Genomic DNA, 144,179 nt, shown 5'->3' with positions numbered 1-144,179 from the left:
TCCGGGGATATAAAAGTTATGTGCGCTGCTGAAAACGGCTGGTAGCTGCAGCCACTTTGACCTCTCCATTGAATCCCTCTCATCCGTTCATTGGTCGAGAGTTACCACTTGGGCAGAGACCTGTTTTCTTTCTCTTGCTTCGCAGACTTCCGGAGCAGAGTACAGAATCTGCTCTAGGCTCTAATATTGTACTTGCACTTTTTATATTTATCGTCGCTTTTCTGCCATGTTTCGTTAATCGCGACGAAATTGATGAGCGATATTTAGACGTAATTGGTGAAGGGACACTCGCAAAGAATATCCATGTCCAGGCCGAGACTCGAAATAGGAAGATTTGGTAGCAAGATAGAAATTGACCACTTAACGCGTTCGGTCATTTAAGTTGACCACTTAAGTCATGTCGGCCACCAAGATTAATATTGAAAGTTGCATACTACTCTTCGGTGTACAGTGGTGGAAAAAAGTTCTTCCCCATAAGACTTTAATGGCAGTAAATAATGCCGGAAGAGTAGGCAACACACATTGCACCATTAGGTGATCGGGTGATTCTGTCTGTCTCAAGAGCAACTAGTCTTTCATGCAAAAGCCAACAGACACAGCAAATGTAGGAAAGTCACGTGACTTGTCAAGTGGAATGTTGTTCATCAGAAAATCGCCTTTTCTCAAGCCAAGTCGCAGAACCGACAAGAGCTACACGTTACATGTCCGAAAATGATTTGTCTAAAAGCGATGAACGAAACGCTAAAATAATTATTGCCTTAATTACAAAGGCTACTGTAGTATATGTGCCGCGGTAGCTCGGTCGTTAGGGCGTTTGATTACCATGCAAGAGATCTGAGTTCGATCCCCGACTGGGGAGAATTGGCATATTGTTCACCTGTTCAAGTGGCTCCAGCGCCCACCTAGCGTCGTACAAAGTGGGTACCTGTAGGAAACTCAGGGGGGTTAAAGGCGGCCAGAAGCGTGGTGTTGATCACATTATCCCCACCTTCGGCAGTAACAAGAAAGTGTGGGGCCCTATCTCCACACCCCCTACATGTCTTAATGACTTGGTGCAAAGCACACGGTAGCCCTTTGCTTTTTCATTTACTATACGTCAGATTTTGTCGGAACAGAACTTCCCAATCTCTACGTGAACTTTCTTCCAAGTTTCGTAGGGTGGCCTCCCCGATGGCGCAGTGGTAGTGTTGTCGCCTCGTAAACAAGAGATCCCGGGTTCAATACCCGGTGGAGGCACATAGTGGTTCTGATCCCATTTTAAACTGTAGGTCCAGTCCCAATTAACCTTAATGTGCATAAAGTGGACTTAAAACAACAATTCAATCAATCAATCAATCAAGTTCCGTAGGGATCTAAGTAGACTCCAATTTTTCTTGACACAATTCATCCATGTTATATTTCGTTATAAAAACCACGGCCGATATGCTGTGTGTGTGTGTGTGTGTGTGTGAAGGGAGGGTATAATTCAAACATGTGAGGTGGTCCTTTTCCCACTACTCCATTGTCCGATTCTTCGTATTAAAAATAACTCTTAATTCCACACACTGAAAATGTAGCACTTCCTACATCTTAGCATGCAAATATCTAGTAGCAAAGTAATGTGTAGGCACATTGTGGTTCGATTAGTCTTACTGTGCATAAAGTGGACTTAATACACCAAATCAACCAACCAACACAATCCCGTTATTGTCCAGATTATCGAATCCAGAACCTTCGTCGCGAATAACATAAGCAGGAAGACAATGAGAAATTACCGAACAGAAACAGAACCTAAAACCTACAACGGATAGATTGGATTAAGTCGACGATTCAGCACGCGTTCTGAAATGAAGAAGAATACGAAAGTTGAAGGACCTCGATACACACACACACTTTCCCTCCCCTTCTTGAAGAGAAGCCTTTACGTAGGCCTTCAAGGCCACGACGAGAAAGTGTTCTACATGCAATGACGGGACCATAACATACGTCTAGTTTGATATGAAAGCTGTGTTCCTCCTTATTTCCTACCTCATTGATAACAGGAAGACGGGATTCGTCTGCTAACCCTAGTTTCGTAGAGCAGACGCATATTTGCCACCGTTTGATTCAGTGACCTTCGCTCGTATTTAGCAAGAGTGAATGACTCGCCAGTTACCTGTTGCCTGTGAACTTCTAGTACAAGAATAGATATTTCGTTAGCGTCCGTAAGTTATATCAGTTAACGTTCGAATAGTTTCCTAATGGTTACGTTATTTATAAATTAGTTCTCGAGAGTGAGCTTTCTATCTATCTGGACAGGGGAGGGGGGTTATACAGCCTCTGGTATTATTTTATTTCCTGAAACAAGAAAAAAATCGAAGACGCACAAAGAGTCTTATAAGAGCAGTTAACAAAAAGAAAGAAGAAATAAATTATTGTATAGATCGAGTGAATAACATTCTGTCACGGGGTCTTCTCGATGGCGTAATGATAACGTCGTCACCTTGTAATCAAGAGATCCCGGGTTCGATACACGGTGGAGGCACGTAGTGGTTCGTATCCCATTTTAAACTGAAGGTCCAGTCCCATTAGCTTATCTGTGCATAAAACAAAAACTAAAATAAATTGTCACAGTGTAAGAAAATTTCATGTTCAACCACATACGAAACAAAAAATAATAAGTTATTCCATGTTGGAGTTCACGTCTGTAGCATCTAACCAACACAATAATGGATCGCAACATATTTTCTCAGATCCATTTTAATTATACGTGTATGATAAAATAACAGAAGTAGAGGAAAGAGAAAGCCAAGCGAAACACGGATGCCTTCTCCAGAATTTCAAATTTCGTTCCGTAAGGTTCTGGGTTGAAGTCCCGGGCAGGCATGACTCTCTTGTTCTTGCCCTTTTTATCTGCTCTATTTCATCATAAATCGTCGTAATGGTTTACCTACAGGGGAAGAATAATGACAATAATTGCCAATACAAAGCTAATAACAAACAGAACAACTCAATTAGGGAGATGTCAAGAAAGAAACAAGACTTGACAGTGTCTTCGTCTCTCGGTTTCTCGAATTGAAAATTGCTCTTCCCTTCTCGGTTTCGACTAGTTAAATATTGAAATCGAAAACGTATCTGAAGATACATATATTTCATATATACATCCCGATTTTGTAGGAGATTTCGTGAGAGATGAAATAAGTACTCTTCGATCATGTTTATTTTTATTATTTTTGTTACGTAACATCACTTTTCTTCCCAGCCGTGGACGACTGACCATTCCATGAAATTAATGAGGAAATACTAAAACTCCAGTGACAAGGACGGTACTCAAACCCGGGAACTTTGGTGACGAGATCAAATGTCGACCACTTAATGAGCTTGCCCACCGAGTCTGCTTATTGCTTGTGTCAGGTAATTCGTAATAACTGTCAATATCCCACATTCATTATCATTTGTTTCATAATTTATCTTATTGATGTGATTAACCTGTAGTCGAAGAATTAGTTGAAAGGCAAAAATGCTTCATTTCTTCATTTTACAGCATCTCAATTGTTTTCCGGTTCAAAAACAATTGGAATGTTGTTTTGTGCAGTTGATTGTGCATTGTTTCGTTGTTTGGATTGTTTAATTAACGTCACATTAATTAGTTTTAGACCAATCGTGACAGAGGGAATCGAGAACCCAAAGGAAGGGGAAAAGACAAGTTAAAGACCACGGCTCTCTTTAAAGGTAACATTCCTTGAATACGACTGAAGTGACTGCAGAATATTATGGATAAAATTTGTTTATCTATTTCCTTTTATTTCTGTTTGTTATTTTACTTCGCTTTTCTTCTCCCACTGGCGTTAATCGTGTCGGTGAGGAAGAATTATAAACTCGTGAAATGGATGATGGGACAAAAAAAATCTATGCCTCTCCCACGGTGCGAAACAGTGACACAAAATATTGTCTTATTTTTAAAATGTACGCCAAATATGGATTCACTCGTCTCTCTCTCAAGGCGTTTCATTGCCTCCCCGATGGCGTAGTGATGACGTCTTCGACATGTAATCAAAGGCTTCCGAATTCAATACCAGATAGAGGAACATTTGGTTCTGATCCCACTTTAATCTGTAGGTCCAGTGCATAAACTAGACTTAAACAATTAACGTGTGGCATGTGGCCTGTGATGAGAACCATCATTTCAGTGAACCTTCTTGACAATGAGTAGTATCACTCGAAAAATATTTTCTTACGAGTAGATCTTGTTAAGAAACCAGTTGCTAAAATGTTCTTCTTGAGGCCACGTAGCACCCAGCTGTTGTTTGTTGTTGCTGGGACATGAGTCACGTGACTCATGCTATCAATGCTCAATCCTTCCCGAGAACTCAGATCCACCAGACAAACTTAAGCGAATATCTTGTTATTTGGGTTGCATAAACAACAGGGTTTAAGACGTTACGAAATTCTAGGTCCCATGGCCCAAGTAATTCTTTCTCTGACCGTACTTGTTAACTCGTTGCGTGGTCGAAGGGCGAGTGCGATTACAAGCTGCCGTACGTAACCCGCTGGGACATCGTCCATCAGGTGACGATGTTACGTCATCCATGCGCTAACTAGTTCAACGAACTACATGGTCCATATGCACAAACATGGGAGCAATCAAGCGACAAGCGCCTGCGGCAAACTTGTAAAGAAATTTACGTAATAATAAATGCGGAAATACGTTACATAGAATTGGGTTGTATTTGAAGATCGATTCAGCTGGTTGCAAGCATGAGTCCAGTTTAACCTAATGTAAGCAACGATATAATTGTGCACAGTGCGCTGTAATTGACGATGATGTCGCAGGGAATCAAGGTTACCGGTTCGAATATACAGGGTGGCTAAATAAGTCACTTAACACCCCCAGTACAAGGCCACTGCAGCGCGCAACATGGAAATGGTGATGACCAATCGTTATCAGGCCAAGGGGGAACCACATTGACGCCACCCACACGGTCGGCGGCCATCTTGATGTCCGCCATCTTGAATTCAACTTCAGAATTTTAAATGGGAAGGGGGTCGTGCGACATATCAAAATGGGCCAGAATTTCACGAGAAATGCAATGGTGAAGGTTTTTTCGACGTATCTTTAACCAGTAAAAAGTTATGACTGAATTCTTGTACCAATTTGCTCCTTTTCGAGGTGTTAGAAAAATGCCTTAAAATTTGTTTAGCGCTTCGGTAATGCATCGAGATCAAAGTGACGTCTAGGGAGAGACGTTCGCATGCCATTGCACATTATTTTAATCGGATACATCCATGAAGAGCTCCGCATTATGAATGGTTGTCGCGATCAATTTACAGTGTGACGCTTCCATTGAATTAAAAGTCCTTCACAGTGACAAGGCTAATGTTTATGTTCATAAGGAAGTTCATAAACATAATATTCGATGATTTTTATCTGATAACCCATTTTCGACAGATCAAAGCTGAATGGTTAGTGTTGGTAAGTTAATGGTGTGGCGTGCTGTGTGGAACACGATTGGTTAGTCAATTTTCCATCAACGGAACCTTAAATGCTTAGGGCTACTTGGATTTGTTAAATAAACAGTTTTTTTCATCCTTGCTTATGGAAGAAGGTACTTTTTACAGAGTTTTTTCAATAGGGAAGAACACCAGAACACTTATGGGAACGTTATGAACCAGTTTTTGTCCAAAGTTAGTTATCAGATGACAAGGGTCACATATTCTGTTTATAAACTTCCTTATGAACATAAACATTAGCCTTGTCACTGTGAAGGACTTTTAATTCAATGGAAGCGTCACACTGTAAATTGATCGCGACAACCATTCATAATGCGGAGCTCTTCATGGATGTATCCGATTAAAATAATGTGCAATGGCATGCGAACGTCTCTCCCTAGACGTCACTTTGATCTCGATGCATTACCGAAGCGCTAAACAAATTTTAAGGCATTTTTCTAACACCTCGAAAAGGAGCAAATTGGTACAAGAATTCAGTCATAACTTTTTACTGGTTAAAGATACGTCGAAAAAACCTTCACCATTGCATTTCTCGTGAAATTCTGGCCCATTTTGATATGTCGCACGACCCCCTTCCCATTTAAAATTCTGAAGTTGAATTCAAGATGGCGGACATCAAGATGGCCGCCGACCGTGTGGGTGGTGTCAATGTGGTTCCCCCTTGGCCAGATAACGATTGGTCATCGCCAATTTCAAATTCCATGCCGCAGTGGCCTTGTACTGAGGGTGTTAAGTGACTTATTGAGCCACCCTGTAGTCCCTGTGCAGCTGACGGGAACGAGTTATCATGGTTACATATCGAGGAGGAAGATTTGGTTTGTTGGGAAGAACTTTAGTTCGTGGCACATGCAGAGAAGTTGCGGTTTGAATTTCTTGAGTAATCCGATCGACCACATTGGTAAGTAAGGTCTTCTTCTGTGGTAGGAATTATTAAATCCGATGTCGCTTCTTGGATATGATCTCTGTAGGCTGGCCAATTCGCTTTATCGTAATGGAGAAGATATCGAGAGCGTGATGGACCAGTGGTTACTTTGTTTCTGCAGCGAAGTGTAAGTTTTATTGGCAGGTGGTCACTCCCTTGTGTACCAAGAACTTTAATAGTGCATTTCTGTGCGAGATTTGCAGAAGTGATAACAATATCTGGAGTTGACTGAGAGATGGGTCTTGTATGTTCTGGAATATGATGTTTTATTTCAGTGGTTTGAGTGGTAATGAACTGAGAGAATTGCGTACGTTCTAGGATAGGTCGATTATGTATATTGATGTCGGCCATTATGATATAATTCCGAAATATAAGTGATACATGCTGCATAAAGTCGTAAGGAATTGGATGTTTTGGTCGCACGTAAATTGCGACCAAGGTAATACTCATACTTTTTAGATACAATGTAGTTACATTATGTTCTGGTATATTCATACGAGGAATTTGGTGATGTCGAAAGGGGATTTTTGGGGAGAAACCTATTGCAGTACCTCCACTTGCCCTCAGTCCTGGTTGTGGATTATCACATCGATGTAGCGTATAATATGGTATACGACAGTGTGTCCATGGTGTGAGGAAGGTTTCATTCAAAAGAAACGCTGTTATCCCTTCCTCTACTAATAGTTGTTCAAATAGAATTTTATGGAATGGAAGTGAACGGATATTCAAAAATAAAACCTTCAAATCCATTATCAATGTATTATAAACAGCTTCAAACTGTAGTTTCATGTTGGTTCGAGTAAAAGTGTACATACGGACCAGAATAGGTAGCATGAAATTGAACATTAAATATGCTCTTAGCGGCATAGGTGATTTGTTGTCATATATGGGGTCTTATAAATGGGTGGATATTTTGAAGAGTCACCGTCACAAAGTTGAGCATTTTGCCTAGTGTAACTGGTGTGTTGAGAAGGTCTTCCGTGTTTAATTCTGGAATTCGAATTGGAACCGTCAGCTCTGGGTGGTCTTCTTCAGGTTTCGGCCTGGATTTGCAGAGGTAGCTGTACGTTGGGTGCTGGTCGTTACACGTAGCGCATTTTGGTGGTTGTTGCAAGTTTCTACATTCTTTGGTGCTATGGTCATCTGCACAGTAGTCGCACTTGGGTTTTTTGTGACATTGGTTGGTGTGGTAAGTATTATATTCTTGACAATTTTCGCAGCGGATTGGAAGTGGTGCTTGTGATTTGGATGGTTCCACTCGATATTTTCCTTTATATATACACATAAGCTCCACTTTGAAGAAGATTATCTATGGTGTGTTGATCCGGTGTTAAAACCCGGATCATATATGTAGGACCGTGGTTACTGTGGATTCGCAGGCAGCGAGCTATGGTGTGTCCTTCAAGTTTTAGTTCTTCAGTTACTTCTTCATCGGTAAGGGATGGATCGACTCCTCGAATGACTACACACATTGGTGTCCGTTTTGGTGGGGGAGCTTGTTTTTGAGTAGCCTGCTTGAGTTGAGAAAAGGTGGCCTTAGAGCCGAATATTTCGTAACTGACGTTCTTCCTTATGGTGGTCATGAGGGTTGCATCAGGGGATTTTATGATAATCCCGTTCCTGCTGAACACTATCTGTTCAATCATGGCTCGTGGCAGATACTTTTAAGAGCTGGTTTAGGACTTGTTTTGGATTGGAAAATTTAGGATCGTAATTGGTGAGTAAAAAGTTGTGAATGGGATTGACTTGGTTTTCATGGTATTGAGTGGAAGTCTTCTGATGGCTGGGTTGTTTGGTTTCTGTTGCCACTATCTTAGTTGGGGACCTGGATCGAGATGTATCTGTCACAAGTGATCGTTGAGAGTCTCTTCTCCTACGTTCTTTTTCATGGGAACGCTTCTCTTGGGCGCCACTTCCAGAAGGTGGTCGGGGAGGTGGTTCTGGCATGATGGCAGGTACCTTTATGGTACCCGTAAGGTTCCATGTATGTTGAGCCGTCGGGCTCAAAGCGGAATTATTAACAACTAGATCCCAGGAATCTTTGAATTTCTTCTAAACAAGACAGAATTCACACAAGTGCTGCAAACGGAAATTGCGTGCACAGTTTGCTCCAGATATAAGTGGGTTGCAAGCACAGGTTGCTCCTGTACAAGCACGTGTTGCAAGCGTGGGTTACAAAACACGGTTTGTTTCAAAATAAGCAGTATTTATACCTCTAAGTACTGTGCCCTGGAGGATTATTTACTCTTGACCAGATCTCCACCGGTGAAAGTTTGGGGCTACAACCTAGTTGTTGCCACCTGAAAAGTGTCGTTCGAGCCAGATATCCCTTCGCAGCAAGGCGTTCAATAAAGTACCTCGGAAACACGAAACCACTGTGTAGACTGCAATTACCTCCAGTCGTCCGTTCCAAACGTACTGAAATTACAGTCACAGCGAATGTTCCGAGGGGGTTTTCTCTCGACGCACTGACGAGTTCTTGCAGGTTGTTTTTTTTATTATTTTGTTTCTTTCCCCTCGTTTTCCATTTAGAAGGGTACACCTTCTCTTTGGTAAGTGAATTGTTTTCATAAATGTTTTCCCTTGCAAGGTGATGGTCTAAGTGGTTTCAGTATTGGAGTGGTACATATTTACTTATTCTGAGGTTAGTTCATTCGGATCTTATTTATGCAGTGCCGGTAGTGGGAAATTTACTTCAGTTAGGAAAGTAATAATTTGCTATAGTGTGGCATGTGCTGGATATATCACGTGCCGTAGTTCCGAAGGATGCTGAATATTATATAGCTGATAGTCTGGATGCTGTGGATCTATCAGGAAGGTATACATGATTAAGAGATGCTGTAATGGTGTTCAGTGGTATGTAGGAAGGCAGTCGTGTACAGCATCTTTGTACATTGTGCTGATAAGTTGTGGATGGTGCGAGTTCATTCGACCAGTTATATATTTGTGACGGACGGCTTCGATGTGAGTTGTGATTTCGGGAAAGGTTATTCGTTCATACAGTAGTCGTATAGGACTTGGTAGTACTACTCTGAAAGCCAAACGAAGAGCTTGTCTTTCCAGAACTTGTAGTTTATGATAAAATGAATCTGGTGCTGATATCCATGCAGTGTGGCCGTAAGTAATTGCTGGTCGAAGGAAAGCCTTGTAGGTATGTAAGATGACCTGGGAGTTTGGCATATCAGCAACGTATAGCATGTAGAGTAGTGGTGATAATGCAGCACCCTGTGGAACGCCAGAGTAAGGGAAAATGGGGTATGACATTGCTCCCTTTACAGTGACATAGGCGATCCTATTTGTTAGGAAGCTGTGGACTCATCTGATATAGCAAAGCGGTAGTTGGAATTTATGGAGCTTGTAGATGAGTCCAGCATGCCATAGTTTGCCAAATGCTTTCTCCAAGTCGAATAGCACTAAACATGATGGTTTGTAAGTGTTGAAATGATTTGGGATGCGAGTCGTAAGTTTTAACAAATTATTTAGGACACTGTGTTGAGGTCTAAAGCCTGCTTGGTGCAACAGAAGTAAATTATGAGCTTGTAAGTGCATGTGTATGCGTCGAACAATGATGCGTTAGAATGTTTTGCTAAAGGTTGATGTGAGATGAATAGGTCTATAGTTTGCGGGATTAGTACTGTCTTTGTTTGGGTTTGGAAACATTAGAACTATATTAGAAACTAAAGAAAAAAGTGGGGGCGTTTAACGGTTCGAATCCGGTCTTACGTTAATTATTAGGCATGGATGTTCAGTTATGTAAATAAAAATAAATGTACCACAATGATTAGAATTAGACACGGTATTATACGTCGTGTCGACGGTCCAAGAGTTCGGCCGATGGAGAATGACGCACAGGTTCCTTATACATCGGTCTTGATTTACGAGTCAAAATGATTACTACAAGAAGGAATCAAAAATCAAAACACTGAACACTGAAACATGTTATGACATAATATTTAATGCACTGCTGTTGACATACTTACAACACCTTGTCGCTCGCGTACACAAGCACCATTATAGACAAAACACTATCGCCGACCCATAAGTCTCTGGGTCGGAACAAGTTAGCAGCGCAGACCGCTGATGGTCGACGTTGCACGTAAACACTTTACTCGGGCACCATTGTCTATCTTTTTAACAGTTAAGGTTGAAATCTCAAAGCTAAGAATCTAGAATTTTCAAGAGAGGAAAAAATAAATTCCTCCCCGACCTACAAAGGTGCTGAAACGAGGGTCTCGATGTGAAAGTCTTAACTGTGAATCTTCCAAACTGCTATGTTTCTAAACTGTGAATGTTCTAAAACTGTGTATGTCGAACTGTGTCTCTAAAGTCCTTACTTCCTCTTTTTTTTCGTTCCCGGAAGAATTGTCCTTTTCTCTATTGGCCGTTGAATTTTTAACTCCTCCCACACGTGGTCATGTCTGTACCGAAGGGTGATAATGCTTACACTGAAGGATGATAATCGCGTAGCACAAAAACACAATAACACCTTGTTTGAGAGCTGATCTCGAGAACGAAAAGTACATCATTTTAATTAATTTTTATTGCTCACAACTCGGACACTTCGTTAAAGTTATGCCTTCTGTGGTTGTCAAAACTTCACTGAGGCGAAGAGATATGAAGAGAATTTTTCGGGCAGGGCTGAAGTTCAAGATTCCGTACTATTTACCCTTGTCTCTTCACTGTCACTGAACCAGACTTGTCGGCGCGATCGTAGAAAATATGTCCATCTCTTCGAGGCTGCTATGTGTGGGACTATTGTTTCCATTCGGAGCCTGGCAGCTGCGAACTCTCTTGAGAACAGAGGTTCCTTGTTTGGAACGAGGGTGAAACTCTTCCTTGGGGGTTTTAAATTTTAAATGCCTGACGTTCCGTGATTAGCTGCATCTCTAGATTTCAGCCATCAGGCTGAGCTTGAATTTATGTTGACGTGAGCCGAATGTGGACTGGGTGGATATGAGAGTTTATTGCAGGACACACTGGCTCCTTTATCTCGAAGTAGGGGCGGTGATATATATGCGGGGCTTCATGGGAAAGAATGCTGGTTGCTTGAGACAGCTGTCTTTTCTCAGAGAGCAGAAAAATGAAATCTTGGGGAGAAATGCGAAGAAAGACCGATGGTAATGGTAATTCATACATCGGTTATATAACTTTCGAAATCTTCCAGTCTGTCGGGTAGTGTCCTGTGCGGAGGATAAAATTGTAGATAATGGCCAGAAATAACAGCAATGCAAGTGGGGCCTGTTTAATCAATACGTATGTAATATTGTCCAAGCCGGGAGCAGTGTTTCTCTTCCTACGCACAGTATTGAGAATATCGTCTGTTGTAATAGGAACAGTTAGAGCATTATTAGGATCAATAGCGTGCGTATTACTGGGTTGCAGTTGCCTGTTATGGGGATTGGTGGCTCTGTCAATTTTGGTCTGGAGGCGGAGATTTGGAGCTAGTTGAGGTGTTGGAGTGAAAGTGTCTTGCAAGACATTTGCGAAGGCATGAGCTTTATCAGTGTCGGTGTTTAGAGCTGCGTCATTAATTGTTATTGGATAAGGGGTAGTACTGGATTGTCCAGTGGGCACCTTGAAACGTTTCCAGTACTTGCTGGGATGGCCTTCATCACTCAATTGGTTGCACGTTTCAATCCATCGACGTTGTTTATAAGCTTTTATATAGTTTTGAACTGTACGCAGCCATTGACGGTGTAAGCTAAGGGATTCAGGATTTCTCGTCTGTAGGTAATCCCTGTATGCTCGTCGTGATGCTGTGATTAAATGAAGATAGCCGTAAGATGTTCCACCGCCGTATCAAGTTCCTCTGAATTGTTTGGTGGTGGAAGTGGGTCAAAAAATGCTTGCTGTAGTTGTGCACTATATGCTTCCCAATTTGCGTTGTTGTAACAACAGATTTCTCGTGGTTGTATTTTACTGCTCATATTGCGGTTACCAAGATTTAGGGTGATTTTTACTGGATCATGATCACTGCCAATGGAATCCAGCACAGATATGTTCAAATAGGCGCTAAGAGATGTTGATGTTATAACGACGTCAGGGGTAGTGTTACTTATGGCACGTGTGGCTCTGGGCAGTAGATGGAATTACGCTGTGGTGTTTTGGTCCAGAAATTGTAAAAAGTTTGTTTTGTCTTGCATGCTGCGACTATGAAAATTGATGTCCGCTGCTATGATATAATGTTATTGAAAAAATGTTCCTGGACCGAATTGAAATGCGTTACAAATAAAAAGGTTATTTACGGTCTAGAACAAATTTAGACTTGCTGATTTTCTCTCCCGGACGGGGATTTTTTTTTTACAATTCCTGGACCTTTGACAACCCCGCCCCCCTCAACCCTGGAATTGTTAAAGATCCAGGAACCCATACATTTTAATGCGTTCTATTGACTTCCGTAACAGGACCGGAACCTTATTTCTCGCCCAATATAAATTCGATCCAAGTTGTGTATTGTTTAATTTCAACATGGAACTTGGACCCCATTCAAACTGATCTGCAAAAAAATGTTGATGGACCGTTTTTAAATTGATCCAAAAAAAAGTTTCCTGGACCGAATTTAGATTCAGCTGGAAGTTCCTGGACCGTTTTTAAATTGATCGGAACAAAAAGTTCCTGGACCGTATTTAAATTGATCCGGAATAAAGATTCCTGGACGGAATTGAAACACTTTGCAGATAAAAGAGGTTCTTTACGGTCTAGAACCCATTTACGCTCGCTGATTTTTTCCCTTGAACCGGAATTGAATTTATTTAAAATTCCTGGACCTTTAAAAACCCTGGTTTAATGACTTATCTGATGCCTTGCAGGAGAAACTATTTCAGGATCTAGGTGTCTCATTTTTATTGCCTGTGACTGTACTTAATAATGCACGCGAGTGACTTTTTGCCAGAGTCCTACTCATAACCAAGTACAAACAATTCCTAACAGTGGGAAGATAAGATAATAGCTAACCTTTACAAGTAGTCCAAGTTGTACCTTTATTTAATGCGTACGTATCAATGAATCGTAGCATGAATCTGCAGTTTTCTTGGAATTTCTTAAACAAGAAACGTGATAAGAGTATAAATGAAAGCAATCACTGTGATGAATCATATCCACGTGAGAGTTATCTAATCACTGTTATTAATCAGATATGGATAACAAAAGGAAGCGTACATAAGCTGACTTGATCAGTGATCAGCCAAGGAGTTCAAGAACGTTTTTCTCCAGAGTGAAATTCACAGGTATGGAACACAATTAGTGTACTATGTTGTAATTTCTTAGTACTTTTGCTGCTACCCTGTATACAAAGCATTACTAGATGTACCTCAAGTGATTGAGTTAATTCAGATATGCAGGGTGTTGTTGTACAGTCAACGGCAAAGATAATAGCAGGCAAATTGTCCATCACTATTATCATTACTCTTTATTCCACACCCTGTGTTGTTTTAAAGAATGAATTTCTGTTGATACAAAGCAGATGTTACTTCAATTCATGATCATCACATTGGGGAAAACGGACTGAATGAAAATGGTGATGGACAATTTGCCTACTATTTCTTTTGCCGTTGGGTGTACAACAGAAACAACTTGTCACAGCGTGCAGGAAATATCAAGCTGAGCAACTGTTCTTGATAACATTTTTCATGTTGAAGCTTATAATATAGGCGCTACGAGCCCTTGATAAAGATTTTTCTTATCTTGTATGTATGCAATCACGCGGTACAGTTTCAGGGTTGCCACTAACATTCGTATTTTTATTGGAAAACGCACTAAGATCGATAGCGCGTTATGCCAAGAGAATCATGCTATATAATATAGCAGAGATGCCAATAGGATGAAGTCAATGGAATTGTCGATTTATATTAATACCTCACATGTACAGTCGTGAAAATAAATACTTCATCCATAAGACTACTGGTATTAAGGCTATATGGGGGGGGAGTATTTTTTCCATGACTGTACGTACACTCTGTACCGGCAATCCGTGGAGCAGACGCCATCATGCTACGAATGTAATTTTAACTTTGTTCGATTTCGATTTTCTTACGTTAACACATGCTGCGGAGTTTTAGCGATTACTTAAGATTTTGTTCAATATATGCTTGACTAGTTATGTTACGCAGGCCAGGTTTGGTTCTCTTAGCATTGAAATATAAAGTCCCTAAATGCATTCTACTAAGGTTCTGATTTACTTCTACATTAATTCCCACTAGTCTACTGTACTTACAGTCGCTTGTCAACGGAAAACACATTGTCCATGGGAAGCGCGCATGATTGCGAAAGGTAATTTCCAATTATTTTTTAACTATTTTACTATTCATCGGACAAATTTCTTCATTTTTACACAAGAAACTACTTACGGTAATAACTTCCTGTAGCATTGTCTAACATCTGGAAGGTGTTTTGTGTGATGTGGGAATGTTTCATAGCGGAAATGCATGTTCTTTGTTGAAAATTAATTCTCCGACGGACAATAGCCTTTGGCGCGTACACCTTCGTACATCATCACGCGTCGTGATTGTGTTTTGTTCATGTTCATTGGGTATCCAGTGTTTCGAACTGTCTGTGTTTGCAACGAAAGTTAGAAACATGACGTGTCGTGGATGCGTGGTGAAATTCGTACCGGGTGTGGAAGATCCAGTGGATTTTTAATTTAATAGAACACGGGATCGTAAAGAAAGGAAAGGAATGTCGAAAATGTGGCAGTGAATGTAAGCTACTCGTTAGAAGGAATGGGCTGTGGGTATATGCCTAATATGATGTGTCGTGGATGCGTGGTGAAAATTCAGGTAAGTTTTCCGTATCCTGGAAACGGATTTCTTCAAATTTAACATTTTGGGGCTCATTTGGGAGCAGGTGACTCCGGCCAATTTCTAACATGCCTTTAACAGGGACTCTATAGAGAAAGCCGGGTAGCCGGAGCGGAGCGGAGCGGAGGCGGGGCCGCGGTAGCGGTAGGGGGCGGGAAATCGCTGGGAAATTTGGACTCAAAAATTTCAAACGAAAATAATTTTTTACTTTAAATTTACCACCGATTCCGGGACGGATAGCCCCAAAAACCATTCACGGATAGCGCCATGAAACATTACAATTTTCTTCGTAAAACAATACGAAAAAGTTTTAAAAAAAATAATGGATCAGATAAGCTTTGTCCACAGGTATTTCTTGGGTTCCGAAGATTGAAACACTGCATAACGAATGAAAATCGACAAAACACAAGCACGACGCGCGATTATGTAGGAATGTGTACGCGCCATATTGTGTCTCAGGCAAGCGAAAAGACTACGAGAAAGAAGTACTCGTAATGTGAAAAATTGCAATTACTTTGATCAAAAAAACGTCAATACACCTTCAGGAATGTTCCGCGAAGCAGATAGGTAAGTACGAATGTCAAAAATTGACGAAACGAAGAAGTTATAGCTGTCCGATGGATAGTAAATTTTTACTAAAATGAGTTCCAGCGCACGGAAAACACAAATAACGGAGATATTCGATCACAAAGTATAACCAGCGTAAGCAAAAACCTGCCATTTCGGTGTGCTTTCGACGCTCTTTATTATTAAAACCCTTTGTATGCACACTCAAACAGCGAAAGAACACGAGGATAATAACTATTGCTACCAAACCTAACAACCCTAACCTAACTACGTAAAAATTTAGTTGCTGTTGTGGAAAGTCGTCTTGGGTGCTGGATTCACTTGCGTGAAATCTTCAGGCTGTTCTTTACCTCACAATAACACATTTCCGCGAGCTAAAATCAACTGAAAACGTTCATAAACAACAAAATCTTCATATACCATGCAAAGTATTTCACTTTCTCTAGGGGTTAACGGTACCATAACTTTTTTCGAAATCCAAACAGTGTTCATTACTTTAAGGAGGGTTCAAATTTTGTGTGACAATGATTGCCAAAATTCTACGATAATTAGTCCTGCTAGGATAATTTGCAAAAAAAAATAATCCTAAAACAATTGTAACCGCAAAGCAAGTCCTCTGCGCAAGTAGGACTCGAGAGGGCTCAACCAATGAACGCGCGAAAGGGACTGGGATTGCGTGGAGGGGTGAAAGCGACTGCTGTTACCAGACTTGGTCTCACTTTCTCGAGGGGTTACAAAGGGTGAAGGGCACCGATTTCAAGGTCATTTTGCTCTAAATTTATCCTTACACCTCCGATGGATACAACCTCGAACTAAATGTGACTAGGATCATTTCTCTCCCACCCTTTCTTTTCTGGTATCTTTCCTGCCGCTACAAAATAATGTTAATAATGTTTGTAGGTACCCAGAAACACGGGTACTCGAACCAACCACGGTGTTGTAGCTGTTAGCGTACCGGACAGAGAGAAAATAGAATAAGGGGTTTCGATTCGACATGCATGAAACTGTTCTGTCGTTTATTTCAATTAGTTCACTATGGATTAAATATTGTCCAGATTTGTCTAAAAGGTATATTATCGAGAAAAATAACGTAAATTGATATTATCGTGAATTCCCTGCACAGTACTTTCGTGCTGTTGTGCAAGAAAGAGGTCTGGTAACGTCCACGTTATCGTATTCGAATCATTGGGTAAACTTTCCGTATCCGGAAAACACCTGAAACACGCTATTTATGTCACTTTCCATATTTCTACTTACGTATTCTGCATTGAGAAACATTGCTGAAGGTGGCATTTCGCTTTTTTTCACGGAAATAATCTATATTTTCGACGTATGAAGTAAGTTTTGTTAGTTTCTTTTTCCCTTCGGTAACACGCTAAATGGCGGTCACACAGTTTCACTACCGTAGTCGGCATGCAGTGTTTCCACCCCACTCCACCCAAAAATACCTACGTAGCCCCACAAATCATTGACGCATAGCCCCACGAACCATTACCGGTAAGGTTAGGTTAGTTTGGGTCACGTTTAGGTAAGAATAGTTAAAAATTGGTTTAGAAAAAATGCGTAGCCCCACACACCATTCTCGCATAGCTCCACAAACCATTGACACATAGCCCCACGAACCATTGACACATAACACCATAAACAATTTGCGGAAACGTACCATCTTCAGTTACAAAAACATGTGTTTGGAAACACTGACCGGGATTACGTCATCACACACAGGCAACATTCGGCTGGAAGGTAATGGATGCAACAGCTTTCGTGCATCGGTCACATATATCGAAAAATACATGATTTACCAGCAAAATTCAATGAACGATGCTAGAAAACACGTCCCCGAACTTCCACAAGTCTAAAAAAACTGCATTCGGTAAGTAATTTCTCCTGTAAATTTTAAGAAATCCGTTTTACGGATACGGAAAGTTTACCCAAGAAACACTTGACCCATTTCGTCAGGCCCGGTTGACTTGCAAGCTGAGCGGAGAAAAAACACACACGTCTTATCGATAGAAACGCGCTGCAGAAACTGAGCATCGGTAATGAGTGTTGTCAGTACAAACCTCTATGCTGAAGAAGTTACTGCATGTGGCAATAAATGTAGTATAAAGGGTGTCTATAAAGTCACATAACATTTCAATGAACTAATGACAAATCGTTTCTTTTTTTCAAGTGATCTGATAAAATGTAGTCTATAGAAGAGAGAATAGCCGTTGTTTGTGCTCGTCTGACGTATGAACAGGTGCGGACGGACTTCACTCGGAAATTCAGAAAACCAGGCCCCACCAGGCTGGCTATTAAGAACCTGGTCAACAAATTCAAGTGAATAGGTAGTGTTGAGGATGAAGAACGTCCTGGTAGGCCAGCCATAACACCACAAATTGTGGAAAATGTACAGGACGCGATCACACGTAGCCCCACGGCATCGACCACGCGACTCAGTATCCATAATCCCAGCATCTACCAACTGTGGCTCATAGCACGGTGGATTGGGGCACACCAAGCTTCTTACTATGCACCAACAGGATGGGGCACCACCCCATCTTGCCATCATCGTTCGTGATCACCTAAACGAAGTTTTCACCGGTAGATGGATTGGCCGTGTCTCGCAACGGGGAGTTGCCCCCCCCTCGATCTGACCCCATTAGACTTTTCATTTGAGGATTTATCAAGTCTAAGGTGTACGGGGCGAGGATCCACACTATAGCCCAGTTGAAACAACGCATTATGGCCGCACTTGCTGAGATTACACCAGCTATGAGAAGGTGTTTCGGGCTGTGGTGGATTGTTGGCATATGTGCCTAGACTTGAGGGGTGGTCACATTGAGTTATACTGATTTTGTGTCCTACTGTGATATACGTTTCAGTACATATTGTATTTTGTACCATAAATCCTGTTCATGCAGAAATGTTAAGTGACTTTATAGACACCCCGTATTTGTACGCTTAGACGCAGACTGTGTACGGTAGAAATATAGATGCAAGACTACTTTCTATACAAAATGCTTCGTTTCAAACAACGTTAGCTTGTTACAAACTGCAAAGATCAATCTTAAGAGTTGTGGAACTTCCTATATTCGCAGTTATCGTAATAATTATATTTTTGGTTCGTATACGTCGGTTTTCAGCATCTGCGAGTTAATACTGACGATCAGGATGAATTGTGAAACAAATTTAAAGTCCACTTTATGCGCACATACGATAATCGGGTCAGGACCTACAGTTTAAAATGAGAACTCTCTTGAAAATGACTGCAGGGCATTCTAGTACATCCACGGGGGATTTCAATAGTGCCGTTGTCGTCGCAGCAAATCTTACTGGAGATCGTAGTACGTACACTGCTAATGCAAAGTTCCAACAGGCCCGTAGCGAGGGATAGCCTAGGGCGCCAGTCAACGCCCTTTTTAAAAAGAAAAAGGAAAGAGCGTCAGAATAAGCGACAGAGAAATTTACGCTTGGCAGAGGTAAGGGGAGAAGGAAAACATGCACGGTTTTACTCGGCCCTTGTTCCCATTGAAGATCTTCAAGTGATGAAATGACACCTATACTCTGTCCCAGTTTACTGTGGAGCAATGCCGCGCATATCGAAGGAAATCGATTGGCCAGAGCGAAGCAGTACACGCTGCTGGGAAGGCTGGTAACAGCAGTCGCCTTTCCCCCTCCACGCAATCCCATTTCCTCTCACGTGTTCATTGGTGGAGCCGTCTCGCGTCACTACTTGAGCAGAGACTTGTTTTCGTTGGCTTGCTCCACAGTTAGCTGGGACGGATTATAGCTACTTCCTTTTGGAAAAGGCGGGGTGTATCCACTTGAAAATTATGTCACGGTTCAATTCGGCATAATTTTTATTCTTAACCTTCTTCTTTTACTTGTAGGCTTATATTCTGGCAATGCACAGCGGGAATTTTCTGTTTCCCAAAATAGTAGAAATACTAGTACGTTTTTAAATATGTTCTTCAGGCACAAATAACTGAAATATTCTTAAATATACTCACTTTTTAAAATCAAAAATGCAAACTACGAATATATAAATATAACCTATATTATTTTTTTTGCTTTTCCTTTGTTTCCTCAATTTTATAAGTCGGCGGAGTGGTTAGCACATCGCGCTACGACGCCAGGGGTCGCGGGTTCGAATCCCGGCCTGGGCATGGATGTTCGTGAATGTCCATCCATCGATTTCATCATATCATCACTCATCCCCATCTTCGCAAATTAGCCAAAAGTGGCACAAAAAAGCGAATCAAATCAATCAATCCTCATTTGACAATTTGTAGGACGTAAATATCACAAAACCATGATATGAAGAAAATACGCACATAAAATGTTGGTGCTTAATAATACAGAGGGAGCCAAACCACAATTCTGCGTAGGGAACCAAAATCTCTACGGGGCTGATAAGGATGAATGATGATATGATGAGATGGATGAAGAGACAATCACAAGCACATAGGGACGCCAGAGCCTCGATAGTCTGCTAAATGCAGTCCAGGTGTTCTACGTGGCTGACATTATGGAGAGGGTCCCATATATGTGCAGTATTAGGGTACGTCCATACGCAGAGTCGGATTTAAAGAGTTGGCGCCCCTAGGCCGGTGTAAACCTGCCGCCCCTCACAGAATATTCTCTGTGAATGTGTTGTTCATTGCCTAGATGTGAATTACCAAAAGTTTGTTCAGCGGATGATGGTCATTTTATTCTGTAGTTGAACCATAGTCACGGTACTTGGGTAATGAACATTATTGTCCATGAAAATAAAGCCTGTTTTTTCAAAGAAACATGACATCAGACAGAGGCGTCTCCTGAACGCATGCGGTGCGTCAATTGTGGGAAAAAGGACAGCTTGCTCTGCGACGACATTAATGAGCATTTCTACATTCTAATTTCTTCATATAGGAGAAGTATTTATTTTACACGAGAGCGCTCAACTAAGCCTATATTACATTTCTTGTGAAGCAAGAGCAAGCTGTCCTTTTTGCCACAATTGACGCATGCTCAGCATGCACCGCATGCGTTAAGGAGACGCCTCTGACGTCAGAACATCAATCCCCTTCGTGCTTGGGTTATGGAGATGTGCATAATTAGACACAGATAATTTTGGTGCTGAAAAATGACATGTTTGGTGTGAAAAATATCATGAATTTTCGTGCACAATGGTTGTGTGCAGTATCTTTGTAAGGAGTGGGTGGGTTATAATCAGGGAACGGGTTGCCCAAATGAAACTAAGACTTTTGTCGTAGGGTCGTAGCTGAGCTTTGTGTTTGCTCTAGTAGGTGGCGTTGTATGTAAGAAAGCATGCATCGTATGCATACCTGATATGGTCTGACGGCGGAGTGGTTTGTTTACATGTGCAGACGCACGTTCACAACATAGATTCGTCCAAACGGGCCCAGCGAGCAGTTATTCAAATTTTGAATGCAGAAGGTGTTAGTGGAACAGAAATTTTCTTCCACGAGAAGGGCCCATTGCTTTTGGATTGGCAGGACTCAAGTGGAACTGTCAACTCAACCACATACTGCACTACCCTAAACAATCTAAAATCGGCCCTCAAGAGTAAGCAACCTGGCATGTTGTCAAATGGGGTTCTTCTGTTGCACGACAACGCACGCTCTCATGTTGCACAGGTTTGACGTGATCTTCTGCGGAAGTCCATCCTCCCTACAGCCCCGATCTCTCGCCCTGCGACTATCACATCTGAAGGGCAGCTGGTTCGCCAACGATACTGAGGTCTGTGACGCCGTTGAAGATTGATTCCGCAGTCAACCACGGACGTTCTTCGCTCAGGGTATCCATACCCTGGTGACGCGCTGGGACAGTTGCTTGAACAGACAAGGTGGTGAATGTGTAGAGGATATGTCACCCATGGATCACTTCTACTTCCTGTATGCTTGTATTCCAACCAATAAATCATTCCAGAAAGAAAAAAGAAACAAGTCTCACTTTCATTTGGGCGACCCTTATCAATACATATCATCATATTATGCTAAAATCAATGTTATTTTGTGTTATCTTTGCGAATTGTAGCACGTAAGCTTGAAAATGCTATTTTTTCATATTTTTACATACATTAGCTATAAGCACATATATTATATATTTTGGTTATTTTTACATATAATTTCAATATTTTCAAACATTTTATGACATATATTCCATATTCATGCTGTTTTTTTGGTTTCCCTCCTTGTATTAAATGCCAAAGGTTCTCCGTTCGTTTTCTACTCTCTGTTTATTTTAAATCTTGACAATAAACAATGGATCTGTTATAATAAAATTATTGTCAACAAAGGGACTGCAAGCTTAAGCTTTCATGGTCAAATACATTGCATATTTTAAATATGATCCCATTACTTCACACGATATTGAATGCAATTTCAGTGAATGTAAAATCTGTCGTTAGACAACAGGAGGTGATTCACGTTTCAGCACTTAAGGAAAATTGTGAAAATCCATTATTTAGGCAACAAAAAAATAAGCACATTTTGTATTTGAATTTTGCATTAGAATTAATGTCATGTAAGCTTAAATTTAGCTAAGTGAGCTGCTTGGTTAATGAAAATTGCAATTTTTTACAATTGTATGTCCATATTTAATTCCATTTTGATTAAAATAACTAAATATACATTTGCTTGACTTTACAATCTTTAATTTGTCCGGCGTTATCTTGGCTAATGAGCACACATGTAAATTACCATCAGGTTCTCATTCTCTACCTTTCCTTTTTTCAGGTACTTGGCATAGCCTACTGTTTATGTGACAACAAGCTCAATTGATGGATTGTAAGATGGGATCATCACACGGACATCACGACCATCACCATCACCACAATCATCCTCCTCACTGCGACAATCACCATTCCGATCACCACAATCATCATCACCCACACCACCCTCCACATCATCCACCACAACATCACTGGCCAGGCCACCACCATCCACCTCAGCATGGTTTTCTTCAACCCTCGCATCAAATGTCACCACCGCAGCACCAATTCCCAGGCCACCACCATCCACCTCAGCATGGTTTTCTTCAACCCTCGCATCAAATGACACAACCGCAGCACCATTCCCCAGGTCACCATCACCACCATGAAAACCACCAGCATGGGACGCACCACTGGTAAACCTAGGACATCTGCAATATACCCACTGAGATGACGAGCTTACGATGAACACAGGTAAGAAGTTCTATGTAGGTAATTAGTTTCAACGAATTATTGACTTACATATGTAGTTCCGGCCCAAAATGATAACTTGAATGATATGACCAGCACCGCGTTCCGGCTGGCTTTAGTTTACCCCTTCAGGGTTGTCCCCAGGTACATATTGATTTGAGGCTGGGTGAGCGCAAGATCCGCTTTATGCGGGGACAAGGCCGCAAAAAATCAAACTTTAGATCACCCACTCCGGGTATGGAACCAGGGCCTCCCGTGTGGCAGTCAGACCCCCACCGTCATTTCATTTTTAAGGAATACACCTAATCGGTAGTATCCCCCGTTTTTCACTTCTTTCTCAATTTTTCATACATGTCAATTTTCTCAATATTCTCTATATTATCATTGGGGCAATCGCAAACATTCATGTAGAACCGGGATTCGAACCCAGGACACCTGACGTCGCAACGCGCCGTGCTAACCACTCCACCACGGATGTTGACACCGACTAGACCAAGTTTTCTCTAGTTTTCATACAACAGTAGTGAAAACTAAAAATTAAAGCAGTATTCGAAAGAGCGAATTCTGGAGACGCGAGCGAGTAATTAAAATCAACCAAAATAAAATTGTTCACCATTAGGCAACTATGTTCATAACATCATTTAAAAATTAAGACAAGTTATCTTGCGTTAAATATAAAGTAGATTCGTATCATATTTTCGAGAACCGATTACGAAAGTAAGTCAGTCATTCCACGTGATCATCTGCGTCAACAGTAGATGTTCTTCTTGTTATAAAGATAACGAAAAAATAGAAAAGAGATAATAATTCGAACCGTTCTGTATTGTCTGTGGACAATGCACTGACACCAACCTTTGATTTCAAACGATACGATGAGATTACTTTGAGTAAAACTATCAAAACAAAGATATCACAGCTTGAAAATACACGCAAGTTACTCTGGAATATACGTATTTGTCAGTAAAAGTTGAGAAACTCACTCAAGAATGTGAGATGTTTTGTTTACATTAGAATCAATATTATTGTCATTGCGAATAAATTAATATCTGTTGGTCTTATCTTATATTAACTTATTCTTCAGAGTGAATAAATAGTTCATAAATAGATTTCCTAGACTTTATATAATTATTTCATATTCATAAATTTAGACATTTGAGATTAAGAGACTAAAGATGTTTAGGTCTATTAAAATGACAAGATATTTATATGATAATTATCAATTATGTACAAATTAAGGAAAGTACGTATACAATATATTGGGTTGATGCATAAGTTCGTAGCGTTATTTTTACACCGTGGCAAAAGTAATTTTATTTGATACTAATTTGAGATGAACAAAGACAAGACATAAATTAATCAGTAATATATTTACTTACGCATCAACACAATGACACATACATTTCACCATGATATGAGGAGTGATTTATTATATATATTATTTTTCCTTTCAGGAACAAATATTTGAAATATGAGGTGTGGGAAATACTTAATACAAAAGATTATTCTTATGGAGTTCTAGAAGCCAATTGAAATGCTTGCTAAGACTCAGCCCTAAATGCTTACAAGAAGCGATATAAAATGAACTAATTAATAGACAACTAACAGCAAGATAACATTAAATGCAAATGATGTGGATTAATAAAGACAAGTATGCACAGGAGAGATTACAATAGGTTGAAGTTATGTCCGGAATGTTGGTTGAGGAAAAACAATGTATTTACTTTTGTACTTGTGTTGTATTTACAAATTGAACATATGGTATCTGCTAATGCTAGTTAAATTGTAATGTTTAATAAACGTTCTTAGTAATTATTGATTTTATAACGCATTGAAACAACTGCTTTTTTGTATAAGGAAATATTGTACAAAGTTAGAAGTTTCTGTACTTTTACTGTGTTTCGGTATATGAAACACAAGCACACATAACCTGATTATAAGATATATAAACTTAGACAGACTTGTAATGTAATATGTTACATACTGAAGACTTTAAATAGTTGCATCTTGGTTCTTGTGTAAAATTAAATGCAAATGTAATTAAGAAAAGCGGCTTACATAATTTCCTCTATGCACTGTGTAAGTGTGTGATACGTTGTATTAGGGAGATCTCAGACTAAAGCGATAAACAACATGGAGAATTCACACCGAAGCGACAAACGACACGGGTCCCTTCAGTCTAAAGCAAAACATTCGCCGCGCAGGCGCGAAGGTGAGAAAATGGCCCAGTCCGAGCGACACGTGCAACTTGTCGTGTCTCTTCGGTTCGAAAAGTTGCCTTGATTACTGACGGTTCACTTCCAAGCTACACGTGTCGCTTCGGTCTGAAATCTCCCTACTGCGTATTCGAGCCCCTGCAATGCCAAAATGCGCGGTGTTCTTCAAGTGTTTTTATCGCCATGAAGGGGAAAACCGTATACAACGAAAGCTGAGACGTATTATTTAATGTTGAAATATTGACAGCAAAGCAAGGAAGGAAAATTATGAATGTGGCAACACTGGCACAAGCGAAGGGGAAGCTAGAGAAAACAAATGACTGTCAACTTTAGTACGAATTTGCCGTTGTTCTTCTCATCTTGGTCGAGCTGTATATGATATGTAATTATATTATTTCGAGACTCGAAGCGAGACCGAGACTTGCTCGTGAAAACCAAGACGAGAACGAGACGAGACCAAGACATTGCCAAGTCTCGTCTCGATACCAAATGTGGCATCCAATTCGAGTTCCGATGGCGTCGTCGCCTTGTAATCAAGGGGTCCCGGGTTCGATACCCGGTGGAGGCAGAAGTGGTTCGGATTCCACTTTAAACTGTAGGCCCAGTCCCGATTAACCCTTCTTTGCACAAAGTAAAACTGAAACTCAAACTCGAGTTAAATAAGTCCAGAAATTGTTTCGAAAGAGAAAGAGATCGAAATGTTTGTTTACTTACAAAATCGAACACCAGGCGGGAAATGCGAATCGTTCGATGAAATCAAAACCCACGCATGTCAATACCGTGCTGCAGGCTACCAGGAAATAAGTGGCGTGTCCAGCTATGCTAATCAATGGATTGTTGGGGTCGTTGACGAGTGACAGGGAACCAAGGGAGGTGGTTTTACTTTCAGAGTGTTTCGCAATTCTTCAGAAGAGAAAATGAGCTAGTTTTAGTGCTAAGCGTCCTCTGTTTATACGGTTTAAAACTGTCGTGCGTAACAGTATTGTTTTTGTGTGAAACTGCGGATCTTCAAAGGGTGATATACAATCAGAAGAGCACAGGAGAAAGACATTAGGTAATATCTGTGTATTTTTCAGTCTTCCATGTGAGAAAGTAAGTATAAATGTTTATGGAGTAACTCTCAGTAGATGATACTACCCTTTAGACCAAACAATAGACCCTTTAATTGACATTAATGGCTTTTTTATTCATTTTCGAGGGGTGACGCTATTGTTAATTAATCAAGCGCCACGTGTCGTGGGTGGAGGAGGAGATGAGTCATCGATGACTCATGCACACGTGTGAGTTTGAAATTAATGGTTTTCCATTAGTGCACAAAAGACACTATTATGTATTCCGTTTTTGACGTAAGCTAACACTATTGTTGTATTTTATTAATGCGTTTCTGCCGGATATGAGTCACAGATGATTTATACTGACGTTGGAGTTTGGAATTAATGGTTTCTCCATTAAGGTACAAAATACACTATTGTGGAGTTCGTTTTTACTCTAACCTAACACTATTGTTGTATATTATATATGCGTTTCTGCCGGATATGAGTCAGGGGTGCTTTATGCACACGTGGGAACTTGGAATTAATGGTTTTTCCATTAAGGTACAAAAGACACTTTCGGCCTATTCTAAGGCGTCACGTCCGGCCATTTTGGCGTCGGTGGTGACTCATATTTGGTATAATTAAGGATCCGGATTTACCCGAATTCAACCGGTGTCGACGCATTCGATCGGAGGTAGAAGATATTATAACACATGTTCGCTTTAAAGGCGAAGAAATTGAACGATGTATTCTATATGCAAACGAAGTATGTGGGCAGAAGATATGTTATTAATATTAACCTGTTACGGAAGAACCTGTTATGTGGTTGCATTCATCGGCACCCCCAAACCGCGCGCGTTCATGGACACGCGTGGGGGAAGAAAGGGTCGCCATTGTTACGGCCCCCTTCGCTTGGTCTTCTTCCGAAGTTGAATGGAAGTCAAGTGTCGCCAAATTTTTACACACGAGTATTGATTTTTTTTGAGGTTCCAATTTTATTTGGTGGAAGTAATCTACGCGGTATTTCTGCCGCCTTTTGTAACATTGCAAAGACTATTTGACCAAAACCGTAAGGAATTTGGCTGAACTAGGAACATTCAGTTCCAGTATCTACAAGTTAAAGTGGATGGCAGCCACTATTTGCCCTTATTTCGGGGTTGCGAACCACGGACCATTTGATTATTGCCTTATATACATCAGGATTCACGTAAAATTGACCAGATGTTTTTACTGTTAGGGACAATATTTCGCATTTTTTGTGTATTTTTACTCAGAAAACGGTATTTGAACGATTCAAGCAAGAGTTCGCATGGCAATTTAGACACACAAACTGTGTTTCTTCAACTTTAGCTGAAATTTAGGTTTATTTTTTACTCTAATATCACAATTTCTTCTATTCAGACAACATTTTTTATTAAATTTTGGACTCACAAAGACATTTTTCAACTTTTAACTTGTTATTTTAAAAGTTTATTTCCATTTTTTTACTCTATTATCACAATTTCTTCTATTCAGGAAACATTTTTTATTAAATTTTGGACTCACAAAGACATTTTTCAACTTTTAACTTGCTATTTTAAAAGTTTATTTCTATGTTTTACTCTAATATCACAATTTCATCTATTCTGGCAGGAGTGTTTATTCCAGTTTAGACTTGCAAAGATAATTTTTTCAACTTCTTTTATTAATTTTTCTATTTATTGCCTTTTGTATCTTATATTTATTAATTCTTAACTTTGAGTTTTGTTCTTTATTTAAAGAATTTCTCTAATCACTAAGGAAGAAGTACTTTTAAGTAAAACTGTACCCACAAACTTTATTATTACTATTATTATTATTATTATTATTATTGTTGTTTTTTGTTTTGATGTAGTTGTTGAATCTTGTTGTTGTTGTTGTTGTTAGGGTTTATTGACTTCCACTACGGTATTTTTGGTTTGCTTCGTAGGAAAGTTTGTTTATTTTAGAGTTTCCTCGGTATTTTCTTACTGTTAGGGTAGGTAAAGTTTCTTAAATATATGAGTAGGGTTCCATATATTCTTGTTCTTGCATGTTTTTCATATGATGTGATCACCACAACTCTCCAAGTCCTTTTACTGCATGTTTCCATTTTTATTGAGGCTTAGTGATTCCTAGAGCCACTTTATGCATGAGAGAAAGCTTGAAAATTTCGATCTCAGATAGCCGTCAACCTTATGTCAGAGTATTTTCGAGTATATTTTAGACTTATTATGGGGCAGTAGAATATCATGGTTTGCTTATTTTTTAAGTATGTTGCGCAGTTATTGTATTTTTGCTTTTGCTTTCTAGATAAACTGTATGAAATGTTTAATATTTGTACTTTTTTTTGCACTTATAAGAGGCCAAACTTTTACTGTAACTAAAATTATTATCTCTCTAAGCACTGAAACCCCTTTACCAAGAGTACTATAACTGAATGTTTATTAATATTGTTTCTTTCATCCCTTAAATATAACTACTTAACAATATAATGACAAATCACAGGACAAGACGATGTTAGCAGATGACTACGTGGCTCTTAAGTCCACCTGCCAAACTTTTCTTACCATGCTATTTACCCTTATAGTCTTTTATTCGGGGTACGTTTCAAGTACTACTTGACTTTTTGAGTGTTTGATTAACACCAGGGGTTATTTGTATCTGTTATGCTGTATTATTTGAGGCTTCTTTTTTTATTCTACAATCACTATATGTCCCTGAGAACTAAATTTCCACTGACTGAAGCTTAAAGCTTAGGCTCTACAGCATGTTGAATGGTTAAGCACTGGTCAATATGAATTTTACAGAGGCTAGTAGGAGGCATAGGAACACACGCCAGAGCCTTATTAGCGTGCAAGAAGCATTTTCAGGGAGTACTACGAGGAAAGGAAGTTGATTTTTTTGAGGGCTTTACCAGTTACACAGCCAATATTTGCTATTTCAAGTAACTACATGTACCAAAACATTTTACAGCCCAACACTAACTAGACTTCAATTTATATTTTATTAGGTGCTAAATGTAGCAAGAACACTGATTGTACATACTTTTGAGAATCCAACTATTTCAGGATTTTTTCTATGTACGCATATTTTTATTGATTACTAACTTTAACAGACCAATCAGGAAGACGCCAAAATTCACTAAACTTAGTACTATAGTGTATGTGATTGCATGAAAAGTAGAAATTATAACAAACACAAGATTTCGCTTTTTTTGCTTTTGGGACTAATCGTGACGCTGAGGATGAATGGATGGCCAAAAATCTTAAGGACTGGATGTATTTTACCACTACAGACGCCTATGTAGAAACACTAGAGTACTGTTAGCTTTCAAAATTGAGGTTATACTGTACTGTTTTTTAAATATTTCGTATTTGGCACGCTTAACAAGTTACATTTATATCCATTTCAGGACAAATATTGCTAAAACTCTCAAATTAATGTGTACAACTTTATATTTCTGCTATCAAAGGAATTAACAATCCTATTTTACAAACAAAGGGTATTGTTTACACTTTATTTACTTCAATCTGAGACTAATATTTTACAGTAATTGAATCATTCAGCCCTAGTCAATATTTTACTGCATCAGAAAGTTTGTTATTAATCTAATAAGTTTCCTATTTTGTGCTATTCTAACGCAAACGTTGTTTAATTCACTGGTTATAATGCAAACTTTTGCACAAATTCGATATATTCACTACCTTCAAACCAAACAATTGTACTTATTTAGCGCATTTCATTTATATTTCTTGTAATTAACTTATGTTTCTTATAATTAACAAACTAAACTAATTACTTTGGCATGTTAAAAACCTTATTTTTTACTATTTCCTATTCTATCAGGTTCTATATTGCTGTTTTTATCAATTATGTAAGACCACACTCTGGTAAATGCACATATATTCTCTTTTATACACACACACACACACACACACATTTACACACTTATACGAACATACATCTGACGTTTTTCAATATTTTGCTATGAAGTTTGCATCCACGCTATTCAAACAAGGGCAGGCAATGTAGTATTTATGAGTATTAGTAATCCCAAAGTGGTGTTTTTGGTGTCCAAGTTCAGATGAGAGGCTGCTATGTGCCTTTTGCAGGGATTGCATGTGAAGTGTATGCATATTGAGCATTATTGAGTGTGTAGGCTTCCAAGTTTTGCTGTTATTTTCCTATAATTCTGTGAGACTGTAGAGAGTTCTCCCTTTTCAACCAGTTTTCTTTCATTGATTGGATACTTTTTGGGAACTTAGCAGTTTTTTATGTTATGAAGCAGATTGTTGTAGAATATTTTGCATGGTCTTTTGTGATATTGAGTGCCTGCTGTAACGGAAGTAAGTATCTTTCCTTCTTGTGTTGATGTTCTCGTGTAGGTTTCCTATTTTCGGTCAAGTTGCAGTAGGGAACTTAGCAGTTTTTATGTTATGAAGCAGATTGTTGTAGAATATTTTGCATGGTCTTTTGTGATATTGAGTGGGTGCTGTAATGGTAGTAAGTATCTTTCCTTTTTGTGTTGATGTTCTTGTGTAGGTTTCCTATTTTCTGTCAAGTTGCAGTACTTAGAATAATCGCTACTGTCTTATTGATCTACGAAGCTCCTTTGAATAATCATTTGCATGTGACCCTATACTCCACGTTGTACTTTGTTCTGGGAGCTATCTTTTGAAGCCTTGGCATTCTGCTAGTACAGTATTATTATCGTAGAGGTAAATTAGTTCGTGAAAATATGTATTTTTCTGATTAACTATAGTCGCTTAGTTGTTCTAGCAGGTATAAGTAGTTACTGCTGATGTTGTTAATTTTCTATTCGCAGGGGCTATGTATGATGTAGCGTATTTGTGTTGGCTGTCCCTTTTATTCCTATGTTGTTGAGTTTCTCCATAAGCATGTCCTGTTTTACTCTATTCTATGCCTTGTTGCTGCTAGATATCTGAGGTATGTTGCTGGTTCATATCTGAGTTAGCTTGTTTGACTATCTATTATTTTTGCTATGGCTGTGGCTATTGATGTCCCTTTCTGAATTCCATGTTGGTTTCTGTTTATCCTTGTTGCTGCTTGTTATCTGAGTTAGGTTGTTTGACTTCAGGACTATCCTTTTTTAACTTTATTGTTGATTGCTGTTTTGTTTATTTCCTTATTTGTTTTTATTTGTTTACTGATTCTATTTGTTTTGTGTCTTGTAATATTATTTACTATAGTAACAAAATTATTTTTAAAAATTGATATTTATCACCATACTTGTATATTTCTTGTTCAGTATTTGTCAAAGTTTAATTTATTTTGTCCGCTATCTTTAGCAAATAACACTATTTTGAAATTTAATATATAAATACCTGAAAATTTACTGTAATTTTATATCAACTAACATATTTATTTTAACAAAAATAACAAAATTGTACAAAAGTTCAAATAGCAGAAGAATTGTACTCTTAAATTATTAACTTTGAAAGAATAGTATTTTTAAAACATTAACTTTGTAAAAATTGTACTTTTAAAACATTAACTTTGTAAAAATTGTACTTTTAAAACATTAACTTTGTAAAAATTGTACTTTTAAAACATTAACTTTGTAAAAATTGTACTTTTAAAACATTAACTTTGTAAAAATTGTACTTTTAAAACATTAACTTTGTAAAAATTGTACTTTTAAAACATTCACTTTGAAAAAAATGTACTTTACACCAGAAATAATCAAATATATAGGAAAGAAGGAGAAGTTCTGTTGCTCAGAATAATAAATGTGGGATGGAAGGAAAATAATTTTGTTACTATAGTAAATAATATTACAAGACACAAAACAAATAGAATCAGTAAACAAATAAAAACAAATAAGGAAATAAACAAAACAGCAATCAACAATAAAGTTAAAAAAGGATAGTCCTGAAGTCAAACAACCTAACTCAGATAACAAGCAGCAACAAGGATAAACAGAAACCAACATGGAATTCAGAAAGGGACATCAATAGCCACAGCCATAGCAAAAATAATAGATAGTCAAACAAGCTAACTCAGATATGAACCAGCAACATACCTCAGATATCTAGCAGCAACAAGGCATAGAATAGAGTAAAACAGGACATGCTTATGGAGAAACTCAACAACATAGGAATAAAAGGGACAGCCGACACAAATACGCTACATCATACATAGCCCCTGCGAATAGAAAATTAACAACATCAGCAGTAACTACTTATACCTGCTAGAACAACTAAGCGACTATAGTTAATCAGAAAAATACATATTTTCACGAACTAATTTACCTCTACGATAATAATACTGTACTAGCAGAATGCCAAGGCTTCAAAAGATAGCTACCAGAACAAAGTACAACGTGGAGTATAGGGTCACATGCAAATGATTATTCAAAGGAGCTTCGTAGATCAATAAGACAGTAGCGATTATTCTAAGTACTGCAACTTGACAGAAAATAGGAAACCTACACAAGAACATCAACACAAAAAGGAAAGATACTTACTACCATTACAGCACCCACTCAATATCACAAAAGACCATGCAAAATATTCTACAACAATCTGCTTCATAACATAAAAACTGCTAAGTTCCCTACTGCAACTTGACCGAAAATAGGAAACCTACACGAGAACATCAACACAAGAAGGAAAGATACTTACTTCCGTTACAGCAGGCACTCAATATCACAAAAGACCATGCAAAATATTCTACAACAATCTGCTTCATAACATAAAAAACTGCTAAGTTCCCAAAAAGTATCCAATCAATGAAAGAAAACTGGTTGAAAAGGGAGAACTCTCTACAGTCTCACAGAATTATAGGAAAATAACAGCAAAACTTGGAAGCCTACACACTCAATAATGCTCAATATGCATACACTTCACATGCAATCCCTGCAAAAGGCACATAGCAGCCTCTCATCTGAACTTGGACACCAAAAACACCACTTTGGGATTACTAATACTCATAAATACTACATTGCCTGCCCTTGTTTGAATAGCGTGGATGCAAACTTCATAGCAAAATATTGAAAAACGTCAGATGTATGTTCGTATAAGTGTGTAAATGTGTGTGTGTGTGTGTGTGTGTGTATAAAAGAGAATATATGTGCATTTACCAGAGTGTGGTCTTACATAATTGATAAAAACAGCAATATAGAACCTGATAGAATAGGAAATAGTAAAAAATAAGGTTTTTAACATGCCAAAGTAATTAGTTTAGTTTGTTAATTATAAGAAACATAAGTTAATTACAAGAAATATAAATGAAATGCGCTAAATAAGTACAATTGTTTGGTTTGAAGGTAGTGAATATATCGAATTTGTGCAAAAGTTTGCATTATAACCAGTGAATTAAACAACGTTTGCGTTAGAATAGCACAAAATAGGAAACTTATTAGATTAATAACAAACTTTCTGATGCAGTAAAATATTGACTAGGGCTGAATGATTCAATTACTGTAGTAGTTGTATTTGTGGTGGGGACAGCGCCACTTACAAGTGTAGAAAAGGCGAGGCTATTTGATTGAACAATCAGATTTGTTTACACTTAAAACAATGCCAAGATGGGGCCTGTACCCCAATTCTTCAGGTGTGATATGCTCTGATTTTTAAGAAATTCTGAATTTCTAGTGTAGAAAAGGCGAGGGCTCAACAGATAGATTTACCCATACTTAAGACAATGGCAAGAGGGGCTTATACCCTAATTTTTCAGGTGTGGAGGTTTGGGTTTAAGTCCTCATAAAATATGAAGCCTCCTCTGATGGCAAAATGATAATATTGTTGTCTTGTAAACAAAAGGCTCGGGGTTCGAGTCCTGATAAAATATTTAAGATTGAAATACATGTGGCAAAATAATATGTCCACAAGTGAGATTTTGAATAATTACTGCTAGTTGATAGCCCCCAAATCTGAAACCCTGGTAAAAAGTGTTTTACAACAATATATTGTACAAAAACTGAATTTCTCAATTTTCTTATTTTCTCATGTTTTATAACCACCCGCTCAGCTATACAATAGGAGAAGAGCGGGTAAGCATAATTAATTGCCTCCATGTCCTGCCGGCACGCAAGAGATAAAATCTATATAGCTAGAAGGGAACATTAATGATTTTTCTGTGCGATTCACTGAAGGGGCCATTAATCTTTCTGTGCGTGTAACATGTGTTACTCGTCTTGCCCCCCACACTTTACCTCCGCACTCGAGGTTCGGTGCACTTCGTACCCGGCTCAGATTTGTCTAGGGGTATCTTTCTTTGTACGACAATGCACGTGGGTTGCTACAAGTCAACATAATTATATAATTAACTACAAGAGACAACGGAAAACCTTTTGCGAAACCTTTATGATCAGGGGGATAAATTACCTTGTCCAGCTTGTGTGAAATTAAAAACGGAAATTTTTGGTATTTTCTATAAGTTTAATTAACGTAAAATTTGAAGTATATACAAGTCGTTTCCGAACGTTCATTTCTCTAATTAATTATCGGGCCAAAACTCTAATTTTGATGTTGGAATCTCTATTGTTTGTACCTGGATGCTTTACATTTTATGAATTACATCTGAAGTACGCTTGTCACAAGGTAGACTCGCGTTACTCCAAGAAACGTCTTAACAGGCGCTAGGCCGCCCGACGTGTACATTTCTCAACCTCCACGGTGACAAGGCACTAGGCTGCCCGGCGCACCGTAATTACTTCAAAATAACATCCAGTACAACTACCTTATTACCTGTAAACTGGATACCAAGGCACTAGCTTGCCCGGCAATCCAATCTCTTACAGCATCCGTTTCGGGAGACCTGTCCTCCGGTCCTAGCTAACCGAAGCAAAAACAGCCTCTCCCTTCCAAGTCTCAGTTCCAACAGCCGACCTCCCCTACTCTCATCTGGGAGTTTATATACGTTTGGTCGGCGTCTGCTGCCAACCGCCCTTCTTTCAAAATTTTTAATCTTTAACAGCTAAACTGCCCGCCTTTCTTTTGAACGTTCGAAACACGAAGCAAGAACAGAGAGCTACATGGTATTTATACATGGAATAATATACTAACCTAAAAATGCATAATAAATTGAGATACCCTTATCACATAATATACACGTAATTACCTAATTAATTAACATATTAATAAAATATTTAAATAAGAAAAAAAACACTGTTGCCCTGACACGGGGGCAGGGTAACAGATTCCCCCTCCCCAGCGTTACAATTCAATCTGAAATTTAAATTTCAGTCTGTGTGAATTGTCTTAAAGTCACTGAGAAAAGTTAAGCACTGTATCTGAAAAAAAAGAAAAAAAAGTTCACTGAAAAATGTTATTTTCACTACACGTCAAAAACGTCTCTCTGAAAAAGAAGAGTCTCGATTTCACTGAACTAAATGTCCTATTTCCACACGGTTTCTTCCTCCGGAATCCTGGAATCTCCTGGACATCTGGTCATCTGGTCATCTGGACTGCTCCCAGGTGCAGACAGATTCAGCTCCTCCACCTTCCAAAGAACATGCCCGGCTCCCGCTCTAGGGTCGACTCAGCCTCCTCCTCGGTCCATCCGAAGAACTCCCGGCTCCTTAGTCCCCTAGTCCTTGCGTCTGGGACTTCTGCGGTACTTGGTTCGACTCCTGCCGAATTTCAGCTTCAAATGCTTTCAAAAAGTTCTATCGTTCGATCATACGACCCGACTTAAAAATGGCTTCCCCATTTTTCCATCTATAAGGAAACTTTCCCTTCCTTTTCCGAGCATCGAACTGCCATCCTTCAGCATTCTCTTACCGATGAAATTCTCATGTCTTCATGTTGACAATTGTCAACACCCTTTATCGGCAAAAGGTTGACATAACATAAAATACAACAGTCCGTAATTTTAAATCTTACATTCACAAGAAATGAATTTACCAGAACTCTAATGTGTAGCGACAATAAATCAGGAACTTAATTAACTACTGTACAAACTAGAAGTCGTTCACTCGGCTTCCTTTCCATCATTTTTCACAGCCCTTCTACCCCCTCCCCTTGAGATGGATTCTCAGGGTAGAATTTAGGGACGAGTGCTTTCCCTCACACTTCTCAAATTTCTTCTCGGAATGACCTTCAGCTGGTCAACGTTAGCCAGAACTCTCTTCCCCTCACCTTCCTTTTCCAAAACAACATTATTTGGAGTAGTGAAATTCAGAATTCTGTAGATCCCTTTGAATTTCGGGAAAAAGCACGCAGTTTGCTTATTAAAAGCAGACGAAATTCTATGCTCTTGAAGCAGTACTCGATCTCCGACACGAAGATTAACCCTTCTTCTGCCCTTATTGTAGGCCTTAGACGCCTTTTGCCTCGTCTTTTCTTCTTTTGCTCTTGCAAATTCGAAAGCCGCGCCCATTCTTTCCTTTAACTGTATGACGTAATCCATCTGTCTCCCCGCCGTGACGTCCTCCCCGGTTCCATCTTCCCTCTGAAGCTCCATTTTCCGAGTGTCATGCGGTGTGTACAAATCACGTCCAAAGAACAAAAATGACGGCTTCAACCCAGTCATCGAATTCGTTGCATTATTAATGGCAAAACTTATCGCGTCCAAGTTTTCAGCCCACGACGAGTGTTCCTTACAAAACTTTCCCAGTGCTTGCTTGATTATCTTAATCGCTGCTTCTGATTTATTTCCCTTCGGTCTATATGGCGTAATATAGACAGGCTTGCAATTCACAGAACGCAACGTTTGTGAATACAGTTTGCTTCGAAATACACTCTGGTTGTCACTGACAACGTATTTCGGAAATCCTGAATGAAAACAGTACTTCAAGAATGCTTGCGAGATCGTCCTCGCCGTTGTAGTTCTAAGCGGTGTCAAACTAATGTGCCTTGAGAACTCATCTTGAATGACTAAACAGTACTTGTATCTCCCCTTCGTACTTGTAGGCAGTGGTCCAAAAATGTCCAGAAACACTTTGTATCCAGGCGCAGTAGCTTTCCTCGAGTTCATAAATCCCATCTTTCTGCTGTTGTCAGGATTATACTGAAGACAAGTGATACAACTTTTGCAATAGTTACTGACATCTTTGACTACTCCGTCCCAAGTATAATTCTCTAGGACCTTAAACAATGTCTTTCCATGTCCTAAGTGCGCAGATAATAAATCATCATGCGAAGATTTAAGTACTTCACTCTTCAACTTCTCTGGTACACACAGCTTCAATCTGGAGCTAAACGGTGGATAAAGTCCAGTGTTTTCGTCAACGAAACGGTAAAGCAGTCCATCATCGTCGAGACAGGAATGTCGCAGATAAAAGTCAAATTTTCTCTTCTCTCGAGCATCCTTTATTTCAACTTCTTCCCCATTTAAACATCCAATTAATTTCGATAAATAAGGATCACTCTGTTGTCCTCTTTTCCACATTTCTTTATCGTTAAGATCTACGGGCGGCGAAGTTTCTGTCTGTCCGTCCGTCTGTCTTCCATTTACAGTGTTGCCAGCTGCATCTGTAAACATCGCTTCCGTTTTCCTTTTCTGTTTCCGGTCGAATTTCTGACACTTTTTGCCTTCGACTTTAGGAATATCATGATGTTCCATTATCGTCCCATCAGGCATCTCTAATCTGAAATATCCTTCAGGCTTGATGTCCTCTATCGGATAATTCTCTTCTGCATCCGAAGATCCAATGTAATTCTCCCTCTCAGAGAATCCTGCTTCGATCCTCGACAGGTAGTCAACCGCTGTGTTATTTCTACCGGCAATGTATTTTACTGTAACTGGAAACCTGGTCACCCTGTTTATCATTCTGTTTATGTGGCTCGGAATCTGAGAAGATTTCAAGATATCCACGAGCGCAGAATGGTCAGTGTATGCTATCACTTCCGGTGCTTGCAGAAAGTAATATTCAAATTTCTCCAGACCCATGGTCAACGCGAATAACTCTTTCGCTGTCACAGAATAAGAACGCTGAGTTTCAGACAGCTTCTTACTCCCAAATGCAACAGTCTGCAATTTTCTGGTTTTATCGTCCTCCTGAGCGACGATATAGCCAAGCGCTATGTCAGAGCAGTCTACAAACAAGTGAAACGGTTTCGAAACGTCAGGAATCTTGAGATCAGGGCTATTTACAATTGCATCCTTCAACTTCTGCAAACTCTCTTCTTGTTCTTTTCCCCAAGAAAATTTCCTGTTTCCTTGTAACAAGTCCGTGATCGGTTTGGATATCTTGCTTGGTCCTTTATGAAATCCGACAGAAAATTTAAGAAACCTACTAGTCTCCTAACTTGCTTGATATTTCTCGGGCGCTGCAATTGCTCTGCCTGTTTCCTCTTACTTTCCGCACAAGATATCGTATTTTCTGAAATTGTAAACCCAAGAAAATCAATTTTCTTTCTGAAGAGACGTGACTTTCGATAACTAATCGTCAGTCCTTTGTCTTTCATCTTTCCCAGGACAGAATCCAACACTCTCAGTTGTTCTTCCTCGGTAGCGTTTGCAATCACTACGTCATCATAATAACATATTGCATCAGTTTGATAATGCTCTCCTAGTGTCTTCTGCATCAGTTCCGCAAGGTGAAAAGGTCCACTACGACAGCCATAAAATAACCTTTTGTATCTAAACGTTCCCATTTCTGTCAAGAAACCTGCATATTTTCTTGTATCTTCAGAAATCTGCATATTTGCAAATGCAAACGGAATGTCCAGAACTGTAAATATAGTTCCCCCAGAAAGCTTACATATTGTCGACCTAATATCAGGTATTTCCCTACGTCTAGCCTCCAATCTCTTATTCAAGCCTTTGCTGTCGATTATCACTTTACATGTGTTATCTCTCTTCACATGAAGGATAGGCGGTGAAAGGTAATCTGTGTCACCCCTTTCAATGATCCCGTCTTCAAGCATCTGCTCAACAGCCTGATTCATTAATTTCCTCTTTTGCTCAGAAAGTGGCCTAGGTTTCGCTCGGAACGGCTTCTCGTTATTCACATCCAAACGAACCTCGTAATCCTTTGCTAATCCCGGTTTATCTTGAAAAACATCAATATGCCTTCTCAGTATGGCAATCAATTTCGGCTTGTTTTCCTCTGAGATATCGGTACCCTCCATCAGCATGGCAATCCTTCTCTCTTCGTCAACCCCCTCCCCTTTGATGTCGCTGCTACGTGTCTCCGCTCCGCAAGCAGAAACGTTCTCTCGGACTCCTTCGACTCCATCCGCGGTCGAACCCAGTCCCCTAGAACCAACAGCATCAACGCTGTCACGTGTCGGCGGCGAATCAAAAGGCACGATTTTCGAAAGATCAGGCTCAATTGCCCACCCGTTACAATGAATCATGGGTATAAGTCCCAGCTTAGCCATCAATGTCCTTCCCATTAACATTTCATGATTAGCATTAGATAACACAAATATCTGATCCCGAGCCTTGTGTCCGTGAAACTTAATATTCACGTAAGCACTCCCCAGAGATTCCACATTTCCTTCCGCAAGTATTACTTTCGTTTTGCAACCCTTCAATTTCACTCCATTTGTCTTCATTTTCTCGAAAACCTCCAAAGACACAAAGTTATTGGACGACGCCGTATCAATACATGCGTGTACTTCCACATTAGCCACGTTGCATAAAACGATAGGTTCCCTTACGTCTTTTACATTTACATTGTGAGGTGAAAAATTTTCCTTCCGCGTAAAATTTGCAGTTTCCACGCCACGAACTTGACAAATTCGTGGCGACTCTACGAGTTTTTTGTTACTCCATTCCCACGTTCATTAATCTTGTTTTCCCTATGGTGATTTGAAGCTCTGCAACCTTTCTGTCCACAAGTGTAGCATAATTTATTTCTCTGGCAATATTTCTGTTTGTTTTCATCCCTCACCGCAAGCCGCGAGGGTGGAGGGCGTGAAACCACATGTTCAGCCCTCAAGCGCTCGACTTTCGGGCGGTCAAAACCAATGCTCACAGGGTCCAAGAAAATATCAGATTTCTTTCTCCCCCTCTCCTCTTCGCATTCCTGGTTAAATGACTTTCTTAGCGACAAGCTGCGAATTTCGTCTTCCGAAACGAAAGATTTGAATCTCTGCCTTTCCAAAAACTCCGTTTGTAATTCCAAGGCGTTCTCGCTCATTTCTCTCATAGAAGTGAATGTCTTGTTGTACAAATAATCCCTAAATACCGGATTGCAGTGCGACTTCACAAAGTCAATTCTCTCCTGCGCAGAAGCCGAATTCCTTATCCTACTAAAATGCCTGTCAACTTTGCGAACGTATTCCGCCAATCCCTCGTTAGCAAGTTGAAACCTTTCAGACAAAAATAACTCTGCTTCTCTCTGATAATCCAATCCATGAAAAGCCTGCAAGAATTTATGCCTGAATTGTGAAAAATCACCGAACGGTTCCGTGAACAAAAACCACTCCCTCGCTTCATTTCGCAACGAAAGAGGAATAAACTGCTTCAGAAGATCATCTTCAGCAATTTTCAGCGTTCTCGCGTAATCTTGAATCCTATCCAGATACGAGAAAGCATCTTCCTTCCCTACATTTCCCTCAAATGTCGGAAGCGGCAAACGAATTTCCTCCATTGTCACTCTTGGAACGCACCTCTGTTCCTCAACAACAGAAAGTTCTGACGCGGTCGGGCTGGACCTGCTCGAGTTACCAAGCGACATTCTTGTAACTTCCCCTTTTCTGTTTCGCAAGATCATCGGTTCGATCCTCGTCCGTTTCTCTCCTTAACTTTCAAAGCAAAAATCTCGTTCAATATCCTGCGACAAGACCTCAAATAACTAAGTTCAATCGCGGACAGAGTCCCCAAATAGATATGTTCAATCCCGGACAGAGCCCACAAATAAATATGTTACTCGTCTTGCCCCCCACACTTTACCTCCGCACTCGAGGTTCGGTGCACTTCGTACCCGGCTCAGATTTGTCTAGGGGTATCTTTCTTTGTACGACAATGCACGTGGGTTGCTACAAGTCAACATAATTATATAATTAACTACAAGAGACAACGGAAAACCTTTTGCGAAACCTTTATGATCAGGGGGATAAATTACCTTGTCCAGCTTGTGTGAAATTAAAAACGGAAATTTTTGGTATTTTCTATAAGTTTAATTAACGTAAAATTTGAAGTATATACAAGTCGTTTCCGAACGTTCATTTCTCTAATTAATTATCGGGCCAAAACTCTAATTTTGATGTTGGAATCTCTATTGTTTGTACCTGGATGCTTTACATTTTATGAATTACATCTGAAGTACGCTTGTCACAAGGTAGACTCGCGTTACTCCAAGAAACGTCTTAACAGGCGCTAGGCCGCCCGACGTGTACATTTCTCAACCTCCACGGTGACAAGGCACTAGGCTGCCCGGCGCACCGTAATTACTTCAAAATAACATCCAGTACAACTACCTTATTACCTGTAAACTGGATACCAAGGCACTAGCTTGCCCGGCAATCCAATCTCTTACAGCATCCGTTTCGGGAGACCTGTCCTCCGGTCCTAGCTAACCGAAGCAAAAACAGCCTCTCCCTTCCAAGTCTCAGTTCCAACAGCCGACCTCCCCTACTCTCATCTGGGAGTTTATATACGTTTGGTCGGCGTCTGCTGCCAACCGCCCTTCTTTCAAAATTTTTAATCTTTAACAGCTAAACTGCCCGCCTTTCTTTTTGAACGTTCGAAACACGAAGCAAGAACAGAGAGCTACATGGTATTTATACATGGAATAATATACTAACCTAAAAATGCATAATAAATTGAGATACCCTTATCACATAATATACACGTAATTACCTAATTAATTAACATATTAATAAAATATTTAAATAAGAAAAAAAACACTGTTGCCCTGACACGGGGGCAGGGTAACACATGTCTGTAACAAGGAAAATGTAACAAAGATTGAGACAAAGATACATATTTTCACACAGTGGCAATGAACTGCCTCCTCTTCATGTTGAAAGCAATTCTGTTCTGATAATATGAGCCTAGGCAAAGACTTAGAAAATATTATGGCAGTTCAAAATCCAATTTTGTCTGTATCAAGGTCTTCAGAAGCCGGTAAAATGTGGGCATATTCCATTTGGAGACGTGCTAATATTGTGGCATTGTAATCAGGGGCTTTGGGTTCGAGTCCTGTATAAGATTGAAATACATGTTGCAAAATAATATCTCTACAAGTGAGATTTTGAATAATTACTGCTCGTTGATAGCCCCCAGATCTGAAAACCTCCTTTCTCCTCTGCTCAGACAGATTCGGCCATGTGTGTAAAAGCTATATCTGTGTGATTGTTGTTTATAAACTTGTCAAAAATATGGCTTTTTTGTATGAAAACATACAATCCTGAATACAATTCTGGTTTTGTCTTGTTCTGTTAATATAAACACAAGTGAGACTTAGAGAATATTTATTGTACAGTTCAAAATCCAATTTTGAATTGTATTTAGTTGATATAGAGATGAGGTTTTAAACCTGGTGAAGTGTGTTGTACATCAGCAAAACTATCACCAAAACCTAGTTACTGCTGTTGTTTGGGTATAAAAGCACCAGCTCAGCCACTAACTGCTGAACCCAACTGATATTTTTTATTAAGTATAAAGTTTTGAATTGAAGCCCAGAAAATCTTATATAATAAACAACAAGAAAAAATGCCAAAACAAAAATATTGCAATCGGTGTAATAAAAATATATCTAGTTCTCATTGGGCTAGGCATTGCCGTATTTGTAACTCTAAGAAATGCAGAAAAGCCACAAAAATGTGTCCAAGATGCCATAAAATATTAAGCAAGGCATATTACAAATGGCATAAGTGTAATTCTTATGTACAGTCATCAGCATTGCCCTCACAACCATCTACATCTGGTCTGAAAAGGAAGCATGAAGCACCTGTTAATGCTGGACCTGCAAAGCAGCCACGCTATGCACCCATCCGTAGCAGTTTTAATGCCCAACTCAGGGATTATCGGTTTGTATCGGAGCCAAGATGTGGAATTAAGAATTTTTTGAACAGTAAAAATTCTGATCTCCAGGCAATTCTCAATGCACAAAATGGCTCTTATAAGCTCTCCCTCAAATTGTTTACACAATATAAGAAACCAAACGGCACAAAATTTATACATCCCCACATAACAGAAACTGTACCTGTATATTCAAATACAAATTCGGACAGAATAATAAGCAGGTTGATAGATCAATTGAATATGAAACACTCTGAATTTGCAGCAAAAGAGTCCGGATGGAGCCTATGCGGTTCATCACACAAGTTATATGTTAATATTTCTGAATTCAGCCCATTGCAAGGATCTACATATGTGCCATTACCTGCCAATATCAAAAACAAAAGAGCCGTGGTCAATATAAAAAATAATGACGCGAAATGCTTTTTGTGGTGTATTTTAGCTGCTCTGTATCCAGTTTCAAGGGATCCTCAGAGAATAAGTTATTACAAACAGCATGAACATGATTTTGACGAGGCAATGGAGGGTTTAGAATATCCAATGTCTGTTCAAAATATTGATAAATTTGAAAAAAGGGCCAGGCACATCGATGGCAAGCAATTATCTATTAATGTATTTATTTGTTCCACTGGCAATTGCCCGATAGCACCTCTCAGAATCAGTACAATTGATGATGAATCTGCTATTCCGATTGATCTGCTCTTAATTGAAGGGGATGGCACATATCATTACACTCTGATACATAATCTTGAAGCTTTAGTGAGAACACAACTAGACAAATATAAAAAAATATTTAAGTTGTGCAGAAGATGCTTAACTGTTTTTGATGGTAGAAAAATGGTGAATGGTGTTTGTGAAGAGAGTGTAGAAATTGCAAAAAACAAGTTAATTGAGCATCTGAAATACTGTGGGAACCATAAACCTGTTCATATGGTGATGCCTAATCCAAGTGAGAATTGCAAATTCAAAAAGTTTGAAGCCTCGTTGGAACACCCAGTATATATTGCCTGTGATTTTGAATCGAACCTCAAACCTTTTGCATTCTGCAATCCAGATCCTGAGGAATCTTCAAGTACACCATACCAGCTACATGAACCTTCCAGCTTTTGTTGTGTGGTTATACGGGATGGTGTTGTCATTAAAGAATATTCATACAAGGGACCAAATGCCATCAAAATATTTGCACATATAATAGAAAATGTGTGCCGTGACATAGCATCTAACATCTTATTAATATCAAAGCCTATGTTGCCTTTAACAGAGGAACAGATTGAAGATTTCAACAATGCAGAAAAATGCCCGGTATGTGATTGTGAATTTTCAGATACAAATATCAAGGTTCATCACCATTCTCATACAGATGGTAAATTCTTAATGGCCCTGTGTAATAGCTGTAATATTCAGATCAAGAGACCAAGATTTATCCCCATATTTTGCCACGGAGCATCCAATTATGATTTCCATCATATGATCAGGTACGAGGGGTTTGACAAGCAGAATTTAAATATTTTAGCTGAAAATGATGAAAAATATATATCTATTAGCAAAATAATTAAAGTTGATGGTGTTCCTATTCACATAAGATTTCTTGATTCTTACAGATTTTTATCTGCTAGCCTGCCTACACTGGCAAATCAATTATCTGATGATCAATTCAAAATCACACGTGCTTCGTTTCCAAATCAGGACCTGAAATTAATTAGGCGGAAGGGTGTATATCCATATGACTATGTTACAGATTTTTCTAAATTTGATGAGTGTTCCCTGCCACCACAAGAAGCGTTTTACAGCAGAATCAGAGGATCTGGAATCACTGATGATGATTATCACCATGCTCAGTTGATGTGGAACAATTTAAAATGCAAGACATTTGGTGATTATCACATGGCATATTTAAAACTTGATGTCACCCTCTTAGCTGATATATTGCAGGCATTCAGAAAATCTTCCATGCAAAATTATGGACTGGACCCAGTGTATTTTTACAGTGCCCCGGGCCTAGCATGGTCTGCAATGTTTTTCAACACCAAAAAGCAATTGGATCTGATCCACGATCAAGATATGTATCTGTTTATGGAGAAAGGTATAAGAGGGGGGATGGTGCAATGTTCCCAGAGATATGCCAGAGCAAATAACAAGCATATGCCTGATTATGATCCAGCACGGCCATCAAATTATATACTGTATGTAGATGCAAACAACCTCTATGGTCATGCCATGATGGATAAACTGCCATATGCAGGGCTTGAATGGGTCGAAGATTTTAATATTGAGGATCTTCTGGACTTTGATGACAGTGAATATGGCCTCTTCTTAGAGGTTGATCTGACAATTCCTGATGATTTGCACAATAAATTTTCTGATCTGCCCCCAATTCCCGAGGTTCAGTGCTCACCTGGCTCTAAACAGAAGAAGCTCATGATGACCCTGGAGCCAAAACAGGATTATGTCATATATTACAAAAACCTCCAGTTCCTGATGAAACATGGTGTCCAAGTGACCAAACTTGGCAAAGTCTTGAGGTTCAGGCACTCAGAATGGTTGAAACCATACATTGATACAAACACGGAACTTCGAACATCTGCAAAGAGCCAATTTGATAAGGCCTTGTTTAAATTGATGGTGAATTCAGTGTATGGCAAAACAATTGAAAATGTCAGAAAACATACCGATGTTAAAATAATTACTGACCCCAGCCTGAGCAAAAAATTGGTTGCAAAGCCCAACTTCAATTATAGAAGAATTTATGATGAGCACATGGCACTTTTCAACATGATGAAAACAAAGATCAAGTTTGATAAACCTATTTACGTAGGGGCTGCAATATTGGAATTGTCCAAATTACATATGTTAATATTATATTATGATGTGCTGAAACCTTTTTATGGTGATCGTGTAAAATTATTGTACATGGACACGGATAGTTTTATTCTTGATATTCAAACAGAAGATGTTTATCAAGATATGGCACAGCCTGAATTGTTTCAATACTTTGATACCAGTGAACATACAAGGATTCAACCCCACAACAAAAAGGTGCCTGGCAAGTTAAAAGATGAGACATGTGGTGATGTTATTGTGGAATTTGCTGGGTTAAGTGCCAAGATGTACAGTTTTAAAACATGTAGTGCTGTTGTCAAAAAGGCCAAGGGCATTGGCAAAGTAGCTGTGGAAAAAGATCTCCAATTTGAAGATTATAAAAATTGCATCAAATCCCAGAGTTCAATCAGAACATCAGAAAATAGAATTCAGAGTGAGGATCACTTGCTGACTTCAAATATTGTAAGAAAAATGGCCCTGGACCCACATGATGATAAGAGATATATTTTATCATGTGACATACATACTTTACCTTGGGGTCATTGTGATTTGAAAAGTGGCAAACAATGCCCAATTACAGAGCATGATTTGAAATAAATAAACATGCCTATGAACTTATTTGGGTTCAAAAAACAGGCTATTATGGATCTGCCAACACCACAACCCTCTCCTGATATGCTGTCTAAACTGAGTGGCTTGTTAATTATTCATCTGAACAGCATATTTACAGATAATGATGATGAAACAGGCAAAATATTGTACATATTTAACAATAATTTAAATCATTACCAATTACCTGTAGGTGGTCAATTGCAATTTATTACAACCCCTGAGGGTGATGTCAAGATTTCAATAGGGAAAAATATTTATAGAATTAAGCACTCAAACATGGTTTCTGGCACTGTATATACTGTTTCTGCTGGTGACTGCTTATATATTGAGGTCCCTGGGTCATATGACAAGCTTATACCCTTTTTTATAGAATTAAGAATCAGATACTCTATAATAAATAACCACTAAAACAAAAATGCCTAATGATATATTTGGCCACACAAGACATGAAGATCACAGTGATGAGATTCTGATGCTTGATGTCAGAGTCAAGAAATTAAGAAGTGATTTACAAGCTTTACAAACCACACTCAATGCCAGTCTTCAATTAGAAATTACAAATTTACAATCACAATGCATGGACCCTCTTCTTAAAATTGACTCAGAACTCAAATTGTTGCTTCAGAAATATACTGATTTGGCCACATTAGATAATTTTCAAAGTTTAGAAGAAGCTGTAGCAGCTCTTCAAGCCAAATTTAAGACCCAGGCTACCAACTCCGAGCAATTGAAACAGCAATTAGAAGAGCAGATAAATAATGTCCAGACACAGCTCCAAACAATTGTCAAAAGCATAAAATCACAGGAAGATTTTGATCTAGTGATTTCCACTCTAAAAGAACAGATTCAGTCACTCCAAATACCTAATCTGGACCCCCTGAACAATGCCATAGCCGAGGTTAAAGAAAAAATTGAGACACTTGAAAATTTTATGAACAACTTGCCATCTTCTGATGCTTTGAATGCAATAACTCGGAGTGTAGCAAATATTAAGCTGCAACTTGAAACATATGAAGATTTTGGAAAAATTCAAAGTTCCATAACCCATCTTGAGGGTACAATAGCAGCAGTGCAAAGTGATTTGGCAAATGTACTAGAATCCCGATTGCCTGGAATTGTAGATACCCTTGTCAGTGTCCAGCAACAGATCACAAAGCTTGAAAACCTCAACACTGAATCTGAACTATCTCATTTTCATCACTTGATCGATGATATCCAAACAAAGCTTGAAATTTTACAACAATCCACACCCACTCAGGCAGACATAGCCCTGCTCCAAAATGCTATGCAAAATGTGGCTGATGCTTCTGAATTAAACAATGTAAAATTGGCACTTGAATCTTTGCAGAATACTGTTTCAAATCTTCCTACATCACAGGAACTTAAAAATATTAAGAGGGCAGTGAATCGCATATTGAAATCAGAAGATGTCAAGAATATCCAGACAGAGATCAAACATCTCACTCAGACAGTGGCCACTCTACCAACCAATCAACATATTAATGAACTGCATGCCCTGTTTGAGGATATCAGAAGACAGGTCCATGATCTTACTGCTCAAAATTCAAAATTGGCAGTTATTGAAAATTTGCAACAAATTGTAGCTAATATCAAGCAACAGCTAGGGACCATGGAATCCAATCAAGCAAATGCTCTGTCTGTTTTTGCCACCCAGCTTCAAGAGATTGTGCAACAATACAAGAAACTTGTTGTGGACGTAAAGATCAAGCCAGGCCATGATGATGTTGTTAGGACCATCAATGAGCACCTTGAATCTGTAACAAGCAGATTGCTTACAGCAGAAAAAGAAATAACAGGCATAATCGAGAATCCAAAACATACAGTAATTCTTGAATTGTACAGCATCCCCAACAAAGAATATGATTCACCATTTACACCAGGTGGCAAAATATATATGCTGTCCCCTGCACAATTTTATTACCAGTTTTTTGTTGGGGGCACATTGAGACCAATCAAGATCAAATATTGGCATCAGCCACAGGCACACCACTACCCCACCTTATCAATAACAAATGCTGACAACAAAGCAAAAATCACCAGTGTAGAGTTAGAGGATTTTACAGACCCCGATACATTAGAAACAGCTTATGTTGAAGATGATGGCACTCTGGAATTTAAAATACAAATAGGGGACAAATTGTATTTAGAAAATCCTGCAGTCTCAGCTGCTGAACACCCTATAGTTGCAATATTCTTGTTTACATATTATGTCTAGACAAATTATTGTTGATGAATTACACAAACAAGCCAGACATAATTTTAAGAGACTGCCAGTAGTCACAAAAGGCATAGATGATTTATGGCAGAGCGACTTGATTGAAATGGCAAGTGGGCAGTTGAAAAACTTAGACAAGATCAACAAGGGCTACAAGTATCTACTTACTGTAATAGACACATTTTCAAAATTTGCCTGGGCTGTGCCACTCAAATCCAAGACTGGAACATGTGTTACAGAAGCCATCAGAACAATCATCAATCAGAGTGGAAGATCACCGCGCTATTTGCAAACAGATAATGGCAAAGAATTTTATAATTCAGTGTTTCAACAATTTATTAAAAGCCAGGCAATAAAACATTACTCGAGTTACAGTGATCTCAAGGCCTCAATTGTAGAGAGATTCAACAGAACCCTAAAAAATCTTATGTATAAACAATTTACCCTGCAAGGTAATTATAAATGGCTTAATATTCTTCCAGAACTTCTACATAAATATAACAACTCGGTCCATTCCACAATCAACATGAAACCTTCTGAAGTAACTCCATCTGATGAGCAAAAATTGATCAGGACTGTTTATTATCCTAGATACCAGCCAACAACAAGAAGGGCCAAATACAGGGTGGGCGATCAAGTAAGAATCAGCAAATATAAGCACTTATTCAAAAGAGGCTTTACGAGAAACTGGAGCACTGAATTATTTACAGTGGTTCAAGTTAAACCCGGGACCCTTAACACATATATAATAAAAGATCATCGAGGAGAAATTCTCAAAGGCAGGTTCTATGAACAAGAGCTCAGCAAAACTAAACAGCCTGACACATATCTCATAGAAAAAATCATCCGCAGAAAAGGCAACAAGTTATTTGTCAAATGGCTGGGTCATCCGGAAAACAGCTGGATCGATGCAGACAAAGTGATAATATGAGCACCTGGGATGTTATAAAGAGGTTGCCAGAACCTGAACAACAAAATAAGAGAAATGGCAACTTGCTGCCTGATAATATTAGGTGTCTTATTGTTGGGCCATCTGCTTGTGGTAAAACTACACTAATGGTTGATAATTTTTTATTGGCACCCAACTGGTTAGACTGGAAAAACAGGCACTTTTATGTTTTCTCTAAGAGCTTGGAACAATTAAAATATCAGCAGCTAATGAAGCTATATGATGGATTGGATATTGCCACTTTTGAACCAGATGTTAAGCCATTAGATGAATGTCTCGATAATTCTGTTGTTGTGTTTGATGACATTATACTGGATAATCAAAACAAGGTTAGAAATTTCTTTACACAGGGCCGGCACAAAAACATTGACTGCTTCTACCTGGCACAGACTTTTTCTAAAATTCCGAAGCAACTGATCCGAGACAACAGCAATTTTATATGTGTGTTTCATCAAGACCATACCAACCTCAAACACATACATGATGAATACGTAGGTGGGGACTTGAGCTACAATGATTTTTCCAAGTTTTGCAGCAAGTGCTGGAGCCAGGACAGTTATGGGTTTGTCACAATTGATATGACAAGAACACCTAATACTGGCAAATACAGAAATAAAATCAACGATTTTCTAGACGTTGAGACATAAATAAACAACCATGAAACGACCAGTCATTGATGATCTTAAGTTAAGAGATTATCTTGTAAAAAGATTTAAGGGATGGAAATCAGAGAACCGTGGAATTTATGAAAAACACAAACAAACAGAACAGCCTGTCATTGATGCTATTAATAATTTAGGTAAGAATATCAAAACTGTTACAGAGCAAAATCAAGATTTGATCACAGAGCTTGTGCCTGTAGCTGCAAGGAACATATTAGATTATCCAATCACCCCACTTTCCAGTATTCATACACCTAGTCCTGTTGCTCCTAGAAGAATTGAAGCTACTCAGGATCCTATTGAATTGGGTCTTCTTGCACAAAAATATTTAAGCACACCTAAAGACAACAAAGATGAGGTGTTTGGCTTATATGCTGACACAGAGCTTGATGGCAGTATCATACATAGAATTGGCAATTTCAGAGTAACTTTTATGGGAGATGATATCATTGTTTATTCAGAATCTCGTCTCGGAGAAAAAGGTGCTTTTGTTAAGTACCCCGGCACACCTGGGTTGTGGGAACTGATGACTAGGAAAAGGCCTGGCAGCTATACAGATCAAGATTATGAACATTACAAAGAAATATTAATAAAATCAGATGCTCTGTACCAGAACAATGATCCCACACAAAAAAGAGTCAAGTCGAGCAGTGGAGCAAAATACAATAATTTAATCAAGCCCATATGGTCTCAGATCAAGACTGGCAGTGGAATCAAACAATACAACACCCTGCCTAAAGAATTTGTGTGGGTTGATGATGTCAGGAAACTTGTAGATAGGTTATTGGTGATAGCCGGGGAGGAAAATGCTGGCAACCACAATTTTTACAATGAAAAGGTTGGAATTATGGACATGATAAGCACAAAATTATCTAATTTTATAGTGAATGACCCTAAGGGCATTGGATATCCTATAAAAATTATTAATACTCTACCACCTAAATTTTGGAATGTTTCTGAGGGTCGGGGCCTTGTTAATGACATTATAAACAAGCTGCCATTTGAACTACACATTCCAGGCCATCAGTATTGTGGTCCAGGCACAAAATTGGATCATAGATTAAACAGAGGGGACCCTGGTGTTAATCCCCTAGATGCCGCTTGCAGAGACCATGACATAGCATACAACACACATTCTGATCTAGACAAGAGACATGTTGCAGACAAGAAATTAGAAGAGGCTGCATTTGGTAGATTTGTAAGCAAAGATGCTTCTTTGAGTGAAAAAATAGCAGCATTGGGAACCACCATAGCTATGAGCACCAAACAAAAACTGGGGTGGGGGCTGTGAATATGTATATAATAAACCTACAATGAAGGCCAAGGGTGTTATGTATCAAATACCTTATGCAGGTCTCAAATCTCTTAAAACTATTGACAGTCTTTTAACCAAAAAGCAGCGCAAGAAAAAAAGCTCTTGTCTTGCAAAGGGACATGGTATGAAATTGTTGCTTAGTACCCCCCAATTAAAAAAATTACAGCAATCAAGAAAAAAATCACATGTGGGGGGTTTCATATTTACTATCCCGGCCATCTTAGCTGCTCTCGGGGCTGTGGGGAGCTTGGCTGGGGGATCAGCTGCCATAGCAAAAACAGTAATAGATGCCAAGAAGAATAGGGCAGAATTAGATGAGCAGAAGCGCCATAACCTGGCAATGGAGAAAAAAGGCAAAGGTGTTAAGAGAGCCATGAATAAGTTTAAAAAAACAAGAGCCGCTTACAAACCAAGATATTGAAGCTTTAATCAAGCCACTGGGCATCAAACATTTTAGGGGTGTGTACATGTCTGATTCTTTACCAGAACAACCACTCAACAAAGAGTGTGGCATTGTTAATTTGGATGAGTACAAAAATCAGGGCACTCACTGGATCTGTTATCTTAAATATTTAAACAATGAGGCATTTGTGTTTGATTCATTTGGAGGTGTTCCACCTGAAAATTTAATAAAATATTTAAAATCAGCTAATCTTTATTACAATAATGCCCGTGTTCAAAACTTCAAAGATGTTAATTGCGGACATTTGTGTTTATCCGTTCTCAGATATATGTCTCAAATAAATAAACCATCAATTGAAAATTTTCAAAAAGCCTTGTGGTATCTGAAACATCATGGGGGTATTCCATCTCACCAGCCAAAATTCAATATTGAAACTCAAATTGCATGATGACATAGTGTATCCCAAAACAATAGCTCTCAGAGCATTTTACGGCATGTACTTGATACCTAATATTACTCACCACAACAACACAATTGCAGTAGGGGATCAAAAAATTGTCATCACTCCAGGGCAGTATAATCTGTCCACTCTAAATGCTCAATTACCCAGAGGTGTAGTGTTAAGTCAAAATTCTGTCACTCACAGAGTAGAGATTGTATCTGCTACAGAAACAGTGCATCTGGGTACTATAGGAGAGCTGTTGGGATTTGAGAACAACACAAAACTCGAACCGGCCATCAAACACACTGCTATGAATATACCTAAATTCTTAGCCATAGAGACTCTGAATATTCACTGTAATGTGGCTGAGGGTATGATCACCAAATCAAATGGCATAGGCACTCACAAACAAACTGGCATCATTGCAACATTCAAACCTAATTCCGAATTCATGGAGCCAATCATCTACAATCCATCCCCAACATTATATTTTCCTGTGTGCCATAATAGAATAGATTACATTGAATTGATGGTCACTAATGAAAAAGAAGAATTAGTTGATTTTGCTGGAGCCACAACAACTGCAATCGTAGAGATTAACATTTAAATAAAAATACATACAATGGAAAATATTGAGAGTTATGAGCTACAATCATTCCCCCCAAACAGGAGGACATTTGCAAATTTAAATCAACCCAACACAGAAATAGAGGTTGATCTTGATGTAGGGGACGGCTTTATACACCCCCACAGAGCAGATCTATACATCAAATTTGATGTTGTAAAGCTCGATGGTACAGATTATCCTGCAAATTCAAACATAAGATTGGTAGATAATTTTGTGCCGCATCTGTTCTCTGAAATTGAGATCAGAAAGCATGGTGTTGTTATAAACAGAGTGGATTATCCCGGCATTACCTCCACGGCTTTGGCCACATTAAAATTATCCAAAACAGAGGCTTCTTACTACAAAATAGGCGGATTTGAGGCTGGTGATAAGATATTATCCAAGAACCACACAGTGCTGTTCCCCATGCGCCTGTTGCCAGGATTCTTCTCGGATTACAAAGATATCATGTGGAAGGGTGGGTTAAGAATTACATTTAGAAGAGCTGCAAATGATAATAATGCTTTGATGAGGTACAGCACATTAAACCCTACAGGAGAAGCTCTGCCTAATACCTTACCTGATGAAGGCAAATGCATTATTCAGACTATGGAGCTAAGAATCCCGGTTGTTGAATATGAGGCCAGCTACGCTCTTAAATACAAAGCTGATATCCTAAAAAATCCACACGTTCCTCTGCAATTTTATACATATCAATGCGTACAAAAGGTTGCCACTGGCACTTATTATGAGTTTGATGCTACAAATTCATTCTCCAGCATACAATATGACATGCCGGATTTTGTGGTGGTGCTGTTTCAGACTGGAAGACACAATAATCAGGAAAAAATTTCAAGTAAATTTGATAACTGCAACATCAAGAACATATATCTTAAAAATGGCAGAAATGAGGTATTTCCTAGAGAAAATTATAATTTAGACATTTCCAAGGATGATTTCCTCAAATTATATGAGGCATTTTCGGCTTTCAAGAGGGTCACTACAGGCAATACTGACATGTATTACACACCAGATGAATTCAAGGCACGGAGACCCATGTTTGTAATCAACACTTCAAAAAGGAAACAAGTTGTGGTGAATGACAGGACAAACATTAAAATTATCTGTGAATTCCACGAGGCTTTACCCGATGACACCATATGCAGTGTCATTCTCATAGGTGAAAAATCATATGTTTATGATGTAAGAAATGAGAGAGTCACGGAGCAATTCTAGAAGCCCGATTCAAACACAGAGGCCTTTTGATTACAAAGCAATAATACCAACACTTTGCTGTCAGAGAGGCCCCAGACACTCTACCAGCTTTGAAACCTCAACTGTATTATCAGCTAGCAGTGAATATCTTATGTGTGGGCAGTTGTATGTATTTCAATCTTTTATCAGGACTCGAACCCAAAGCCCCTGATTACAATGCAACACTATTAACACTTCTCAATATGGAATATGCCCACATTTTACTGGGTTCTGAGACCTTGATACAGACAAAATTGGATTTTGAACTGCCATAATATTTTCTAAGTCTTTGCCTAGGCTCATATTATCAGAACAGAATTGCTTTCAACATGAAGAGGAGGCAGTTCATTGCCACTGTGTGAAAATATGTATCTTTGTCTCAATCTTTGTTACATTTTCCTTGTTACAGACATGTTACACGCACAGAAAGATTAATGGCCCCTTCAGTGAATCGCACAGAAAAATCATTAATGTTCCCTTCTAGCTATATAGATTTTATCTCTTGCGTGCCGGCAGGACATGGAGGCAATTAATTATGCTTACCCGCTCTTCTCCTATTGTATAGCTGAGCGGGTGGTTATAAAACATGAGAAAATAAGAAAATTGAGAAATTCAGTTTTTGTACAATATATTGTTGTAAAACACTTTTTACCAGGGTTTCAGATTTGGGGGCTATCAACTAGCAGTAATTATTCAAAATCTCACTTGTGGACATATTATTTTGCCACATGTATTTCAATCTTAAATATTTTATCAGGACTCGAACCCCGAGCCTTTTGTTTACAAGACAACAATATTATCATTTTGCCATCAGAGGAGGCTTCATATTTTATGAGGACTTAAACCCAAACCTCCACACCTGAAAAATTAGGGTATAAGCCCCTCTTGCCATTGTCTTAAGTATGGGTAAATCTATCTGTTGAGCCCTCGCCTTTTCTACACTAGAAATTCAGAATTTCTTAAAAATCAGAGCATATCACACCTGAAGAATTGGGGTACAGGCCCCATCTTGGCATTGTTTTAAGTGTAAACAAATCTGATTGTTCAATCAAATAGCCTCGCCTTTTCTACACTTGTAAGTGGCGCTGTCCCCACCACAAATACAACTACTTACTGTAAAATATTAGTCTCAGATTGAAGTAAATAAAGTGTAAACAATACCCTTTGTTTGTAAAATAGGATTGTTAATTCCTTTGATAGCAGAAATATAAAGTTGTACACATTAATTTGAGAGTTTTAGCAATATTTGTCCTGAAATGGATATAAATGTAACTTGTTAAGCGTGCCAAATACGAAATATTTAAAAAACAGTACAGTATAACCTCAATTTTGAAAGCTAACAGTACTCTAGTGTTTCTACATAGGCGTCTGTAGTGGTAAAATACATCCAGTCCTTAAGATTTTTGGCCATCCATTCATCCTCAGCGTCACGATTAGTCCCAAAAGCAAAAAAAGCGAAATCTTGTGTTTGTTATAATTTCTACTTTTCATGCAATCACATACACTATAGTACTAAGTTTAGTGAATTTTGGCGTCTTCCTGATTGGTCTGTTAAAGTTAGTAATCAATAAAAATATGCGTACATAGAAAAAATCCTGAAATAGTTGGATTCTCAAAAGTATGTACAATCAGTGTTCTTGCTACATTTAGCACCTAATAAAATATAAATTGAAGTCTAGTTAGTGTTGGGCTGTAAAATGTTTTGGTACATGTAGTTACTTGAAATAGCAAATATTGGCTGTGTAACTGGTAAAGCCCTCAAAAAAATCAACTTCCTTTCCTCGTAGTACTCCCTGAAAATGCTTCTTGCACGCTAATAAGGCTCTGGCGTGTGTTCCTATGCCTCCTACTAGCCTCTGTAAAATTCATATTGACCAGTGCTTAACCATTCAACATGCTGTAGAGCCTAAGCTTTAAGCTTCAGTCAGTGGAAATTTAGTTCTCAGGGACATATAGTGATTGTAGAATAAAAAAAGAAGCCTCAAATAATACAGCATAACAGATACAAATAACCCCTGGTGTTAATCAAACACTCAAAAAGTCAAGTAGTACTTGAAACGTACCCCGAATAAAAGACTATAAGGGTAAATAGCATGGTAAGAAAAGTTTGGCAGGTGGACTTAAGAGCCACGTAGTCATCTGCTAACATCGTCTTGTCCTGTGATTTGTCATTATATTGTTAAGTAGTTATATTTAAGGGATGAAAGAAACAATATTAATAAACATTCAGTTATAGTACTCTTGGTAAAGGGGTTTCAGTGCTTAGAGAGATAATAATTTTAGTTACAGTAAAAGTTTGGCCTCTTATAAGTGCAAAAAAAAGTACAAATATTAAACATTTCATACAGTTTATCTAGAAAGCAAAAGCAAAAATACAATAACTGCGCAACATACTTAAAAAATAAGCAAGCCATGATATTCTACTGCCCCATAATAAGTCTAAAATATACTCGAAAATACTCTGACATAAGGTTGACGGCTATCTGAGATCGAAATTTTCAAGCTTTCTCTCATGCATAAAGTGGCTCTAGGAATCACTAAGCCTCAATAAAAATGGAAACATGCAGTAAAAGGACTTGGAGAGTTGTGGTGATCACATCATATGAAAAACATGCAAGAACAAGAATATATGGAACCCTACTCATATATTTAAGAAACTTTACCTACCCTAACAGTAAGAAAATACCGAGGAAACTCTAAAATAAACAAACTTTCCTACGAAGCAAACCAAAAATACCGTAGTGGAAGTCAATAAACCCTAACAACAACAACAACAACAAGATTCAACAACTACATCAAAACAAAAAACAACAATAATAATAATAATAATAATAATAGTAATAATAAAGTTTGTGGGTACAGTTTTACTTAAAAGTACTTCTTCCTTAGTGATTAGAGAAATTCTTTAAATAAAGAACAAAACTCAAAGTTAAGAATTAATAAATATAAGATACAAAAGGCAATAAATAGAAAAATTAATAAAAGAAGTTGAAAAAATTATCTTTGCAAGTCTAAACTGGAATAAACACTCCTGCCAGAATAGATGAAATTGTGATATTAGAGTAAAACATAGAAATAAACTTTTAAAATAGCAAGTTAAAAGTTGAAAAATGTCTTTGTGAGTCCAAAATTTAATAAAAAATGTTTCCTGAATAGAAGAAATTGTGATAATAGAGTAAAAAAATGGAAATAAACTTTTAAAATAACAAGTTAAAAGTTGAAAAATGTCTTTGTGAGTCCAAAATTTAATAAAAAATGTTGTCTGAATAGAAGAAATTGTGATATTAGAGTAAAAAATAAACCTAAATTTCAGCTAAAGTTGAAGAAACACAGTTTGTGTGTCTAAATTGCCATGCGAACTCTTGCTTGAATCGTTCAAATACCGTTTTCTGAGTAAAAATACACAAAAAATGCGAAATATTGTCCCTAACAGTAAAAACATCTGGTCAATTTTACGTGAATCCTGATGTATATAAGGCAATAATCAAATGGTCCGTGGTTCGCAACCCCGAAATAAGGGCAAATAGTGGCTGCCATCCACTTTAACTTGTAGATACTGGAACTGAATGTTCCTAGTTCAGCCAAATTCCTTACGGTTTTGGTCAAATAGTCTTTGCAATGTTACAAAAGGCGGCAGAAATACCGCGTAGATTACTTCCACCAAATAAAATTGGAACCTCAAAAAAAATCAATACTCGTGTGTAAAAATTTGGCGACACTTGACTTCCATTCAACTTCGGAAGAAGACCAAGCGAAGGGGGCCGTAACAATGGCGACCCTTTCTTCCCCCACGCGTGTCCATGAACGCGCGCGGTTTGGGGGTGCCGATGAATGCAACCACATAACAGGTTCTTCCGTAACAGGTTAATATTAATAACATATCTTCTGCCCACATACTTCGTTTGCATATAGAATACATCGTTCAATTTCTTCGCCTTTAAAGCGAACATGTGTTATAATATCTTCTACCTCCGATCGAATGCGTCGACACCGGTTGAATTCGGGTAAATCCGGATCCTTAATTATACCAAATATGAGTCACCACCGACGCCAAAATGGCCGGACGTGACGCCTTAGAATAGGCCGAAAGTGTCTTTTGTACCTTAATGGAAAAACCATTAATTCCAAGTTCCCACGTGTGCATAAAGCACCCCTGACTCATATCCGGCAGAAACGCATATATAATATACAACAATAGTGTTAGGTTAGAGTAAAAACGAACTCCACAATAGTGTATTTTGTACCTTAATGGAGAAACCATTAATTCCAAACTCCAACGTCAGTATAAATCATCTGTGACTCATATCCGGCAGAAACGCATTAATAAAATACAACAATAGTGTTAGCTTACGTCAAAAACGGAATACATAATAGTGTCTTTTGTGCACTAATGGAAAACCATTAATTTCAAACTCACACGTGTGCATGAGTCATCGATGACTCATCTCCTCCTCCACCCACGACACGTGGCGCTTGATTAATTAACAATAGCGTCACCCCTCGAAAATGAATAAAAAAGCCATTAATGTCAATTAAAGGGTCTATTGTTTGGTCTAAAGGGTAGTATCATCTACTACTCTCAGATTGAAGCACTGCCTTGATACACCCTGAGGTGTCATTTTTTTCTAATAAATTTACACATTTTAGTCAAAATTTCCATTCTGAAAACACTGAAATTTCGCGCCCTCTCGCCAAAACCTGAGACAACTACTTTAGTGCATCTGTGTCCCGATTTTTATGTCTTCAAATTTGAGTTGAGTTGAGTTGAGTTGGTATCCATAGCGTAGTGGTAATGTTCTCGCGTTATAATCAACGGGCCCAGGGTTCGATACCAGCAAGGTCTGTGAAGGACTTTTCATTCAATGGAAGCGTCACACTGTAAATTGTTCGCGACAACCATTCATAATGCGCAGCTCTTCGTGGATGTATCCGATTAAAATCGTGTGCAATGGCATGCGAACTCCTCTCCCTAGACATCACCTTGATCTCCATGCATTACCGATGCGCTAAACAAATTTTAAGGCATTTTTCTAACACCTCAAAAAGGAGTAAATTGGTACAAGAATTCAGTCAGAACGTTTTACTGGTTAAAGGTACGTCGAAAAAACGTTCACCATTGCATTCTCGTGAAATTCTAGCCTGATTTGATATATCATATCACCCCCTTCCCATTTAAAATTCTGAAGTTGAATTCAAGATGGCGGACATCAAGATGGCCGCCGACCGCGCGGGTGGCGTCAATGTGGTTCCCCCTTCGCCTGATAACGATTGGTCATCACCATTTCCATGTTGCAGTGGTCTTGTACACGGGGTGTTAAGTGACTTTTTGAGCCACCCTGTAGATTTAGTCCTGATTGGCCTATATGTGCATAAAGTGGACTTAAAGCAAACTCTCTCTCTCTCTCTCTCTCTCTCTCTCTCCTCTCTCTTCTTCTTTCTTTCTTCTCCTCTTTCTCTCTCTCAAGAAGGAAAGAAAGAAGGAAGGGGACAAAGGAGAGAACAAAAGAGAAAGCAAAAGAAGAAGAGGAAAAGTAGAGGAGGGAAGAAAACAGAGGATCTCTCTCTGTCTCTCTCTCTCTCGGAAAAGAGGCAAGAGAGAGAGAGAGAGAGAGAGAGAAAAGATACAGAGAGAGAGAGAGAGAGAGATAGAGAGAGAGATGGAAATATCTTCCTCTTCCTCTCTCTCTCTCTCTCTCTCTCTCTCTCTCTCTCTCTCTTTAAAGCAAACTTTGACCTAACTTTCATACATTAGTAAAGCAAAACATTTAACCTATTTCAGAGTAGAGTGCAACGAATATCCATTTTTCAAAGCAGTCTTACGCAATACCTCACAGAAATTGTGCGTATATGTGTGTGCCACCTTGGTGGCTGAGTGCGTTCAGCTCACTACTTAAGGTCTGTGTTCCCGCCTTCCTTTGTGAGTGACCATAAATTACACCTAATCATCATTCATCCTAATCGTCGTGGCTAGTCAAAAGTGACAGATAAGAGAAGTAAAAATTAGAATGAACGAGTTAAAATTTCTGGGTGTGTTGCTACATATGGTCATTTCGCACTCTTCAATGTGTACGGGGAAAATTCCCCCTCATCTTGAAGGTTAGAAAGGTGTGTAAGAAGCCCCCTGGGAAAGGTTAAAAGCTAAAGGTTGTAAAAGGGGCATGTACAGGACATACCCAACACATTATAAAGGTAAGGACATAATGAAACCTCAGAGAGTATAAAAACTTAATTTAAAACACTGTCGTCATCTCCCAACATGGATGATTAACAGCTGAGAAGATTAATAGTGTGTCTGAGGACATGAAAATCAGCATACAAATACACAGAAGTAGCTACTTCAAATTACTGTGAAAGGGAGCAAAATTTCAGTGTTTTCAGAATGAAATTATGTTACTAAAACGTGTAAATTTATGAGGGAAAATCACATCCAGATAAAAATGGCACCTCAACAGCACAAGTGAAGTTTGATAATTTTATTTCTTCTCAAATCACCCATGCTCATTTAATACGGCGCAATACTTCAACGTCCTTTTCTCATTACTTATATTTTATTTTATTCGTTCCATGGCCTCTTGCTTCAGCACCCTGAGCTACCACCGTGCCTCCCCCTCTCCAATATAGCCACGGCTATGAAGTAAATGTAGGTAAATGAAGGATTGATGGAGTCACTGGCGGTTTCAGGATTCGTGAACAAGGGGTACGATACGCAAAACAGCGTCCCCACTATACTAAATTTTTCTAGCGATTTTATATGTAGTGTCAGTATGACGATTTTTTCATAAGTTTAATAATACAGTATAATTAACGTAAGGACCTTTTGGAATATACAGCACTAGTAAAAAGGATCCCATATTATTCAGGCATATTTCTATATGCTTCTATCGAAACGATTAACATTTAATTATTAATATTTAATAATTAAATAATATAATTAATGCCTCTATATTGTTAATGTCTTTTGTATTTATTATAATAAAACCTAGTATATGATACGAGGTATTACATACAATATTTTTTCAATATGTGTTACGAAAGACGAAAGTTAACTTATGATCGATCATTGATTTCTGTCCTCCTTTCCAAAATATTACCATCCACATTACGCTCTAAGCAGGTGAAATCTACCTTTCTCTCGTGGCGCCGGTGCCGTAAGGTTTATTTAATTTCCCTCTATTTGTACTGAAATGTTTGTGCATGTTAAAAATACCAAGGTTAATAGTTGAATTTACGAATGAAGCCTACGAGGGCCGTACGATCTGAATCGATCAATGCAATGCGAAACATTAACATTTCTGCACAAGTTTTGTTCAACAAACATCATCAATAATTCCTCGAGTCGATCTTGTGTCATGGTGCTTCTTATTTTTGATTTCACCAAAATCAACTTCGAGAAACTTCTCTCTGCGCTGGCTGTCGAAATTGGTATACACAAAAATGATCTCATGATTGAATTTACTCTTGGGTAAAGAACAGCTGTCGCTGCAGATCTGAAACACTCCACCAATAATGGTCCTAGCTTCTGAAAACTGCGCAGAAATCAGACATTTAAATGCTAAATTCCAAATCAAGGTCTCGCGTCTCAATTTTTCTCACATTATCACAGATCATTTGTGTCTGGTTAAACAAAATACAAAATGCGCATACAATACTATTTATTAAACCTTAAGTTATTGAGAGACAATCAAGACACGTAACCTTTTGCCTGCCCCTGAGAAGAAAAGTTAAAGAAATGCATAATAATTTTTGCAAACATCTCTCCCATTAGCTATATAAAAAAATTGAAGCCACAAAGAAGAAATCGGGAACTTCAGAGTTCCAAACAGTATAATGACATGTCTAGTCATAATATTTGATTTTCTTTGGGGGACGATAAAAGAGAATTTGTTTCTTGCTTTGAGAATCATTACGACGACCGGAAGTATGAGGAATGGGTGAAACTATAGAATGTGGTACGACTACTTCACTCAAATACTCGCCCAAAACGTATGATTTGGTTAACTTTTTTTCTCAGGGGCGAAATGTTACGTGCTCTCATCATAGGCGCCGACTCCATGGGGCTTGGGGGGCTCGAGCCCCCCCCAATGTTAACGATGTGGGGCAGAGACCCCCAAATAATTGAAGACTGAAATTGGTAAACGCGGTAAGTGCCACAATAATTCAAACACCTATTTCCATGTTAAACTGTGAAATGTGCCATGCTTTATAATTTGGTAAACCGTGAAAAGTGGCTGGTAGCCCTCGAAGTAGTTCAAAGGGCGTGTAAAGAGATCACTAGTGTGAACGTTCTTACGGGCTGATATGTTGAACGATGCGATTTCCCAACACTTTCGCTTTTGGCACTTACAACGTTTACCACTTTCAGTCCTCAATTTTGCTTAAGAGGATCTAATGTATTATTTTGCTTATTTTGTAAAGTTTACTCTGAATTGCGCGAAATGAACTTAACTTTAAATACACATTTGAAATGTTCTAGACCATCAAGTTTGGGGGGCTGAAACGCTAAACCATCAACTTTGGGGGGGGGGCGGCTATGACGAGAGACAGCAAAACACATGACTTATTACTATATACTAAGTATGTAATTATGAGTATTGTTAAAATTTTTACTAAAAAGAGTTTCAAAAGACGACGTGCATGAACTAGGGTAGTGGATGGGACGTTCGGGCTACAAATGGCTCTCACATGACATTCAGAACGAGATCATTGATATATTAGGGAGATCTGTTTTACGTTCCGTGGTGGCAGATATTAAAAGTCGGGAATATTTTCCTATTATGGTTGACGATACTTGTGACATATCCATCCGTGGACAATTAATATTCTTCATTCGAACTGTAAATAAAAATTTTGATATTTTTGAGGAATTCATGGGTTTTATAAGATTCCAAACACTGAGGCCAAAACTTAAGAAAGGGATTGAGTGAGTCATTCATTAATTTATATTAGTGATCAGAGGCCCCCCCCCAATAATTTTGACAAGTCGGCGCCCCTGGTTCTCAATGTCTCTAAATAACTTAACTTCACGGACGAAAGGTTGGTCAAATAACTCACGTTTCGTTTTGTTGTTGTTGTTAGCCGTACCTAATACTACAAGTAGTTTCACCAAGAAATGTCCAATTGTTGCAGCAATATTTTATTGCGATTTCAAAATAAAAAGCCAGGAGAGAAGCAAAGACAAAAACAACACTAAACCTGACAAAACTAATGTTATCAAAAATTCAAGTGTCAATATCTCTAGTTTTGAAACTCGAATCGCAAAACTTTTTTCACTATGATACTGTTTGGGAAAAGTGTACAAAAACGATTTGCTAGAAGTAGGCCCTTTTTTGAATGATTTAAATATCTCACCTGATTTCGAAAGTTTCAGAAAATTATTCATGAAAGTAGACAGACATGCAAGGTAGCTTTTTCCCGTTCTCTCTGCCTTTTCCTATTTTCTGCCCCTGACAGTTTATTTTCTTTGCTGTACTCATTTTCATTGGATGCGAAAACAGAAACCAGAAAGAAAAAAACTGTTAAGACCGTACTCTTCTAATGCATGCGATTCACTAACTACCAGACCTCAACTGAGTATCCGAAGGGAAGCAATACTACGAACTATTTTTAAGAAATGTTTATCGTGCCGCTTATTGTTGCGGATTATTAAAATGTTCAAAAACATCCAATAGCCCTTCCGAACAGCCGCCTGCCGCGTCTGAAGCTGTAAACGGAAAAAGAAACACCAACAATTTAATTCGTATAAGTGAGAATGGATCTTGTAAGGGATTGTTGACGTTAGAGGACAGGTTCCGCGTGATTGTTGACAGTTGATTGAAGCAGCAGACAAAAGGAATGATGTTTTGGTATCTTTTCCTCTTACATATCTCCAAAATGCAAAAATTATGGGCAAGAACAAGAACAAGTTTACCCCAAAGGATGCATTCAGTAAATAAAATCCGGCTACGTTCCCGTGAAACAACAGGGGGTACGGCCATACCATCGTACCACCCCCCCCCCTGGAGCCGCCGGTGGATGGAGTTAGTGTTTTGGATTGATGGAGTTAGTGTTTTAAGTCCACTTTATGCACAGTAAGGATAATCGGGACGGGACCTATAGTGGAATCCGAACCACTATGTACCTCCACCAGGTATCGAGACCGGGATCCCTTGAGTTCAAGGCGACGACGATACCACTGCGCCATCGGGGAGGCCCTAGGTAAATGAAGGAGTGACAGGCATTACCATAACATTCCCCGTCCGGTAACGAATGAAAAACCTGTCAAGACTTGCTCCTAGAATGTTGTTGAATAAAGAGTTTTACGCAGCAAACGGCGGGGAACTTTACCTTTAGGATAGTAAGTGAAGGTCGGCGAAAGGAACAAAACCAGGTGAGGGGAGTAGCAAAGAATCTTTTGTTGGGAATCATCTGGAGGAGCAAAAGCTGGAGATATAGAGTTATTCGTTCCCGAACGAGGTAAGTTACTCCTTCAACCTAATCTGCCATTCTCATTGCTGAGTCAGAATGTTTAAAACTAAAACACTTATTTTTACATGTATTACTTAATGCTAAGCTACGTATTCCCACCTGGCCCTTTTAGGGCCATCTCTACCATCAAGTGCTACAATTGGTGGGGGAGAATTGCATCCCTTGGTTCGATTCCTGCGTTCTACAGGGTGAAACGCTACGTTACTATACCATAGTCTGTTACTGTGAGAAATAAATCCATATGTGCCGTGAAGTTTTGTTATTGACCTCACGTTACATTTCCTACAGACCCGCATAACAAATATTACACACGGCATAGCACGTATTGATTTCCAGTGTTACATTAAGAACGGAATTTCCAGTCGATGTACGCCATTCATCAAAACTGTTTTCGTATCGATTGCAATTGTATTATTACCCCCTCCCTCACTCCTCGCAAAACCAATGTATCCCCCTGTACTTTGGCTGAAGTTCTGACTGTGAACGGAAGTGCATAGTCACCGAGGTAAGTTGGTTGTTTTCTGGTTGTTACAAAATCTCTATGGCAACAGGAGTTTAGTTATTCAGACGAAGGAAATGCTTTAAAGAGAGAGACAGAGAGAGAGAGAGAGAGAGAGAGAGAGAGGAAGAGGAAGATATTTCCATCTCTCTCTCTCTCTCTCTCTCTCTCTCTCTCTCTCTCTTTAAAGCAAACTTTGACCTAACTTTCATACATTAGTAAAGCAAAACATTTAACCTATTTCAGAGTAGAGTGCAACGAATATCCATTTTTCAAACCAGTCTTACGCAATACCTCACAGAAATTGTGCGTATATGTGTGTGCCACCTTGGTGGCTGAGTGCGTTCAGCTCACTACTTAAGGTCTGTGTTCCCGCCTTCCTTTGTGAGTGACCATAAATTACACCTCATCATCATTCATCCTAATCGTCGTGGCTAGTCAAAAGTGACAGATAAGAGAAGTAAAAATTAGAATGAACGAGTTAAAATTTCTGGGTGTGTTGCTACATATGGTCATTTCGCACTCTTCAATGTGTACGGGGAAAATTCCCCCTCATCTTGAAGGTTCGAAAGGTGTGTAAGAAGCCCCCTGGGAAAGGTTAAAAGCTAAAGGTTGTAAAAGGGGCATGTACAGTGGTGGAAAAAAGTTCTTCCCCATAAGACTTTAATGGCAGTAAATAATGCCGGAAAGGTAGGCAACACACATTGCACCTTTAGGTGATCGGGTGATTCTGTCTGTCTCAAGGACCAACTCGTCTTTTATGCAATAGCCAACAGACGCAGGAAATGTAGGAAAGTCACGTGACATCAGGTGGAATGTTGTTCGTCATAAAATCGCCTTTTCTCAAGCCAGATCGCAGAACCGACAAGAGTTATAGCCTATGTTCGAAAATGATTCCCCTAAAACCGTTGAACGAAACGCTAAAATAATTCTTGCCTTAATTACAAAGGCTACTATACTATATGTGCCGCGGTAGCTCGGTCGTTAGGGAGTTTGATTACCATGCGAGAGCTCTGAGTTCGATCTCCGACTGGGGAGGATTGGAATTTTGTCCACCTGTTCAAGTGGCTCCGGCGCGGGGGGGGGGTAAAGGCGGCCAGGGGCGTGGTGATGATCACATTATCCCCACCTTCGGCCGTAACAAGAAAGTGTGCAACCCTAACTCCGCACCCCCTACACGCCTTCATGGCTTGGTGCAAAGGTAGCACTTTGCTCTTTCATTTACTATACGTCTTGATTTTGTCGGAACAGAACTTTCTAATTTCTATGTGGAGTTTCTTCCAAGCTTCGTAGGGATGTGAATAGGCTCCAGTTTTTCTTGACACAATTCATTCATGTTATATTTCGTTATAAAAACCACGGCCTATATCCTGTGTGTGGGGGGGGGGGCTATAATTTAAACATGTGAGGTGATACTTTTCTCACTACTCCATTCTCCAATTCTTCGTATCCGAAATAACTCTCAATTCCACACACTGAAAATGTAGCATTTCCTACATCTTAGCATGCAAATATCTAGCAGCAAAGTAATGTGTAGGCACATAGTGGTTCGGATCCCACTTTAAACTGTAGATGCATTCCCGATTAGTCTTACTGTGCATAAAGTGGACTTAAGACACCAAACAACCAACCTTCAGAATCCCGTTATCGTCCAGATTATCGAAACCAGAAGCTTCGTCGCGAATAACATAAGCAGGAAGAAGAAAGTAAAGTGCTCCCCTGTGCTTAGCACCACGCCATGAAGGCGTATAGGGGGTGTGGGGGTAAGCAGGAAGACAATGTGAAATTACCCAACACAAACGACGATACAGCACGCGTTCTAAAATGAAGAAGAATACGTAAGTTGAAAGACCTCGATAGACACACACACTTTTCCTCCCCTCAATGGTAAGATTTCTTTCTTGCAGAGAAGCCTTTAGGTAGGGCTTCAAGGCCACGACGAAAAAGTGTTTTACATGCAATGACGAGACCAAAACACGGGTCTAGTTTGATATGAAAGCTGTGTTCCTCCTTATTTCGTACGTCATTGATAACAGGAACACGGCCTCGTCTGCAAACCCTAGTTTCGTAGAGCAGATGCCTGTTCGCCACCCTTTGGTTCCGTGACTTTCGCTCGTAGTTAGCAAGAGTGAATGACTCACCAGATACCTGTTGCCTGTGAGCTTATACAGGAATATATATTTCGTTAGCGTCTGTAAGTATTGTTTCATCTGCAGTTATATCAGTTAACGTTCGAATTGTTTCCTAATGGTTACGTTATTTATAAATTAGTTCTTTCTATCTATTTGTATGGGGGTTGGGGGTATACAGCCTGCATGTATTATTTTTTTTCCTGAAACAAGAAGAAATTTCAAGACAAAAAAAGAGTCCTAGAAGAGTAGTTAATAAAAAAGAAAGAAGAAAACGAAAATGTAAATGTTTAAATAAATTATTGCATAGATCGAGTGAATAATATTTTCTCACGGGGCCTCCTCGATGGCGTAATGATAACGTCGTCACCTTATAATCAAGGGATCCCGGGTTCGATACACGGTGGATGCACGTATTAGTTCGTATGTCATTTTAAACTGAAGGTCCAGTCCAGATTAGCTTATCTGTGCAGAAAAACTAAAACAAGAAATTGTCACAGTGTAAGAAAATTTCATGTTCAACCACATACAAAAGGGAATAATTTATTCCATGTTGGAGTTCACATTTATAGCATCTAACCAACACAATTATGGATCGCAACGTATTTTCTCAGATCCATTTTAATTATACGTGCATGATAAAATAACAGAAGTTGAGGAAAGAGAAAGCCAAGCGAAACACAGATGCCTTCTCCAGAATTTCAAATCTCGTTACGTAAGGTTCTGGGTTGAAGTCCAGGGCAGGCATGACTCTCTTGTTCTTGCCCTTTTATCTGCTCTAATGTATTTAATCATAAATCGTCGTTATGGTTTACTTCCAGGGGAGGAATAATGACAATAATTGCCAATACAAAGCCAATAACGAACAGACGCAGATGTCAAGAAAGAAACAAGACTTTACAGTGTCTCCGTCTCTCGGTTTCTCGAACTGAAAATTGCTCTCCCGTTCTCGGTCTCGGCTAGTTAAATATAGAAATCGAAATAGTATGTGAAGATACATATATTTCATATATCCCGGTTTTATAGGAGATTTCGTGAGAGATGAAATAAGTACTCTTCGATCATGTTTATTTTTATTAGTTTTGTTACGTAACATCACTTTTCTTCCTAGTCGCGGACGAGTGACCATTACATGAAATTAATGACGAAATACTCAAACACCTGTGACAAGGACGGTACTCAAATCCGGGAACTTTGGTGACGAGATCGAATGTTGACCACTTAATGAGCTTGCCCACCGAGTCTGCTTAATGTTGCTTGTGTCAGGTAATTCGAAATAACTGTCAATATCCCACATTCATTATCATTTGTTTCATAATTTATCTTATTGATGTTATTAACCTGAAGTCGAAGAAATAGTTGAAAGGCAATCATGCAAGATTGAATGTCTATGATGTTACTTCGTGCCGAATAATATGACGTGATATTATGATATGAATATATTAATAATATAATATGCCTAGTCATTCGATTGATTGATCCCAATTGCGTACACAAAATATGGTATAATGTCCACTCTTAACCAACCTCCGTGGCGTAGTGGTTAGCACAGCGCGCTACGACAGCATGGGCCCCTGGTTCGAATCTCGGCTTGGCCATGGGTGTTCTTGGTGAGTGTCCGTGAATCAATGTCATCATATCATCTTCATCGTCGCTATTTGCCAAAAGTGAAAGAATAGCGACACTAAATAACAAAAATCCAATCAAATGGAACATCTTCACCGATTTAATTCTATACCGTACCAAATTCCCAGATTATTACTGCTTCTTGCTTCATTTTACAGCATGTCAATTGTTTTCCGGTTCGAAAACAAATGGAATGTTGTTTTGTGCAGTTGATTGTGCATTGTTTCGTTGTTTGGATTGTTTAATTAACGTCGCATTAATTAGTTTTAGACCAATCGTGACAGAGGGAATCGAGAGCACAAAGGAAGTGGAAAAGACAAGTTAGATACCACGGCTCTCTTTAAATGTAGGATTCCTTGAATACAACTGAAGTGACCGCAGAATATTATGGATAAAATTTGTTTCGCTTTTTCCTTTTATTTCTGTTTCAGTTATTTTACTTCGCTTTTCTTCTCCCACTTCTCGTGTCGGTGAGGAAGAATTATAAACTCGTGAAATGGACGATGGGACAAAAAAATATATATGCCTCTCCCAAGGTTCGAAACTGTGACCACAAAATATTGTCTTATTTTTAAAATTTACGCCAAATATGGTTTCACTCGTCTCTTTCTCAAGGCGTTCCATTGCGTCTCCGATGGCGTAGTGGTAACGTCTTCGACATGTAATCAAAGGCTTCCGAATTCAATACCAGATAGAGGAACATTTGGTTCGGATCCCACTTTAATCTGTAGGTCCAGTGCATAAACTGGACTTAAACCATTAGCGTGTGGCATGTGGCCTGTGATGAGAACCATAATTTCAGTGAACCTTCTTGACAATGACTAGTATCACTCGAAAAATATATTTTCTTACGAGTAGATCTTGTTAAGAAACCAGTTGCTGAAATGTTCTTCTTGAGGCCACGTAGCACCCAGCTGTTGTTTGTTGTTGCTGGGGCATGAGTCATGTGACTCATGCTATCAATGCTCAATCGTTCCCGAGAACTCAGATCCACCAGACAAACTTAAGCGAATAATTTGTTATTTGGGTTGCATAAACAACAGGCTTTAAGACGTTACGAAATTCTAGGTGCCGTGGCCCAGGTAATTCTTTCTCCGACTGTACAGGACATACCCAACACATTATAAAGGTAAGGACATAATGAAACCTCAGAGAGTATAAAAACTTAATTTAAAACACTGTCGTCATCTCCCAACATGGATGATTAACAGCTGAGAAGATTAAAAGTGTGTCTGAGGACATGAAAATCAGCATACAAATACACAGAAGTAGCTACTTCAAATTACTGTGAAAGGGAGCAAAATTTCAGTGTTTTCAGAATGAAATTATGTTACTAAAACGTGTAAATTTATGAGGGAAAATCACATCCAGATAAAAATGGCACCTCAACAGCACAAGTGAAGTTTGATAATTTTATTTCTTCTCAAATCACCCATACGCATTTAATACGGCGCAATACTTCAACGTCCTTTTCTCATTACTTATATTTTATTTTATTCGTTCCATGGCCTCTTGCATCAGCACCCTGAGCTACCATCGTGCCCCCCGCCTCCCAATCTAGCCACGGCTATGAAGTAATTGTAGGAAAATGAAGGATTGATGGAGTCACTGGCGGTTTCAGGATTCGTGAACAAGGGGTACGATACGCAAAACAGCGTCCCCTCTATACTAAATTTTTCTAGCAATTTTATATGTAGTATCAGTATGACGATTTTTTCATAAGTTTATTAATACAGTAATTAACGTAAGGACCTTTTGGTAAAATGGATCCCATATTATTCAGGCATATTTCTATATGCTTCTATCGAAACGATTAACATTTAATTATTAATATTTAATAATTAAATAATATAATTAATGCCTCTATATTGTTAATGTCTTTTGTATTTGTTATAATAAAACCTAGTATATGATACGAGGTATTACATACAATATTTTGTCAATATGTGTTCTGAAAGACGAAAGTTAACTTATGATCGATCATTGATTTCTGTCCTCCTTTCCAAAATATTACCATCCACCTTAGACTCTAAGCAGACGAAATCTACCTTTCTCTTGTGGCGCCGGTGCCGTAAGGTTTATTTAATTTTCCTCTATTTGTACTGAAATGTTTGTGCATGTTAAAAATACCAAGGTTAACAGTTGAGTTTACAAAAGAAACCTAGGAGGACCGTACGATCTGAATGCAATCAATGCAATGCGAAATATTAACATTTCTGCACAAGTTTTGTTCAACAAACATCATCAATAATTCCTCGAGTCGATCTTGTGTCATGGTGATTCGTATTTTGGATTTCACCAAAATCAACTTCGGGAAACTTCTCTCTACGCTGGCTGTCGAAATTGGTATGCACAAAAATGATCTAATGATTGAATTTACTGTTGGGTAAAGAACAGCTGTCGCTGCAGATCTGAAACACTAAACCAATAATGGTCCTAGCTTCTGAAAACTGCGCAGAAATCAGACATTTAAATGCTAAATTGCAAGTGAAGGTCTCGCGTCTCCATTTTTTTCACATTATCACAGATCATTTGTGTCTGGTTAAACAAAATACAAAATGCGCATACAATATTATTTATTAAACCTTAAGTTATTGAGAGACAATCAAAACACGTAACCTGTTGCCTGCCCCTGAGAAGAAAAGTTAAAGAAATGCATAATAATTTTTGCAAACATCTTCCCCATTAGCTACCGTGTTAATCCTGAAAATTAAGATTTTTGGTCCTAAGTATACATACCAACATAAAATATATAGAAATCGGGAACTTCAGAGTTTCAAACAGTATAGTATAATGACATGTCTAGTCCTAAGATTTGATTTTCTTTGGGGGACGATAAAAGATAATTTGTTTCTTGCTTTTAGAATCATTAAGACGACCGGAAGTATGAGAAATGGGAAAAACTATAGAATTAGGTACGACTACTTCACTCAAATACTCGCCCAAAACGTATGATTTGGTTATTTTTCTTTCTCAGGGGCGAAATGTTACGTGTTCTCATTGTCTCTCAATAACTTAACTTCAAGGACGAAAGATTGGTTAAATAACTCACGTTTCGTTTTGTTGTTAGCCGTACCTAACTAATACCATACGTAGTTTTACCAAGAAATGTCCGATTCTTGCAGCAATATTTTATTGTGATTTCAGAAGAAAAAGCCAGGAGAGAAGCAAAGACAAAAACAACACTAAAACTGACATAATTAATGTTATCTAAAATTCAAGTGTCAATATCTCTAGTTTCGAAACTCGAATCGCAAAAATTTTTTCACTATGATACTGTTTGGGAAAAGTGTACAAAAACGATTCGCTAGAAGTAGGCTGTTTTTGAATGATTTCAATAACTCACCTGATTTTGAACATTTCAGAAAATTATTCATGAAAGTAGACTGACGCAAGGTAGCCTTTTCCCGTTCTCTCTGCCTTTTCCTATTTTCTGCCCCTGACAGTTTTTTCTTTGCTGTACTCATTTTTATTGGATGCGAAAACGGAAAACCTTTACTCTTCTAATGCATGCGATTCACTCACTACCAGACCACAATTGAGTATCCGAAGGGAAGCAATACTACGAACTATTTTTAAGAAATGTTTATCGTGCCGCTTATTGTTGCGGATTATTAAAATGTTCAAAAACATCCAATAGCCCTTCCGAACAGCCGCCTGCCGCGTCTGAAGCTGTGAACGGAAAAAGAAACACCAACAATTTAATTCGTATAAGTGAGAATGGATCTTGTAAGGGATTGTTGACGTTAGAGGACAGGTTCCGCGTGATTGTTGACAGTTGATTGAAGCAGCAGACAAAAGGAATGATGTTTTGGTATCTTTTCCTCTTACATATCTCCAAAGTGTTTCAGTCGGAACTTTCCAAGGTGGAAGTTGACTAGCAAAAATTATGTGTAAGAACAAGAACAAGTTTACCCCAAAGGATGCATTCAGTAAATAAAATCCGGCTACGTTCCCGTGAAACAACAGGGGGTACGGCGGTACCATCGTACCCCCCCCCCCCCCATGGAGCCGCCGGTGGATGGAGTTACTGTTTTGGATTGATGGAGTTAGTGTTTTAAGTTCACTTTATGCACAGTAAGGCTAATCGGGACGGGACCTATAGTGGAATCCGAACCACTATGTGCCTCCACCAGGTATCGACACCGGGATCCCTTGAGTTCAAGGCGACGACGATACCACTGCGCCATCGGGGAGACCCTAGGTAAATGAAGAAGTGACAGGTATTACCATAACATTCCCCGTCCAGCAACGAATGAAAAACCTGCCAGGACTTGCTCCTAGAATGTTGCTGAATAAAGAATTTTACACAGGAAACGGCAATGACGTTTACCTTTAGAGAGTAAGTGAAGGTCGGCGAAAGGAACAAAACCAGGTGAAGGGAGTGGCAAGGGGTCTTTGGTTGGAAATCATCTGGAGTAACAAGTGCTGGAGCTATAGAGTTATTCGTTACCGAACGAGGTAAGTTACTCCTTCACCCTAATCTGTCATCCTCATTGCTCAGTCAGAATGTTTAAAACTAAAACACTTATTCTTACATGTATTACTTAATGCTAAGCTACGTATTCCCACCTGGCCCTTTTAGGGCCATCTCTACCATCAAGTGCTACAATTGGTGGGGGAGAATTGCATCCCTTGGTTCGATTCCTGCGTTCTACAGGGTGAAACGCTACGTTACTATACCATAGTCTGTTACTGTGAGAAATAAATCCATATGTGCCGTGAAGTTTTGTTATTGACCTCACGATACATTTCCTACAGACCCGCATAACAAATATTACGCACGGCGTAGCACGTATTGATTTCCAGTGTTACATTAAGAACGGAATTTCCAGTCGATGTACGCCATTCATCAAAACTGTTTTCGTATCGATTGTAATTGTATTATTACCCCCTCCCTCCCTCCTCGCAAAACCAATGTATCCCCCTGTACTTTGGCTGAAGTTCTGACTGTGAACGGAAGTGCATAGTCACCGAGGTAAGTTCCTTGTTTTCTGGTTGTTACAAAATATCTATGGCAACATTAGTTTAGTTATTCAGACGAAGGAAATGCTTGGAGGTCGCTTCACTTATTTATTTATTTACGACTTTGTATTTCATGCCTTCTCTTCCACTTAATCATTAATTACAGTGCTCATTGTTTTCCTTTAAAATTAAATATATAGAACTTAAAAATGAAAAAAAACTCTAATAAATATAAAATGAAAAGAAATAAAATAAAATAAAGATAAAATGAAAGTAAATACAGTTTGCACACGAGGAGTCATACCGTGGGTTACTCATTAATTACACTAGTTATTATTTTTTACTAATTCAATGAAAAACATAACTGAAGAGCAAACTTAAAAATAAATGCAATACAGATTCTATACGTGGACACACCCACTTTTACACACATACCTACAGAGAAAGCAAATTATGTGAGCTAAAATCCTTATGCATAGTTTTATGGGAACTATTCACTTTACTCATGCAGACTGAACTGAAGTGGTGTTTCCTCGTCAGACTGATTCTAGTTTTGGAAACCTAACATTTCTTTAGCATGGACGATATATACATTCAGATATTCAATGGAGAATCAAGCCGCTATTTGGGATACATATAGCCAATGTTCGTATTGAAGAAGATTCAGAAGGCGTCGAAAAAGACAGCATTGAATAAAGACATTTTATCAGCACCTTTTTAAGACATTTCTCATAACCTTATTCCCCCCTTTCCCGACCATAATTTTGCATCTTAAAATCCTTTGCCTAGTCATGAGGTTGGAAATGATTCATTTCAACTATGAACCTTCCATAACATAGGCTAATAACTTTTAAAATTTAACCGTTGTTTGACACGTCCTTTCTCCTTGGACCAATATTTATTGTTATTAATTACCTTCGTCTCGTACAAATATTTATTGTTTATAATTACCTTTCTGGTTGTAAGAATGTTTATTGTTATTAATCTTAATTTCTGTAATTTACCTATCACTGATAATGTCAGGATAGTGACTGACCTGTATATACTTATCTTGTTAAGGGCTGTTACCATGGAAATTACGATTGTGTTTTGTAGTGACTTGGAAGTTCGGGCAAGGATTATATATATAAAAGGATAACCCAGCCTCATAAGCCATGGCAAACGCGGAGATCACTAAGAGGATACGGAAGTTGCTATACGACATTTCCGTTGGAGACGGAACTTGCTAGCGCCATCTAACTGCTTGGACGAAAACTAACAGCCCTGTCGAGGTTGCCATTAGTCCATGATCGGAGGCTAACTCATTAAACGATCGTATACATTTAAGAGATGTACATTATAAAGTATATTTGTATTACATTTATGTAGTACTGCGTTACGCCGTACATATTCAAGCACTTGAAACTTTTAATGAACTGTTGAAAAGATTTTAGACTTTCATAGAAAATTGTGTCGCATTTCACTATTCTCAAAGTTGGGTATTGACTAACTTATGGTAACGCATCGTGGATCAAGTTTTTGTTATAAGCAAGGTTATTAGAAGTATAAGTTATAATTACATTTCGATTTAGTGTGGCTAAATTTTACTTTCTGAACCAAAATTTAGGTTTATTGTGGAGAATTTTAAAGCTTCCGTGATTTTCCTTATGCTATTCCTGGAATGTTTAGTAATTCAGTGGTGATTGGTTTTGTAATTAAGCCTGGTGCTGTGACAGTGTGTTCGACATGTTTTATGTCTTATGGCATGCATAGTATAGAATAGGCTAGGAATTGGGAATTCGTGTTTAACGTAGACATCTCATTACAAAACTTTTACATGCGTCGTTTACCTTATATATTGATGAAATACCATCCTCTAAGAAGTGTCAAAGCACACAGGTTGAGTTTGATCGTTCTAAGCAAAAGTAGAAACTCTACATATTTTATGTGTGTGTGTGTGTAATTTAAATTCGTGTAGAATTAAATTTAAATTTAGTTAGAAACTAAATCTTTCTTGTATCCTACAAATGAATTTTTGCTGCATTCGTGAATAGTTATTGTTTTAAAGGAAAACATAGACATATTTACAACATTTTGGAATAGTAAATGATTTTTAAGTTCAACGTTGACGAATCAAATAAAAAGAACGTATATAGTCAACGTTACAACGTTACAAATTCTTACAGTTTGACATTATGTGGCTAATTCTTCATCTATATTTCCATACGATCAATTTTCATTGTAACTCCAGTACAATATTTATTTTTGGTAAATGTGCTGCGTTACGGGTACTTTGTTATTTTAGTGCAAAGGGGAGATATTTGGGTTATATTATTGTTCATCTCATTGCATGTCACGTGGATTGCAATCATGAAACTCCAAGGTAAATAATAGAAAAATCCTGAAATCAATTACAATAATGAACCATCAGGTAAGATTTTTAGTGTAAGAATTAAAATGTTGTTTCTTGTCTTGAATTATACGAAAACCAGAATATGACCCAATATCATCTATGTTTAGTAAGTGTATAAGAAATTAGAATATTTTTTCTAGTTATTTCCTTTGGACAATCCAAGACTAGTCTCCACAATTTTAATTATTCCTTTTTAAAATTTATTACATTTCAATTAAAAAAGTCGATTTGCGTTCCAAGTATCGAGCTCAAACATCGATATGCGTATTAATTGATAGTTCCTCACTGTTCGAGTACGTTGTCTTCCCCCGCCAGATGGCTCTGCTTGTACTGGGTATGAATAGTCTGTGGTTTATAAGGACTTAGAAAAGTGTTCGCACAAGTCAATAGAGAATATGCTCAGTGTCCCATCCTGTAATAGATAATCCTTGGTTCGGGCTTGGAGCTTTAATAGAATGATCAAGTTGAATTATATGAAGTTTAATTTATTTGAGTGAAATGGATTTTATGCTAAGCATATAAGTATTTAGTTTGCAAAGAAGTAAAATAGACCTCCATTTTCTTAGTGAAAACTTAACTTTGATTTTTATTTGACGAACTAACATTGAGATATTACCCAATACCCTGAGAGGCATCACGTGAATGCGTCAGTTTAGATCACGACGAGAATATCCAGCATCTCGAGGTAATCCTTATGATAGACCGTATCCCAAAAACGGTTTTTCCTTGCCAATACAACGTTTTTCTCCACAGAGAGATAACAATAATTCTCCCAGGACTCAAATGACGAAGAGTGGCGTCTGCAGACAGACATCGCTGAAATATATCCCAGCACTGAACAAGAGCGTAGTGTGGAATTAACGAGGAACTTCTGTTTTGACAGACAATCTCGGGCGAAACTGGGGGCGACAAGAGACTTTTCCCATTCTGGAGATGAAGATAGTTAAGAAACTGATACTTCTAATAAATCACGAGGAAGAGGAATTTAGATGTAAATTAAAGTAAGCCGTTCAGTGTAACAATTCAGTGAGCTACTAGAATTCAGAACTTGAGTTGTTGGCAAGTGTAACTCAGTGCTGGAAACTATTGAAAGCACCAATCCAGTGGAAGTTTTCATTGTTATAAATTAACCATAAGATCTGCTGTTGGGTTATTCGTTTCTGCGAAAGTATAAAACTGAGATCAGTCTTAAACTACGAATAGTATATATAATGGTGGACGGAGTGTAGATTGAAAAGAAGCTAGAAGAGGATAATTCCGTAGAAAAGTAAATGAGGGTCCGTAAATTTAAAGCTAGCTATTACAAATGAACCCCTTCATCAGTAGATATGAAAGGAGATTGATTCCAGTAAATTACTGACCATGGAATGAAGAACCAACCTAATTTGAAAGCTTTATGATATATAGGAAGATGTCTTTGGAAAGGCCTGACACTAGAAACGTTGTCTATGAGTTGGTGGTTACAACATGTAATAGAACGCGAATAAGCTGCTGAGTGGTTATATGACCGGGTTTCAATAACACTGATAAACAATGAAATACTCCTTTAAATAAAACTAAGTGATCTTTATGTATTCAGATGTGCTGATAACGAATATCGCATCAGTTTTCCTGTATCACCTAATTTTTTTTTGCAGAACACCCACATTTTATAGTTTTCAGGTTTCAGGTCTCCGCACCCTGCTCCGCATCCAGCTTAACGTTTGGTTCCTAGCAAATGGATAAGAACTTTTCAGCGACCTTGTGTGTTTATGATTGGCACTTAATATTTAGTGGAGGAAACATCTGGCAGTAGAGAAATTTCCTGTTTCTCTGTTAAAATTTGTTCTTTTGTGGGTTAGTCGAGTCTTAACTTCCTTTCCGATAACTTCGCGAGTAGCCGTATTTTATGTTTGTGTATGTTCGTGAAATTGTGAATGTAATATTGTGTATAGTGAAGTGAAGTGTAAGTTATATTTTAACAAAACGATCAGAGCATTCATAATTTTTTTTAAAAGAAATATAACTCAATTAATGAGTTCGCCACGTCACGCAAATGTGTGAATAACCCAAACTTGTTTTGTTATGTTTGCGGGGAATTTACTCCGAAGTCACAGAGAAATACTATCACTCCTAAAGTGAAAAAAGCATATGAGTTGTATTTTGGAAGTAAAGTAGACGAGGGAAAGAGCTGGGCACCAGGTAAAATTCGTTGTAATTTTTCGCGAACTTTACGTGGTTGGCTTAATGGCGCTCACATAATCAATGCCCTTCGGAAACCCTGTAATATGGACAGAACAGAAAGATCATACTACGGATTGTTATTTCTGTTTAACAAACATAGTGGGATATAGTTCTTAATCAAAACATTCTATATTTTATCCTGATGTTCCTTCAGGCAAGAAACCTATGAGTCATGATTTTATACCAATTCCTAAGCCTCCTCAAGAATGGACAGTGGATGAAACAGAACCAAGCAGTACTCTTCTCCAGATGATGAACCTGGACCCTCATATTCAAACACCGATACAAATTTTCCTGATCCAAATATACCTCACTTTATTTCCCAATCCGAACTAAATGATCTAGTCAGAGATCTCAACCTTTCTAAAGTTCAAGCGGAATTATTAGGTTCTCGTCTACGAGGGTGGATTTTATTACAAGATGGTGTTAAGGTGTCATATCGGAAACGCCAATAATTACTGACACATTTTTTCTGTTAGTAATGAGTTAACTTACTGCAATGATGTAGAAGGCCTTCTGCAAGAACTTGGAAGGAGTCACAACCCAAACGAGTGGAGACTATATTTAGATTCATCTAACAATAGTTTAAAGGTAGTATTGTTGCATAATGGGAATATATACCAATCAGTATGCCTTGCCTATTCTTCCACCGTGAAGGAAACATATGAAAATATGGATACAATATTAAAAGTGATAATTTATGAAAAGTATGGTTGGCAGATATGCGGAGACCTCAAAATGATTGGTATACTGTTGGGCATGCAATCTGGGTTTACAAAATTTTGTTGCTTTCTTTGCGAATGGGATAGCCAGGCAGAAGATTAACATTACAACATTTTGGATTGACCCATACGAAAAAACTTAATTCCTGGAGAGAAGAGTGTTAGGAATCACCCTCTACTTGAACAAGACAAGATTTTGTTATCACCGTTGCATATAAAGTAAAGGCTCATGAAAAATTTTGTTGAGGCTTTGGATAAACACGGTGAGGTTTTTGGGTATTTGAGAAAAACATTTCCTAAACTCAGTGATAGTAAGTTAAAAGAAGGCATATTTATTTGGCCGCAAATCCGTGATATCATTCATGATGACAACTTTGTGGAATTGCTAACAGAAAAAGATAAATGCGCATGGTTAGCTTTCAGACAAGTTTGCTGTAATTTTCTTGGAAATATGAAAGCTGACAACTACAAGGAACTTGTTATGAACTTGTTGAAGTGTTATCAGCGCATGGGGTGCAATATGTCCTTGAAAATTCACTTTTTCAATTCGCATTTGGACTTTTCCCCCCCTAACTTAAGCGTGGTTAGTGACGAATGCGGCGAGAGATTTCACCAGGATATTTCTGTCATGGAGAAACGATATGCAGGAAAATCGGTACAAAACATATTAGCAGACTACTGTTGGAACCTCAAGGAAGAGGTTTCTGGTGGCAGTTACAAACGGCAGAGTTCAAGAAAGAAATTTTGAAAATGCGAGTAAAAATGTGTTTTTTTTCTTTTGTTTTTGCATGAAATTTCTTCATTGAACAGTCAAAATCGGTCCTATATATATTTTTTAATTTTTTTTATATTTCATAGTTATTCACTTCAATATTTAAATCTTATTTCATAAGCAAACAAACAAAAATAATTTCAAATTTCGATGTATTATTACAAAGGGAATTAAATTTTTATTAAAAACAAAAAATGAAAATCCAGAAAAAACGATAGGTGATACAGCATTTCTACTTTCAGATTTGGATTCAGCGGGGTCGAATTATAAATAATCACCTATTTTCGTTTAAAGGAACAAAAAAAAAGTTTGAATTTGTTCATCAGTGTAATTGTATAAAGAGTTATCGTTTATTTATGATGTATCAAAAATCCCATGCTGTACAAAAAGTTGAATCTTTCTTGAAGCGTTCAGTTATATCTCAGAACTTGTGAACTAAATACGTGAAGAACTGTAAACTGTGATCCAGAGATTGAAACCAAAATCTCCTACACTGGTAGAAGTTTTCCAGTTCGTCGTCGATTTTGATTTTCCTTCGGAGGGGGCAATTGACACGTCCTTTCTCCTTGGACCAATATTTATTGTTGTTAATTACCTTCCTCTTGTACAAATATTTATTGTTTATAATTACATTTCTCGTTGTAAGAATGTTTATTGTTATTAATCTTAATTTCTGTAATTTACCTATCACTGATAATGTCAGGATAGTGACTGCCTTGTATTTACTTATCTTGTTAAGGGCTGTTACCATGGAAATTACGATTGTGTTTTGTCTTGACTTGGAAGTTCCATCACCTTCTCAAACTGGAGAAAGCCGAATGGCTTGTTCTAGTCACGTAAGCGACGTCATCACAGACGTCATCATCTGCAGGCGAGTCTCGCCCAAGGTTATTAGAAGTCTAATAACCTTGGGCGCAGGCGCGGCTCGTGCATTATTTACCCGGGGGTTCACTGAAGTGATGTGACATATATTCACTTTCCGCAAAATATACTTCCTTCGCCCAACAAAAGGATGGGGGAGGGTTTAAAAGCTTTGTCAAGAATTCTTTTTATCTGGGAGTATAAGGTTTTGTTGTAGGGGTGTGCGAATAAATTTAGGGCTGAAACTACAATAAATTGTGCCTTTATGAAAAAAGTTGAGTTTTGTTGGAATATCATGGACGTCCTCAAGTAGGGGCAAGTAATATATTTTTTCCCCACGAGGAGCAAAAAACACTCCTTCAGTCTGAAGTTACTGCAACGCTTTTATAATAATTACCAAAAATTACTGTGACTGAAATTAAATTATATGCGTGTAATATATAATTTTTGGTTTACATTCAATTTCCATGGGGGGGCGGCCCCCTTTTCCCCTTCCGGACGTCCATGCTGACTAATCAGAACTGGTCCTACATTTGTTAAAGGGAAATGGCAACTAATGGCATGCGCATACTAGAAATCGAACCTGAGACCCTTTCATTGATACGCGACAGGTTTGTTCAAATTTGGGGCTGGTCGACCAGCACACGCTTTTTTTCAGTGGACAAGGAAGTTTGTTTACGTTAATTATGTCCATTTCTATCGGTCATTTCTTACCTGCGCGGACAGCAACGCCTACACTGCATCAAATGACATAACCTAGGTAAAGTCCATCCCTCGTTTCACTCGCAGCATCACTTAATACTTTCCAACAAGTATCCAAGCACTTCAAAAACTAAAAAACTTGAGACTTTGACACCGAGCGACAGCGAGTCACGTCTTCGCGCCATTCTTTCTCTTTCGCGAACCCGAAGTGTTTCCACCTTTAAGGAAAAACCTCTGAATGCATGCACAAGGTATTTTGGTAATGTATCTCCTTTATTTTAATTCATCGCATCTAATTCCAGCTTCTATTTGTTTCCACTCATCCATCTCTGACACAATCTTGCATTTATTCTAAGAAGTTCGGTGCAAAAATGATACAAGAGAAGATTGAATATGTAATGTGTGCGCTTCAAACTTGAACCGCACACAGCAACACTGGAAGGGAGGAAGCAGCGAGAAAGGAGCCTTGTCCCGCGGCTTCTGCGAGAGAACGAACTGCGCATGACCGTTGGGTAGAGACATAGGTTCTGGAATCTCATCTCCCATGTATTTTGTCCTATACCCTCCTCGCGCTTCTGCTCCCGCACGAAGCTTTCACAATGGCACGAGCTGTCCTGTGGGGGTTCAACTGAGGGTCTGTCTCAGGGCGGCCGATTCGCGGTTTCTTCTTCTCAGCAAGAGAGTTCGCCGTGTTAAAGGCACAAATACATGACTTATTGTGTAGAATTTTTAGCGAAATAATGTGAAAATTTAAAGACATTGTTCATTGTTCATTCTCGAGGTGATTATCGTATATTACTGGGGGTTCACTGATCCTGTGCGCTATAGGGCCAACCGCGCCTGCTTGGGCGAGACAGCCGCCATGTTTGATTTATTGGGTGGAAGTAATGTTGGATCGTTTTTAGCGTATGTGGGATTGCAATGCAATTTTAAGAACTGCATCGAAGTATAAGTGAAGTGGGAGCGTACAAGGAATATGGTCTATAAGTGTCGTGTTCTCAATTGTAGAGGAAATTATGATGAGAACAGTAAGACTAATGTATTTAGATTTCCTCAAGATGTTACTGAAAGAGAGAAATGGATTAGGGCAATTCCACGTAATTTTGACCCTACGATAAACTCCAGGGTAAGTAACACAGATTTTATACTTATAAATAAACGAGAGAAATAGTTTAGTTCATAATGTAAAGATTGAATGTGCACGAAATAGGCATCTAACATACTTTTAGATTTGGTCAAGTTTTACTTGTTTCTTGCAAATCACTCTTGATAGCCAGTATCGAATTGGTAAATCTAATTAAGCTCATTTCTTTAGAAATGCCAAATTTAACTTGAATTACTATATTTGGTTAACATTACATAGTTGTTTATCGATGCAAAATGAATTGTTATAAAATATTGTTACATCTACCAAAGCAGTCTGTTTCGATAACATGTTCATCATCGAGAATTCTATACAACGTTTTAGTTTCAAAGTATGCTTAAAGAAAGTAAACTATAGAACTGAGCAAAATTGTAAAATATGCACATTTATATTCTTATTTTTACCCCGCTTTTCTGCCTCTTTAGGTTAATCGGAGATAATGGAAGGCAAGTTGATATTTAGGTTATGCATTGAAATACAAAGTACATTGTGTAACAACAAACAATTTGTTGGAATATTTTCTTGTATAATTTATACAAGAATATATTGTTTATGTTTCAAATAAACGTTTTCACACAAAAACATACTTTTTACCGAGCTATGCGAATAAGCAAACATAGTAATTTCGTTTAACTTTCTTTTTCTTGAATATATTTAATCACATTCTTTACTTGCATGTGCATAAATCATTTTGGCTCTACAAACTTTTATGTGACAGTTTTCTTGTGGTATTCCTAAACAAAATGATTTAGAAATTTTTACGGATGTTTGGTTATTGCAAACAAATAGATCGCCAAACTGTCAACCTAACCTTTTTCGTTAGTCTAAGCAAATCTTTTTTTTCTCTGTACCAACCGTAACCTGAATTCTTAAACCGCTTTGTAAAAAGTATTGGTTCAATTATTTTTTAAAAAAATTGTATAACTACTAGTATTGAGTTATTTTCCTGTAGTTTACGGTTATTACAAGCATAAGAAAACAGTTTTTCTTTGTGACGTTTCAGGAGAACACACGCTCCTTTCATCAGACATTTATTTTCATTTTGACTAAAGATACAGTTATAACAATGGTTAGTAAAACTAGTATTGAGACTTGCTGATGTCATGTTTGATTGTTGTTATTTAGCGTCACTTTTCTACCACTTTTGGTTAATGGCGACGATGAGGACGAATGACGATATGATGAAATTGATGTAGCACTCACAAAGAACATCCGTGCGCCGAACGGATTCGAACCCCGGATCCCCTGGCGTTGTAGCGCGCTGTGCTAACCTCTCAGCCACCGAGTCGGCTCTGTTGTCATGTGACCTCGATGAGAGAATATTGTTTTCCTTTCAACAAAAGTATTACATGTCTACTTGAGGACAGGTTAAGTAACTAAATACTGTAGATGTGTATTGTTAATAAATTGTAAGAACTTTACCAGTTTGTTCATTCTATGCTGGGGGAAATGAATGTCATATCCGCCTATGGTCTTTTTACTGCCAATTCCTGGCATTCTTAACCTTACGTCATGATTTGCTGAAAATGTTCATGGTAACCACACACTTGTATTTCTATATTTCAAAGACGGTCACAATTTCTGCAAGATTTCCTTTCCCTTGTATCTTAAGTTCTGCTTGTATAAAGCAAGTACCTAATAGTTTACTTCATTCTAAAGTTCCAAATTTACCTTTATGTTCTCAGTTATAATGCCATTTTTCATACGCTATTTCCATGTGTGCCAAGCACATTTCAATAGTGAGGACATTAGATGGGAGACTGTGCATGTGGATGACCGTACAGGAAAAGTCTTCAGAGTTGCTTTGGCAAGGCCTCGGATCCGTCCAGGTGCAATCCCATCAATTTTCCCTGGATGTCCATCATACCTGTCTTCTGGAACGCAATATGAAGAGGCGCGAGAATGTCCAGAAAAGAAGAAATGAAAGAGGGAGGCAGAAGCATTAAGAAGATAAATTGCAGACAGTATAGGGACAAAAAAAAGGAGTATGACGCAACTCACACATTTTCGACCATAAGTGAACTTAAGGATCAGATTAACAAAATCCATCTTTCTTTGCAGTGGGATATTTTGCGAAAGGAAAGTTACATTATTTTCTCATCCAACAACCTCTCTGAAAAGCCCCATGCAGTTAAGTATGTTGTTGTAAATGACTCACTCTCTTTGTCAATGTTTTATCGTGGAGTTGAAATTAATGAGAAGAGATTTTCACGTAAGGTATCAACTACACATGCTATTGAAGATGCAATACATTTCATGGAAATGTTCGACAATGTAGAATCAGCATGTAATATTAGTGATGTTTTGGAAGCCATTGAAATCCTTCTTGACAATGTAAAAGAGACTGTACATGAAAGCAGAGTGTCAGTGCTTCATTTTATAAAATCACAAATACGGCTGTTAAATGTTCGTAAAGAACGGCTGAGACGTGATTCTGAGATTATTGTTTTCTCATCGTTGTTGAATTTTATGTCTCCATGTGCATATAGGTTCATCCGTGATTCAGGATATTTTATTTGACCCCATCCAAATAGTACTTTGAAGAAATTATGTTCAGATATCCATGCAAAATCGAAGAGCAAGGTGAACGCAATTTAACAGTGTGCTCTCTAAGTACAAGTACATATATTACCCGTGAAAACTTTAACTGCTGACTCATTGCATTGCGTAATTAAGCATGTCATATTGGGAATTGAAAATTTAGGTATTAAGATTATGTGTGTTGTTTCAGATAACAACATAAATAGGAAAGCTATGTCCATGTTTAATGTTGAACATTAACATAACTTTGTGTATATTCACCCAAGTGATAAGAAGTGGCCTTTGTTTTATCTTGTGGACACTGTGCACTTATTTAAGTGTATTAGAAACAACTGGATCAATCAGAAAAATGAAAATGTGAGTGTTGTTTACCCAGATTTTGAAAACCTGTGTGATATTCATGTTGCATCATTCGCAACTTTAAGAACACTCTTTAGTACGGAAAGTGATAATATCCTAAAATATGCTCATAATTTATAATTAAAATCTCTGTGGCCAACTTCCCTAGAAAGACAAAACGTGGCACTAGTTGCTCAAGTTTTCAACCATATGATAATTGAAGGTTTAAAGCAACAAGGGCCAAAACACAATTTGCCGAACTATGAAGACACTGCAGAGTTCATTAACATTGTTTTAAACTGGTGGGAAGTAGTTAATGTCAAGTCTCGATGGAAAGGTGCGAGGTTAAGAAACATTTTACAGTATCCTCTGACAAACGAAGCCTCAGATGAGAGACTCTTGTACGTACCTACATAAATTCCTTGATTGGTTGGAAAAGTGGGAAAGTTTGAACATCTTGTCAGGAAAACTCACTAGAGAAACTTCCAGTGCCCTGAAAATAACCACACATGGGCTAATTGAAATAACCAGATATTGTACAGAAGAATTAGGAATGCAATACCTTTTGCCAGGAAAATTTCAATCAGACACACTTGAAGCGAGATTTGGCCAATACCGACAGTTGGCTGGTGCGCAGCACAACGTATCTCTCCGTCAGATTTTTGAGACGGAACAAAAACTGCGTCTTGCCAACAGAATGAAGTTGAAACTGAAGTCACTAAAATATGGTGACATCTTTGTAATTCAAATTGACGAGCATGGTACATCTGAATTGACCCTGGCAGTTACAGACTTGGCTATGTTTCAGAGTTTGAAAATTTGTGCTGCGGATGTTGTGGAAGCGAAGAGAGATCTTCCTATTTTGATGTACCTAGCAGGCTATTGCTCTTACATTGCAAGGAAAAAATTGACGTGCGATGACTGCAGCAACACTCTAGTTTTGGACAAGAGCATGCAAGATCTTCCAAACGATTCATTGGATTTTATAAAAAGTTTGGATAGAGGTGGATTGTTGTGTCCTTCAGAGGTGGTTGTGGATATTGTGCTGATCAATTATGTTGTTGTCAAAAAACTGATAAGCCGTGAATATGACGTGGAATTCTTGAAAGCAGTAAACCAGCGGGAAGTTGCATTCAATCTCAGTCTTGTGAAGTTGAGAGAAGATGAAGATAAGTGGTGAGTGAGCTGCAGTAATGGACACGAATGCGAAAAGGTTTTGAGAATAATTTTGTGGTCCTCAACAAATGCTTTGTTAAGTAAAAAGGTAAATAACTTTGTTGAAGGCCGACACAAAAGAAGGAAACTCTCCACACTCTAAACTTCTTTGCTGTTTGCCTTATTTAATTGTTGAAAAAATAATTGAGTGTTGGTACTACAAAGTACTATCTGTCGTCTTCCTTTCAAGAACGGAAAGACAATGAAATAATAATAATAATAATAATAATAATGAATGTGCTAGCGATGCTTCTGTGAGTTTATTAATTGGTTAGGCAACTCGGCGAATTTCCTCTGAACTCAACATGCGGGGTTTAACTTATTCTATTTCTTTTCCCTTTTTTTATAAAAACTCTAACGAGTTTTATGTAAAACTTTAAAATATTATTACGGATAATATTTCAAAAATACACGCATTTTTTAAAAATTTTCCACCAGGAAGTTTGTAACGATTTTTGACATGAATTTGTGTGATATTAGGATTTTTTTTTGTGGTGGCCAAAGTTGCTTCTTGAACGAAGAATGTTGGTGTAAATATTTAATATTTTCTTCTATCTCTTCTAACTATATTTACGGTGATGATAAATGTTAAAATGTAACTATCTCTGAGCTTCCAGTCCTTATAAAAGAGAAACAAAAGAAATTAAATTCTCTACGATAAAATATTGTCTTCCTTGAACAGTGTTAAGATGATCGCCTCCAGATGATGACGTCAGGACTGAGTGCTGCGGCCTGAGCCTCTAAGATGGTCTTGGAAGTTCGGGCTTGGAGTTTTAATAGAGTGATCAAGTTGAATTATAAGAAGTTTAATTTCTTTGAGTGAAATGGATTTTATGCTAGGCATATAAGTATTTAGTTTGCAAAGAAGTAAAATAGACTTCCTTTTTCTTAGTGAAAACTTAATTTTGATTTTTATTTGACGAACTAACAGAGAGATATTACCCAATACCCTGAGAGGCATCACGTGAATGCTTTCGAGTCTTCGCATGAACTTATTATTTGGTTTTTTAGTAAAATCGTGTTCTTTTGACTAGAAGAACGTGTTATGTTTGTGACTTGTTAATTTACTTCTCTGTTTTGTGGCAGAATTCTTCTCAGAAATGCAAGCGGAGATAAGTAAAATCTGGAACGAACTGAAAACCCAGGAGGCCAGGACAAACGAAAATGAACGATCCGCAAGGAAAGATGTAGAGAAGTTGAACAAGAAATTGGAAATTCTTGAGGTAATGTATGTCTGTATGTCACCTCACTTTGCTCAATGTAAAAGTTTCTCTTAGTCAAGAGTCCAGGGTTAGAATCCTCGATGAAGGTCGTATTTTCTTTTATGTTGGTCACTTTCGTCTAGAGCGTCGTAGCTTCAGGATCCGTGACGTCGTTCACGGACGGCCAGCCCGAGTTCTAAGAGGTTGTAAGAAATAAGTTATAGGAGAGCTACAGTGAAAGAGAGACAAAATTAAGGGGTAATAAGACTATGTTTATCACTGGTCCAGTTTGCGGAAATATGGCTATACTATCGAATACGACTTGGATACTTTTCTGAGGGTCCTCAAAAGCTAAATATCGTGAGCCATCTTTGATATTTATTTCGGTATGATGAAGGGTGGATAAAGATCATGATTTTTATTTAAAATATCATTTTTGTTGATTTTTTTATATAAATCAGATCTTTTTTGGATTTAAATCTATTTTTCATTTTTTAAAAAAACATGTTTAATATTACTTGTATTGTGTTTGGCATCATACTTATAGATAGGGTAAAGGGGGGACAGATGGCGCACATATTCAGTCAACGCAAAAAAGCTGCTAATTTATCTATTTATTTATTTCCAATGTACTTTACATCATTTTTCAGTCTTTGAGGAACAATAACAATGTACGATGGCAAAGTTCTGTATCACCATGTAGCGACAATATGCACGTAAAAAAATAATAACCTTTAGCCATCTGTCTCAGATGGGTGGGACAGATGGCGCAGTGGGAATGCGATCTGTATAGAACAGTTTAGAGCCTCACAAATTCTTCTTGGCAGCCCGGAGTTCTATTTTTTCACTCTTCCACACGCAGAGTAATTATCGGGATAATCTGAACAAGTTTCATGAAACCAGTTCGTTCATTATATGCATTGTATCCAGTCTGCTGTGGGTGTTAACTCTTGGTGCAAGTTGTAGGCACTCATTCATTTTCATTACCGGTAACAGATTCGTTGAGGTCACAGAACATAAGCGAAGATGAGTTCAATATCGGGTGGAGGCACAAGTGGTTCGGATCCTACTTTAAACTGTAGGTCCAGTCCCAATTAGCCTTTCTGCACATAACGTGGAACTAAAAACAGAACCCAAACTTAATAAGCGAAGGTAAACATGAGCCGGTAGCCTTAAATCCGGCATTTCCATAAGTTCTTGGAAAGAAGTCGCCTTCACAGGCAGACTCTGTTTGTCGACTTGCTTCCCGCACTTTCATCTTCTCGTTAATCATACGCTGTGCAGTTTTGTGATGTCTTCCTCTGTCCAAGATGCTCGTTCCGTTGTTCTCTGCCACGTTGTGATCACATTTCTGTAAAAAAATTGGAAAGCGTAAAAGCTGAGTTAATGAAACGAGTAGAACATTTGGTTTATGAGTGATAAAGATTGTATCAGCCTCCGTAGCAGATTACTGAGCTTGTAAATTTTTTTTGTAAATAAAGAGGGTGCCGCCATCTGTCCAACTCAACATTGCGCCATCTTACCCCACAACGTCGAGATGAATGTTTTTACGAAATCTTACCAGATGGCAACACTGACCTGAATATACAAAACAACTATGGAAGTGCAACAGACAAGCTTCCCAAAAATGCGTTTGAAAATTTCTTAATTGTTTCCTATGTGAGATCTATGATGCTTACAAAATAGTAGTAATAAATTTATTTCACTTACCAGCTATGTCCTGGCGACGTAAAAGCCTTGTAATATCTCTGCTATCTGATTTATCGGGAACTCAACGCTCACTCGTTCATTTTGTTGTTTCTTCTTGAAAACTGTGGAAAAGTGGCGCCAACGGCCTGCTCCTCTGATAAACACGTGATGCGCCGTCTGTCCCCCTGCGCCGTCTGTCCGCCCTTTACCCTACAAGTTCTTTATAGAATGGCATTTTCTGGTAAACGGCAATGTAAAATATTTGAATAGTTTGATTAAAGCAAATAAAATATTATATGTAAATATATATTTTTCTGATACTGTATATATATGAACCTACTATGGAAATGTTTGTTGGGTGTGAAAACCATAATATTTTCAGTAACTTTTCTTCCAGTAAAAATAAAACATTGTGGATGTACTATACAATTAAAATAATTTTTTACATTTTTTGTAGCTGAATTTTGAAGATTTTTTTAATGATAGTTCGCAAAATATTAGCTGCCATGTTTATTTATAGTTTAATGATAATGACACTATTTACGGTTTAACATGATTAGTATTTTGTATATTTTTCTACACCAACTGTTTGTCATTTTCGCTTATAAAAATTATTGAATTTGAAATCAAGATAAATTGAAATTTAAGTATGCTTAACGAAAACATCTTGCATTTCCTTTCGTATGAGCTTCACTCCAATCAGTACATATATTTTGTTTCCTTTCTTTTTCTTTCTTAGAGATTAATAAACACCATTAAATGATTAAAAGATTAATGTACTTTTTAACGAAAAGTGATTCTGATATTTATAAAATCCTTATGCACATTATTCTATAAATTACTTCTTGAAAGTGATTTTTTAAAAAAATCACCTAGTTTAAATCTTAATTGAAATGGCGATTTTTTATTTAAATCAGTGATTTAAAAAAAATCACCTGGTTTAAATCTTAATTGAAATCGTGATTTTCGTTATAAATCAATTCACCTTGCTATGATGTAATTAGTGAAGTGACACTTCCCCCATTTCGAATTGCAGCACATTTTGAAAGAAAGGTCGGTCAGAGCTTTGACACAAACACCCGGAAACAACCCCGGCTGCTCTGTAGCATCGCAGAAGTACTTGACGGAGTATGGCATAAGGACAAGCTTGCATGGGTTCCAGTACATCACTGATAAGAGGTCGCCTCTGATTGGAAGGTGAGCTCTGGATCATGTAGGTACTTGTATTTGAATAAGCGGACACCATTGACATACTCAAAGAGATAGTGGGGATCCCCTGCCTAACCCCCCTCCCAAAAAAAGGACCGATCCATAAAAAGATGGGGAAAGCATTACCAGAAAACTGGCCAATAGCCCCACTACAAAATCCATGGCACGCCAGTCACTTTCCTCATAACATTGGAAGCTTATTATTAATATATCTTTATGTCTGTATTACTATTCTTTCTGTTCTTCTTTCTTCTCTTCTTGTTTTCTAGAATTTCGCCTTCCTCTCACTTGGCTATCTTTCTCTTATTGTTTTCTCTCTTCTGATCTCTGTCTTGTTTTATCATTTATTCGTTTCCTATATATATCTACCTTTATCTCTTTCTATGTTCCTTTGTTCATTCATTCTCTTTCTCCCATTCATTTCTGTCTCCCTTCTACCTTTTCTTATTCTGTTCTGTCTCCCAGCTACCTTTTCGTATTCTGTTCTGTCTCCGTTCTACCTTTCTTATTCTGTTCTGTCTCGCTTCTACCTTTTCTTATTCTGTTGTCTCCGTTCTATCTTTTCTTGTTCTGTTCTGCCTCCGTTCTACCTTTCCTTATTCTGTTCTGTCTCCCTTCTAACTTTTCTTATTCTGTTCTGTCTCCCTTCAACCTCTTCTTATTCTGCTCTGTCTACCTTCTACCTTTTCTCGTTCTGTTCTGTCTCCGTTCTACCTTTTCTCGTTCTGTTCTGTCTTCGTTTTATCTTTTCTTATTCTGTTTTGTCTCCTTCTACCTTTTCTTATTCTGTTCTGCCTCCCTTCAAACCTTTCTTATTCTGTTCTGTCTACCTTCTACCTTCTACCTTTTCTTATTCTGTTCGGTCTCAGTTCTACCTTTTCTTATTCTGTTCTGCCTCTCTTCTACCTTTTCTTATTCTGTTCTGATTCCCTTCTACCTTTTCTTATTCTGTTCTGTCTCTCTTCTACCTTTTCTTATTCTGTTCTGTCTCCATTCTACCTTTTCTTATTCTGTTCTGTCTTTCTTCTACCTTTTCTTATTCTGTACTGTCTCCCTTCTACCTTTTCTTATTCTGTTCTGTCACCGTTCTACCTTTTCTCATTCTGTTCTGTCTCCCTTGTACCTTTTCTTATTGTGTTCTGTCTTCGTTCTACCTTTTCTTATTCTGTTCTGATTCCTTTCCTCTTTCATTCTCTTTCCCTCCTCGCCAGAGGTCCCGGCTTCGAATCCTGGCCTGGACATGGATGTTTGTGAGTGTCTATTCATCAATCTGAATCAATTCTGATCATATCATCACTCATCCCCATCTTCGCAAATTAGTCAAAAGTGGCACAAAAGGCGAAGTAAAAATAAACTAAATCAAATCAAATCAAAATCTTTCCCTCTTCCTCTCTCTAGCTCTATTCTCTATCTCTTCCTTTTTCTTTTGCTCTTTCTCCCTCTCTCTCTATCTAAAATGGTCTATATTCCTTCCTCCTTTTTCCTCTTCTGTTCTGTGACTTGTATTTCTTCCTTCTTCTTTTCCCCCATCTCTCTAGCTATTACTCTTTCTATTTATCCACTTCTCTTTCTATTTCTTTCTCTCTGTAATTTTGGCCCTCTCCTCCTTTCCTCTTATTCTCTCTTTCTCTACCCCTCTCTCTCCTCCTCCCCTCTGGTCCTTCAATAACGTTTGTCGAAAATACAGGGTGGCCACAAAAATTTAGCGGAAAGTGTTAAGTTGTCAGTAGCAAATTGGAATGTTAAGAGTAGTGTATTCAATGGGGGTTTAGGCATCCCATGCTCTCGTCCTCCACAATTATTGTTCTCAATTCCGAAAACAAATTACAAAAACCAGAGTTTAGAAAGTTACTTTTTAAAAAGTAACCGAGTTAAAGTTACTGTACTTCAAAAGTAAGTGTAAACTACTTTTTGATACTTTCTGCTGGACATTTTCTTTCAAACAATTTACACATAATCAACGATCGTTAATGTATTCTGAAGTAAAAAAAATAAAGAAAACTACATTGTCACTTAATTCATTCTTTACCATTGCTTCGGTAGTTGAAACAACCAAACAGCGGGTTTTATCAAATTATTCAACTACTCTCTTGTAATTTATGAAAAATAAAACTTTCATTTTAAAAGAGAGAAAATTACATTAGGTAATTTTTAAATCATTTTAATTTTAAGGACATTCTATAGCTCATTTTTTTAGATTTTTTAGGTTATCAACTTCCGAAGCTTAAGTTATATATATATATATACAGGGTGTCATTTTAATGGCGCCCACGGACCACAGATTAGTATAGAGGACATCAAGACAAACAACTTTTCTCAGTAACATTTTTCTCGTTAGTGCGTCAATTCGACGCTACAGCAGTTAAAAAAGACCGTTTTGCCGTCTGGATGCTGGCAACCCAACACATTTGATCGTATCTGTGACGTCATTTCCTGCGGCGAGACAGCGCACGGCCGTGTTGCAAGGAACACACAAATTTTGTGAAAAATGACAAACTACCAACCACATTATTAGCTGTAAAACGAAGCCAGAAACGCGTCCAGAAGACCGAACATGATAGTCTACCAGCCAGATCAGCAGTCATCTCAGGGGAAGGTGGAAGTGAACCAACGATATGAGAAATGGTAAAAAACGTATTCAAAATGAAGTGTCAATATCGGATTTTGTCTCAGCCTACATGTCATACGTGTGGCTGTTTACGCCCAGCTACATGTCAATTATATTTGGAAATCTCGTTGCAAGGTTGATATGTACAGGTTTGTGTCCAGATGCCTTGTGGTACTTTTGTTCTAATAACGGAAGTATCCGAGGTTCACGTTGTTACATGACGGCTAAAACACGTACAACCACAGTAACCATCTAATGATGAATCAGTAGCGAATATACTGCCCTGTTCATAGTTGCAAACTATTACATGTATATCCGGTGCGTAGATAAACACAGTTGTCGGAGAATTTGTTTTACTACTATTTATATCCCTGTATTTTCAATCATTTTTGTCACTTGAATCATAATGCCCTGAATATACATTATACAGAGTGCCAGAAAAGTCACGCAACCCGGTGTTTACGACCGTATAACGGAATAGCGAAACGGAATGAGAAGAAACGCTTTCTGCCAAGAGATTGCCCTGTATATTGGGAAAATTTAGAGACAAACATATGTAAGAACATGCATGTTTTAATAACAAATAAGCAAAGTGTTGCCAAAGGCGGAAAAAAAATGTTTGCAAATCGTGTGTATTGATGCACAGAACTCGCTGAGGTAAATTATTGCAACATTTCACAATACCAACGAACAATTGGATTGCCATCTATTGAATTTGACAGAAAAAGAACTTTGACGAAGTTTCAAAAACATTGCACAAGGGAATAAATGGGCTGTTCCAAAAATCGATGTTTTCACAATATTACGAGGGACACTGGCAACACTGTTGCTGTCACGTGTCAATAACAGACGTGTTTCACCTCAGGCTATCACTCTAAGGCAAAGGAGAAAGTTGGTTATTCTCGAACATATGCAATAAATTACATACACCTTGCAACCCTGAAATGTGGGTATCTATACATATTAAAACAAATGTTCGAAGTGTACACCATTTTCTTGGATACATAAGTTGGTTTGCTTGATCATGTTCTCAGATAACTTCCTGAGGGTTCCAGCACCGATATTATCAATTTCCTGTGTAATGTTTCGTTTCAGCTAAATTTTGCTAATTAGAAGCAGCTTGAAGAAACAAATTACAATTTAACATCCACATACGAAAAATAATTTTATTCTCTTATCATTTGTTTCGGAAGAGGACACTAAGGGCTGTATGTAAATCAATTTGTTTACACAATAGTATTGAATTCTATGATAACGCATTTATGTAACAAGATTGATTTTATAACACAGGCATCAGTAAGTCCTGGCCATCTTTGTTTCCGTTATTATATTTCATATTTAGTCTATATTTTTGACGGGCGCACTAATGTGGAAAATATGACCAGCGTTCTAAATATATCCTTCACATATTTTAAAATTTCCATAATAATACTCTATTGAAGTGGAGAATTATAGCAATAAAATTTTTGATTGATTGAGTTGGTGTGTTAAGTCCACTTTATGCACAGTAAGGTTAATCGGGACTGGACCTACAGTTTAAAGTGGGATCCGAGCCACAATGTGCCTCCACCGGGAATCGAACCCGGGACCCCTTGATTACAAGGGGACGATTAGTCTGTCTGTGCATAAAGTGGACTTAAAACAATAACTCAAGCTAAGATGGTTTTGATTTCAACTATTTATCTATGTTTTTTCGTAACGAACTGAGGTGCGTGGGAGCAAACCAAGAATCTTAAGCATTATGCTTGGGTGATGTAGCTTTGTCATTCATTCATCCTCACTGGTGAGCACTCGCCCTTGGCAGATAACTTGATGGTAATGGGCGAGAGGTTACTTTTCACACTTGAAATGGCACAACACTAAGCATTTGGGTTTATATCTTCTAGTTTAGATCAACATGGCTAGAGAAGGATGTTACCTGTCTATTCGGTGATGAAGAGTTCCTCGGAGAAGACTCTTAGAATTGCGCTATGCAGGCTCGCTCAAGCTCCCCGATGTTTCTCCTTCCTCGATCCAAAGCAAAAGACCCCACGTCGCCCGTTACACTCTAACTTATCCTTTCTTCCACCACCTGGTTATTGCTCCCTAATAACAGTTGATCAGCAACTTACTTCCAATCAACCAGGAGGATTGATTTAATACTGACCTAGCATTCTTTGAATGCTTGAGAGAGTAACGGCTTCTGGCTTGCTACATTTCTCTAATCAGGGGAACCTGTTACTATTTGAACACCAATGAGTTTAAACGTAACCAAAGAATAGTGTGGACTTCATGGAACACTTAAGTTCCTTCTGACATAAATTGTTTTACATCAAAATACGAACAGTAATGCATCAAAGGGTACTATTTATCAGCCGCAGTTCCGTGTAATGTACAGTCATGGAAAAAAGTTCTTCCCCATAAGGCTTTAATAGGAGCAAGTAATGCAGGAGGGTAGGCAACACATATTGCACCCTTCGATGATCGGGTGATTTTGCCTGTCTTAACACCGAGAAATGTGTTCCACGCGAAGGTCAACATGACAGGAAAGCAAAGAGGGTCACGTGACTATTGGTTACGTGGAGTGTTGTGCTTCTCCACGTCCCCAGTTCTTGATCCACATTGCAGAAAAAGTAGAGCTGCATGCAATATATGAAAATAGGTTGTTTTCAACTACACGCTTAATTATGATTTTCCCAATTGTAAATCTATCAGACGTGTCTCCCGATTTAGTCGGGACAGTCTTTTACTTTGAATTCCTGTTTTTTCATAGGCGTAACTTGACGGGAGCAGAAAGGGCATTTGTAACCCCCCCAAAAAATCAGGTTTCTTAAAGCTGCTAAAACAGGAATTAAATACTATGATTTGACGCGTCCAAAAAAAGTATTATATTGAAAGATTGTTCCCAAATACGTAGATAGCAATTTAATACTTTGAAAGTGTCTCAGATTTGTTTATTATGTCACATCTTAGTGTGGCACAGGTCTACTACAAAAGTGGAATTTCGTAACAGAAATATGAACCCACTCCTTTTATTTCGTAGCCGATTTCATCTTGAAACTGAAATTAAGAATATTAGTTAACAAGGTAAAAAGGTAAAGTGTTCCCCTGTGCATAGCACCACGCCATGAAGGCGTATAGGGGGTGTGGGGGTAACGCCCCACACTTTCTTGATCCGGTCGTGAGTGGGGGTGATGTGATCAGCATCACGCCCCTGCCGCCTTTACCCCCCAGGGTTTCCCCCAGGTACCCATGTTATTCGACGCTGGGTAGACGCCGGGACCGCTTCCACCGTTAACAAGGTCATTGGTAAACAATAAAAAAATGTGTTAGACCCAATTCTTTAATACCTTATCATAATCTTTATCGCAATTTTAAATTTTGTTGTAAGTCCACTTTATGCAAAAAAAAAAAAGGTAAAGTTCTCACCTGTGCTTAGCGCTACGCCATGAAGGCGTATAGGGGGTGTGGGGGTAACGCCCCACACTTTCTTGATTCGTTCGTGAGTAGGGGTGATGTGATCAGCATCACGCCGCCCCATACTTTCTTGATTCGTTCGTGAGTGGGGGGTGATGTGATCAGCATCACGCCCCTGACCGCCTTTACCCCCAGGGTTTCCCCCAGGTATCCATGTCATTCGACGCTGGGTGGGCGCCGGGGCCGCTTCCAACGTTAGAAAAGTTCCCGGGCTTGAACCGGCCGGGGATCGAACCCGGGGCCTATAGCATGGTAGTCAGACGCGTTACCGACTGAGTCACCGGCACAGATAGACTAATCTGAAATGCATACAGTTTAAAGTGGGATCCGAACCACTATGTGCGATCACCTGGTATTCTACCCGAGACCCCTTGATTACAAGGCCTTACCACTACGCGATCAGTGAGGCGCACACAATCTTTGTATTTCGACCTTTTTAAACCTATATGTATCATATAAGAGGTTGTTTAACGTTGCTATGCCTCTATGGATTATATATAGCCAGTATTCGAGCACATAGCGTCAGGTTTCATAGAATATAAGCTTCTCTTGCATGTTTATGGTTTCCTGTCTGCAGTAGAAAAACTGGCAGGTTCCCGTAGCTTTTCTTTCAATAGTCTTCCAATGGTTGCATATCATATCACTCAAATTTGTTTCATTCGTTGCGAACACAATCCCCGATGGCGGAGTGGGATCGTGGGCGCCTTGTAATTAAGGGATCCCGGGTTCGATACTCGGTGGAGGAACATAGTGGTTCGGATCCCCCTTTAAACTGTAGGTCCATTCACGATTAGCCTAACAGGACATAAAGTGAACTTAAGACACCAAATCAAGCAACCAACACAATCCCGTTATTGTCCAGATTATCGAATCCAGAGCCTTCGTCGCGAATAACATAAGCAGGAAGACAACATGAAATAACCGAACAGAAACAGAACCTAAAACCTACATCGGATAGATTGGATTAAGTCGACGATACAGCACGGGTTCTGAAATGAAACAGAATACGAAAGTTGAGGGACCTCTATACGCACCCACTTTTCCTCCACTCAATGGGGAAGATATCCTTCTAGCTCAGAAGCCTTTACGTAGGAGTGCCCTGAGGGAACTTCAAGGCCACTACGATAAAGTGTTCTACGTGCAGCGGCGTATACTCTGGGTCATCTAGGTAATCGCAGATGACCCGGCTGTATTTCTTTTTTTTAATATATATATATATATATATATATATATACATTTCCTCGCAATATTCTTCCAAACCAATTTCGATGCATACATTTCCTTGCTTCCAGCGCGCGAATACTTCCAATCGTTTGCCACCGAATGTCCGGGAACCTTTCTCCAGCCGGTGGAATGACTTCAGGGAATCTCACCCTGACGTCATTCCTCCCGCTTTCCTTACAACCCTTGGCGAGGAGGGAGGAGAAAGGAAAGAGGGGGAGGAAACACTGCTTTTCAGGCGCGGTGATTCCGTGCCCAGGGTAAGCTCCTTCTTGTGAGAGTCCACCGGTCGCACTCTCAACCTTGAGAGCCTTTTCCGTTCCCTCCGCTCAACTAGGGAAAACATACCCGGTAGAGTGCGAAGAACAGGAAAACTGAATAACATGGGCAAACCAATTCTACGCTAATTTTCACTTTACATTTGCTTCTGTCTTGCTGATTTCTGTTACTTGAACATAAATTTATCAAAAGGGAAAAGCTTAAATATTGAAGATGAAGCAAACTGAATTAAAATTCAAGGCTTAAGCAATTAAAGCACCTATTTGCTGACTCCCCCCATCCTTGTATTTACAAAAATAGTGATTGTTTCTCCTCTCTAATCTTCAAAAGCAGCGAGAATACTTATCTCACGGAACTGAATATTTTTTTAAAGGGAAACCCCCCTCCCCGAAATCCTACAAATATCTAATTTAAAAAGTGTATAGTGGTAATTCATTTTACTTCATTAGCAGGATTAAACACTTTGCTTAATACGTTCTAATAATCTGAGATTCATCTTCAGGACTTCTAACCCCACTGTTTCAAATTTATGTGGCGGCTGATAATAAGGGATGATCCCCATCCCGAAATAAAATTCTGACTCTGACCTGCAATGATTCGAACTTTTAAAAACCTGTCAATTCGAGCTCGGAAAGGGATTTTTTTTATTATTCATAGGGAATTTCATTCTGAGCCAGGAACACAACAACAGAAGTTTGGCGCGTGAAACTGAATGCGTGTAGTCGTTGGCTTCGTGCTGTGCTTCGTGTTTATTATTTATTTAGGTGTTAGTGTTTGTCGTGATAGTGCTGTGTTAAAGGGTAATGGATGTGATACAAGATTTGCTGGTGAAACCTTTTGGAACAAGATCTTTTCAGGAGAAGTTGCAAATTGTTAATACAGGTAGGCCAGTGTCATCGCTTGAACTTATTTCTACACACAAAGACAAAATCGGGAATATGTGAGGCATTTTCGCAAGCAAATTATGACAAAACACCATGGTTGACAGGAAGTATAAGTGCTAATAAGCTTTGCATTTTTGTTCGCCGTGCTTACTTTTCGGGGCTGAAAAGAATGTATGGACGCGTGACTGTAATCTTTGCAACACTTGTGCCAAACATGAAAAATCCAAAAGTCACATAACTTCCTTTGTTAAGCTGCAATCTTTCGCCCAGACACGTATTGACGTGCAACTGGACAAACAGCGTGCTTTGGATGTAGTACAGCACAAGTAATCGGGTCCTGGAGTAAGTTGAATTTTGCACTTAAATTAATATTGCGGGTTTTTATTTCACTAGTGCCCGTCTTTCATTTTTATATTTCACAGGCTGTTTTTTTATAGCTTTATAATACTGTCTTGTTTTATTATTTGAAATTCTACGCGTATAGTAAACTGCAATAACGAGAATTAATTGATTGTGATCGTAGCAATAAGACAAACATTCCGACACAATATTCCTAAATCCAATATGGAGCGTGACATAAATTGCACGGAAACTTTTGGAGTTTGAGGATCAAAAGGTCGGAGATTACCCACTCGTTAGAACCAGCATACGCCACTGTCTACGTGCAATGACGGGACCAAAACATACGTCAGATAGCTGTGTTCCTCCTTATTTCGTACGCCATTGATAACTGGAACACGTGACCTCGTCTTTGGTAGAGCACAAGCCTGCTTGCTTGCCACCACCCTTTAGTTCAGTGACCTTCGCCCGTAGTCAGCAAGAGTGAATGACTCACCAGATACTTGTTGTCTGTGAGGCTACACAAGAATAGATATTTCGTTAGTGGCTGTAAGTATTGTTTCATCTGCAGTTATATCAGTTAACATTTCAATAGTTTCCTAATGGTTTGCAACGTTCGTAAAGACACGAAACAGCAACGGACCAACGGTACAGGGCGAACGGTGCGCCAATGGCCGCCGCTGTTGCATTACCCATTATTGCTACTCACATTTGTCGGGAGTATGAGAACTCATACACTCAGGGCTTGCGGGGTGAAAACATGGGAAACTCGATTAAATATTGCATAACTATTTATTTAAATAAAGGCTCTTTGAAACATGCTTTGGCCAAGACTTGCTTACAATTTTCATAATTTACAAAGTCCAAATTACAATAAAAATTCCTTTGCATAAAACTACACTCGATTAGATTGGCAGAATGAGAAAAACTTGCATATACCAAAATTAATACAATTCTTAAACAATTTAATATTATTAAAATGTGCCCCTTATTAATTCTAAAGTTCCTTTACCTTGGCGCTATTAACTTTTAATCGGGTGCAAGTGACATTGATACTAAAATTTACTTATCCTGATTATAGTCATGGCCTTCGTTAAAGAATATATCTCTCTCAGAGCGAGGAGTAGGGGGTGGGGATATATATATATATAAACCAAAAGAGAAACGTTCTGGCACTTTTACACTCAGTATATACATACTGGTACGAACATACGTTCGGGTGCCTTCCCACGGTACGCGGTGACCACACCGGGGGTCGAACCAGTCGGTATGACAAGATACTCCTCACAGCACGAAGCCGGGATCGAATCTGGTTCGATTACCTACCGCTCAGTTAAAGACTTAGGGACGAGCCAACTAAGGCTCGGGTACCTTGTTCCTCAGCACGAGGCTGGGGTCGAACCAAGGTTCGGATACCTCTCCTCAGTCTTAACCGGGTTCAGACCAGGCTGTAGGGGCTGGAGGTGGACCTCTCAGCCTAAGCTGAGGAGCCAGCCCTCGATGTGCTCCAGTCAGTGTCCACAAACCAACTGATACTAGAGCCACACTCAGGCTTCTTTTATAGCATTGGGAGCCCCGATCGCAGCGTAAGCATGTGGCGATTCTAGGAACTACTTAGATTTACTATGGTTGCGCTGAACAGCTGCGCACAGTAATAACTACTACCGAGGCGCCTCTACTGGCATACATATGAACTCGGTGCTTAAGATATATTGAAAACAGCCAAAATTACCAACTTAGGGTATTAATTAACATACAGAGCAGAAATGCCACCACAAAATCAACTAATGAAAATACAACCTTAATAATTTATAAAGTTACAAACCAGGCTGACAGCCGGGGACGTTACAACACTCCCCTCCCTTTGGGGAAAAATCTTTTGAATTAAAAATGAACCATTCTTTGAGGCAAAAGATTTTTCTGTTTCTTTCTTTTTTTTTTTTCTCGTTGAAATTATTTCAAAACCTGCAACAACCAACATACTGAATCCCTAAAGTTGCATGTTATACCCCAATTACATTATTATTTTCCTACAGCTAAGTTACAGGAACACTTTATCAAGAATCTAAATTACACTTTGGTAAAAACTCCATTTACATAGTTCTTTCTTACATAAACAACTCAGAAAGAGAACAGTTAAGTACATAGGCAGGTTGAATACAGTTTTATCTAGTACAATAACATTATCTTATGTCCCTTTAGTACACGCTCAAGTTTATTCCTGGGGTTACTATACCATGGCAGCACTCCTAGCTTGCCGTAACACGGAGCCTCTAGCTTCTGCACGCCCTTTATCGGCCCTTGTGCATACGTGGGAGGTATCTTAACCTTTAATTACACTAACTCAAGCTTCATTTAAGGACATTTATAATTATTTATTTTCTTCACTTTTTTTTTTTTTTGCACTTAATACTGCTCCACTAGCCCTTCTTCGGCTTCTTAATCTATTCGTACTTAACATTTTTGTTTTTTAGCAATTAAAGGAGTTTATATGACAGTAGAACTTGCGCCATTCATATAATTACTACTCTGACAATCCAGACTCTTACTCTCTAAAGTTTCCCTACTTGCATAGAAAGGGGGGGGGGAATTTTAGCATAATCAACATTATTTACTCTGCATGCTATACTTCTTACAAGCTTCTATTACAATTTCAACTTTTCCTTTTTAAAACTCAAGCTTACTAAATGTTAAGAAAATTCTTTCAGTATATGATTATAACAATAATAGAAAAGTCCTTCCAAAAACAAAGCACTATTATAGTTTTTACTTCAAAAACTCTTTTTTCAACGAACTAACTTCTTCTCTCGGAGGAATTTCATTAATTGGAAGGATCTTGGCACTCTCACTCTGTTCTTCCGAAGGAATTTTCCCACATCCCGAAATTTGACGTCCTTATTTCGGAACAATTCTATCAGTCTTTGTTCTATCTTAGCCCTTCTTTCTTCTCTAATTCTGGCTGAAGTTTCACTTTCCCTCAAGCTCTCTGTCGGCTCACAGGCACGGGGGTTCCCTTTCAAGTCACTCAGTTCCTGCTGCAGTTTTCTGTTTTGATCTTCCAATATGCGCAGTCGCTCAAACAGCACTTTCTTTTCATCTTCTTCTTGAGAAATGGCAACCTTTCTTGATTTAGTCTTCGTTTTAATTCCACTAGAAGCCATGGGTCGCACTACCATAGAAGCTACTCCAAATGGTTTAATAGTTGGCCGAGAACTCGCCCTCCGAAGTGTAGGGTTTCTGATGGGTACGTCAGGATCACTATCTCCAAACTGGGATGTTATAGGGTTACTATGGACTCCAGGTAAATGGCACGTCTCGCGTCGGTCTTCCAGGAAGGGTAGGCTGATAGATGACTCGCGACATAAGTTGATTATCTCCTCTTCTATGGGATCACGTGAAAGAAGGATTGGTTCACTTGGTACTCGTAAGGTGTTAGTCACTGTAGTTGTACTATCAGGAAGTCTGGAACAAACATCAGATGTTCCAGAGGGCGAAACATCCATCCAACTGTAGTCCAGCTCCGGGTGGGTTGGAGAATATCCTGGGACTTCACCTTCTTTCGTCTTCTTTCCTTTTAAACGATCCACCAACTTCTTCCATTGGTTCTTCAACTTCTTAGATTTTTCCCTCATCTTGGATTCCCGCTCTTCCGGATCGCTGGGAGGAGGCGGAATCTCCCGTATCCTTCCTGAATTTCTCTTCGGGACTGGCCTCATCAAAGCAGCCCATTTTATTGATGGAAGGCCAAGCCTTCTTTTCTGCAACTGTACATCAGCTGGGATGCGAACGGTAGACATCTTCTGTCATACAACCACACGCGTCGAGATTCGGACAAGTAATGAGTTCTTTGTACCAACGTTCTGCTTCTTATTCTTACATGCACGATGTAGATAATACAACTGCTAAGGGCAACAATCGGTTAAATAAGATAAGCAAGCCCAGCGTTATCACTAACAAAAGGATAAAATTTCCACTGAAACTTCCTGACAGATAATATCACATTCTTGCACACTGTTCAAGAAACGTTCTTTTGTAAACAAGGTTCATAGTTTTATACATCTTTGAATCCTACAAACATTTTATTTCTATTTCTCGCCATGTAAACTTTGCAAGTTGTACGTTTTTACAAGCCTTACTGTTCATCGAGTCCTCATGTTGCAAACCAAATAAACTTTAAAACGGGCCATAGTTTCTATAAACAAGATTTATGCAACAGCTTCATGTTATGCAAAAACGAGCTTTATATTAAGCAAATCGAGCCAAATGTTATGCAAATGAAGCACTACGTTATGCTAATCGAGCCCCATGTTTTGCAAATCAAGGCCCCACGTTATGCAAATCGAGGCCACGTTATGCAAATCGAGCCCCACGTTTTGCAAATCGAGCCCCACGTTGGGCGCCAAATCATGCAACGTTCGTAAAGACACGAAACAGCAACGGACCAACGGTACAGGGCGAACGGTGCGCCAATGGCCGCCGCTGTTGCATTACCCATTATTGCTACTCACATTTGTCGGGAGTATGAGAACTCATACACTCAGGGCTTGCGGGGTGAAAACATGGGAAACTCGATTAAATATTGCATAACTATTTATTTAAATAAAGGCTCTTTGAAACATGCTTTGGCCAAGACTTGCTTACAATTTTCATAATTTACAAAGTCCAAATTACAATAAAAATTCCTTTGCATAAAACTACACTCGATTAGATTGGCAGAATGAGAAAAACTTGCATATACCAAAATTAATACAATTCTTAAACAATTTAATATTATTAAAATGTGCCCCTTATTAATTCTAAAGTTCCTTTACCTTGGCGCTATTAACTTTTAATCGGGTGCAAGTGACATTGATACTAAAATTTACTTATCCTGATTATAGTCATGGCCTTCGTTAAAGAATATATCTCTCTCAGAGCGAGGAGTAGGGGGTGGGGATATATATATATATAAACCAAAAGAGAAACGTTCTGGCACTTTTACACTCAGTATATACATACTGGTACGAACATACGTTCGGGTGCCTTCCCACGGTACGCGGTGACCACACCGGGGGTCGAACCAGTCGGTATGACAAGATACTCCTCACAGCACGAAGCCGGGATCGAATCTGGTTCGATTACCTACCGCTCAGTTAAAGACTTAGGGACGAGCCAACTAAGGCTCGGGTACCTTGTTCCTCAGCACGAGGCTGGGGTCGAACCAAGGTTCGGATACCTCTCCTCAGTCTTAACCGGGTTCAGACCAGGCTGTAGGGGCTGGAGGTGGACCTCTCAGCCTAAGCTGAGGAGCCAGCCCTCGATGTGCTCCAGTCAGTGTCCACAAACCAACTGATACTAGAGCCACACTCAGGCTTCTTTTATAGCATTGGGAGCCCCGATCGCAGCGTAAGCATGTGGCGATTCTAGGAACTACTTAGATTTACTATGGTTGCGCTGAACAGCTGCGCACAGTAATAACTACTACCGAGGCGCCTCTACTGGCATACATATGAACTCGGTGCTTAAGATATATTGAAAACAGCCAAAATTACCAACTTAGGGTATTAATTAACATACAGAGCAGAAATGCCACCACAAAATCAACTAATGAAAATACAACCTTAATAATTTATAAAGTTACAAACCAGGCTGACAGCCGGGGACGTTACAGGTTACGTTAGTGATAAACATGTAAATTAGTTCTCGAGAGTGAACGTTTTATCTATTTGAACGGGGGATTTTTATAGAGCCTGCATGTATTATTTTTTCCTGAAACAAGAAGAAATTCGAAGACGCAAAAAGAGTTGTATAAGAGTAGTTAACAAAAGGAAAAAAGAAGAAGAAAACGAAAATGTAAATGCTGAAATAAATTATGGTAGAGATCGAGTGAATAACATTTTGTCATGGGGCCTCCTCGATGGAGTAGTGATAACGTCGTCGCCTTGTAATCAGTGGATCCCGGGTTTGATACACGATGGATGCACATAGTGGTTAGTATCCCACTTTAAACTGAAGGTCGAGTCCAGATTAGCATATCTGTGCACCAAACCAAAACTAAGAAAGAAATTGTCACAGTGTAAGAAAATTTCATGTTCAACCAGATACGAAACAAAAGGGAATAATATATTGCAGGTTGGAGTTCACATCTGTAGCATCTAACCAGCACAATTATGAATCGCAACATATCGTATGAGATCCATTTTTATTATACATGTATGATAATATAAGAGAAGTAGAGGAAAGAGAAAACCAAGCGAAACACGGACGCCTTCTCCAGAATTTCAAATCTCGTTACATAAGGTTCTGGGTTGGAGTCCCGAACAGGCATGACTTTCTTGTTCTTGCCCTTTTATCTGCTTCATTTCATCATAATTCATCGTTATGGTTTACCTGCAGGGGAAGAATAATGACAATAATTGCCAATACAAAGCCAATGACAAACAGAAAACCTCTCGGTTTGTCGAATTGAAAATTGCTCTCCCGTTCTCGGTCTCGACTAGTTAAATATAGAAATCGAAAATGTATGTGAATGAATATACATGTATTTTATATATTCCGGTTTTGTAGGAGATTTCGTGAGAGATGAAATAAGTACTCTTCCATCGTATTTATTTTTATAATTTTTATTCCCTGTTCGATGATCGCGACGATAAGGACGAGTGACCATTACACGAAATTGATGACGAAATAGTCAAACACCCCCGACAAGGACGGTACTCAAAACCGGGAACTTTGGCGACGATATCGAATGTCAATCACTTAATGAGCTTGACCACCGAGCCTGCTTAATGTTGTTTCTCTCAGGAAATTCGTAATAACTGTCAATATCCCACATTCACTATCATTTTCTTCATAATTTATCTTATTGTTGTGATTAACCTGAATTCAAAGAATTAGTTGAAAGGCAAAAATGCAAGATTGAATGTCTCTGATGTTACTTCGTGCCGAATAATATGACGTGGTATTATGATATGAATTTATTAATCATATAATATGCCTATTCATTCCATTGATTGATCCCAATTGAGCACACAAAATATGCTATAATGTCCACTCCATGGAGGAGTGGTTAGCACAGCGCGCTACGATGCCATGGGTCCCTGGTTAGAATCTCGACTTGGGCGTGGGTGTCCTTGGTAAGTGTCCCTTCATCAATTTCATCATAGCATCACTCATCTTCATCGTCGCTATTTGCCAAAAGTGAAAGAATAGCAAATCTAAATAACAAACATCCAATCAAATCGAACATCTCTACCGATTTAATTCTATACGGTACCGAATTCCCACTTTATTACTGCATCTTAAGTCATTTTACAGCATCTCAATTGTTTTCCGATTCGAAAACATTTGGAATGTTGTCTTGTGCAGTTGATTGTGCATTGTTTCGTTGTTTGGATTGTTTAATTAACGTCGCATTAATTAGTTTTAGACCAATCGTGACGGGGGAAGCAAGAGCACAAAGAAAGCGAAAGAGACAAGGAAGAGACCACGGCTTTCTTTAAAGATAGCATCCCGTGAATACAACTCAAGTGACTGCAGAATATTATGAATAAAATTTATTTCGCTTTTTCCTTTTATTTCTGTTTCAGTTATTTTACTTCGCTTTTCTTCTACTACTCGCGTTACTCGTGTCGGTGAGGAAGAATTATAAACTCGTGAAATGGACGATGGTACAAAAAAATATATGCCTCTCCCACGGTTCGAAACTGTCAGTACAAAATATTGTCTTATATTTAAAATTTACGGGCAAATATGGTTTGTCAGGTAGCAATTTTCGCTTATCTCTTTCTCAAGGGGTTCCATTGCCTCTCTGATGTCGTAGTAGTAACGTCTTCGCCATGTAATGAAAGGCTTCCGAATTCAATACCAAGTAGAGAGGCTTTGGTTCGAATCCCATTTTAATCTGTAGGTCCAGTGCATGAACTAGACTTAAACAATTAACGTGTGGCATGTGGTCTGTGATGAGAACCATCATTTCAGCGAACCTTCTTGACAATGACTCTAATATCACTTGATAGAATAGTATTTCCTTACGAGTAGCTCTTGTCAAGAAACCAGTTCCTGAAATTTTCTTCTGGAGGCATCGTAGCACCCAGCTGTTTGTTGTGGCTGGGGCACGAGTCATGTGACTCATGCTATCAAAGCTCAATCCTTCCCGAGAAGTCAGAATCACCAGGCAAACTTAAGCGAATATTTTGTTATTTGGGTTGCATAAACAACAGGCTTTAAGACGTTACGAAATTCTACGTCCCGTGGCCCAGGTATTTTTTTCTCAGACTGTACTAATAATGCATCGATTCAGAACATCACACAGGATCATTCCAAAGAAACCAAATTATCTGTGCTAATTGATGCACGAAAAATTCACACTTTGATTCGATGCATTTCTAGTTCTGTGGAGTGGAGAAGGATACATAATTTAGAACTGCACAATTTGCATTCATGTTCAGATATTATTGGAATTAGAATAATTAAATCAATAAGACTTAGGTGGGCAGGCCATGTGGCACGAATGGGAGAGGAAAGGAGAATTTACAGGATTCTTGTTGGAAAACCTGATGGTAAGAGACCTGTAGGAAGGCCAAAACGAAGATGGAGGGACAACGTTGAGATGGGCCTAAAGGAAATCTGTAAGGATGGAAAAGATTGAATTGATCTTGCCCAGGATAGGGAGAGATGGAAAAGGCTTGTGTTGCTGCAGCCATAAACCTTCGGGTTTAAGAACGCTAGAAAGTTAGGTAACACCTACGAAAGATTAGCAAGAGAACGGATTATCACTTAAAACAGAAACAAGATTGACTGGAAAGAAAGATTTTAAAAGCAACTTACATAAAGTGTAAATTTCTTCACTTCTTCATTGAAACACTTTTGAAGTTGGCACATAGAACCATAATAATTGCAAAATCATGACAACGAAAGCATTGTTGTTAACAAAACCGAATTCCAGATCTCCAACAATGGCTTGGATCATTGGCTGAATGCACTGTTGGCCTGTTAAATCAGTGCCATGTTTCTGCTTTCATATTGGAGGACGAGAATTGCCTGTACGACGCCAGGCTCACATTTAGCCTACAAAATTAATGGCAAGCACCATATAACATCGTGTGGTCCTGTAAGAGCATACGCACAAAACTCGAAGTTCATCAAATCAAGGTTGATACTTTTTTAAGTACACCAATTTAAACGTGAAAATTTGGTTTCTTTGATGCATTTTTAATGTATCACACTGAACAGCAGCTGATAAAAGAACCCTTTACTAATGTATTTTATACATTACCTTATTTACTTTATTGTGTTGCTGGAGTAAACATATTTGTGTCAATTGCCATATGTTGGTTTCTATGTGAAGTAGCAGAACTAAAAGGATAGATGATATTTAAAAAATACGATTTTAACCGAATTTCATGCAGAATACTTCAAGATTTTTGCACTATTTTAATTCACATCTTTCTTACAACATTAGTTGTAACTTTTTAATCGAGCATGACAGAAAGCTGTTAATAATATTTCTGAAATTTTATTATTTTTATTTTGCGGCCCTTTTTCAAAGCCATTTCTGATTTCCAGTATTCCAAAAGCCAGGCATTTATTGTTTGAAGTTACAAAATTTTACAATCTTCTACCGTCAAAATGTAACAGTACCCAGTCTGCCTGATAATTTACAAAAAACGGGCCGCGATCGGTCATTCATGACGTCATTTGTCTGTGCTGTGTCTAGAATGATAAGTAAACATGGCGTTGGTAACAACTTGGAATATTAGATTCACAACACACATGAGCCACAAGTACTGTACATTACGGGTCACGCTGTACATAAGTAGCATACATCCGCTGTTATATGCTTGTCTCTTAAACTAAACAACAGAAACCTTGCACGTGTATTCCAGTACAGCAAGGCTAGCAGGCGCTGCTTCGCAGCATTGCAATTGCAAAATACTTTCCTTTTTTCCCGGAATGTTTCTGTAATTATTTTCCATAATTCGGAAAGAATGGACTTGTAGCCCCTCCAAGTCGCAGTTCGTTCGTTTTCGAGATGATAACACTCAGCACCATCTTGTGGCGTCTTGACAAATTAACTGTATGTATATTTTTCCCAAGGGGAAACAGGACATGAAAATGGGAGTAGGTGACCTTGAACCTTTCAACAACAGTCCAGCTTCATTTCGGCAGGGACTAAAATGCAGTCGCAGCAGTGGCGGTGATTGGGCACCAAAACCGGGGGGGGGGGGGGGGGTGCCAGAAGTAGGGGAGCAAAGACAGTATATTTCCCTTTGTAGATATGATTTAGCATAGTGCGGGGGAAAAAGTGGCGAAAACTGGGGGCAACTGCCCCCCTCACCCCTAATCACCGCCACTGAGTCACAGTACATAATAAGTAGACCCCGGATTTTTATTTAATATCAAAGTACAAAATATGTAACAATAATTGATGAAATATATAGCTAAATATGTATTATCAATAGGATATGTAGTTAAATATGCAATATCAAAGAATAAAATAATAATAATAATAATCGAGTATCCAAGCAATTTCAAGAATTTCTCTAGATATTTATTATATTTGAACATATTCAACATAGTTTTAAGGACATTCAAATTAAAAATTTGTATCAAATTTATAAACTCAAAAAAGCACAGCAACGTGTTATTGTAGAATATGTAAATATGTAAGAGAGCTCTTCGTAACTCTCGTAACAAATTGTAGAAAAAAAAACTTCCACAGAAAGAACAATCGAACGAAAATACATAGCTACTTTTGTACTTCTTGTTCAAGGGAACATATTGTGTAAATCGCTACGTACAGGAAAGTAGCTTTCTTGCCCACCGATGTCAAGTTTCTAGGTGCTTTGCCTAAACATAAAAGCGAAACGAAAATATGTAACCTGATTGGGGGGGGGGGATTAATAACGATTCCAGTAATTTCTTTTTTGTCTTCAGCCTGTCTTTCGACTTGGCAGTCAATTTTAGGTGACAGTAAGCACTATGCATCTCATTGATTTGAATATATGACATCACATGAGGTACAAATTTTCTTCATTATGTTTCAGAGATCGAAAATATGGGGAAAAGGATCAAAATGGGGAAACAAATACCGAAATATGTTGTTTTATGTATAGTAAAATATAAAATATGTGAAATATGTAATATACCGGCAAATATGTAAAAATATGTAACATAAAACTTATTCAAAATCATGTCAATTATATCATACGTTGACATTTTCGTTTTCAAGGCATGTATGTGTATCTAGAAGGGAATAGAATATGTAATTACATACAAATCCGAACTCTGCTGCTGTATCTACCGTAGGGATTTCTTACCGTACCGTTTATCAGCTTTGAGGCAAATCGGCGAAGCACTTTTTTAAATTATAGTTAAAAGCTTTGGTACACAGTAGAAACACAGAACTATGATTTTTGACAGAAGAATGCACGAAGATGATCAACTGAAAAATAACTTTTGCAAACATTGAAAGCAAAGGGCATTTTTATCATGATAAAACTGATGAGTTTACAAAGGTAGAGAAGGGCCACCTTTAACCTTCAAATAGCCGATAGTTAAAGATCGTTTTGAAGGAAAGAAAGACCTTAATAATTTCCTGACTTTCTTAAATTTTCTGTGGCTGCTTCGCCAAGGATAAAACTCACCGCACGCCACTGACTTTGATCTATATCTTTCTAGGTTGCTTTGGATAATACTTCTAGTGATATCCTTTGTGCTGTGTTTCTACTGCATAGGGAGGATTTGGTGCAAGTGGAAAGAATCTCCGTATGTTGTGTCCATTTCAAGCAACCCTTTGGGAACGGAGGAGATATCCTTTCCGGCAGTCACCGTGTGCAGGAATTGGAAGCTGGACGAGTCTTTTGACATCCAAGAATACGAGAGCGAGCATGGGAGAAATGACACGGTCGAGATGTTAGTATATAAGCCGAAAGGGACTTATGTAGTCCGTAGGCATTTTATAACGTGAAAATATGAAACTGGTTTATTTGTAATGCTTAACTTTTGATTTCAATCCTTCTATGCATTGGAACAGTCATATTGGAAAATGCTGTTTTAACCTGTAACTTATGAATGGACGATCCTATTTTAATTTTCCTTTCTTTATTTGAAAGTTATTTTTAAGGCAAAACTTTGTTGACAAAACTTTCTTTATCAAAACTAAGGATTCCACGCTCTTTTTAATAGAAATAGAGAATTCCATAAACTTTCAATTGATATCCTCTTAAGTCGTATTTCTACCTACAGCTTTCCTCAAAAATTGTACCAGCAAACCGTGCTAAGACGCCAGAGGTCCCGGGTTCGAATACCGACCTCGGGCATGGGTGTTCCTTGTGTCCATTCATCAATTTCATCACATCATCCCTCATCTTCATCTTCGCGATTACCGAAAAGTGGCAGAAATGCGAAGTAAAATTAACCAAATCAATTTATCAATAAATCAAAAATTGAAAATCAAAATCAAACGTAAGCTGCACGAAAATCAGTTAGGCTCATGTGCCCTGAAGTTCCTGAATCAATAAATTCTGCAGTGAGGACTTTTCCTAATGCAACAGTTTACCAGAAAATTAGAAAAAACTACTGACGTAACGTCAGCAAAATACTAATATATGTAGGGAATGCCCGTGTACTTCTACACGCTCACGTCACTCAAATAATGTTAACATTGACATTTATAAGAAAAGCAGAACGCAAGTTATCCAAAAACATTAACACAGATTATCGTGTTCTTAAAAATATGCATCAGTCATGTTTTTTCCCCTCTACAGAAAATACGCACACGATTCCACTCCAAAAGTACAAAATGGTCACAAAAACTGAATTGAATAATCGCATCAACATTTCATCACGTCACCATAATACTTGAAAAACATTTGGAAACATAGTTCAGAAGTTGTCCACAAACTTAATGAATCGTCTTATATTCTTTATGTCCAATCATTTTATATTATTCATATCTTCATAATAACTGTATAAGCATTAATTATGTCAAAAAATAAACTGGAAAATGGTAATAACTCATAAATTTTCAAAAACAAATAATACAAAGGCAGTGTATATAGTTTGATACATAATTTGAAGAATTTCAAAATAAAAATATAAATGAACATAATGAATAATACTATTGTAATTATTAATATAATTAATGTACAGTCACGGCCAATAAAAGTGGGACATCTAGATCCTGAAATACTCGCTTCCCTGCAAGGCGTTGTGTTGTGCGTTTTGCCTAACTCCACAGGATGAGTGAATTTTAATAGCATATTATCAATGGCAACTTCTACCACCGCCGTAGGAGTTAGGCAACAAGCATAACGCTTTGCAGGGCATGAAGCGAGTATTTCAGGATCTAGGTGTCCCATTTTTATTGTCGGTGACTGTACAGTGGGATCCATGAGTATTACCGTGCAAATTGTCCATCACCATGTTCGTGCACTTCATTTGACCCGATGAGAGCTTCAAGAATTAAAAAAAAACTCAAGACAAGCTGGTGGCAACTTCTGCTCCAGCATACATGAAAATCCATCGTTTAAATACGTAAGAGAAAACTAATGAAAATAGTCGAGGATAATTTGCACGGTAATACTCATGGATCCCACTGTACGTATACTCTGTCCCAGCTAACTGTGGAGCAGGCAAACGAAAACAAGTCTCTGCGCAAGTAGTGACGCGAGACGGTTCCACCAATGAAGACGTGAGAGGGACAGGGATTGCGTGGAGGGGGGAAAGCGACTGTGGTTACCAACCTTCCCAGCAGCGTGTACTGCTTCGCTCTGGCCACTCGATTTCCTTCGCTTCTCTGGCGTTATGCGCGGCCTTGCTCCACAGTTAGGTGGGACAGGGTATGTGAGATATGAAATATTAATTCCAAACTCTTTAATAATAATAATAATAATAATAATAATAATAATAATGTAATTATTAATCAGTTTACCATTAGTGAATATAATCCATAATCATATCAGCATTACATGCTTTTACTATCTTCGAACCACCAACGTTTTTACCTCATGAATACGGTCGTTTTCACACTCAGACGTATGTACTGAGAATTTACTGAAGCTATTTTAGAATCTATCTATAGTTTGTACGTACACGAAAAACTGTGAAACTAAATAAACCTTTCGTATTACAGATTGAAAATTCTATGCTCTCTTAAAGGGTCATATTACCCTAGTAACGTCAATATACCTGATATACCACAGTGCACAGATCTTGGCGACATCGCAGGACCTCTAGATTACTCTAAGGCAAGTTTCGATTCAATTTTTTGAGAAAATTGAAGAGCACAATATTTATGTAGTAATTATCCGATGCAAAGAGTTGACATAGTACACTAATAATTAATAGAACAGCTACTAATAGTATATTTTTATTTCTATTGAAATTTTCGAACAAAATCACTCAAATAATAAATATGCATGTGTTGTACTTATTCACATCAACTAGTACAATATTACAACACCATTAAGCCTTCTTTCCATGATATGGTATTACAGGTTCATATGCTTTATCATTCAGGTATTTTACAGCACTTTATAAGAGGTTGCCAAGAATGAAATATTCTGTTAATTAAACAATAATATGTGGTCCCTAAATAAGGGTGAAATAGCTTAAAATTAAATGTAAAGGGTGAACTTAATACTGAAATCTCTCAACAAGATGTTAATTTCTGGAATTTTTCAAATATGAAAAAGGTTTAACTAATTAACAACTTAATCCTTTTAAGAAAAGGTTAACACGGCTTTATTGCGAAAAGATTCTTAGCAATTAAAAAACTCATAATCTTGATATTAATTGCACCTTCAAAAATTAATTGCAAGATATTTTCCTATTATTTGAAGGCCAGAAAGGTTTGTGTAATTAATATAACATTATATCCTTGAAAATCTTCCGAAGTTCTATAAAAATGTAAACTATTAACGTAAATCTTGATTATCAGGGCAATTGATTGATTAACTTGTTGTTTTACGTCCACTTAATGCACGTAAGGCTAATTGGGACTGAACCTACAGTTTAAAATGGAATCCGAACCACTATATGCCTCTACCGCATATCGAACTAGGGACACCTTGATTACAAGCCGACGACGTTACCACTACGCCATCGGGGAGGTCCCGTACACTAGGCAAGCCCAAGCATCTGGCGACTCGTTGTGTGAGAAATTGAGATAATTTAATACTTTCCTGCTCCCCTAAATAGACGCAAAAGCTAGGCTGATTAATTAACTAGCCTACTTTCTACCATGCAGCCTATTATTAACAGTAGTACAAGACATGTATTACAAGAAGGTTATAAGTCCAATCTTGTCTTGCACTTCTAAAAATATTTTGTAAATACCAAAGCGCCAATTGATAACAAAAGCAAATCCCTTGAAGTTAATGTTAATTAAATTTGTGCCGATTTAAATGTAGTTGCACTTAATAAATTATTATTGCAAGTAATAAAGCAATTAAAATTATTATCTTATATCTGAAATCTCTAATTTTGAACGTAAAATTTAACAAACGTAATATGGAAGCAGTACTGCGCTATCTAGTATTGCTTCTCTCAATTCCAGAATATGCTTAAAATTTAACCAAAAAATGATAATACAGGGTGTCCCTATAAAATGTAAATATGCTATGATTAAATACAAGGACAATGCTTAATAAGATACTTGTACTTTTTACAATCAAAATTAAAGAAGGCAAATGGAAAAATATTTTAAGTTACCGTAGGTTTTCGAACTGATGATCTATCTGCATCTGGCACTGCCGAGGATAATGAACTAACGGAATAACAACAATAATGAATGTTATTTGGCTGCATTAACTTCCATGTATTTAAAAAGAAAAGTTCAGTTGCTGGAATCTGGTGAACGCAGGCGGTCAGATCTACATCTTCGACCGATCCACCCAGTCAATAGAGTTTCATCAAACCACACCACGGGGAGGAGCTTCACCTGGGTGTAAATAAAACTCTTCCTCATCTCTCACAAGCATGACTTGATTGATTAAAGTGACATTCTACAAAATGCGATAAAACGCTCAATGCCTGTCCCTCCAGCCTCTTGATGAAGTAATTTTGGGGGATTGGGCCTAACTTTCCAGGCCATCCAGATCTTCACCTCTTTAAAGCAGTTGTACCTATAACTAAAAGGTTGTAGAGCATAACTCCTTCCATCTCACAACCTTCAATTGTGCGCTCCTCGTTTCAAGAAACAAATTATTTTCTACTGTATTAGGTATATAGAAATAATGAAAACTACATACTTTAAGAAAAAAATGGGTCTTAGTATATGTATTTGTCTTTTCTTCCTTTTTAAAAATTCAGCACAACTTGGACGCATGGTGTATCCAACGTGGGGCAAGGGACACTTGCTTTTCTGGAAAACAAGTGGTGATTTTTTCATTCTTTTTCATTGTGCTTTTTACGTGGAAAGTAAAATAATTGTTACTCCATTTTCAAATAATTTGAAACAAAGAAATGACCTCCGTGGGAAAGTGCTTATAAACATTTCATATCGTTAACAATAACAACTACATAAGTATTTATCAATATATGCACGAGAGGGCAGCACAGTTTCACAAAACATCGATGTGACGCGGTAGGTAAAATAAATTGGAGCGTGGAGGGTTTAAAGTAAGTGTTGTTAGTGAATTTTCTTGGCATCATCCACATTTCTGTGACTTAATCAATGGAACATTCAGTTAATGGAAGTTTTCTACTAATCTTGAGATTCACTTTCTACTTTTCTATCGATTAATATTTTCTGTTCTGCAGTTTCTCTAAAAAAATGCTTCATGAAACATGATTGAATTTGATAGAGTGAGATTATTTTCGTAACATCTCTGTGTGATCTGCATTTGCCGCTTGGGAGCGAGTCAAAAGGTCCGAAGCCTCCAATCAAGAAGTGAGCCGCTGACGTCATCTCAACCCAGCACTACAGCGCCTAGAATAACGTAGTGTGGAAAACGGCATGGTTCTGCGCTCTGTGGTGGTTCCACTCGAAAATGATCCGCTAGAGGCGCTGGTGTTGATCCCAGTGCTTGGTGTTCGACTGCTTATAATGGAAGTAAATGGAGTTTTCGCTGCAACGTCTGATTCTTTTACATGAAGCATTTCTATGAATGTGATAATTGCTATGATATTTGGTACAGTGGTCGCGAAGATATTAACGAACATTCTAGACAGTCGACCACGTCCTGTTATCGTCATACTTTCGTTAATAATACGGGAGAAAAAATACGCGTGGAATGTTCTTGGCAACTAAATTTTTGTGTATGAATTAGGTTCATTATTATTATCATCATTATCATTTCTTTTAAAGATATACACACTGAAGCATTTGTATTTTTGATATTTACTCTCTTTTCTTCCGTTTTAAACTAATCGCGGCGATGATGATAATGATGATTGCATGAAACGACAAGGGGAATCCCACAAAACTTTCTTAGTGCCATCGACATGAGTGTAAGGCAACTTTCAAACCAATGGGACAAGCGACACGGGATGTTCACACTGTCACACTAGTGACACACACTTCCAGACTGTAAAATAGCAGCCGGACCCTGTGGCTGAGTGGTTAGCACATCGTGCTGCGACGCCAAGGGTCCCGGGTTCGAATCCCGCTCGGGCATTGTTGTTTGTGAATGTCCATTCATCAATTTCATCATTTCATCACCCATCCCCATCTTCGCAAATTAGCCAAGAGGCACAAAACGCGAAGTAAAATAAAATATATCAAATAAAAAATAATAAAATAGAATTCATTGCACATGAGGGTCCAAACAGCAAACGACACGTTCATATGGTGTATTCGCGTGCTACTTGTTACTTCGGTCGGAAAGCTCCTTAAATGAAGGGTGCTGAGACCGAAGCGACGCGCTACACGGGGAGTTCCCAACTAAGTGACAAGCGACATGGTGCCTTCAGTCTATTAGCAAGCGTTGCTTGCGAACAACAGATAGGCGACACGATAAGCCACACGTGTCGCTTTGTCGCTTGTGCGTCGCTCAAACTGGGCCATTTCCTCAATAGCTTGCAACATGTTGCCGTGGTTTGTTGTTCGCGCATACGCGATGCAATGAGTGTCTTGCTTTAGTGAGATTGCGCACCAAAGCGAGAAGCGGCACGCGACACTTATCGCTTGAGGATTTCACCAACCGAACGCTGGCCTGTGCTTCCCGTCATGCCGCTACGATGTGAAATGCTGCTCTTGATTGGCTCGTTTCCAAGCAACATGTGTCACTTCGGTATGAAAGTTGCCTTGGACCGAATGACCCGTGTCGCTTTGGTGTGAAATCCTCGTATCGTTTGTCGCGTGTCGCTTTGGTGTAAAATCTCCTTGAGGAAACTGTGCAGTCAGAGCTTTTGTCCCTACAGTTCGAAAGGCTGCATTGATTTCCGACTACTTGCTTTCAAGCGACATTTGTGGTTTGTCGCCTCGGTATGAAATATCTCTCAGGATACTATTTATATTCTAATAACATAGAAAAATAAACTCTAATACACAGTCCAAGACCTGACGTCCGGAATCACATTGCGATGTTTCTTCTTGTGTTACGCATGCTATTTATTTATTAATTTTATTTTACTTTTCTTTCCAAATTAATGCCATTTCGTGACTGCAAATCACTCCACAAATATAACTGTTTCCGTCAATTCACTTACCGCCTTTCTAGAGAAACAAATCTACACAATATATTCGAAAAACTAACTAAGCCGCATTACTTTCATAACAAAATTAGCACCTGGGTCGATCGCACTGCCATCTACTTGTCATCGTCTCGGGAAACCAGTTTCTTGGGTCGTTTTCCACACTACGTTATTCAAGGCGCTGTACCAGCACCTATCGCTAACTCTCCCGCTCACGCTCTACACTTTTGGTAGGCTCGCTTGCTGGACTCGCACAGGAAGCTGGAGATGTTTTGAAAGTAATCGGACTATACTAGCAAAATTATTTTAAAAAGTAGCAATAAAACTGAGCCTCGATCTCTGCGTCCCTGAAGTTTGTGCGCAACTGTTTCTTCATTTACACTACGTACGTGTTCGCGCTTACAGTATCACTTTAGGTTAAATTTCCTTTCCTCATAATGGTGAGTTACAGGCTCTAAAAAAGTGTATATAATTTTGGGGCACCCTGTATGAATCTTTTAGGGATTATAGATTTGCGTTTAATTTTACAAGAATCACACAGTTATTTCTTAAATACATCGTTCCACATAGGTTCAATTCCTGCACAATGTTGAACCACTGGAGCCTGGATTTTCTGCTAACGTTAATCAGGATATATTCAGAGAGAGTCAGTCGGAAAATTGGACCAAGCCTGTTCTGACAGATTATGGAATTTGTCGTTCCTTCAACATCATCCATGGAAGTGATATGTTCAGGAACAACAGGTTAGTTAAGAAATGACATATCTTACTGGATTAGTAGCACTGACTTCGAATAAATTTTGGGGTGGTCAAGATTGACACATAATATTTTACTTGTGTATGTGTGTGATATCCGCTGCTATTGGTGAATTCTGAAAGAGGATAGAAAGTACCTTGCATCTAGAAGTCGGGGCAAAAGGTTTGGATGTAAGAGTGTGTGAGAGTTGGAGGGGGGGTGTAGGGTGGTTAAAATTAGCGTGAGGCAAAATATATCACAAAAGTAGAAGCAAATAGGTGCACTAAATAACGTTCTCTTATTTTGGCTTAATATTAGTGTTAAATATCTATGTAGGAAACTTAGTGACGAAGTGGTCATCGTAATACTTGAAATAAAAAAGTTGTGCAAGATAAACGATTAAAAAGAAATATAGAAACTGAACAAAAATGATTTACACACACACACACACACACATATAGTGTGTGTGTCACAAGAGGAAACAATTTTGCTCTTCAAATATTCCTTTCATGTGCTTCATTATTAGTATCACGCTCAGAGTTTAATGACTAGGGCTATGATTTTTATGATCTAAATATCACCAAAATATGCAAAATAAAATATGTTCTAAAATTTTACAAAATATGCACTATAATTTGAAAAGTATTCCCTTATAACTGGACTATTTCAAACATGAATATCTGAATGCTGAGATATTTTCACATACATACTATTTTTAGTTCATTTTATGGGCCCTAAGTTCCAATGCACAATAAATACTTTCTCTAAATTTTCAAATAAAAGTGAAAAATATTTTGCTGCAGTCAAGAAAAAAAACTTGAGTAAACATGGGAGTAAGAACGAATCCACTTCGAAAATGACTGTGTATTTTTTGAAAAAGCGAAAATTTGCTGAATGTGACCGAAAATCGATCAATATATGCTATATCACACAAAAATGGCCAAATATGCCAAAATATGCTCTTAAAAAGCACCTTAATTTAATTAGTTTCTTCATAATAAGAATTTCTATAATCTAATCGCAAAGGCGAGGATGAGTGATGATGTGATGAAATTGATGAAGGAACACTCAGAAAGAACACCCATGCACAGGCCGGGATTCGAACCCGGGATCGCTGGCGTCGTTGAGTGCTGTGGCGGCAAACAAATTATCATGTAGTAGATCTTTGCTCTTGGGAGGAAATTCCTATAGTTTTCTGAGAAGTGTGTGGCCTGAAATCAGTGGCAGAGCTGTTAACATATCGCGATACGACACTAGGGGATTGAAATCCAGGCTGGGCATGTGTTTTATTTGTGAGTGTCCCTTCATCAATTTCATCATATCATCACTCATCCTCACCTTCGCGATTAGCCGAAAGTGGCATAAAATCGAAGTAAAATAAACCAAATCAGTTAAGAATATGTGTGTTGCTGTTTTGTGAATGTTTAGACAGAGGAAGGAACCCTGGCTTCATAACACGTTACGCTAATCGATGGACTATTTTGTCACGTGTCAGTTCCGACGACACAACGAGAAATGCAAGGAAGAAATGGTTTCTCGGAATCGACGAGAGATGGCAGCACGCTATATAAATAGGAGCAAAGGAAATTATAAAAACTTGGAGCGGAGAAGAGGGATTATATATATTATAGTAAATTGAGAAATATATAAAAGAAGAGTTCAAATACTATAAAAGAAATAAATAGAATGTTGTATATAGTAAATTAAAATAATTAAGAATATGGCCGCATATGAAACGTTTAGAAAAGTTATTAAGTAAGCGAACGAATTCAGAAATCTATCTCTTTTTATTTTCCTGACGAGGAGAACATCGTCAGTGTTTTGGTTGTTTGTCCCCGGTGGCGCTGTTGTCAAATTAGACGCCCCGAAGCACTTTTCGGTTGCGCTCTTTATTAGTCGCACTGGGCCATTGGTAGCGCTTGTTATTAGCGATCCTGGTTATTCCCCTTTGGTCGTTAAATAGGAGGTGGCGCTATTGTCAGTTTAGTCGACCCTACCTTTTCTACAAGTATAGCTTGTATTGTTTGCCAAAGAAGCGGGGAAAGCGAGCGCATAAATAAGATTACGCTTTAAAAAAGAAAGATAATAATTAAAAAGAAGAAGAAGCCTTTTTTCATATAAAAAGAAGAAGAAGCCTTCTCGATTATCGAAGAAGAAGAAGCCTTACGATAATCAAAGAAGAAGAAGCCTTTTCCATATTAAAAAAGGAAGAAGCCCTTTTGATAATAAATGAAGAAGAAGCCTTTTCCATATTAAAAGAAGAAGAAGCCTTTTTGATAATAAAAAAAGAAGAGGCCTTTTCGATTATACATAGATATATATTTTCTCTGTATTTTGTATAGTTCTCAGAATATAGATCCGCATTTAACTATATCCTCTTGGCTATAAAACGCTTTCTTATTTGGAATTCTCAAATAAAGAACCTATCCCCTGAGATTAAGATATCTGTATCCGTGGTAATTAACATTTAAGTACGTACCCACAAGGGGCGTAGCATGTAGAGTCACGGACACTTCTGGGTTGTAATAAATACATTGACTTTCAATGGAATCATTACAAGCCAGCAGTGCCTGTGACTGTACGTAGGTTAGAAAATATTGTTTAGGATGAAAGTTTTACAAATGACTGCCACTGGGGTACATTTTGTAGAAATATTTAAAATATTACTTTAATTTGTTCATCTAACTATCGTACTAATCCATAGACAGTTATAACCACGTTAATCTAGGTACATACAGGGTGGCTCAAAAGTCCGTTTCCCCTAGGAGAGAACAAAATTATGATACTATGTGAAGGATAATTCAGCAGCCCTACACAGATAACGTTAACGCTTAACACCGTTTGCGCGGTGGAACTCTTAATCACACTTAGACAGCGCCATAGGTATGTTCTTACCTTGGTCAAGCTGTATATGTTCTCTCAGAGGAAACTGACTTTTGGGCTACCCTGTTTTATTCAAAACCAGTTTTTCAAGAAATTTACCTCATTATTTATTTTCTAGCGGGATCGTGATTATTGCATTGGAAGATCAGTTGCCGAAAGTGGAAAATTGGTCTCCAGATCACGGTTATACGACTGACTTTTGTAAGTGTAGCTCTCACATTTATAGAAAGTTCCAGTGGCGGCGATTAGGTGGAGGCAAGGGGAGCATTTGCTAAACCTTATATACAAAGGGAAATATACTGTCTTTGTCCCCCCCTCAGTTTTGAAACCTTACCCCCCCGGTTTTGGAACCCAATCGCCGCCACTATTAGAAACTGTACTCTGCATGTGTGTACAGTCACGGACACTTCTGGGTTGTAACTATCCCATTAAAAGTACAGTAAAACCTCGTTAATCCGGACTAATGGGGGTGGATAAGTTGACCGGTTTAACGAAAGTCCGGATTAACTGAAATAACCTAAAAGAACAGTAGAAAGTGCATTAAAACTCCGTTTATAGCAACAAAACACGTTCATTATGGTGTATTCAAAGGGCATAGGCCTAATTACACTATACAGTACAGTAAAATGTAAAGCAATACGGTGCATACAATGCAGTACGTTCATACGCGATTCCCATATTATAGGAATATGCAATATGACAAATGCAATTGTTGACTTCTAGACACATTTCAAAACTTGCATTCTGCTTTTTTTTCCTGTCCGGATTAAGCTAAGTCTGCTTTATCGGGGTGCGGATTAACGAGATTTTACTGTAATACGATAATTCAGAAGTGTCTATCTCTGTACATACACAAATATAAAACACATACACATGGTTCTACATGAAAATCATTGTCGTTATATCTGCGATTATGGTGTATCAAATTTTAAAGAAAATTAATTGTTATTAATTAATAATAATTGCTATCTGATCGCCACAGACTGAAAAAAATTCAAATAACTATAAATTTCAGTTCTGGCAATGAAGAAACCTTTCATTTAAGATAGTGCGATACTATGTACGCATAAGAGAGAATTAAAAATTTCGAATCTAATTAGGTACTGATTCAAATTGCTACTGATTTTATAATTAAGTAAATATGAAGGGAAATCTTTAAAGGAAGATTGTCTTCCCCTAAAAAAATAATCACACAAAAATTGTCAGTTGAAGTAAGAGCTCTGATACAATTGTTCCTGATTTATTTTTCTGCTGTACGAACACGTATGTACACTCACCGCCAATAAAAATGGGACACCACAATCCTGAAACACTCGCTTCCCAGCAGGGCGTTATGTGTGTTGCATAACTCTACGGTAATAAGTGGATTTTAATAGCAAGTTTTCATCGGCAACCTCTATCACCGATGTAGAGTTATGCAACACACATGCCACAAGGAAGGGCCAGGAATTTTAAATAAATTAAATTCCGGTCCAGGAGAGAAAATCAGCAAGCGTAAATATGTTCTGGACCCTAAAGAACCTTTTTATCTGTAAAGTATTTCAATTCGGTCCAGGAACCTATTTTCAGGCTCAATTTAAATTCGGTCCAGGAACATTTTTTCCGGATCAATTTAAATTCGTTCCAGGAACATTTTTTTCAATGAAACAATAAACAACTTGGACCGAATTTAAATTGTGCGAGAAAAATGTTTCCGGTCCTGCACCGGAACCCAATAGAACCCATTAGAATTTATGGGTTCCCGGACCTATAACAACCATGCATGACACCCTTCCCGGGAGCGAGTACTTCAGGATCTACGTTCCGACTTTTATTGCCTGTGACTATACGGTCTCCTTAATTAATTTCATTCTTATTTGTTTGAATTGCAGCTCTACATGAGACCACTTATCCAAGGAGAACCGACACCAAGATGTTGATCGGAGGACTCTCGATGCACATATTGGAACACGACGCCATAAGGCCGATACTGAAACCTGATCAAGGCGGATATAAAGTAGGCGTTGCAGTTGAAGACTCTTTCATATCTAGAGTAATGGCAAAGCATGTCTTCGATTTTAGAATTGAGGACTGAAAGTGGTAAACGTTGTAAGTGCCAAAAGCGAAAGTGTTCCGCACATCAGCCCGTAAGAACGTGCACACTAGTGACCTCTTTACACGCCCTTTCAACTACTTAGAGGGCTACCAGCCACTTTTCACGTTTACCACATTATAAAGCATGGCACATTTCACAGTTTAACGTGGAAAACGGCGTCTGAATTATTGTGGCACTTGCAGCGTTTACCAATTTTAGTCTTCAATTGACGGTGGTGAAAAGAAATGACACGCTTTCTGAAATTACTTGAATCAATTTGAAGCAGGGGTGCCCACAGAGGGGTTTCATGATGGCCGTGCGTGATGGGAATTTTTGGGGGGACAAATTTTTATACCAATTCTATATATCTTAACACAAAAATGGGGGATCGTTTCTTCCATTGACTTGTTATTGATTTTTAGTTATGGTTATTTTGTACAGTTTTTCTACCTGTCTGTGGGTGATCGCGGCGATGTTGTTGAAATGAAACACCACCTCTCATGCCTTTAGAATCGGTTTAGATGGATGGGGGAGGGGGCGTCCGGCACTCATTAATACAAGGTTAGTCAAGCAGACAAACTGCTAAGAATAAGGTTCAGTACACTAACATGGCAGTGAGCCTCAGCAGTTTTGTACGTTTTATGTTAGCAAACATGAAAAGTGAACCACAGTACCTAAAGTAAACATATATTGCTTAAATATGTCTGTATTATATTTCCCGCAAATTTTGTCTGACCAAAATAATTTGAGTAAATAATTGGGCATAAAGGAGGGGGACACGGCCGAATGTTCTACCTTTTGTGGGGGAGTGCGCCATAGGCCTTGGAGGAATGAGCCCCCCTGATCTGAAGTATCCCAAACCTCTTCTCTATGTGTATATATGTTTGTCTGCAGTGGCGGAGGAACGTTTTGATTGGGGGGCACAAAGTTTAACCTTTAAATGTATATAAGCATGGGCCATTTCAATTTTCAACAGACACTAAATGTTTCTGTTTATAAAAGTTTCTAAATGTATGATCAATGAGGTATTGGTTTAAGACAGAGTGTTTATAACAATATTATGGGATACACACAACCCAAGGGCTTGTATCTTAAATATCAATAAATACCATATTTAAAATAAGACTTGCATAACCTTGTATTACGAGAAAAAGCAACATTCACAAAATAATTTTGAATTTTCTTAATTTTTGAATCATGCCCCATGGCTTCTTAATGCTAAGGTTTCTATACCAAGTGAAAGTAAACTGTCCTTGCTCCCCCCTCCCAGTTTTGGCATCCAATCGCCACTATTGCTACTTCAAGTTACAGAAGCAATACCCTCCAAAGGCTGCTAATCACCATGTTCATAATCCACTGGTGTCGGTGCACTTTCCTGCGGATCTACCAAATATGCTGAAGGACTCGTTCGATGTCCCGGAGTACAAGACAGTGAGGATTTCTGTCTCCCCGACAGTGGCGACTACTAGTGAGAACCTGAGGAGTTGCCCGATTGAGAAAAGGGGCTGCGTCTTTCCAGGGGAAAAGAAACTGGAGTTTTTCAAGCCTTACAACTGGATCAACTGCGAGATGGAACGCTTCGAGGAGTTGTCCGCCAAGAAATGCGGTTGTGTCGGAGTCCATGTTGCTCGTGAGTATATTTGTGGGTGATGATTACTCTCTGTTAAGAGAGAATGTTGCAGAGAGAGAGAGAGAGAGAGAGAAAGAGACGGAATCATTTTCCTTAGCATTCTTCTTAACATTTATGCCATGACCAAAATGCTACCGTGTAATGTGAAAAATCTTATGGCATTTGTCAAGGATAGAATCGGTCATATTTTCCGTAGCATAACCAATCAGAAGCGACCTCTAGGTCACGAGTGCAGTTGTAATGGCGGCCGCTATCACTTCACATTTTTAAAAGCCGATAACTAATTAACCGAGGGGAATAACGTTTCGTATAAAAAGGTATTAGGTACAAATCAACGGCAGTGCTTAAATATATACTTCATAGCGTTTACATTACACGCACGGAAGAATAAATTAGTTGTTTCATTTGCTAACACTGGGCACTGTGTTATCTCGTATGCCTTTCGTGCTGTTTATATTATCTCGCGTTCTCTGCACGCTTCGCATAGCAATCGCAAGTGCTAACGGGAATATTACAGGAAATGCTTCCGTGTAAAGTACTGTCTCATATAAAATATGCCATAAGATTTTTGGAAGTCTTTATGCTAGCAAAAATCCTACGCAAAATGGTTCCGTCTAAAGTGGACATTATTAATCAGAACGCTACAAAATTTAAATGGCTTAATGACAGCAATCTGTCCAAAATGTAGGATATCCACAGCTACTTTTCAAGGACAATGGCTTGTTACAGCATCTCAATAACGCTAAGCACTACATTCAATAAGTCTCTTTAAATGGTAGCTTTTACTAGGAGGGGTAAAATAATACATATAGTAGTGGTGTTTTAAGTCAAATGCTTCAGCTAAGTATTCTGTGGTGTGATTTAACTAATGTTAGTTAAAAGTAGTTTTAACTATGAACCTTATTTTATCCTAGTTTCAGTAGTATAAACTAGATTTAACTATACGATTTCGTTGAAACTAGTTTCACCGAAGCATTCAAAGAACACTACTTTTCACTACTTACAACTAGTTTTAATTGAACTGTGGCTTATGACTTTTACGTCCTTGACATGACTTCTGATTTGTTTTTCAAAAGGACGAAACCAAATACATGAGCAGACTTGAACCAGAGAATGAGTGAAATTGTCTTTATCGGTTTTATATTGTTAGTTACCGAAATATTTAGTAGATATGAATGAAATGGAATACTTATATTATAATAGTGTTGTATTTTTGTTTGATTGATTGTACAAGTCTTGGGGGTTAAGTGGTAAAGCAGCCACAGGCTGAACTTCGCCTTCGAATAAAGAATTTCTAATCCTAATTATAATAATATTTTGTTTTGTACATCAAAAATATTTATTGTCACTAAATCATGTGAACTTACCAACTCTAAGCAGAAAGTGTAAAACACTAATTGTGTTCAAATAAATAAATAAAGTCATACTGAAAGATTTATCTTTTCTAGGTCCGAAGAATGTTCCTTACTGTGGAACCAATGAATGGGATTGCCGAAGGGAACTGTTTGAAGGTGAGACATTTCTTAAACCTATGTCGCATTGTCTTTAAAATGTTGAATATCTTAAAGTAGTGCTTCTCAAACTGAGGTACGCGTACCCCCAGGGGTACGTGAACGACTTGAAGGGGGTACGCGATCAGCTCGGAAGAGAAATGCCGAGAATACCCACAATACAACATTTTTTTGCTGCAGGTGTGTAGAGCAAACTTCATTGTTTCAGACTTCATAGCTTTAAAACTCAACAGGAACATTAGGTTTAATTTGTCACGGGTACTCTTATCTCTGTTTCATGTTTTTGGGGCCATAGAAGGGTGCGAAATGGCCTTAAGTGCCGACGCACCCAGAAATTTTAACTCAATTCCAATTCCAATATTTTTGGAGCCGAATCTCCACTTGAAAGTTTCAAGTGCACAACCAGACATCAAGCAACTGTGTCAAGCTATGCAGTAGAAACTCTGAGCATTTACAATAAAAACTCCAAAATTGTGCTTGTTAACAAACTTATTTTTGTTCTTTACTCTTTTCTCAACAACTCTGGGGAAAATATATGAAAATATAATTTTTTTATGTACTTCCCAGCATACATGTGTTTCACATTTTTATTTTTTTTAACTAATCATAAAGATTGTAATCATAGGAACACCCAATAAAATAATAAACGTAGGATTCTAATGTTTATTTATTTACCATGTTACGACATACAGTCCGAATGTCATTTTCCTCTATTGCAGATACACGCCTCGAAAATATAAAAAACGCCCCACCAATCAGGCAGACAAAAAAATCTCCTAAACCCACTATTCCGAGAAAACCTATGTAAGGGGTACATAAGACTTCTAGTTACAACTAAATGGTACAATGAGAAAAACGTTTGAGAACCACTGTCTTAAAGGATATGTGCGCATAATACAGAGAGCAGAGGTTGGGAATGGACAATTTACCGGTCACTACCCTTCTCCCCAAAAAGTATCTGAAGTTTGCACCACTGTGTTCTGTTCCCATTTCTGTTTCTGATTGGTACTTCAACCTTGCTAACAATTTCGCAATTTGACGTTGAGCGAAAACGCGATTATTTTTTATCATTTCGCGCACGCAAGCAGCTCATTTAAATAAGTAACGTACTTCGACGAAATATCAAGATTCCTGCTTTTTGTATTCCAGGACTCAACGACAAGATCTACAGCCTGGATGATTGTCCTGGCACGTGCAAGGAGATACAGTACCACACAGAAATTTCCATTGACGCCCTGCACACAAAGGATATAGCCAATTATGGAAGGTGACTAATTTATCGATTCATAAAAATATGACCATTATATCGTATGAAAGATGACAATAAACGGTTTTGAAAAAACAATTTTTGAAAAAAAAGTAAAAAAAAAAACAGTAAGAAACTCAACCTAACCTAAACCAGTTAATAATAATCTATTTCTATTTTCTAGGTCAGGAAAACTGGAGGTCTACCTCAAGGATCTTTCTATCCCTGTGCAGCAGAAGACACAGATGTACGACTGGGCTGAATTTTTAGGTATGTTGTCCAAATATTATGACTTGCATTATGATTGACATGAACGGTTTGTTCGAGCTTTAGCATGATGGAGAGTTTTGTTTTTCTTGGGAGACAATATTCTATGTATTATTTTGTTAAAGTTGAACTTCACTAAATTCTGTTCGGTTTTAATATATTCGTCTATCCAAATTTTGCTATTTTAGCTTGTTTCCAACTTGCTTGTAAAATGCAGAAAGCTGGTAGAAATTTCAAGATACGTTATTTCACTCCTAAGGTCTGGTGCTAGTTGTGTTAATTACACTGGTGTTCTCAGAGAATTTCATTAATGGACGGAATCTGTCATTTCCTTTCCTCTCTTCCCCCTCCCCCTCTCTCAGTCTTTTCATCTTTGTATGTCTCATTTTCTCTTCAAGCATATACCTTTCTTCATTTCTTTATCTTCCTTCACCTTTTTGTTTTATTCTCTCTCTCTCTCTCTCTTTTGCATTGTTGATACATCTCTCTCTCTCTCTCTTTTGCTTTGTTGATACATCTCTCTCTCTCTCTCTCTCTCTCTCTCTATTGCTTTGTTGATACATCTCTCTCTCTCTCTCTCTCTTTTTTGCTTTGTTGATATCTCTCTCTTTCTCTCTGTATGTATCTCTTTTGCCTTCTTGATACATCTCTCTCTCTCTTTCTCTCTCTCTCTCTCTCTTGCTTTGTTGATACATCTCTCTCTCTCTCTTTCTCTTGCTTTGTTGATACATATCTCTCTCTCTCTCTCTCTCTCTCTCTCTCTCTCTCTTTATCTACCTTTTTTCCTCTGCTTCTTTCATTATCTCTCCCTCCTTTTGTTCTCCTTTTATCTCTCTTTCTATCTTTCTTTCACCTTTCTCCATGCCTGTTTCTCTCTCTCTCTCTCTCTCTGTCTTTCTCTCCTTCTTCTTTCCTTATGCCTTTCCTTCTTCCTATACCATATTCTCCCTATCTCTTTTTCTATTACTTCTTCTCAATTTCTTAAACTTTTACTAAATAAATAAATAAACTAAGGAACACGAAACCTACGCTCCATGGCGCAATAGCCCTCTGAGAGCCAAGGTCTGCCACAAGAGTTTTCATTGGCTGCTCAGTGTATTTTGGGGGAGATCGAGCCCGGAACCACACACTCCAAAGGCGAGAGCTCTAGCCATTTGGCTCCGCGGAACCGTATTATTATTAATAATACAAATAGTAATAATAAAAATGGTTATTATTAAATATGAAACACTTGAAACACAGAAGTATACGTGCCTGGTATACTGTTACAATCAAACCTCTTTTTCTTTTTATAGCTTTTTGCGGAGGGTTACTTTGCTTCTTTCTCGGGGGCAGCATCCTCACCCTGCTGGAGGTCATCTACTTCTTCACCATCCGCCACCTCTCCATGGACTCCCTCTCGCACTTTCTCGACAGAAGGATCTGCAACTCGCAAACCAAGCTGCAGGAAGTCGGGGCTTCAGGAGACTAATGACGTCTCCCAGCAGAAGAGAACTGATTGGGTTTTGACCACTTGTTTGTAAGAGAACAACGGTTTTCACATTTTGCTGCATCCAAAGTAGTCCCGTATTTGCAGGACGTCCCGTACTCTATATACACTTGTTTTTGTTTTTTTTATGTCTTGTGAAAGTTTGTACTTAAATTATTTAATGTGATATATATTGTGTATTAAAGTATATAAAATATACCACTGTTGTGTTTAAGTCTATAAAAGCTGGTAATTACCTACCTACCCGTTCATTGTCTCTTGTATTGGCAAAGGAGATTATACGAATGTGGCAACCTTAACCCAAAGGAAAAATTATTTAATGGTAAGTAATGCTTTCGTAACAACGACACCGAATTCAAGTAATATGTCTACAATCATTAAGAAAAATAATTTTATAAATATCGTTGATGTTAATGCTGGCAACATAAAAGAAAATGTACAAAAAAAATGCTCTGTCTGGGAGAGAAAATTTGCTTTACTCATTCGCATTTTGGCACACAAAAATTTCTTTGGCCCCAAAATGTCTACACCTATGGTAAACATTTTTATATCAAAGTTTTATGTTGGAAATAAATTTTAAGTGATTTTGGAAACGACTTGAAAGGACAAATCTTTTTTGTTTTGTCTTGAGTAGAGACAGGGTGGACAAAACACAAACAAACTGAATAAAATAACTGAGAATTCTATCAAAAGTTATTTTCATAATCATGTACTTTTTGGTCCAAGCCTGGTGCCGAGTGTTATCCTCATTCTTTAAACATTGGTCCCAAAATTATATTTTCGTCCTAGGTGAAGGGATTTCTTTCTACGGCTCTGGTTACACATGACAGGATAATAATAATCATTTCTTTATTTCCGTAGACCCATATCCACGGGTGTGGAAAACGTCATACAATACTAAATATTACAAATAGAGTAGGGATGCAATGAAAAGAACAAAATGCAAACACAAAAATACAAAAAATCATATGGGTTAAACATAAACAGTTATAAGTGTCACATACTAAACTTGTAAAAGAGAAAATCCAAATATAGGAGACATACAATATCAAAATAATTTAAATGCTTCAATTTACTAATCCAGTTTACGGTAACTATTGAAATTCATTGAGATTATGTAGAGGTATATCTGTTAAATACTGTTTAATTGCTTTCAGTTTCTTGTGAGTTTCTGTGATTTGTTTGATGCGCGTGGGAAGTTTGTTATGGTATTTTATTCCTGCAACATGAGCTGATTTGTCTGAAAGAGCAAGTCTGTGTGCTTGCATGTGGAAGTTCTCTTTCTGGTGTGTGTTGTGCTGATGAACGGTCGAATTCTTATCTAATTTACGGTGTCTTAGAACATATTCAATTACTTTGTAAATATATAGGGAATATATGGTCATAATTTTATTTTGTCTAAATAATTCTCTACATGAGTTTCTAATTGGAATTTTGAACATATACCGTATTGATCTTTTCTGTAGAGTAAGCAATCTTTGAGTGTATTCCTGCGCAGCTACTCCCCATGCTATTATGCAATATTCTAGGTATGGATATGCAAGTCCATAGTATAGATTTGTGTTTATTTCAGACACATGATATTGTGTTAGGAGTTTCAGGAGATATAAGTTTTTCCCTACTTTTTTGCATACGTGGTCAATATGATATGTCCATCTTAATTTGTCATCAATAACTAAACCTAAAAATTTAACTGGATTTTCATAATTGATTTGATTATCATCTATTTGTAAGTTTATATTATCAAAATTGGGTTTATTTCCAGGATTGAAAGCCATATACATTGTTTTTTGATATTTTACATTCAAGTTATATGAATTTAAGTGCTGAGATTATATTTACTGATATGTAGGTTTGTCTTTCTAATTGTTCTTGTGTATTTGCACTGCATGTTATGATTGTGTCATCTGCGTATGTTAAAATATTTGTATTGTCTGGGGCGGGTAAGTCGTTGGTATATAGTATGAACAGTAGCGGGCCTAGTATGGAGGCTTGAGGGACTCCTGTTTTTGCATATTCAGTGTGAGATATAATTTTGTGAACCACGGAGTTTTCAGTATGTAGTATCTGGGTGCACTGTGGTCTATCCGTGAGAAAAGATTTTATCAGTTTGTATGTATTTCCTCTAATGCCAAGATTGTATATTTTTTGCATGAGCATAGAGTGGTCTAAGCAGTCAAAGGCTTTGGACAGATCCAGGAAAATAGCACAGGGTATCTCATTATCTTCTAATGCATCTATAATTATCTCAATAAATTGAGAAGTAGCTGTACATGTCGATTTACCCTTTTGGAAACCATGTTGTAGTGGACTAATTATGTTATATTTGGCACAGAATTCGTATATTTTATTACAAATGATTTTCTCTAACAGTTTTGAGAAAGATGATGTGATTGTTATTGGTCTATAGTTTTTTTATTTCTGACTCCATTCCTTTTTTGAGTATTGGTTTATTATACTTTTCTTCAGTAGTTTTTTGGAAAATTCCACTATTGATAGAGGCATTTATAGCATACTGTAGTGGTAATGTAATGTATTGAGAACATTTTTTTAATTAGATGATTTGACCAACCATCTGAACCTGCTGATTTCTTACTATTTAAATTTATTATTGTAGTATCTAGTTCATTTAAGGTTATTTCATCTAAATAAATGGAGCTCAGTATAGTATTTGATTCAATTTTAGTTGTTTGGGCACTTTTGGGGTCAATGGGACAGTTTACATAGGAGTTTGAGAAATACTTATTGAATGTATCTGCAATGTGTTTAGGGTTAGTTATTTCTACTTCATTTTCAAATAATGTGGTATTTTCATTACGTTTATTGGGTTTTTTGCCTCTTTGCTCATTTATGATATTCTAAATTGTCTTTGATGTATTACTATTATTTCTGATATTATCTTTGAGGTGTTTGGATTTTTCGTATCTTATTAGTTTTTTATATTATTTTTTCTTTATTCTATATGACTCACAAAGTTTGTTTTCCTTAGTTATGTGCATTTTGTCATAAATATCTTTGAGGTCATTCTTTTTGTGTATCATTTTATTTGTGACCCAAGTTTTTGTTTTTTTGTTTGGTTGAACATGCCTTATTTTTAAGGGGCATGCAAGATTTATGAAGTACGTTAGTATGGTCATGAACTTCTCCCATATGTTTTCGGTTTCACTTTCTTTGATGGATTTGATTGATTTAGTTTATTTTACTTCGCGTTTTGTGCATCTTGGCTAATTTGCGGAGATGGGGATGAGTGATGAAATGATGAAATTGATGAATGGACATTCACAAACAACCAAGCCCGACCGGGATTCGAACCCGGGACCCTTGGCGTCGCAGCGCGATGTGCTAACCACTCGGCCACAGGGTCGGGCTGGTTTCACTTTCTTGAAATACTAGAGCCCAATTTTCTTTACCTAACGGGTGTAACAAATAGTTTACGTTGTCTTCCCCCCATGTTTCGGCTTTCTATTCGTATAGGTTGTTTTTTTTGCGTTGTAATGTGGTTTGATTATACTAACTTCAACAATTTGTGCTGTGTGATCAGATATTAAGTTGTGTATCACTTCTGCCTGTATTGTGTCAGAGGGGAGATTGGTGATAACATGATGTATTAGACTTTCGGAGTTACATGTTATTCTAGGTGGATCTGTGATTATCTGTGAGAGTCCATAGGACCTAAGGAGATCAATGTATTCTGTGTTTTTATTATTGCTCTTGAGGAGGTCAATGTTAATATCTCCCAGGATAATGATTTTGCAATTTGATCTTGTTATTTTTGTCAACATGATTTCTTGCTTTTGATAAGAGAGTCGTAAGTCAGTATTTGGAGAACGGTATAGGGTCATTATCTTCACAGATGAATTTCCCATATCAATTTCCATACCGGCTACTTCAAAGACCTTTTCGGTGCATAGTGATTCTAACCAGTGTATTTGTTTCCATCCAATTAGTTTTTCTTTAATGAATATGCCTATACCACCACTTTTGAACTCTTTTCTTGTAAAGAATGATATCAATTTGTACCCCTTTAACCTACAGAATTCTGTTTGTACTTCATTGAGTCCATATTCGGTTACAGTAAATACATCTGGTTGTAATTCCTCTAGAGATATTATTATCTGATCTAATTTGTTGGTAATGGATTGAACATTGTTATACATAATTTTTAAGGAAGTTTTATTTTTGCTCATTTTTTTTACTTTCACTTACCATAAAAAAAGAGCGCCCGACCCTGTAGCGGAGTGGATAGCACATCGCGCTGCGACGCCAAGGGTCCCGGGCTCGAATCCCGGTCGGGCTTGGTTGTTTGTGAATGTCCATTCATCAATTTCATCATTTCATCACTCATCCCCATCTTCGCAAATTAGCCAAGAGGCACAAAACGCGAAGTAAAATAAACTAAATCAATCAAATCAATCAATCAATCAATCAATCAAAAACATAAAAAAGAGTCCCTTAGTTTGATTGTTTTTTATAGTCCTTTTCAAAGGCCTGTCTGTGGCACTGACACTAATTTTTTCTTCTTCACCTTCTACCGTAGCATTATTTTTGTTTGGAGTTACGAGGTTAGTACCATACTGCACTTCACACTTAACGGTTTTTCCTTAAGACAGTACACTGTTTTCTGCGAGGGTGGTGTATTGGTAAGTAGTGCATAGAGATTATCACACAGAACTGTTTTTCCTTTTCCGTTCAGATGTTGGCCATGCTTTGTGTGGCAATCTCTTCCAATTTCACTAACACTTAGCATTCTTGCTGTGGGAGAGGATTTACACACTTTGTAAAATTTAGAGTTCACACTGTTAATTTCTAAATTTACACAGGAAGTTGGTATTAGGTCGTTTGGTTTGATTTGGTGTTTTAAGTTCACTTTATGCACAGTAAGGCTAATCGGGACTGGACCTACAGTTTAAAGTAGGATCCGAACCACTATGTATCGAACCCGGAACCCCTTGATTACCAGGCCACGACGCTACCACTGCGCCATCGGGAGGCCCAGGTATTAGGTCGTATCTGTGTGGAATGGCAGTAATGACGACGTTGGTATGTTTTGTTGTTTCAAGGCAGTTTTTAAGTACTGAGATTACCAGTTTTCCTTCATTTCTTGATATATCATTGGATCATTGGATCCACCCACTATGATCACATGGTCGTTTTTTCCATAGTCCTTTCACATGTAAGGTAATGGTTTAACAACTTCGGCACCAGGTTTAGTAAATCTCAGTGGCGTACGCAAGGGGGAGGTTTCCGGCTTTAACCCCCCCATTGAGCTTTAGAAATATTATGGAAAAGGCTGTAGAAAAAATAAAAATGGCTAATTTATTATAGTCAAAGATCTGCGACAGTAATAATAATAATAATAATAATAATAATAGTATACTACTCATAATAATAATTTGAATTATTATTTCCATGCAGCATGGAGAAAAACATAACATTCCAAACACAATCTAAGCAGCCCTAAAGTTAAATTTTTCAATTTTTTTGCAAAAAGTCGCGCAGCGACTCTCGCGAGAATTGTGAAAATTCCTTGCTTCGTCGCAGTGTGCCGACCTTATTGCAAACGTTCTTCCTGGTACTGATTTCACATCCCCTTGTGAACTCTCAAGTGATGCTGAGTCTACATCCACATCATTAAATAATGTTGAAGAAGTGCTTTGTGAATCACCTAGAAGTGATAAATGTGTTGGAATATCTATAAACGTACTTTTGAGCGAAAACATAGACTCAGTGGAATTTAGCAACATGTATTCTCGCGCTTCATCCCGGGTGAGTTCCATAAATGTAAATTTTTCCCTGGCATATAGCACCATGCCATGAAGGCACACGTAGTGGTGTGGTGGTGTGGTGGGACCCACACATTCTCGATCTAGGCCACTTTGCAGGTGATGTGATCAGCACCATGCTCCTGCAGCCTTTATCTCCCATGATTGTTCTCAGGTACCCATTGATATTAGGCTGTATTCGGAGACAAGGCTGGATAAATTCCAACCAATTCCTGGAATCGAACCCAGATATCCCACGAGGTTGTCAGACTAGACCACCGCGGCTCCTTGAATGAGTTTCATATTTTGATTATTTCAATAAATTTAATATATTTGCTTGTTTTTATGGATTTTCTTCACACTTGAAATGTCTCACCTATCATATACAAATAACCGTTGACTAGACAATTATTTCGTAACAAAGAAACAAATATTATATTGCTTTCATAAATATATTTATGTAGATCTCTACTACTTAATAATAGTAGTGATATAAGTAGTAACAGCAGCTGCATTAGTAGTATTATTAGTAGTAATTAAACTAATTAATTATTTATAAGTAGGGACATTGAATTTTCGCGATGCGCGAAATAGCGAAATGTGAAAAAAAGATGCAATTTTGAACGTTCCGCACGTAACTACACCCCCAATGATGAAATATGCATGAGTTTTATTCGCCAAGTAATGCGAAATGTGTGCTTTTCTACGAAATGAACGCTTTTTCGCGAAATAACCGTGAAATATCATCAAATTAAGTAGAAAACACGCAAAAACCGGCAATCGAGGTTGTGCTCGCAAACTGTCGATTTGTAACGAAACGTTTGCCTAAAGTTTCCTACCACTTGCAGCTGAAGAACGTTTTATCTTCGATCACATCAGGAAACGCTGCAAATTGGGATTTCCCATGCACATAATCTCAGTTAGAAAACTTCGCTCCCTGTCAAGCTGCATTCCTTTCTTCCCCCGAATATGCAATTTAGAAATGAAGTGATTTTGTGTTGAGGTTTTCTTTATGGTTGGACAGCTAAGTACTTGTGCATGTGTACAGTATATAAAAATGAAGTAGTTTATCAATTTATAGCTCTTTTGTATGTTGTTTCCTCTCATGAAGAAAAAGCGTGTGCCAATTTTTTTTTCCACCGCTGGTATATACCGCTGATCTAACATTTTATTTACCGCTCTCCTCAGTTTTTATTTACCATAAATTTGTCTCCCTAATTATAAGTATTATTAGTTAAAGTATAATAAAACAATGGTAATGTGAATTTGTAGAAAGTTTTCGAAATAACCCCCCTCCCCCTTGATGAAATCCTGCGTACGCTACTGGTAAATCCAGATACCTTGTATTCACTACACTTCTCTCCCAAGTTAGAAGCAATACCACGACTATGGCTATCTCCCAACATTAAGAGGTATCTTTTATTGACTAGAGTGTTTTGGTCGTATTTATTTGTGTCAGGACGTTTGCTTGTTTTGTGTCGATTTCTCATTTTGCTGATGTGTTTCAATGGGAAAGCATTTGCACTTGATGTGTGAGCCGATGCAGTAGTTATGGGGCTAACTTCTGCATTGTTTAGCACTTCAAACGGGTTTGGATGCACAACTGTATTTGATACACTGTGATTGCCGGTATAGCTGTTGTTGGACAAGTGTACCGCGGACTTCTTGTTTATGTTTCGTTTGACCGCTTCTGACCATTTACCATGTTCCATCTTCTCTTATCTTTTCCGGTTTAACAGTTCTAATTTGTCTGCTTCGAGAATTTTGATGATCTAATTTTTTGTTGATAGATCACTTTGCAGTTTTTCTATTTCAACTTCGCTTTGTTACAATTATAACAGCCTGGCATTTTTATGATTTCTCCTTAAGTTATACCTAATTTTTATCTGTCTATCACTACACTATGTCCTGAGATACTTATGATGTTCTTGTCGTCTGTGTGGCAGGTTTTCAGAAGTTTTTTTTTCCAATTATCTACAAGTATTTTCCGACGAGCACAGCAGCACGTATAACTCTACTTGACGCCATTTTTTTTTTTTTTGATGCCCGGTGGAGGCACATAGTGGTTCGGATCCCACTTTAAACTGTAGGTCCAGCCTTACTGTACATAAAGTGGACTTAAAACACCAACTCAACTCAACAACTCTACCCCCTTTGGAAAAAGTTGAATCTTCACGACAGAGGTCTATTTCAGCAGCTGGTACGCGAACAATCCACAGATGGCACTGCTATCAGCATTTTGCAAATGTTTCCAAATTCTGTCAACAGATGGAATAACTGTTTTGATGCGAGCTAATTGTATCATGAAAACGTATGTACGTATAGTCGTGGAATTAAATGCTTCCCCCATAACATTACTGGTGTGAAGGCTCTAAGGGGAAGTATTTTTTTTCCACGACCTTACATCCATAGCAACAAATTGTATTATTTTATGAAGAAAAGTACAGGGAGGAGTGTTTAGCACAACGTGCTAAGTTATTGGGTTCGAATTCCGAACTGGGCTTTAGCGTTATTTGCGAGTGACTCTTCACAAATTTCATCCTTATCATCGCGATTAGCCAAAAGTGACAGAAAAGCGAAGTAAAATAAACAAAGTCAATCATCTTCATCGACGCGAAGCCAAGAGTGGCAGAAATGTGACGCTGAATAACGAAAAACAAAGCAATACAATCAGTTAAATCACCTTATTATACGACATGTGTCGGCAATAAGTTAATATTAATAAAATAGAAATGTTTTAATTCAAGCAGAGAGAGAGAGAGAGAGAGAGAGAGAGAGAAAAGGGAGAAGTGAAAGAACAATGTAGAGAGAAATAGTGAGAATTATGAAAAAATAAATGTGTGTGAGTGAAAGAGGAATTAAAGGCACGAGGGGAAACTTAATGAAAATTCGAGTGGGAGAGAAAAATGACGAATGAAAACTTGAAAGAAAAATATAGAAAGAGAAAGAAAGGAAAAGAAGGAAAACTCGAGAGAAAGTGTGTGTGTGTGTGTGTGTGTGTGTGTGTGTGTGTGTGTGTGTGTGTGTGAGAGAGAGAGAGAGAGAGAATGTGAAAATCTAAGGATGGGTCCAAACCAATGGAATTTTGAGGCAGCGTGCTCTTATGTAGCAATGCACACACGCGTGTTTCAAAATAGTGGTAACTGTAACTTCGTTGCTTTTCGAAATAAATAACTAAATTAAGGACATGCGGTACAGTCTCCGCCTGGTTTTTCCCTCCGAGTCAGTGTTGCCAACTTTGCTCTTTTGGGACCAGATCTGGCTCTTTCGTGTACTCGTTTGACTGTGAACTGGGGCACCCGCCCTCATGTCCCACTATGATACCATCACTGACTCAGGCCTACATAGGGCAAAGTTTGCCATGCGTATACATTTTGCACGTGACGTGATATTGTTATATTGGCTGCGTCGCCCCACCCCCTCTTACCTCCCCAGCTACTTTTTAATAGCACCGCCGTGGAAATGATATAATATTGTTATCCGGGAATCCTTTATTTTCAATTTCATGCGACCATCGTGGATTATTGAGATGGATTATGCCGCCGGAAAACTTAGAATAAATTTTCATTACTTTAAAGTTAAGGGTAATAGCAGCGCCCCCACTCCTTTGACATTGCCTGTCTGGTACTGGACGACGATTTTCCCTTTTCTTCAAATGTTACTATTTTTTTTTTGTTTGCAATTATATTTGTACTTTAGTTTCCATTTTTCAGCAATGGTTCCATGTTCTTAATAAAGAATGTCTTGAAGAACCATACTCTTGCTTTCAACTTATATTCCGCATACTTATTTATTAATTATTGCCAATAAACTTAAGGTCTCCGGTACTGTAAGACTTTCCCCCAATCAATCATGTTGAGGGGGCCTCCCGATGGCGTAATGGTAGCGTCGTCGCCTTGTAATCAAGGAGTCCCGGGTTCGATACCCGGTGGAGGCACATAGAGGTTCGGATCCCACTTTAAACTGTAGGTCCAGTCCTGATTAGCCTTACTGTGCATAAAGTGGTCTTAAAACACTAATTCAATTCAATCAATCATGTTGAGAGTTTCTTGCTTCTTTTTATCGCTTTAATACCCATACTTAATAGTATGTTGGATTTGATGTCGAGTTTTTCTGCACAGAAAGGGTAATCGCGACTGGGCCTATAGTTTAAAGTGGGATCCGAGCCATTATGCACCTTGAACTCGAGACCCATTGATCACAATGCGACGACGTTACCACTACGCCATCGGTTAGATCTGTTTGTGGTATGTCTTATGAATGTGATATGATCAAGTTATTCTTTTTTCTGTCTATTTTACATATCCCTTTTCCGCATTTCATTTTTCTTTATTACTTTGCTGCCCATGTAACAATTGGAGTCAATTGTATTTTGGTCGGAGAGACAAAGGGAACATAAGGAAGTTTCGTGACAAAGTATTTAGAGTATGACATGTTATCTGTGAAGTTCGAGGAGTGTTGTAATAAAGCAGTTATCAAATTTGAATTTGCATGATCATCCTCTTTTCCCAGTTTTCCTTAAATCAATTAAACTTTAAACTGAACCAAGAGATTATTGAAAAGCGAGTCATGACATATTGCTTGAAAGAGAATGCACAAATTTCTTAATTCACGTTATAATCAAGTTATTTTCTTTGAACGTTTGATTGCTACTTGACTTTCCTGCGTAATGGAAAATTTTACGGAGCTATTTATGACCCAGTCAATGAGGGGAGGCGGGGACGTCGAGTGTCGGGAATAATTCTGTAAATGCTGAATTTTATCAGTTGTTAGAACACTATTTGGAGTAGAAAATCCCAAAATTCCTCGCCCCTCCTACTGTTTGCAATAAAAGTTGTAGCCTAATTCATGAGCTTTAAAACGATTTAAGTCTTAATGTATTTTAATTAAAGATATCACATAAAATGTGGCTCCAAATGGAGGATACTACCAAGAAAAAGTGTGTCTTTATCATAGTTCGGCAGCTAAGTCCCAAATCATTGATGTTTTGATAAAGGCGCGAGACTTGGTAGGAATAATTGTTACACCACTGAAGATATTTTTAGTCGATGCTTTAACTTTTTGAGAAGTACGGGTCTCTTTCACTGTCTCTGAAGAACGTTTTAGTGTATCTATACCTTTTTAACGTGTTATGTATGCCCTGTGCAGATCCATTTACAACCATACACTCTTAACCTTTCTCAAAGGGTTGTTTACACCACTTCTTTAACTTTCAGCTAAGAATTTTAGATAAGATGATAAGGCATGTAAAATTATGATTTGTGTCGACCGCATCAAGAAATTTTAACCCATTCATTCACTGTACCTGCTAATCTGGGAGCTTTCTTTAACGTCTAACCCCTTAATAAATGGAATTGCTACGATGTGCCAAAGTTTTCTTATTTTATTTTCATAAAAATCAATGGAATCAAGCAAGATGTCAGAATGCCTTGATTTGCAATTTGAACAGAAGTTTAAGAGAAAAAAAAATGACAAATCAAGTACTGAATAATTATGTACCTCAAGAAAATCGATACAATAAATGAAATGAAAATCGAATTGATAATCCATCAGATTGAAACTGATATGTTTAGAAAATAATCTCATAACTTGGCTATCGTGACGATTCAGTACATTTGAGAAAATCTATTTCTTTCAAGTTTATAAAATTTAGTTTGGTACTTTGGTGATTTTTGTTACATAATCTTCGTATCAAAATAGAAACGATCTATGAATTCATCGATTGACTGCAGTTTTCAACTTCAATTTACACAACTCCCTTTGAATTTGTGAACTGATAGTTACTAATTATGTAACGAATACTATGAAATAATATGTTGTAATCAACATACATGTATTTATGTACAATATTCTTCTTGATGTATGAAGATATCTCTTCAGATAAGATTAATGTTTACCACAACAAATGCTATAATTAATTCACAATTACCTGTGTTAAGATAGGTCAGGTATTGTCTGTAACTTATCCTATGACTAAACCAGTCGGATTAAATTTTGTGCAACTGCAAACTGCCATCGTGTCTACGTCATCATTTTCCTATGTAGTTCAATTACTTCATAAAAGCTCTTGAAGGAGATTTTTATTTGATAAGTTAGTCGTCGTTTACCTGCTTAGATGGGGACCATTAGGATAAGGTCGAGAGATATGCAACGTACAAATTTCACATTGCAAAGTATTTATTGGCAATGACTAACATAATCTGGGTGCAGTGGCGGCGAGTGGGTTCGAAGGGGTCAAGGACAATTTACTTTCCCATGGTAGACAAGGTTTAGCATAGTGCGGGGGAAAATTGTAAAAAAAGTGGGGGCAACCGTCCCAACGCCCGCCACCTCCATTCACCGCCACTGTCTGGGTGTAGTTTGTCACAAGATGTATGCAAACTTCCTAAGGATTGCAATACGTCAAGAAATCGCAACGAGGTCACGCAACGAGAGGACTTTTTGTTCTCGTATCGTCACTGTCTTCAACTCTACTTGCCGAGGAAGTAAGGTGAGTGTTCAACTTCTTTCAAGTCTGTCGCTCCGGTCCAATCCTAAACACACACGCATTGAAATCTGGTATTCTAGCATCTACGTCATCATTAATCTATGACATACATTAAATTAAATCCTAATATTTTGGAAGAAAATTGCTTCAAGTTTAAAAAACCCAAAATAACACATTTGTATTTTGCTTTGTCATTAGAAAAATATTTAATGAAGTTATGTCAAGTTTATCTATTTTATATAAAAATTGTAAATGTTAAAACTACATGATGTAATTCAGGGTAGCTACAAACAAGCAGATATGAAATTCCCTGACATTTCCAGGTTTTCCAGGAAAAAAGTTACATTTTTCCCTGACAATTATAAACTAAACTAAATCGATGTTTTTGCAAATGGAAATAATAAACTCATACAGATCTAGGTATGGATTTGTTAAGTACCAATATTATCTTCTATGAAATTGACTTCATTTCTCCATTCTCTATGATTTGTATTCAAACTGCAAAATAGTGAATTTGGAAAATTATTACAATTCACAAGCTAGGGAAGGATTACGGAATTTTATCATATGAAGTAAGTTTAAAATAAAATATTTGATTATCTATGAAGTTAAGACTAAATTAGATTAGAGTGAAGGGTGATTAAGAAATACATTTTGTAATTTATCAGTCTCCTTATACATTCTCGGTATTATATGTTGATATTTCCACTGAGGTTTGGAACTCTCTGCTTGCAAGAATCATGAGTGCAGACTCATTTTTTGATGCATAAAGCTACTTCTCTCTTCTCCGTAAAGCAAACGACTAACTCTTGAATATAAGTGTACAAAAGAAAGTGTCGTATTAACTTACATTATCAATGGGATTTCTGCTTCAGTACAGTATATCCAAGTGAAGTACTGTGAAACTGACAACATGCAGTTATACCATTATTGCTGACGAAAAGCGTATGTAGACATTATAAATATAAAGCAAGCAATTTATAGAATTGCATTGTATAGGTACCTGATTTAGCTAGCCAAACATTAAACAAGGAAAACTCTGTTAATAACAGCTTCTGAAAGTTCATATACGAGAGGTGACCTGAAAAAAGCTCCAATGTGCCTGCACGCAGCACTAGTGGCCGGAGAGCGACACACACATGTGGGCAGGAAGAAGTGGCATGTAGCTGTAATCTGGTATAGCCGTAATGCAGCCGTTTTAGGACAGTTCTAGGTTAAATATTGCAGCTCTCATACAGTCTCCCACCGACTGCGATGTAGCCTACGTGTAGTAATCAGATTTTTGCATTCTCCGAATTTGACACAGAGCCACCAGCCATTGTGTGAAGTGTGCAGATCGTGAGTGATAGTATGGTCAGACGATGGTGCAGCAATTCACAGAAGGCCACAGCTGAGTACACGCGGGCTCTTTGCATCACTTCAGGTGACAGAACTTGGACCACTCCCTATACAGCCCTGGCCTTACATGTACCGACTTTCATATCTTTGTTCAACTGAAGAGGTTTCTGGCAGGACAAAGATTTGACAGCTACACTGCGGTAGAGATAGTTCCAGTCTTTGCTGTCAGACACATATGCCATGGGCATACAAAATTTAGTAACATGCTACGACAAATGGGTGAACAACGTTGGTGATTAT

The 144,179-nt window shown here is 38.2% G+C and overlaps 1 protein-coding gene across 3 annotated transcripts; it reads left to right on the top strand.

The window, feature by feature from the left end:
• Nucleotides 1-25,943: 25,943 nt before the first annotated feature.
• Nucleotides 25,944-130,355, top strand: LOC145990330 (pickpocket protein 28-like). Of its 3 annotated transcripts, none has more exons than XM_083126021.1 (13): nucleotides 25,944-26,191; nucleotides 88,036-88,172; nucleotides 90,877-91,037; nucleotides 111,498-111,731; nucleotides 113,953-114,067; nucleotides 119,028-119,200; nucleotides 122,194-122,276; nucleotides 123,947-124,073; nucleotides 125,511-125,779; nucleotides 127,228-127,290; nucleotides 128,440-128,557; nucleotides 128,721-128,806; nucleotides 130,099-130,355. In XM_083126021.1, the coding sequence occupies exons 2-13, from the start codon at nucleotides 88,050-88,052 to the stop codon at nucleotides 130,272-130,274; spliced, it is 1,728 nt and encodes a 575-aa protein (XP_082982147.1). In that variant the 5' UTR covers nucleotides 25,944-26,191; nucleotides 88,036-88,049; the 3' UTR covers nucleotides 130,275-130,355. The 3 variants fall into 3 exon arrangements, with proteins under 3 accessions (XP_082982147.1, XP_082982148.1, XP_082982149.1); XM_083126022.1 differs by having other exon boundaries at nucleotides 25,944-26,229; XM_083126023.1 differs by lacking the exon at nucleotides 25,944-26,191 and adding an exon at nucleotides 74,020-74,051.
• Nucleotides 130,356-144,179: the final 13,824 nt, after the last annotated feature.

The sequence above is a fragment of the Lepisma saccharinum genome, chromosome 7 (genome assembly GCF_977018435.1).
Source record: "Lepisma saccharinum chromosome 7, izLepSacc3.1, whole genome shotgun sequence".
NCBI lineage: Eukaryota > Metazoa > Arthropoda > Insecta > Zygentoma > Lepismatidae > Lepisma > Lepisma saccharinum.
Note: the sequence above shows the minus strand (reverse complement) of the source record. Positions and strands in the feature narration are given on the sequence as shown.

Excerpts from the sequence above, each read along its gene's own strand:
- LOC145990330 (XM_083126021.1), top strand. The coding sequence starts at position 88,050 with ATGCAAGCGGAGATAAGTAAAATCTGGAACGAACTGAAAACCCAGGAG. Across the intron at positions 125,780-127,227 it reads TGTCGGAGTCCATGTTGCTC|GTCCGAAGAATGTTCCTTAC; the intron begins GTGAGTATATTT and ends TATCTTTTCTAG. Across the intron at positions 128,558-128,720 it reads GATATAGCCAATTATGGAAG|GTCAGGAAAACTGGAGGTCT; the intron begins GTGACTAATTTA and ends TCTATTTTCTAG.